This window comes from Anomaloglossus baeobatrachus, chromosome 12 (assembly GCF_048569485.1).
Source record: "Anomaloglossus baeobatrachus isolate aAnoBae1 chromosome 12, aAnoBae1.hap1, whole genome shotgun sequence".
Classification (NCBI taxonomy): domain Eukaryota; kingdom Metazoa; phylum Chordata; class Amphibia; order Anura; family Aromobatidae; genus Anomaloglossus; species Anomaloglossus baeobatrachus.
In genome coordinates this window covers 130,201,190-130,321,158 of record NC_134364.1, presented here as the reverse complement: position 1 = coordinate 130,321,158, position 119,969 = coordinate 130,201,190, and the positions used below count along the sequence as shown (strand labels likewise).

Sequence of the window (119,969 nt, the reverse complement as noted above, 5' to 3'; positions counted from 1 at the left end):
AATCCAATGTATCACTACTCCCATCATCCCCCGACCCCCAGAGCGACAATCCAATGTATCACTACTCCCATCATCCCCCGACCCCAGAGTGACAATCCAATGTATCACTACTCCCATCATCCCCGACCCCAGGAGCGACAATCCAATGTATCACTACTCTCATCATCCCCGACCCCGGAGCGACAATCCAATGTATCACTACTCCCATCATCCCCGACCCCGGAGCGACAATCCAATGTATCACTACTCTCATCATCCCCGACCCCAGAGCGACAATCCAATGTATCACTACTCCCATCATCCCCGACCCCGGAGCGACAATCCAATGTATCACTACTCTCATCATCCCCGACCCCGGAGCGACAATCCAATGTATCACTACTCCCATCATCCCCGACCCCGGAGCGACAATCCAATGTATCACTACTCCCATCATCCCCCGACCCCGGAGCGACAATCCAATGTATCACTACTCTCATCATCCCCGACCCCAGAGCGACAATCCAATGTATCACTACTCTCATCATCCCCGACCCCGGAGCGACAATCCAATGTATCACTACTCCCATCATCCCCCGACCCCAGAGCAACAATCCAATGTATCACTACTCCCATCATCCCCGACCCCGGAGCAACAATCCAATGTATCACTACTCCCATCATCCCCGACCCCGGAGCGACAATCCAATGTATCACTACTCCCATCATCCCCGACCCCAGAGCGACAATCCAATGTATCACTACTCCCATCATCCCCGACCCCAGAGCGACAATCCAATGTATCACTACTCCCATCATCCCCGACCCCAGAGCGACAATCCAATGTATCACTACTCCCATCATCCCCGACCCCGGAGCGACAATCCAATGTATCACTACTCTCATCATCCCCGACCCCGGAGCGACAATCCAATGTATCACTACTCCCATCATCCCCGACCCCGGAGCGACAATCCAATGTATCACTACTCCCATCATCCCCCGACCCGGAGCGACAATCCAATGTATCACTACTCTCGTCATCCCCGACCCCAGAGCGACAATCCAATGTATCACTACTCTCATCATCCCCGACCCCGGAGCGACAATCCAATGTATCACTACTCCCATCATCCCCGACCCCAGAGCAACAATCCAATGTATCACTACTCCCATCATCCCCGACCCCGGAGCAACAATCCAATGTATCACTACTCCCATCATCCCCGACCCCGGAGCGACAATCCAATGTATCACTACTCCCATCATCCCCGACCCCGGAGCGACAATCCAATGTATCACTACTCTCATCATCCCCGACCCCAGAGCGACAATCCAATGTATCACTACTCTCATCATCCCCGACCCCAGAGCGACAATCCAATGTATCACTACTCCATCATCCCCGACCCCAGAGCGACAATCCAATGTATCACTACTCCCATCATCCCCAGAGCGACAATGCAATGTATCACTACTCTCATCATCCCCCGACCCCAGAGCGACAATCCAATGTATCACTACTCCCATCATCCCCGACCCCAGAGCGACAATCCAATGTATCACTACGCCCATCATCCCCGACCCCGGAGCGACAATCCAATCTATCACTACTCCCATTATCTCCGACCCCAGAGCGACAATCCAATGTATCACTACTCCCATCATCCCCGACCCCGGAGCGACAATCCAATGTATCACAACTCCCATCATCCCGACCCCAGAGCAACAATCCAATGTATCACTACTCCCATCATCCCCCGACCCCAGAGCGACAATCCAATGTATCACTACTCCCATCATCCCCCGACCCCAGAGCGACAATCCAATGTATCACTACTCCCATCATCCCCGACCCCAGAGCGACAATCCAATGTATCACTACTCCCATCATCCCCCGACCCCAGAGCGACAATCCAATGTATCACTACTCCCATCATCCCCGACCCCAGAGCCACAATCCAATGTATCACTAATCTCATCATCCCCGACCCCGGAGCGACAATCCAATGTATCACTAATCTCATCATCCCCGACCCCGGAGCGACAATCCAATGTATCACTACTCCCATCATCCCCGACCCCAGAGCGACAATCCAATGTATCACTACTCCCATCATCCCCCGACCCCGGAGCGACAATCCAATGTATCACTACTCCCCATCATCCCCGACCTCAGAGCGACAATCCAATGTATCACTACTCCCATCATCCCCCGACCCCAGAGCGACAATCCAATGTATCACTACTCCCATCATCCCCCGACCCCGGAGCGACAATCCAATGTATCACTACTCCCATCATCCCCGACCCCAGAGCAACAATCCAATGTATCACTACTCCCATCATCCCCCGACCCCGGAGCGACAATCCAATGTATCACTACTCCCATCATCCCCGACCCCAGAGCGACAATCCAATGTATCACTACTCCCATCATCCCCGACCCCAGAGCGACAATCCAATGTATCACTACTCCCATCATCCCCAGAGCGACAATCCAATGTATCACTACTCCCATCATCCCCGACCCCAGAGCGACAATCCAATGTATCACTACTCCCATCATCCCCAGAGCGACAATGCAATGTATCACTACTAGTGTAATGACAATTTTTATTTTTATGAAACCATGTGCAATTGAGGAACTTTTATGGGTAATCTAAGAATAAGTATTGCGGTTTTTTTAAAAAAATAGTTCCTCCTTTCATTCAAATGAAATAAGGCAAAAATTATTTTTTCCCCCCTTAAGAGGACATGCAATTTTGCATTATTGAAACGATAATAGTAATAACTAAGCAACTTCTATTATTCGTTTTTTTAACAAATACGGTATAAAACAGTTAATTATAAGTACAATATGTGCAATAGAAGTGTTTAAAAAATATTATTTCCTATGAATTTTAGATTCAAAAATTGAATTTTGTTGGATTTGGCATGTAGCTCCTCCATCGGTTTCAGCATTTTGGTTAGATCTGGGAATGTCAATGACTCCTCGGTAAAAATGCTATAACAGCATATACAGCATATACAGCATATACAGCATATACAGCTCATACAGCTCGCGAGGTCCATCTCGCCATGTGCAGGTTCCGGAGTTTCTTCCAACTGATTTGAGGCCAACGCGATGTTGTTCCTTTCTCGCCTTTCATTGGGGGGCACAGACAGTAGGTATTATGGTGTCCCCAGGGGAGGCTAGGCAGGAAACTAGCTCGGTTTTTTCTAGTGTCAGCAGGGAGGCTGACATGTCTGGCCTGAGCTCCGGGCCAGCTTATTGCTTTTTATTTATTTTTATTTATTTTTTATTTTGTTCCTATTTTTGATTATGGGGTAATACCAGGGGTGCCTTGCCACCCTCGTTCCACCCGCGTACGGGCAGAGGAAACCTGGCGTGCACACGCCGTCAGTCTTCCCTCACGCCCAAGTGGTCGGGTCTGTGTACCCCTCCAGGCTCCATGGAAGCACCTCACACCAAGGTAGCTCCAGAGGGCTAGCAGAGCCGAGAACCTGCTTCAGCCTTGAGCCGAAGATGCGTCCCTGAGATCCCCACATCCCAGGACCGACGCGTCTTCAGACAGAGCCAGGAGCAGGTGGGGAAACGACGAGTCATCTGTCCCCTGCATCCAAACCGCCGCCTGGAAAGGCGCCGGTGGGGCGATGCAGGCCATGATCCCGGGGAGCCTCATTAATTTAGCCCCCGGCGTCGGCCTGCATACTAGCCCCCCTCTCGCTGCTCTGGAAGCCGCTCCCTCAGCTGCAGCGGCTCTCCTTCTGATTGGCCGTCACGTTAGACCCAGCCCTGGGACCAATCAGCCTCCGGGGGCCGTCTCCTCCATACTGCCAGGAACGCTGGACGCCATTTTCCACATGGGGAGCAGACTCGGGTGAGATCGCCTCCTTGGCTCTGCACTTCTGCAGCACTATATACCGCTCTGCTCAGCGGTATATCACTGTCTCTGTAGCAGTGTGTGCCTGCTGGCTAGCGGTGTATATCAGCTGCTAGCGGTATATACTGGCTCTGCCTGCAGGTATATGCCATATTGCTACTGTATATACCGCTCTGCTCAGCGGTATATCGCTGTCTCTGTAGCGGTGTGTGCCTGCTGGCTAGCGGTGTATATCAGCTGCTAGCGGTATATACTGGCTCTGCCTGCAGGTATATGCCATATTGCTACGGTATATACCGCTCTGCTCAGCGGTATATCGCTGTCTCTCTAGCGGTGTGTGTCTGCTGGCTAGCGGTGTATATCAGCTGCTAGCGGTGTATACTGGCTCTGCCTGCAGGTATATGCCGGCTGTTTAACAGTATATGCCATTTTGCCACGGTATATACCGGCTCTGCACAGCAGTCACTTTATAATACTGCTAGTGGCTCCTCACTCATATAACAGCGGCATAACTCTATCCCTATAGGGCTGTAGGACTATTGCTGACATGCGTAACCCCAAGGGTGGTAAACCTTCCCACGTGTCCTCTACGGACCTGTACTTTGCTTGTACCACCTGTGGACACTCGTTTTCTAACGAAGCTATCCACTATGCCAGGGCTGTGATGCCCCTTCTACCATGTCACATCAGACCCCGTTGCCGGACCAGGATGCCGTGCAGTCTTTGGATTCTGCTCTGGCCACTGGCCAGGCAGCTCCCCCGTCTGATGACGTAATGCCTGCATGGGTTCTTCTAATGTCTAAAAGGTTAGATGACCTTGCCGCTCAGATATCCCAGCCGTCCTCAGGCTCCCACAGCCTTCCCCCGGCTCAGCTCCCTCAGAGGAGTCCGCCTGCTTCGTCTGGTCTCTCTTCCCCAGAACATAAAAAGGCTGTTTCCAAAAGGCGCCATTGCGACCTCTACGCCTCATCCGACTCTGACGATGGTCAGTCTAACCGAGGCTCCGTGACTTTTAGTAGTCACGATTCCCAAGACTCTGACTCTGATTCAGATGTCCGTTCTGAGTCTAGGCATATAGAAGGCACACTAATTTCGGCTGTCAATCACTCTGTCGATTTCTGATCAGCCTCCGGACCCGACTTCTCAGTCGGCAATCAAGTGGGCCAAGAAGCCTCCTAATTCCTTTGCCCAGGATCCAGTTTTTCGTCAAATTATATCTAAACGGTGGGATCACCCTGATAGAAGGTTTAATAAAAAACCCTTCTCTTCGCTTATCCCTTTCCATCTGAAATGGTTAAGACCTGGTCAGTACCCTCCGTTGTGGATCCGCCAGTATCCAGACTGGCTAAACACATGGTCATGTCTGTTTCAGACAACGCGTCTCTCAAGGACTTGTCCGACTGCGCAGTGATGCTGCGGTCAAATCTATTTTCCAGGCTTCGGGCTCCTTTCTTTGACCCCTGTTTGCCTTGACATGGGTCGCGAGAGCTATGGGTGTGTGGAGTTAGAACCTCCGTAGGATGCTTCGCTCTTGTAATATTCCTCCGGAGGCTTTTGAGATCCTTGATTTGTTCTCTCTAGCCTCTATTTTCTTCACGGCTCCCTAGATGCAGCTAGTTTGTCAGCCCTAACGGTAGTCAATGCTGTCTTTGCCCGCAGAGTCCTTTGGCTAAAGATATGGAATGCGGACAGTGCCTCCCTGTCCACACTCCCCTTCCAGGGCCTTCAGCTGTTTGGAGAATCCTTGGACAAACTCATATCTGAGACGACAGGTGGTAAAAGTACCATTCTACCACAAAGGCGGCCTGTTTCCAGGAATTTTAAAAAATCTCCTTGGCGCAGGCAGCCCTTTCGGCCTGCCCCCCAAAAACCATCAGCCCAAGGATCGTCCCAACGCTCAGATCGAGGATCCGGTCCCTCAAGGGGCTCCTCCTGGCGTTCCCACTCCAAGCAACCTAAACCCAAAGGACCCCGCCCTGTACAGGCCCCTTCAGCATGATGCCAGGTATCTCTCAGATCCGACTCCTGTTGGAGGGCGGCTTCTGCTTTTTCGTGATATCTGGCTAGACCATACTCACGATGCTTGGGTTTGAGAAATAGTCACCTCAGGTTACAAGATCGATTTCCTTTCCCTACCGGCCAACAGGTTTCTGCATTCTCGTCCTCCAAAGTCCAGAACGCAAAGCCAAACCTTATTTCAGTCCATAGCCTCTTTACAGAAGGCAAATGTTATCATTCCAGTGCCCCTGGAACAGCGCGGCAAAGGTTTCTATTCAAACCTTTTTGTAGTTCCCAAAAAAGATGGCTCTGTCCGCCCTATCTTGGACCTCCAAAAGGCTGAACAGATTCGTACGGATTCGGACCTTCCGAATGAAATCATTGAGAGCAGTGCTAGCCGCCATGGAACCGGGAGAATTCCTAGCTTCCATAGACGTTTAAGATGCTTATTTACACATTCCCATATGTGTATCTCATCAACGGTTGTTTTGCCGTAGGACACCGTCATTTCCAATTCAGCGCTCTCCCCTTTGGGCTGGCCTCTGTGCCTCGGGTCTTCACAAAGGTCATGGCGGCCGTCATGTCCATTTTACACCCCAGAGGCGTCCTGGTCGTTCCCTATTTAGATGACCTTCTTGTCAAAGGGAGCTCTCTTCGAGTTTGCTCAGAAAGCGTGCAGATTTGCCTAGACGCTGTCAAGGCTAGGGTGGCTTATCAACTTCAACAAGTCTTCCCTCATTCCTCATCAGCGCATCACCTTTTTAGGTATGCTGATAGACACGGCTCAGTCCCGGGTTTTTCTTCCAGAAAACAAGAGGTCTTCCCTGATCCGGGCCGCCCGATCCCTCAGCTCTCGCCGTTACACATCCCTTCGGAATGGAATGAGAGTGTTAGGCAAGATGGTGGCGGTCATGGAAGCCGTGTCCTTTGCCCCATTCCATCTGCGCCCGCTACAGCTGGATCTTCTATCCTCCTGGGACAAGAATCCAGCTTTCCTAGACCGCTCAGTCCGCCTATCTCGGACTGCGCTCAGCTCCCTCGTCTGGTGGACTCAAGCCTCATCCCTATCTCAAGGGAAGTCCTTCCGCCCTGTCCACTGGCAAGTCGTCTCGACGGATGCCAGCCTGATAGGCTGGGGGGCGGTGTTTCTCCACCACACTGTTCATGACGCTGGTCTCCTTCCGAGCGCTCCCTGCACAACAACGTTCTAGAGATCAGAGCCATATTTTTGGCCCTTCAGAACCTTCAGCCCTTACTATTGGGCCTCCCTGTTCGGAACCAGTCAGACAATGCCACGGCTGTGGCTTACATCAACCGTCAAAGAGGAACTCGCAGCAAGGCAGCGATGAAAGAAGTATCCAGGATTCTTCTTTGGGCAGAGAAGCACATCCCCATTATTTCAGCTGTCCATATTTCGGGGGTAGACAACTGGGCCGCTGACTTCCTCAGCAGGCAAGGTTTAGTGGCGGGGGAATGGTCTCTCAACGACGAAGTGTTCCATCAGATCACTCTTCGTTGGGGACTCCTAGATGTGGACCTCATGGCATCTCGGATGAACGCCAAAATACATCCCTTCATATCCCGGTCGAGAGACCCGCTAGAGATCGGCTCCGACGCTCTAGTCTTTCCGTGGGCACAGTTTCGCCTACCCTACATCTTCCCTCCGTTTCCTCTCATTCCGAGAGTAATCAAGAAAATCAAAGCGGAGGGAATCCCGGTGATCCTCGTGGCCCCGGATTGGCCCAGGAGAGCCTGGTACCCAGAGCTTCTACAACTTCTCGGCGACACTCCCTGGCGTCTTCCCGACCGCCCGGATCTTCTGTCGCAAGGTCCAATATTCCACCAGAATACAGCACAGCTGCATTTGACGGTGTGGCACTTGAATCCTTGATTCCAGCCAAGGCAAGTCTTTCTTCTAAGGTAGTTCATACCATGCTTAATGCTTGGAAGCCCTCCTCCGCCAGTATCTATCACAGGACCTGGATGGCCTATCTTTCCTGGTGTGACCGTCATAATCAGTCGCCCCTTGCCTTTTCAATCTCTAATGTTCTTGCCTTTCTGCAAGACGGTCTGGACTCGGGACTGGCTCTCAGTACCTAAAGGGACAAGTTTCTGCCTTGTCAATATTTTTCCAAAAGCAGCTGGCTTCTCATCCTCAGGTCCGTACCTTTCTTCAAGGGGTAGCGCATTTGGTCCCTCCTTATCGCCACCCCTTAGATCCCTGGGATCTGAATCTGGTTCTTGGAGCTCTTCAGCTTCCTCCCTTCGAACCTCTGAGAGAAATCTCTCTTCAACGACTGTCTTGGAAGGTTGCCTTTTTTCCTTTCGGCACGACAGCACCCACGAGAGAGGGATCCGCCCCCTTCAGGACAGGAAACCTACAGATAAAAAAGGGGCAGTCCCCCTCCCTCATCAGTTGGTTTCCTGTCCTGCATGGAGAGGAACCTACAGTACCTGGGTCCGGTGAGTCCGTGCGGTCTCCAAGGGAACGGCGGAGCTCTGGATCCGGTCGGTGGAGCTCCCCTTGTGGACTCCGTCCTCCGGTGCACCTCGTCCTCTTTCTCCTGGTCCGGCTTTGCCTCCGGGAGATATGACGCCTGCAGCAGGGTGTGCTTCTGCCAGACGTGTGCGCGGCGGGGGGGGCCCTGCCGCGTCGAAGGTGCACGTTTCCCTGCTGCAGTGACCCGGAAGTATACAGGAGCACTTCCGGGGGAGCGGCCGGGAAGGTTCCTTGTGAAGCCCGTTGTCCCCTCCATCCTGGCCGGACGCTGCGATGCTGGTGAGTCTATTGCGGTCGGGCCGGAGCCTTTCACTGACGCGTGCCTGCGTCTTCACAGCCACATGGCGAAAAATCTGTGCTCGGAGGCCGCCGCCTCTCCCTGTGGCGCGGCCTGCGCCTTCTGGCTGCACGGTGGGTGCATTGTGTCCGGGGCCGCGTCCACGCGCTGTTTCCTCGGCGGTGTCCCGACAGTGCACGGGGGATCGTCCCGGAGTCCCTGCCTGCGCTAGTCCGGGGTCGGTGTGTGGTTTCGGGCCGGGCTGTGTGGCTTCCTGATCGGACTTTGGAGCTGGATTCTGCCGCATGGCCTGGGGCCCCTGTAGCCTCTGTGTTTGCCTGGCCCCCTGTGCCTCTGTGGACTCCTGGCCCCTGTGGCCTCTGTGGACTCCTGGCCCCTATGGCCTCTGTGGACTTCAGGCCCCTGTGGCCTCTGTGGACTTCGGGCCCCTGTGGCCTCTGTGGACTCCGGGCCCCTGTGGCCTCTGTGGACTCCGGGCCCCTGTGGCCTCTGTGGACTCCGGGCCCCTGTGGCCTCTGTGGACTCCGGGCCTCTGTGGACTCCGGGCCCCTGTGGCCTCTGTGGACTCCGGGCCCCTGTGGACTCCTGGCTCCTGTGCGCTCTGTGGCCTCGTCGGCCCTGTCGCCTCCTGGCCCCCTGTGGGCGCCTGGCACCTGTGGCCTCTGTGGGTCCTTACCCCTGTGGCCTCTAGGGCCTCCTGGTCCCTATGGGCTCCGGGCCCCTGTGTCTCTGTGTCTCCTGGCCCTTGTGGCCTGTGTGTTTTTCTGGCCCATGAGGCCTGTGTGTGTCCTCCCGGCCTCTGGACATCTGTGCCTCCTGGCCTCTGGGCCTCCTGGCCTCTGGGCCTCCTGGCCTCGGTGGCCTCTGGGCCTCCTGGCCTCGGTGGCCTCTGGGCCTCCTGGCCTTATGTGGCCTCTGGTCCTCCTGGCCTCTGTGGCCTCGGGCCCTCCTGGTGTCTGTGGCCTCTGTGTCCTCTGTCCTCCGGTCTCGCGCCCTCCTGGCCTCTGGCCTTCCCGGTCTCTGAGCCTCCTAGCCTTTGCGCTTCCTGGGGGTTGGATCTCTGGACCTCCTGGTCCCTGTACCTCCGGGCCTCCGGACTTCCTGACCTCGGGCCTCTGTGTCTCTGGGCCTCGTGCTCCGGGCCTCGTGCTTCATGGCTTGTGCCTCGGTTCCTCTGTGCTGCCTGCCCTTCGTCCTCTGTGCCTCTTGGCCTTGGTCCTCTGTGTTGCCTGCCCTTGGGCCGCTGGGCCTCCTGGCCTGGGGCCGCTGGGCCTCCTGGCCTGGGGCCGCTGTGTCTCCTGGCCTGGGGCCGCTGTCCCTCCTGGCCTTTGGCCGCTGTACCTTCGGGCCTCGGGCCTCTGTGCCTTCTGGCCTCGGGCCTCTGTGCCTTCTGGCCTCGGGCCTCTGTGCCTTCTGGCCTCGGGCCTCTGTGCCCTTCTGGCCTCAGGCCTCTGTACCTTCTTGACCTCGGGCCTTTGTACTTCTTGGCCTCGGGCCTTTGTGCCTCCTGGCCTCGGTGCCTCCTGCCTTCGGGCCTCTATGTGTACTGTCTCTGTGCCTTGGACTTCCTGGCCGCGCGCCTTGGTTGCCTCCTGGCCTCGTGCCTCCTGCCTCGATGCCTCTGGCCTCTTGGCTTCCTGGTCTCTGTGGCTTCAGGGCCTCTGTGTGGCTTCCTGCCCTCTGTGTGGCTTCCTGGCCTCTGTGTGGCTTCCTGGCCTCTGTGCGGCTTCCGGGCCTCTGTGCGGCTTCCGGGCCTCTGTGCGGCTTCCGGGCCTCTGTGTGGCTTCCTGGCCTCTGTGTGGCTTCCTGGCCTCTGTGTGGCTTCCTGGCCTCTGTGTGGCTTCCTGGCCTCTGTATGGCTTCCTGGCCTCTGTGCGGCTTCCGGGCCTCTGTGTGCCTTCCGAGCCTCTGTGTGGCTTCCTGGCCTCTGTGTGGCTTCCTGGCCTCTGTGTGGCTTCCTGGCCTCTGTGTGGCTTCCTGGCCTCTGTGTGTGGCTTCCTGGCCTGTGTGTGGCTTCCTGGCCTGTGTGTGACTTCCTGGCCTGTGTGTGGCTTCCTGGCCTGTGTGTGGCTTCCGGGCCTCTGTGTGCCTTCCGGGCCTCTGTGTGCCTTCCGGGCCTCTGTGTGCCTTCCGGGCCTCTGTGTGCCTTCCGGGCCTCTGTGTGGCTTCCGGGCCTCTGTGTGGCTTCCGGCCCTCTGTGTGGCTTCCGGCCCTCTGTGTGGCTTCCGGGCCTCTGTGTAGCTTCGGGGCCTCGGGGCCTCCTGGCCCCGTGCCTCTGTGCCTCCTGGCTCCGGCCTCTGTGCCTCTTAGCCTCTTGGCCTCTGTGCCTCTTGGCTACGGCCTCTGTGCCTCTTGGCCTCTTGGCCTCTGTGCCTCTTGGCCTTTGTGCCTCTTGGCTTCTTGGTCTCTATGCCTTCTTGGCTCCTGTGCCTTCTTGCCCTCTGGGCCTCCTGGCCCCGTGCCTCTGTACCTCCTGGCTCCGGCCTCTTGGCCTCTGTGCCTCTTGGCCTCTGTGCCTTCCTGGCCTCTGTGCCTTCCTGGCCTTTGTGTCTTCTTGGCCTCTGTGCCTTCTTGGCCTCTGTGCCTTTTTGGCCTCTGTGCTTTCCTGGCCTCTGTGCCTCCTGGCTTGGGCCTCCGGGCCCTATGCCTCCTGGCTCCGGCCTCTATGCCTCTTTGCCTCTGTGCCTCTTGGCCTTTGTCGTCTTGGCTCTTGTGCGTCTGTGCCTCTGGGCCTCTGTGCCTCTTGGCCTCTGTGCCTCTTGGCCTCTGTGCCTCTGGACCTCTGTACCTCTTGGCCCTTGTGCCTCGATGCCTCTTACTTCTTGGCCTCCGTGCCTCTGTGCCTCTTGGCCTCTATGCCTCTTCGCCTCTCTGCCTCTGGGCCTCTTGGCCTCTGGGCCTCTGGGCCTCTTGTCCTCCGTACCTCTGTGCCTCTTGCCCTCTGTGCCTCGTGGCCTCTGTGCCTCGTGGCCTCTGTACCTCTTGGCCTCTGTGCCTCTTGGCCTCTGTGCCTCTTGGACTCTGTGCCTCTTGGACTCTGTGCCTCTTGGACTCTGTGCTTCTTGGGCCCTGTGCCTCTTGGGCTCTGTGCATCCTGGGCCCTTGGCCTCTGGGCCTCTGTGCCTCTTGGCCTCGGTGCCTCGGGACCTCCTGGTCGTGTGGGCCTGTGTTCTCATCCTGCGTCTCTGACACTTGCGCTTTTGTGCTTGCTCCTTGCGGCGCTCCTGCCTTGCACCTCTGCCGCCTTGCGCCTCCCTGGCCTTCCACCTGGCCTGGCGCCTCGGGCATCCTGCTTCTCCTCTGAGTCTCTTCTCCTCCTCGTCCGGTACGGTGCTGTACCTGTTCCTCTGTCTCTTGGTCGCCCTTGCCTCTCCTGGGCGTGTTCGCGCCTGTCCGGCCCTGTCCGTTGGTCCTTCCTTCCTTGGGGTGTTCCGGTTCCGGTTGTTCTCCTGCAGTGCGGGGTGTCTTTGGGTTCTTTCCCGTGCGGGGTGTTTCTCCATTCCTCCGTTTCGGGGGGCTCTGTCCTCGCCTATGTCGCTAGATCGGCCCCTTGGCGGGGGGGGTTTGGTCTTTGTTCTTGTCTTTCAGGATTCCGGCTGTGGTCCTCGCGTGGCGTGCCGTCCCTTGTCCCGATGGCTGTGGAATGCTGCTTCCCTATCGTCTGTGGTGAAGCAAGTTCCTCTGGCCTCCTCGGTGTCGGATCCTTCTTCTGGGCGGTAACCTCCCCCTTGGGTGGATGTGACCAGTGTCTCCATCGATGGTATTGTACGGCTGCGTCCTGGTCCTCTCCGTCCGCCTTTCCGGGCTCTGCCGGCTTGCCTTTGTTCTTCACCTGTCTTCCGTTGGCGGCTTGGTCCTTCGCGCAGTTTTTCCCACCCTCTGAGTGTATTCTCTGTAAGTCTCTCGTGGGTGCTGTCGTGCCGAAAGGAAAAGACTATATTACTTACCGGTAATGGGATTTTCCTGAGTCCACGACAGCACCCTTTACACCCCTGCCCTTTCTTGTTTGTTTTTTTCACCATTTGGTGTCCTGGGATTTGTCTATTTTGTATATTCATTCATTGGCGGTTCCTCTCCCGGTTCTCTGCAACCAACTGATGAGGGAGGGGGACTGCCCCTTTTTTATCAGTAGGCTTCCTGTCCTGAAGGGGGCGGATCCCTCTCTCGTGGGTGCTGTCGTGGACTCAGGAAAATCCCATTACCGGTAAGTAATATAGTCTTTAGTCGCCATCACCTCTATCAGGTGAGTGTCTGAACTTGCAGCCCTTTCCTGTCGCTCACCTTATCTGATATTCCATCATAAGGTGGTCCTTCGGCCTTCTCCCGCCTTCCTTCCGAAGGTTGTATCTTCTTTCCACTTAAACGAGGACATTGTGTCATTCTGCCCGACTCCGGTCCACTCCTTTGAAAAAGCCCTTCACACTCTAGATCTTGTCAGGGCTCTGCGGATCTACATCTCCAGGACAACGCCGTTGTGCAAGTCCGATGCCCTCTTCGTCCTCTCAGAAGGACACAAAAAGGGCAACCAGGCTTCTAAATCCACGATTTCTCGATGGATCAGGACTACTATCTGTGAGGCTTACAAAGCACAAGGTTTTGTTCCTCCTCAATCTGTGCAGGCCCACTCTACGCGAGCAGTGGGTGCTTCCTGGGCTATCCGCCATCAGGCTTCGGCGGCCCAACTCTGCAAGGCCGCTACCTGGTCCAGTGTGCACATGTTCACAAAATTCTACAGAGTGCATACGCATGCATCCGCCGATGCTGCTCTTGGAAAACAAGTCCTTCAGGCGGCAGTGGCCCATTTATAAGTGGCCACTGCTCGGTTCTGACAGTGTTGTTATGTGTTCACTGCAGTTGCAGTCATTAGTCAGCTCTTAGTCTTATGTTATACACTGTTAATAGTTCAGTTCCCACCCAGGGACTGCTTTGGGACGTCCCAATGTCTGTGTCCCCCAATGAAAAGGCGTGAAAGGAAAGGACATTTTTGTGTACTCACCGTAAAATGTCTTCCTTGGAGCCTTTCATTGGGGGACACAGCTCCCACCCTTGTGGTTTTGTTGTTCTTCTCCTACTGCTTTCCACGAAACTGAGCTAGTTTCCTGCCTAGCTGGGGGTATATGCTGTGGGGGGAGGAGCTAACACTTTTTCAATCTAGTGTCACGCCTCTCTGGAGGCACCATAATGCCCACTGTCTGTGTCCCCCAATGAAAGGCTCCAAGGAAGACATTTTACGGTGAGTACACAAAAATGTCCTTTTTGTAATGACGATATGCCTGACCGTTCATATAAGAACTTGACGTCATCTTGCTATCCAGGATTCTTGCAATCGGTGTGGACATCATCTGTTGCAACTTGGTGGTGATCAATCTGAAGTGAGGCAGAGTTTTCTGTTAATTTGTCAATGAAGAAATAATTGAGTTCTGGTTTCTTTGTTGACTCTGGAATAAGGGAATTCATGCCGTGCTTCAGTAGGAGGTCGAGTACACGGTGGTGACAGCCGATGTATTGTGGCTTCTGAGAGCCCTTTCTCAAGACATCGTCCTGTATCAGCGTTACAATCCCGTTCACACCACCAGTATTTACTGCTGCCGTGTCGCAGATTATCATGCCAATATTTTCCCAAGCGTCGTATTCATCAATTAGCTGATGTGGTTCCTTGTGAAGAGCCGCGGCAGAACCATTCTCACATTTCACAATACCCAGTTTGATTTCGGTTGTGGTATTTTTCAGCAGAACTACGTGATACTCTTCCCCTTGGATTATTTTACCATCGAAGTGGAGACAATAGGGATCTTTGCTTTGAAGTTTTTCAAAAATTTTGGTTTTCATTTTCTGTCCTTCTGAGATTATTCGTCTCCACACACCGACTGACTTGGATCCGGTGCATCATGACCTTGTTCAGCAATGGTTGCAAGCCCTTTATTTGCTTTATGTGTAGAAATGTTGTTTTTCAGTACCAGTAGACTCGCTGTTGTAGTGCTTGCTCTCTTGTATTTCGGTGTGCGTTCAGGAGAAGATGACGCAGAAGAAGAGGTTGGCTTTGGACACTCGGGTAAAGATTCAGAGACAGTATCATGTGTGGGTTGCGATTGCGAAGTGCCGGCTTCAGCTTGAAATATTGATAGTCGGATTCGTTTTCTTGGATGAATTGATTCCAAAGGAGCACTCTTTCATATCAACATTTACTTTCTTATTTTCTTTCCCAATATTACTTAGAAATCTATAAACATCTACACTATTTATTCCGATAATATTATCACTTATTCACTTCATATACACTTTTTAAATTAAATAACGTATTCACAGTAAATTCACTTTCTAGTATCCAAGATGGCGGCCTGACTCCAAATGTACCACATTCTGTTCAATTCTCTCAGCTCTTCTTATAGCACATGTTTGTAAGGCGAGATCGAACTTTTAAAGAAAACGTTAAATATATATATAATGGGTAACAATTAAAAATGTCATTTTTCACTAGATTATTCTTATTCCTGAATATTCTAAATCATTCCAGAATCTTCAAAAAATTAAGACACGAAAAATCGTTTTTTTTGAAAAATTTGAAATGAAAAAAAGGGGGAATGTTTTTGAATATTTTACAAATTTGATGATACAAATGTCATTAGAATGCAATTGTTCCTCAAAAGTATAAGGGGTTTCATTTTTGTTTAGCAAAATTTTTAAAATAGTCATCACACTAATCACTACTCCCATCATCCCCGACCCCGGAGCGACAATCCAATGTATCACTACTCCCATCATCCCCCGACCCCAGAGCGACAATCCAATGTATCACTACTCCCATCATCCCCCGACCCCGGAGCGACAATCCAATGTATCACTACTCCCATCATCCCCGACCCCGGAGCGACAATCCAATGTATCACTACTCCCATCATCCCCGACCCCAGAGCAACAATCCAATGTATCACTACTCCCATCATCCCTGATCCCGGAGCGACAATCCAATGTATCACTACTCCCATCATCCCCGACCCCGGAGCGACAATCCAATGTATCACTACTCCCATCATCCCCGACCCCGGAGCGACAATCCAATGTATCACTACTCCCATCATCCCCGACCCCAGAGCGACAATCCAATGTATCACTACTCCCATCATCCCCGACCCCAGAGCGACAATCCAATGTATCACTACTCCCATCATCCCCGACCCCAGAGCGACAATCCAATGTATCACTACTCCCATCATCCCCGACCCCAGAGCAACAATCCAATGTATCACTACTCCCATCATCCCCCGACCCCAGAGCGACAATCCAATGTATCACTACTCCCATCATCCACGACCCCGGAGCGACAATCCAATGTATCACTACTCCCATCATCCCCGACCCCAGAGCAACAATCCAATGTATCACTACTCTCATCATCCCCGACCCCAGAGCGACAATCCAATGTATCACTACTCTCATCATCCCCGACCCCAGAGCGACAATCCAATGTATCACTACTCTCATCATCCCCGACCCCGGAGCGACTATCCAATATATCACTACTCTCATCATCCCCGACCTCGGAGCGACAATCCAATGTATCACTACTCCCATCATCCCCCGACCCCGGAGCGACAATCCAATGTATCACTACTCCCATCATCCCCGACCTCGGAGCGACTATCCAATATATCACTACTCTCATCATCCCCCGACCCCAGAGCGACAATCCAATGTATCACTACTCCCATCATCCCCGACCCCAGAGCGACAATGCAATGTATCACTACTCCCATCATCCCCGACCCCAGAGCAACAATCCAATGTATCACTACTCTCATCATCCCCGACCCCAGAGCGACAATCCAATGTATCACTACTCTCATCATCCCCGACCCCAGAGCGACAATCCAATGTATCACTACTCTCATCATCCCCGACCCCGGAGCGACTATCCAATATATCACTACTCTCATCATCCCCGACCTCGGAGCGACAATCCAATGTATCACTACTCCCATCATCCCCCGACCCCGGAGCGACAATCCAATGTATCACTACTCCCATCATCCCCGACCTCGGAGCGACTATCCAATATATCACTACTCTCATCATCCCCCGACCCCAGAGCGACAATCCAATGTATCACTACTCCCATCATCCCCGACCCCAGAGCGACAATGCAATGTATCACTACTCCCATCATCCCCGACCCCAGAGCAACAATCCAATGTATCACTACTCCCATCATCCCCGACCCCAGAGCAACAATCCAATGTATCACTACTCCCATCATCCCCCGACCCCGGAGCGACAATCCAATGTATCACTACTCCCATCATCCCTGACCCCGGAGCAACAATCCAATGTATCACTACTCCCATCATCCCCCGACCCCGGAGCGACAATCCAATGTATCACTACTCTCATCATCCCCGACCCCAGAGCGACAATCCAATGTATCACTACTCCCATCATCCCCGACCCCGGAGCAACAATCCAATGTATCACTACTCCCATCATCCCCGACCCCAGAGCGACAATCCAATGTATCACTACTCCCATCATCCCCGACCCCAGAGCGACAATCCAATGTATCACTACTCTCATCATCCCCGACCCCAGAGCGACAATCCAATGTATCACTACTCCCATCATCCCCGACCCCGGAGCCACAATCCAATGTATCACTACTCCCATCATCCCCGACCCCAGAGCGACAATCCAATGTATCACTACTCCCATCATCCCCGACCCCAGAGCGACAATCCATTGTATCACTACTCCCATCATCCCCGACCCCTTAGCGACAATCCAATGTATCACTACTCCCATCATCCCCGACCCCGGAGCCACAATCCAATGTATCACTACTCCCATCATCCCCGACCCCAGAGCGACAATCCAATGTATCACTACTCTCATCATCCCCGACCCCAGAGCGACAATCCAATGTATCACTACTCCCATCATCCCCGACCCCAGAGCAACAATCCAATGTATCACTACTCTCATCATCCCCGACCCCGGAGCGACAATCCAATGTATCACTAATCTCATCATCCCCGACCCCGGAGCGACAATCCAATGTATCACTACTCCCATCATCCCCGACCTCGGAGCGACTATCCAATATATCACTACTCTCATCATCCCCCGACCCCGGAGCCACAATCCAATGTATCACTACTCCCATCATCCCCGACCCCGGAGCAACAATCCAATGTATCACTACTCCCATCATCCCCGACCCCAGAGCAACAATCCAATGTATCACTACTCCCATCATCCCCGACCCCAGAGCAACAATCCAATGTATCACTACTCCCATCATCCCCGACCCCAGAGGAACAATCCAATGTATCACTACTCCCATCATCCCCCGACCCCGGAGCGACAATCCAATGTATCACTACTCTCATCATCCCCCGACCCCAGAGCGACAATCCAATGTATCACTACTCTCATCATCCCCGACCCCAGAGCTACAATCCAATGTATCACTACTCCCATCATCCCCGACCCCGGAGCAACAATCCAATGTATCACTACTCCCATCATCCCCCGACCCCGGAGCCACAATCCAATGTATCACTACTCTCATCATCCCCGACCCCAGAGCAACAATCCAATGTATCACTACTCCCATCATCCCCGACCCCAGAGCGACAATCCAATGTATCACTACTCCCATCATCCCCCGACCCCGGAGCCACAATCCAATGTATCACTACTCTCATCATCCCCGACCCCAGAGCGACAATCCAATGTATCACTACTCTCATCATCCCCGACCCCAGAGCAACAATCCAATGTATCACTACTCCCATCATCCCCGACCCCAGAGCGACAATCCAATGTATCACTACTCTCATCATCCTCGACCCCAGAGCAACAATCCAATGTATCACTACTCCCATCATCCCCCGACCCCAGAGCGACAATCCAATGTATCACTACTCTCATCATCCCCGACCCCGGAGCGACAATCCAATGTATCACTACTCCCATCATCCCCCGACCCCAGAGCGACAATCCAATGTATCACTACTCTCATCATCCCCGACCCCGGAGCGACAATCCAATGTATCACTACTCCCATCATCCCCGACCCCGGAGCGACAATCCAATGTATCACTACTCCCATCATCCCCCGACCCCAGAGCGACAATCCAATGTATCACTACTCCCATCATCCCCCGACCCCAGAGCGACAATCCAATGTATCACTACTCCCATCATCCCCGACCCCAGAGCGACTATCCAATGTATCACTACTCTCATCATCCCCCGACCCCAGAGCGACTATCCAATGTATCACTACTCCCATCATCCCCGACCCCAGAGCGACAATCCAATGTATCACTACTCCCATCATCCCCGACCCCAGAGCGACAATCCAATGTATCACTACTCCCATCATCCCCCGACCCCGGAGCGACAATCCAATGTATCACTACTCCCATCATCCCCCGACCCCAGAGCGACTATCCAATGTATCACTACTCTCATCATCCCCCGACCCCAGAGCGACTATCCAATGTATCACTACTCCCATCATCCCCGACCCCAGAGCGACAATCCAATGTATCACTACTCCCATCATCCCCGACCCCAGAGCGACAATCCAATGTATCACTACTCCCATCATCCCCCGACCCCGGAGCGACAATCCAATGTATCACTACTCCCATCATCCCCGACCCCAGAGCGACAATCCAATGTATCACTACTCCCATCATCCCCCGACCCCAGAGCGACAATCCAATGTATCACTACTCCCATCATCCCCGACCCCAGAGCGACAATCCAATGTATCACTACTCTCATCACCCCCGACCCCGGAGCGACAATCCAATGTATCACTACTCTCATCATCCCCGACCCCGGAGCGACAATCCAATGTATCACTACTCCCATCATCCCCGACCCCGGAGCGACAATCCAATGTATCACTACTCTCATCATCCCCGACCCCAGAGCGACAATCCAATGTATCACTACTCTCATCATCCCCGACCCCAGAGCGACTATCCAATGTATCACTACTCTCATCATCCCCGACCCCAGAGCGACAATCCAATGTATCACTACTCTCATCATCCCCGACCCCAGAGCAACAATTCAATGTATCACTACTCTCATCATCCCCCGACCTCAGAGCAACAATCCAATGTATCACTACTCCCATCATCCCCGACCCCAGAGCGACAATCCAATGTATCACTACTCCCATCATCCCCGACCCCGGAGCAACAATCCAATGTATCACTACTCTCATCATCCCTGACCCCAGAGCAACAATCCAATGTATCACTACTCCCATCATCCCCGACCCCGGAGCGACAATCCAATGTATCACTACTCCCATCATCCCCGACCTCAGAGCAACAATCCAATGTATCACTACTCCCATCATCCCCGACCCCAGAGCAACAATCCAATGTATCACTACTCCCATCATCCCTGACCCCAGAGCAACAATCCAATGTATCACTACTCCCATCATCCCCGACCCCGGAGCAACAATCCAATGTATCACTACTCTCATCATCCCTGACCCCAGAGCAACAATCCAATGTATCACTACTCCCATCATCCCCGACCCCAGAGCGACAATCCAATGTATCACTACTCCCATCATCCCCGACCCCAGAGCAACAATCCAATGTATCACTACTCCCATCATCCCCGACCCCGGAGCAGCAATCCAATGTATCACTACTCCCATCATCCCCGACCCCAGAGCAACAATCCAATGTATCACTACTCCCATCATCCCCGACCCCGGAGCAGCAATCCAATGTATCACTACTCCCATCATCCCCGACCCCAGAGCGACAATCCAATGTATCACTACTCTCATCATCCCCGACCCCAGAGCGACAATCCAATGTATCACTACTCTCATCATCCCCGACCCCGGAGCGACAATCCAATGTATCACTACTCTCATCATCCCCCGACCTCAGAGCGACAATCCAATGTATCACTACTCCCATCATCCCCGACCCCGGAGCGACAATCCAATGTATCACTACTCTCATCATCCCCGACCCCGGAGCAACAATCCAATGTATCACTACTCCCATCATCCCCGACCCCAGAGCAACAATCCAATGTATCACTACTCTCATCATCCCCGACCCCGGAGCGACAATCCAATGTATCACTACTCTCATCATCCCCGACCCCGGAGCGACAATCCAATGTATCACTACTCTCATCATCCCCGACCCCAGAGCAACAATCCAATGTATCACTACTCTCATCATCCCCGACCCCGGAGCAACAATCCAATGTATCACTACTCCCATCATCCCCGACCCCAGAGCAACAATCCAATGTATCACTACTCTCATCATCCCCGACCCCGGAGCGACAATCCAATGTATCACTACTCCCATCATCCCCCGACCCCAGAGCGACAATCCAATGTATCACTACTCCCATCATCCCCGACCCCAGAGCGACAATCCAATGTATCACTACTCTCATCATCCCCGACCCCGGAGCAACAATCCAATGTATCACTACTCTCATCATCCCCGACCCCGGAGCGACAATCCAATGTATCACTACTCCCATCATCCCCGACCCCAGAGCAACAATCCAATGTATCACTACTCTCATCATCCCCGACCCTAGAGCGACAATCCAATGTATCACTACTCCTATCATCCCCGACCCCGGAGCTCACAATGTATCACACACGTCTCCCCCTCTCTGCAGCTGTCAGGCTCTTCCACCTGTCGCTGTCAGTTAATTCTGGCAGGTGCAGGGTTAATCATCTTCCTGTCCCGTTGCTAGGGGCGGGATAGTTGTGCCCTGTGGTAACCTGCGACTGTCTACCTTCTCTGATTGGTCGGGCAGAGTCACGTGGTGGAAGTATCCGAAGCTTCAGAAGTTTGAGGAAAGTGACGGAACGGTAAAGAGAGCGGAGAAACCGAAGGTGGAGCAGACAGCGAGAGGAGCCCCGGGGGCACAGGACGGAGGTGAGGGGGGCGAGGTGAGCCCCGGGGGCACAGGACGGAGGTGAGGGGGGCGAGAGGAGCCCCGGGGGCACAGGACGGAGGTGAGGGGGGCGAGAGGAGCCCCGGGGGCACAGGACGGAGGTGAGGAGGGCGAGAGGAGCCCCGGGGGCACAGGACGGAGGTGAGGGGGGCGAGAGGAGCCCCGGGGGCACAGGACGGAGGTGAGGGGGGGCGAGAGGAGCCCCGGGGGCACAGGACGGAGGTGAGGGGGGGCGAGAGGAGCCCCGGGGGCACAGGACGGAGGTGAGGGGGGCGAGAGGAGCCCCGGGGGCACAGGACGGAGGTGAGGGGGGCGAGAGGAGCCCCGGGGGCACAGGACGGAGGTGAGGGGGGCGAGAGGAGCCCCGGGGGCACAGGACGGAGGTGAGGGGGGCGAGAGGAGCCCCGGGGGCACAGGACGGAGGTGAGGGGGGCGAGAGGAGCCCCGGGGGCACAGGACGGAGGTGAGGGGGGCGAGAGGAGCCCCGGGGGCCACAGGACGGAGGTGAGGGGGGCGAGAGGAGCCCCGGGGGCCACAGGACGGAGGTGAGGGGGGCGAGAGGAGCCCCGGGGGCCACAGGACGGAGGTGAGGGGGGCGAGAGGAGCCCCGGGGGCCACAGGACGGAGGTGAGGGGGGCGAGAGGAGCCCCGGGGGCCACAGGACGGAGGTGAGGGGGGCGAGAGGAGCCCCGGGGGCCACAGGACGGAGGTGAGGGGGGCGAGAGGAGCCCCGGGGGCACAGGACGGAGGTGAGGGGGGCGAGAGGAGCCCCGGGGGCCACAGGACGGAGGTGAGGGGGGCGAGAGGAGCCCCGGGGGCACAGGACGGAGGTGAGGGGGGCGAGAGGAGCCCCGGGGGCCACAGGACGGAGGTGAGGGGGGCGAGAGGAGCCCCGGGGGCACAGGACGGAGGTGAGGGGGGGCGAGAGGAGCCCCGGGGGCACAGGACGGAGGTGAGAGGGGCGAGGGGAGCCCCGGGGGCACAGGACGGAGGTGAGGGGGGGCGAGAGGAGCCCCGGGGGCACAGGACGGAGGTGAGAGGGGCGAGGGGAGCCCCGGGGGCACAGGACGGAGGTGAGGGGGGCGAGAGGAGCCCCGGGGGCCACAGGACGGAGGTGAGGGGGGCGAGAGGAGCCCCGAGGGCACAGGACGGAGGTGAGGGGGGCGAGAGGAGCCCCGGGGGCCACAGGACGGAGGTGAGGGGGGCGAGAGGAGCCCCGGGGGCACAGGACGGAGGTGAGGGGGGCGAGGGGAGCCCCGGGGGCACAGGACGGAGGTGAGGGGCGCGAGGGGAGCCCCGGGGGCACAGGACGGAGGTGAGGGGCGCGAGGGGAGCCCCGGGGGCACAGGACGGAGGTGAGGGGGGCGAGGGGAGCCCCGGGGGCACAGGACGGAGGTGAGGGGGGCGAGGGGAGCCCCGGGGGCACAGGACGGAGGTGAGGGGGGCGAGGGGAGCCCCGGGGGCACAGGACGGAGGTGAGGGGGGCGAGGGGAGCCCCGGGGGCACAGGACGGAGGTGAGGGGCGCGAGGGGAGCCCCGGGGGCACAGGACGGAGGTGAGGGGGGCGAGGGGAGCCCCGGGGGCACAGGACGGAGGTGAGGGGGGCGAGGGGAGCCCCGGGGGCACAGGACGGAGGTGAGGGGGGGCGAGAGGAGCCCCGGGGGCACAGGACGGAGGTGAGGGGGGGCGAGAGGAGCCCCGGGGGCACAGGACGGAGGTGAGGGGGGGCGAGGGGAGCCCCGGGGGCACAGGACGGAGGTGAGGGGGGGCGAGGGGAGCCCCGGGGGGCACAGGACGGAGGTGAGGGGCGCGAGGGGAGCCCCGGGGGCACAGGACGGAGGTGAGGGGCGCGAGGGGAGCCCCGGGGGCACAGGACGGAGGTGAGGGGGGCGAGGGGAGCCCCGGGGCCACAGGACGGAGGTGAGGGGGGCGAGGGGAGCCCCGGGGCCACAGGACGGAGGTGAGGGGGGCGAGGGGAGCCCCGGGGGCACAGGACGGAGGTGAGGGGGGCGAGGGGAGCCCCGGGGGCACAGGACGGAGGTGAGGGGGGGCGAGGGGAGCCCCGGGGGCACAGGACGGAGGTGAGGGGGGCGAGGGGAGCCCCGGGGGCACAGGACGGAGGTGAGGGGGGGCGAGGGGAGCCCCGGGGGCACAGGACGGAGGTGAGGGGGGGCGAGAGGAGCCCCGGGGGCACAGGACGGAGGTGAGGGGGGGCGAGAGGAGCCCCGGGGGCACAGGACGGAGGTGAGGGGGGGCGAGAGGAGCCCCGGGGGCACAGGACGGAGGTGAGGGGGGGGCGAGAGGAGCCCCGGGGGCACAGGACGGAGGTGAGGGGGGGCGAGAGGAGCCCCGGGGGCACAGGACGGAGGTGAGGGGGGCACTGGAGGTGAGGTGCTCCACGGGACATAGGTGAGGGGGACACAGGAGCCATGACCACCTATTGCTACCAAGCAGTGTCTGTGGGATGATGGCTGCTCCTGTGCAGGGGTGCCGCAGCTGAGCTCCAGACTGAGGAGGAGGAGGAGGAGGAGGAGGAGGGCTCCGGCTAGTTTCACACTTGCGTTGAACGGCATCCGTTGCATTGCGTTGTGTGACGGAGGCAACGGATCGTACAAAACAACGGAAAGCTTTTTTTTTTCCTTTTTTTTAATTTTTTTACAGTTTTACCAGTTAGCAGACTATTATGAACGATCATCTGATCACCCTCAATAGCCGGCCGCCGGGCGATCAGCTGAGCGCTCTCACATGCCGGCCGCCGGGCGATCAGCTGAGCGCTCTCACATGCCGGCCGCCGGGCGATCAGCTGAGCGCTCTCACATGCCGGGCGATCAGCTGAGCGCTCTCACATGCCGGCCGCCGGGCGATCAGCTGAGCGCTCTCACATGCCGGCCGCCGGGCGATCAGCTGAGCGCTCTCACATGCCGGCCGCCGGGCGATCAGCTGAGCGCTCTCACATGCCGGCCGCCGGGCGATCAGCTGAGCGCTCTCACATGCCGGCCGCCGGGCGATCAGCTGAGCGCTCTCACATGCCGGCCGCCGGGCGATCAGCTGAGCGCTCTCACATGCCGGCCGCCGGGCGATCAGCTGAGCGCTCTCACATGCCGGCCGCCGGGCGATCAGCTGAGCGCTCTCACATGCCGGCCGCCGGGCGATCAGCTGAGCGCTCTCACATGCCGGCCGCCGGGCGATCAGCTGAGCGCTCTCACATGCCGGCCGCCGGGCGATCAGCTGAGCGCTCTCACATGCCGGCCGCCGGGCGATCAGCTGAGCGCTCTCACATGCCGGCCGCCGGGCGATCAGCTGAGCGCTCTCACATGCCGGCCGCCGGGCGATCAGCTGAGCGCTCTCACATGCCGGCCGCCGGGCGATCAGCTGAGCGCTCTCACATGCCGGCCGCCGGGCGATCAGCTGAGCGCTCTCACATGCCGGCCGCCGGGCGATCAGCTGAGCGCTCTCACATGCCGGCCGCCGGGCGATCAGCTGAGCGCTCTCACATGCCGGCCGCCGGCCGATCAGCTGAGCGCTCTCACATGCCGGCTGCCGGCCGATCAGCTGAGCGCTCTCACATGCTGCCCGATCAGCTGAGCGCTCTCACATGCCGGCCGATCAGCTGAGCGCTCTCACATGCCGGCCGATCAGCTGAGCGCTCTCACATGCCGGCCGATCAGCTGAGCGCTCTCACATGCCGGCCGATCAGCTGAGCGCTCTCACATGCCGGCCGATCAGCTGAGCGCTCTCACATGCCGGCCGATCAGCTGAGCGCTCTCACATGCCGGCCGATCAGCTGAGCGCTCTCACATGCCGGCCGCCGGCCGATCAGCTGAGCGCTCTCACATGCCGGCCGATCAGCTGAGCGCTCTCACATGCCGGCCGATCAGCTGAGCGCTCTCACATGCCGGCAGCCGGGCGATCAGCTGAGCGCTCTCACATGCCGGCAGCCGGGCGATCAGCTGAGCGCTCTCACATGCCGGCGGCCGGTTGATCAGCTGTGCGCTCTCACATGCCGGCGGCCGGGGCGATCAGCTGAGCGCTCTCACATGCCGGCAGCCGGGGTGATCAGCTGATCGTTCGGCCGCCAAGAATGTGTGCGGGGGGGCGGAGTGCGGGGTGGGTGGAGCTGAGCGGGCCATGGCGCTGAGGACAGGTGAATGTGTGTGTGTGTGTGTGTGTGTATACATGTGGAGTGGAGTGCGGGAGGGGGCGGAGCCATGTGGGGAAGTGTCGGGCTCCCTGCACACGTAGCGAGTGTAAATATCGGTAAAGCACTTTGCTTGGTTACCCGATATTTACCTTGGTTACATGTGCAGGGAGCCAGAGAGAGCAAGCGCAGTGAAATCCTACGGATTGCGCTGCTGAAAAAAAGTTACATGCTGCGTTCCTCCCGCCCGCCGCAGCGTCAAAATAACGACGCTGCGTCGTCCGGCGGATGCCATGCTGACACTTGCGTTACAGTGCGTCGTCCATACAAGTCTATGGAGAATAGCGCAGTGCGTTACCGGACTGCCCTATTCTCCATAGTGACGGACTCCGCTGAACGCAAGTGTGAAAGTACCTTCACAGAGGAGTGTGCATGCTCAGGGCCGTATCTAGGGGCTCACAGAGGAGTGTGCATGCTCAGGGCCGTATCTAGGGGCTCACAGAGGAGTGTGCATGCTCAGCGCCGTGTCTAGGGGCTCACAGAGGAGTGTGCATTCTCAGGGCCGTGTCTAGGGGCTCACAGAGGAGTGTGCATGCTCAGGGCCGTGTCTAGGGGCTCACAGAGGAGTGTGCATGCTCAGCGCCGTGTCTAGGGGCTCACAGAGGAGTGTGCATGCTCAGCGCCGTGTCTAGGGGCTCACAGAGGAGTGTGCATGCTCAGGGCCGTGTCTAGGGGCTCACAGAGGAGTGTGCATGCTCAGGGCCGTGTCTAGGGGCTCACAGAGGAGTGTGCATGCTCAGGGCCGTGTCTAGGGGCTCACAGAGGAGTGTGCATGCTCAGCGCCGTGTCTAGGGGCTCACAGAGGAGTGTGCATGCTTAGCGCCGTGTCTAGGGGCTCACAGAGGAGTGTGCATGCTCAGCGCCGTGTCTAGGGGCTCACAGAGGAGTGTGCATGCTCAGGGCCGTGTCTAGGGGCTCACAGAGGAGTGTGCATGCTCAGGGCCGTGTCTAGGGGCTCACAGAGGAGTGTGCATGCTCAGCGCCGTGTCTAGGGGCTCACAGAGGAGTGTGCATGCTCAGCGCCGTGTCTAGGGGCTCACAGAGGAGTGTGCATGCTCAGCGCCGTGTCTAGGGGCTCACAGAGGAGTGTGCATGCTCAGGGCCGTGTCTAGGGGCTCACAGAGGAGTGTGCATGCTCAGCGCCGTGTCTAGGGGCTCACAGAGAAGTGTGCATGCTCAGCGCCGTGTCTAGGGGCTCACAGAGGAGTGTGCATGCTCAGGGCCGTGTCTAGGGGCTCACAGAGGAGTGTGCATGCTCAGGGCCGTGTCTAGGGGCTCACAGAGGAGTGTGCATGCTCAGGGCCGTGTCTAGGGGCTCACAGAGGAGTGTGCATGCTCAGCGCCGTGTCTAGGGGCTCACAGAGGAGTGTGCATGCTTAGCGCCGTGTCTAGGGGCTCACAGAGGAGTGTGCATGCTTAGCGCCGTGTCTAGGGGCTCACAGAGGAGTGTGCATGCTCAGCGCCGTGTCTAGGGGCTCACAGAGGAGTGTGCATGCTCAGCGCCGTGTCTAGGGGCTCACAGAGGAGTGTGCATGCTTAGCGCCGTGTCTAGGGGCTCACAGAGGAGTGTGCATGCTCAGCGCCGTGTCTAGGGGCTCACAGAGGAGTGTGCATGCTCAGGGCCGTGTCTAGGGGCTCACAGAGGAGTGTGCATGCTCAGGGCCGTGTCTAGGGGCTCACAGAGGAGTGTGCATGCTCAGGGCCGTGTCTAGGGGCTCACAGAGGAGTGTGCATGCTCAGCGCCGTGTCTAGGGGCTCACAGAGGAGTGTGCATGCTCAGGGCCGTGTCTAGGGGCTCACAGAGGAGTGTGCATGCTCAGGGCCGTGTCTAGGGGCTCACAGAGGAGTGTGCATGCTCAGCGCCGTGTCTAGGGGCTCACAGAGGAGTGTGCATGCTCAGGGCCGTGTCTAGAGGCTCACAGAGGAGTGTGCATGCTCAGCGCCGTGTCTAGGGGCTCACAGAGGAGTGTGCATGCTCAGCGCCGTGTCTAGGGGCTCACAGAGGAGTGTGCATGCTCAGCGCCGTGTCTAGGGGCTCACAGAGGAGTGTGCATGCTCAGGGCCGTGTCTAGGGGCTCACAGAGGAGTGTGCATGCTCAGGGCCGTGTCTAGGGGCTCACAGAGGAGTGTGCATGCTCAGGGCCGTGTCTAGGGGCTCACAGAGGAGTGTGCATGCTCAGCGCCGTGTCTAGGGGCTCACAGAGGAGTGTGCATGCTTAGCGCCGTGTCTAGGGGCTCACAGAGGAGTGTGCATGCTCAGCGCCGTGTCTAGGGGCTCACAGAGGAGTGTGCATGCTCAGGGCCGTGTCTAGGGGCTCACAGAGGAGTGTGCATGCTCAGGGCCGTGTCTAGGGGCTCACAGAGGAGTGTGCATGCTCAGCGCCGTGTCTAGGGGCTCACAGAGGAGTGTGCATGCTCAGCGCCGTGTCTAGGGGCTCACAGAGGAGTGTGCATGCTCAGCGCCGTGTCTAGGGGCTCACAGAGGAGTGTGCATGCTCAGCGCCGTGTCTAGGGGCTCACAGAGGAGTGTGCATGCTCAGGGCCGTGTCTAGGGGCTCACAGAGGAGTGTGCATGCTCAGCGCCGTGTCTAGGGGCTCACAGAGGAGTGTGCATGCTCAGCGCCGTGTCTAGGGGCTCACAGAGGAGTGTGCATGCTCAGGGCCGTGTCTAGGGGCTCACAGAGGAGTGTGCATGCTCAGGGCCGTGTCTAGGGGCTCACAGAGGAGTGTGCATGCTCAGGGCCGTGTCTAGGGGCTCACAGAGGAGTGTGCATGCTCAGCGCCGTGTCTAGGGGCTCACAGAGGAGTGTGCATGCTTAGCGCCGTGTCTAGGGGCTCACAGAGGAGTGTGCATGCTTAGCGCCGTGTCTAGGGGCTCACAGAGGAGTGTGCATGCTTAGCGCCGTGTCTAGGGGCTCACAGAGGAGTGTGCATGCTCAGCGCCGTGTCTAGGGGCTCACAGAGGAGTGTGCATGCTTAGCGCCGTGTCTAGGGGCTCACAGAGGAGTGTGCATGCTCAGCGCCGTGTCTAGGGGCTCACAGAGGAGTGTGCATGCTCAGGGCTGTGTCTAGGGGCTCACAGAGGAGTGTGCATGCTCAGCGCCGTGTCTAGGGGCTCACAGAGGAGTGTGCATGCTCAGGGCCGTGTCTAGGGGCTCACAGAGGAGTGTGCATGCTCAGGGCCGTGTCTAGGGGCTCACAGAGGAGTGTGCATGCTCAGGGCCGTGTCTAGGGGCTCACAGAGGAGTGTGCATGCTCAGCGCCGTGTCTAGGGGCTCACAGAGGAGTGTGCATGCTCAGGGCCGTGTCTAGAGGCTCACAGAGGAGTGTGCATGCTCAGGGCCGTGTCTAGGGGCTCACAGAGGAGTGTGCATGCTCAGGGCCGTGTCTAGGGGCTCACAGAGGAGTGTGCATGCTCAGCGCCGTGTCTAGGGGCTCACAGAGGAGTGTGCATGCTCAGGGCCGTGTCTAGAGGCTCACAGAGGAGTGTGCATGAGGGGAGGGGACAGTTACTCAATCATATCCGAAGTTGTGTCAGAGGAAGCGGCTCTCGCTCTCCTGCATCACTGTGTGCTGCAAGCTTCAGAGGTTCCTCAATATGACAAGAAGGGGAGCGCACCGCCGTAAGGGGAGCGGGGGAGCGCACCGCCGTAAGGGGAGCGGGGGAGCGCACCGCCGTAAGGTGACGGGGGAGCGCACCGCCGTAAGGTGACGGGGGAGCGCACCGCCGTAAGGTGACGGGGGAGCGCACCGCCGTAAGGTGACGGGGGAGCGCACCGCCGTAAGGTGACGGGGGAGCGCACCGCCGTCAGGAGGAAGGGGAGCGCACCGTCGTAAGGGGACAGGGGGGCGCATCGCCGTAAGGGGACGGGAGGGCTTCGCCGTAAGGGGTTGAGATGACGGGCTGACCTCGGTGAGTTGATGGGCTGAGCGTGTGTTTGTGCGTTGGGTGGTTGTAATGATTGTGAGGACGGGGTGACCTCTTTGCTGTCGGCCCCGGTGATGGTCCTGGCTCTGTCCTCTATGTGCTGAGTGGGCAGGACGGGCAGATCTGCAGGTGGTGAGTGCGGGGCTGCAGCAGCTGTCTTGTGCTCCCATTATTATGGCTGACATAAGACACTGATGGTCAGGAGTAAATTGACTAATCCTAAGCCAAGAGCCGAGTGCAGGGCTGTGTCCCTGACCGCCGGATGCTGCTGTGCCCCTCTATCCAGCTCCCCATGTGAGGGTCCTGAGGGTCGGTAGCAGGTATTGCGGGGCCCGCCTTTGCCTGTGCAGGCTGCTGTCGTGTTGCTTGCTGTGCTCTAACACCTGCACAGCTGACGCTCCACCCTCGGATCATTTGCATGAATTTGCAAGTCAAATAAACTGTAACCGAAGAGAGACGGCAACTTCTCGGGGTTCAGTAAGGCGCTTTCACACTTGCGTTCAGCGTAATCCGCCGCTATGGAGAATAGCGCAGTCCGTTAATGCACTGCGTTATTCTCCATAGACTTGTATTGACGACGCACTGTAACGCAAGTGTCTGCGTTGCATCCACTGGATGACGCTGAGTTGTTTTGACGCAGTGTCGGGCGGAGGGAACGCTGCATGTAGCGTTTTTTGGGTTGTTAAAGTAACGCACCTTGGCGGATTCCGTTAGAATCCGCCAAGGTGTCTAATGATTGTCTATGGCGGCGGATTCTGCCACAATGCACTAAGCGGCGGAATCCGCTGATGGATTCCATCACGTTCTACTGAGCATGCTCAGCATGTCCATCAGAACGATCTAAATCGTTTAGAATCACTCCTGGTCTCTCCCACTCCCCCTCCCCCATCACCGGCGCAGCGCTGCACGGCTGTCACACTGCTCTGGCGGCTTTTCCTCTTTTGAAAATGCCGGCTGCTCATTATTCAATCTCGTATTCACTGCTTTTCCCGCCCACTGGCGCCTATGATTGGTTGCAGTCAGACACGCCCCCACGCTGAGTGACAGCTGTCTCACTGCAACCAATCACAGCCGCCGGTGGGCGGGTCTTTGTATGCAGTAAAATAAATTTTAAAAAAAACGGCGTGCGGTCCCCCCTAATTTTGATACCAGCCAAGATAAAGACACACAGCTGAAGGCTGGTATTCTCAGGATGGGGAGCCCCACGTTATGGGGAGCCCCCCAGCCTAACAATATCAGCCAGCAGCCGCCCGGAATTGCCGCATTAGATGCGACAGTCCCGGGACTCTACCCGGCTCATCCTGAATTGCCCTGGTGCGGTGACAATTGGGGTAATAAGGAGTTAATGGCAGCAGCCCATAGCTGCCACTAAGTCCTAGGTTGATCATGGCAGGCGTCTGAGACACATTCCATGGTTAACCTGTAAGTGAAAGTAAATACACACAAACCCCCGAAAAATCCTTTATTTGGAATAAAAGACAAAATACCCCACCCTCATTCACCACTTTATTAATCCCCAAATAGCCCTCCAGGTCCGGTGTAATCCATACAATGTCCCATGACGCATCCAGTTCTGCTACATGAAGCTGACGGGAGCGGTCGTAGAACACGACCGCTCTCTATCAGCTTTACGCAGCAAGTGAAGTGAGCCGCGCCATCAGCTGTGCCCTGATTCAGGTGACCCGCGGCCACCGTATTCAAGTGGAGGACTTCAGCTGTGGCCATGGGTCACCTGAATGACGGCACCAGTGATCGCGCGGCTCATTGTGGTCACTCAGGGGATTTGCGGTCACCTCTCTCTCCTCCCGACCGCAAATCTCCTTTCCCAGTGAAACATAAAAAAACATATTTAGATGGAACATAAAATATATTTATTGGATACAACTTTAGAACGCAAAAAACTGTAATAAATTATAAATATGTAATACACTATGTAATATAGATTATATATATAACACTATGTAAGTGGCAAAAAAAACAGTTTTCAACAAAACCATAGTAAATAACATTTGTGCAATCTATGAATTTGTTGTAAGAAATAGAGTTGCCTCCATCAGATCCTCCTTCGCAGATGACCTCAAATCTGACCTCATAATGTTAAGGCTGGAGAACAACCTCTCTACAGTAACTGGGGCTGGAGGCAAAGCCGTAACCACATGGGCAACATCTCTAACAATTTCCGGGTATAAAGGAATTGCCTCATGCACAGTCAGTTTTGCTGATTTTTTCTATTTCTGAGAGCAAGTGAAAAATTTTGGAGAAATCTGGTCAATCTGCTGCTATAGGAGACGGAGTGAAATCTTTTTCCTTGTGGCAACGCTTTGCCTGCTCCATGTCATCCAAATACTTGTCAAAGTTAAACTCCTCATCTGATGAGGATGAAGATATGGCAGCAGTAGCACTGTCAGGACCCAAGTCCTCTTGTGCCTGGCAGTCCTGTAGCCGCTCATCCTAACTGCTACCTCAGTCAGAGCTTATTTTCCTTTAGTATAATGTTGATCATCAAGCAGTATACGATGACTTGGGTCCACATAAACAGCTGCCAGAAGAATTTTATTTTCAAATAGCTGTGTCTCTCTTCATTTCATTGAAGCAGAAATGCCATCTGCGATTAAACCTCCTCTCTGGGACAGGCAAAATAGCAAGTTCTTCCACTCCCTTATGAAAATGCCGGGGGAAAAATCCTCAGCTTGTAATTTTTTTGTCACGGTAAATGGGTGATTAAGCAATTCCTTCAATTCAGCCACCTGCGTCCATTGACCTTCATTTAGAGTTACCTGTGGGTTTGCCATATCTATAAGAAACGGTTTTAGTTCAAGCAATCGCTCAGTCTTTAAATAAGTGCTGCCGAGTGGCTTGATCGACAATTGCCCCTTACCCAGCACGTGTCTTCAAGATAGATTCAATTTTGGGGGTTCTGGCGGCAATAACCAATTTCCTCACTTTTGCAATCAGATTTCCAGCATGTCCCTCTTGCAGACTCTCTTATTGCCAGCTGCAGCGTGTGCACAACACCGCGCATGTGATGAATAGGAAAGTGTATAGAAGCAGCTTCAACAAGATCATCTCATTCTAAAGTATCACTTTGCTGTTCTCCTGCTGTAATATCTATGTGTTCCTCAGTTACACGAGCAGCGCTGCGGCCCCATCTCACACACACTGAATGCTACATTCTCTTCTCGCTGCTGCTCATTCCTCTCATTCATCAGTGGAATTGCACTTATCATGTGTGAAGCATCGTCCGTTATTTCTCTAATTTGCTTTTGCTATTGAAATCATTATCTATGAGCTCAGAAACCTTTCAGATGATGCGGTTTTATAAAAAGCTGATCTGCTTTCGCAGCTGAAAAACGCATCCTCAAAAAACATGCAGCAAAAAGGCTGAGTGTGAATGTAGCCTTAGATCAGGAATAGAACAGACATTTATAGGACATTTTTATAACTTTCGTATGAAAAAATATTCAGCACATTCTGCACTGACCGCTGGACCCAATTTATTACATATTTAGGAGTCGGAGTCGCTCCATTTTATACCGACTCCACCAAAAAGAGCTCCGACTCACACTCACACTCACACTCAGGGCTGTGGAGACAAAGTCTCATGTAACTATGAGGATGGAAATGGGGATATTACGTCCTAGAAACCATCAGCAAGGAGGTTAGCGGTCTGTCAGCAGTGAAAGGATAGGGTGTGGAGGGTTTATTTTTTGTTTGATGGTGGCCAGCAGCTTAATAATCTTTCTTCCCAGGATTGAAGCTTCCACATTGGGGTGAAGGATGTCGGAGGGTCACGAGAGCCGAGACTCTGAAAATAACTGGGTGATTCCCAGTGTGGAGGTAAGAGACCCCCTCTGTGAAAGTACTCTGTCCAACGGTAGTAATCACGGTCTGGTGACATTGGCAGTGACACCGTCCCCCGGGAACTCATGATCTGGTGACATCAGCAGAGACGTCCCCCCGGGAGCCTGCAGCTTGGTGATGTAGTCCATCCCTTGGGAGCCTACAGCGCGTCGATGTTGCCGTTCCTGCCTCGGGAGCCCACATTGCGGTGACGTTGCCGTTTTTCCCCTGGGAGCCCGCAGCGCGGTGATGTTGCCGTTTTTCCCCTGGGAGCCCGCATTGCGGGGATGTTGCAGTTTTTCCCCCGGGAGCCCGCAGCGCGGTGATGTTGCCGTTTTTCCCCTGGGAGCCCGCAGCACGGCGATGTTGCCGTTTCTCCCCCGGGAGCCCGCATTGCGGTGACGTTGCCGTTTCTCCCCCGGGAGCCCGCAGCGCGGTGACGTTGCCGTTTCTCCCCCGGGAGCCCACAGCGCTGCCACGTTGCAGTTTTTCCCCTGGGAGCCCGCATTGCGGTGACGTTGCCGTTTTTCCCCTGGGAGCCCGCAGCGCGGTTACGTCAGCGGTGACTCTGCACCCCGGGCCCTCATTCCTGGCTGTCTTCTATATTTAGTGGCGTGAGATAAAAGTGCTGAGTGTTAGCTGAGTGCGGGCTGCGAGTGCGGCAGAGTTATGTCCTCCCCCACCACCATTGTAACCTCAGATAAACAGCTGCTCACTTTCCAGCTCTGGGGTTAAAGGGACAGCACCGTCTGTCTCCTCCCTCCGCTATTTCTCTCTGATATCAGCTATTTCTTTTTCGTTTTAATTGGGAGACCCAGACAGTGGGTGTATAGCTACTGCCTCTGGAGGCCGCACAAAGAACTACACTTAAAAGTGTAAGGCCCCTCCCCTTCTGGCTATACATCCCCCCCGTAGGAGTACGGATTCCTCAGTTTTAGCTTTGTGCGCAGGAGGTCAGACACGCACGCATAGCTCCATTGTTTTTAGTCAGCAGCAGCTGCTGTCTATGTCGGATGGAAGAAAAGAGGGCCCATACAGGGCTCCCAGCATGCTCCCTTCTCACCCCACTGTATGTCGGAGGTGTTTGTAAGGTTGAGGTACCCATTGCGGGTACGGCGGCTGGAGCCCACATGCTGATTCCTTCCCCATCCCTTTTTACAGGGCTCTGGGTGAAGTGGGATTTACTGGTCTCCAGGCACTGAGACCGTGCTCCATCTACAGCCCCTGGAGAAGATGCTGGATGGAGCGGAGTACATCAGGGACATGGCCCTGCTTCCTCAAGGTACTCTGTGTCCCCGTGCATTTGGCGCTCACACCGCAGCATGCTGGGTGTTGTAGTGCGCCGGGGACATCAGCGCTGCGGCGCTTGTGCCATGGCCTCATTCAGCTTCGCTGAAGCAGGCACACTTCTGGGAATCGGTCGCGCCGGCCGCTGGGACTGCGGCGCGGCTGGCACTTGTGGTGCGCCGGGGACTTCAGCGCGGGCCGCGCTTTTACGGCGGCCGCGCTGATAACTCGAGTCCCCGGCTTTTGCGGCCTGCTTCCGTTCGTTCCCGCCCCCACACCTGCCAGTCAGGAGAGGGGCGGGACGCTGGTCAGTGCATCAGCGCCGAGGGCTGGAGTCGTTTTTACATACTCCAGCCCTCACAATCGGCACAGAGGGGACACTGTTTCCCGCACTTTTGTTTAGGAACTCCCACGGACCGCCCCTCTCCACAGACGCCGGCAGCCATTCCTGCTGACACGCTGAGCTGCAGAGGGGAGCCGGGGAGACCCAGACAAGGAATTCTGCGCCTCTTACCCGCTATTCAGCGGGCGGTAAGCAGCCCTCAGGGCTCACCCCCTCTTGTGCCAGTAGTATTCTTAGTATTTTGTTTCTACAAATACTTTGTATTGCATAGCGCTGGTCGCCCTTTGGCTATAGACTCTCTCACATTGCAGAGAGCCAGCAGCATGTCGTCCGTAAAACGCAAGGGTGCCAAGGCACAGACATTATATGCTTCCTGCACCGCATGTGGGACTTTTCTACCGGCAGGTTCCACGGACCCCCATTGTGTGCAGTGCTCGGCCCCTGCGGCGCTTGCACAGTCGGGACCTCTGCTGGACGTGACCCAGGGTGTACCACCTGTGAATGCTGTCCAGGTGACAGGAACTGAGTTTGCAGCTTTTGCTGACAGAATGTCTCTCACTATGTCACAAATTCTTGACACATTGCGAGCTAGGCCTGTACTTCAGGCCACGGACACTGTGCAATCATTGCCCCCTGGTCCCCCTCAGCTGAGTTACCTCCAAGCTCCGGGACGGGCACATACACCTCAGGGTGACGATTCTGACTCGGACGATGGCCCCGGGCAGCCTAAGCGGGCTCGCTATGACGGGCCTTCACATTCATCTCAATGGTCAGGATCCCAGCGAGATGAATCTATGGGTGATGAGGCGGACGTAACTGATCAAGATTCTGATCCTGGGACCGCTCTCAATCTAGATACACCAGATGGTGACGCCATAGTTAATGATCTTATATTTAACATCAATAAGATGTTAAATATTTCCCCACCAGCTCCTCTTGTAGAGGAGTCAGCTTCGCAGCACGAGAGAATCCATTTCAGATACCCTAAGCGTACATTAAGCACTTTTCTGGACCACGCTGACTTTAGAGACGCAATCCAGAAACCCCACGCTTATCCTGAAAGGCGTTTTTCTAAACGGCTTAAAGATACACGCTATCCTTTTCCCCCTGAGGTGGTCAAGGGTTGGACCCAGTGTCCAAAAGTGGATCCTCCAATTTCCAGGCTTGCAGCTAGATCCTTGGTTGCAGTTGAAGATGGAGCGGCACTTAAAGATGCCACTGACAGGCAGATGGAGCTCTGGCTGAAATCCATCTATGAAGCGATTGGAGCGTCATTAGCGCCATCTTTTGCGGCCGTATGGGCACTCCAAGCTATCTCAGCCGGGCTTGCGCAAGTCGACTCAGTCACACGTGCATTTGCCCCGCAGGTAGCACCATTGACCTCGCAAATGGCGGCATTCGCGTCGTACGCGATTAATGCTGTTCTTGACGCTACAAGCCGCACGGCAGTGGCGTCAGCCAACTCCGTTGTTTTGCGTAGGGCCCTGTGGTTGAGACATTGGAAAGCAGATTCTCATTCCAAGAAGTGCTTAACCAATTTGCCTTTTTCTCGTGACCGATTGTTTGGAGAGCGTTTGGATGAAATCATCAAACACTCCAAGGGTAAGGACTCATCCTTACCGCAACACAGACAAAACAAACCCCAACAGAGGAAGGGTCAGTCTGGTTATCGGTCCTTTCGAGGACCGGGCAGGTCCCAGTTCGCCTCGTCAAAAAAGACTCAAAAAGACCAGAGACGCTCAGATTCTTGGAGGTCTCAGTCACGCTCAAAAAGGACAGCCGGAGGAACCGTTGCCAAGACGGCGTCCTCCTGACTTGCAGTCTCCGATTCCCACACCCGCGGTCGGTGGGAGGCTTTCCCACTTTGGCGACATTTGGCTGTCACGCGTCAAAGACCGTTGGGTGAGGGATATTCTGTCTCACGGGTACAGGATAGAGTTCAGTTCTCGTCCGCCAACTCGTTTCTTCAGAACTTCTCCACCACCAGACCGAGCCGATGCTCTGTTGCAGGCGGTGGCCGCTCTAAAGGCGGAAGGAGTGGTGACCTCCGTCCCTCTTCAGGAACAAGGTCACGGTTTTTACTCCAATCTGTTTGTGGTCCCAAAAAAGGACGGATCGTATCGACCCGTCCTGGATCTAAAGTTGCTCAACAGACACGTAAAAGTCAGGAGGTTCCGGATGGAATCCCTACGCTCCGTCATAGCCTCAATGTCTCAAGGAGATTTTCTAGCATCAATAGATATCAAAGATGCGTATCTCCACGTGCCGATTGCACCAGAGCATCAGCGTTTCCTACGCTTCGTCATACACGACGAACACCTGCAGTTCGTAGCGTTACCTTTCGGTCTGGCAACAGCCCCCCGGGTCTTCACCAAAGTCATGGCAGCAGTAGTAGCTGTTCTGCACTCGCAGGGTCACTCGGTCATCCCGTATCTAGACGACCTGCTTATAAAGGCACCCTCTCAAGAGGCATGCCAGCACAGTCTGAAGGTGGCACTAGACACTCTCCAGAGTTTCGGGTGGATTATCAACTTTCCAAAGTCTCATCTAACCCCGACCCAATCTCTGACTTATCTTGGCATGGAGTTTCATACTCTCTCAGCGATAGTGAAGCTTCCACTGGACAAGCAGTGTTCGCTAAGGACAGGAGTGCAATCTCTCCTTCAGAGCCAGTCGCACTCACTGAGGCGCCTCATGCATTTCCTAGGAAAGATGGTAGCAGCAATGGAGGCAGTCCCGTTCGCGCAGTTTCATCTGCGCCCTCTACAATGGGACATTCTACGCCAATGGGATGGGAAATCGACGTCCCTCGACAGGACTGTCTCCCTCTCTCAGACTGCCAAGGACTCTCTGCGTTGGTGGCTTCTCCCCACCTCATTGTCACAGGGAAAGTCGTTCCTTCCCCCGTCCTGGGCAGTGGTCACGACGGATGCGAGCCTATCAGGGTGGGGAGCGGTGTTTCTCCACCACAGGGCTCAGGGGACGTGGACTCAGGAAGAGTCCACCCTGCAGATCAATGTTCTGGAAATCAGAGCAATCTATCTTGCCCTGCGAGCCTTCCAACAATGGCTGGAAGGCAAGCAGATTCGGATTCAGTCGGACAATTCCACGGCGGTGGCGTACATCAACCACCAAGGGGGAACACGCAGTCGCCAAGCTTTTCAAGAAGTCCAGCGGATTTTGACGTGGGTGGAAAGCAGAGCGTCCACCATATCCGCAGTTCACATCCCAGGCGTGGAAAACTGGGAAGCAGACTTTCTCAGTCGCCAGGGCATGGACGCAGGAGAATGGTCCCTTCACCCGGACGTGTTTCAGCAGATCTGTTGCCGCTGGGGGACGCCGGACGTCGATCTGATGGCGTCACGGCACAACAACAAGGTCCCAGTTTTCATGGCACGGTCTCACGATCACCGAGCACTGGCGGCAGACGCCTTGGTTCAGGATTGGTCGCAATTCCGACTCCCCTATGTGTTCCCACCTCTAGCATTGTTACCCAGAGTTCTCCGGAAAATCAGGTCCGACTGCCATCGAGCCATACTCGTCGCTCCAGATTGGCCAAGAAGGTCGTGGTACCCGGATCTGTGGCATCTCACGGTAGGCCAACCGTGGACACTACCAGACCGTCCAGATTTGCTGTCTCAAGGGCCGTTTTTCCATCTGAATTCTGCGGCCCTGAACCTGACTGTGTGGCCATTGAGTCCTGGATCCTAGCGGCCTCAGGTTTATCTCATGAAGTTGTTGCCACAATGAGACAGGCTAGAAAACCATCCTCAGCTAAGATCTATCACAGGACGTGGAAGATATTCTTAGCGTGGTGCTTGGCTCAAGGGTTTTCTCCCTGGCCATTTGCATTGCCAATTTTTCTTTCCTTCCTGCAGTCTGGGTTGGAAAAAGGTTTGTCGCTTAGCTCTCTTAAGGGTCAAGTCTCCGCGCTATCCGTATTCTTTCAGAAGCGCTTGGCACGGCTTTCTAAAGTACGCACGTTTCTCCAAGGAGTTTGTCATATCGTTCCTCCTTACAGACGGCCATTGGAACCCTGGGATCTGAACAAGGTTCTCATTGCTCTCCAGAAGCCGCCTTTCGAGCCTTTGAAAGAGGTTTCCCTTTCTCGGCTTTCACAAAAGGTAGTTTTTCTTGTGGCGGTCACGTCTCTTCGAAGAGTGTCCGAGCTAGCGGCGTTATCTTGCAAATCTCCCTTCCTGGTGTTTCACCAAGACAAGGTAGTACTGCGTCCAATTCCAGAGTTTTCTCCCAAGGTGGTTTCTTCCTTTCATCTCAATCAGGATATCACTTTGCCATCTTTGTGTCCGCATCCAGTTCACCAATTTGAAAAGGGTTTACATCTGTTGGACCTGGTGAGAGCACTCAGGATTTACATTTCTCGCACGGCGTCCCTACGCCGTTCTGATGCGCTCTTTGTCCTAGTCGCTGGTCAGCATAAGGGATCGCAAGCTTCCAAATCCACCCTGGCGCGGTGGATCAAGGAACCAATTCTTCACACATACCGTTCTGCTGGGCTTCCGATTCCATCTGGACTGAAGGCCCATTCTACCAGAGCCGTGGGTGCGTCCTGGGCATTGCGGCATCAGGCTACGGCTCAGCAAGTGTGCCAGGCGGCTACCTGGTCGAGTCTGCACACTTTCACCAAACATTATCAGGTGCATACCTACGCTTCGGCAGATGCCAGCCTAGGTAGACAGGTCCTTCAGGCGGCGGTGGCCCACCTGTAGGAAGAGGCTGTCTGACAGCCCGTTCATGTGGTATCTTTTTACCCACCCAGGGACTGCTTTTGGACGTCCCACTGTCTGGGTCTCCCAATTAGGAGCGAAAAAGAAGAAGGGAATTTTGTTTACTTACCGTAAATTCCTTTTCTTCTAGCTCCAATTGGGAGACCCAGCACCCGCCCTATTTGTTCTTAGGGTTTCGTTTTTCGGGTGCACATGTTGTTCATGTTGTTTCTTAAGTTCTCCGATCTTGTTATCGGATTGAATTTGTTTTTGAAACTGTTATTGGCTTTCCTCCTTCTTGCTTTGGTACTAAAACTGAGGAATCCGTACTCCTACGGGGGGGTGTATAGGCAGAAGGGGAGGGGCCTTACACTTTTAAGTGTAGTTCTTTGTGCGGCCTCCAGAGGCAGTAGCTATACACCCACTGTCTGGGTCTCCCAATTGGAGCTAGAAGAAAAGGAATTTACGGTAAGTAAACAAAATTCCCTTCTTCACATTTTGCTCCCGCACAGGGTGGGTTGGGTTATGTGACCAGAGCCCCCTCCTTGGTTGGTGCTGCTGGTCCTCCATTATGTGGGGGGGTGCAGTGGGCTCCATGTTGGAGGGGGCTCGGTAGTTGCAGCTCGGTGATGACTTCTGTTCCTGCGCAGAGTTTCCCGGTGGAGACGGTGGGAGCAGAGCAGGATAGAGTGGAAGAGGCGGCAGCCGCAGGTGAGGGGTCGTAGCGGGGGGCTCGTGTCTGCTGCTCCGCAGGGTTCTCACCACCGTCTGTCATTACAGCTTCCAAACCGGCAAATCCCCCAGACAGCGAGGAGACTGTGCAGCCGCCAGATGTAAAGCCCGACACGGTGAGCACCGCCGGCAGCGCAGCTGTCATGGTGGCCACGTAGTCCTGTCCGTGTAACAGGTGGTAATTCTGTCTCCCAGGAGCTCGGCCCCGCACCACAGGAGGAGCCCCAGAGGCCGGACAAGGGGCAGGTGCCACCTCCAGACACAGAGGCCACGAGCGCTCCCAGCACAGTGGGTGAGTGGAGCCACGTCTCCGACCAGTGCATGGACTGGCACACCCCTCATTATAATAGCTCCGCCTCTAACTCCGCCCCTCTGTCTTTTTCTTGTCTTGAAGCGAGTTGTTTTCAGAAACTTGCACAAATTCTTCCTGAGCCCCTGTCACTGGGTGTCCTGAGGAGCTGGGGCCCGCGCTCGGCTAACCCAACAGGTGCTGCGTGCTGTGCGCCTGCTGCATGGCACTGTTATACTGCACCGACACGGATAGGAGCGGCTCGTGCTGCCCCCTCCTGGCACAAGGCTTACTACAGCATGGCACTGTTATCCTGCACCGACACAGATAGGAGCGGCTCGTGCTGCCCCCTCCTGACACAAGGCTTACTACAGCATGGCACTGTTATCCTGCACCGACACAGATAGGAGCGGCTCGTGCTGCCCCCTCCTGACACAAGGCTTACTACAGCATGGCACTGTTATCCTGCACCGACACGGATAGGAGCGGCTCGTGCTGCCCCCTCCTGACACAAGGCTTACTACAGCATGGCACTGTTATCCTGCACCGACACACTTAGGAGCGGCTCGTGCTGCCCCCTCCTGACACAAGGCTTACTACAGCATGGCACTGTTATCCTGCACCGACACGGATAGGAGCGGCTCGTGCTGCCCCCTCCTGGCACAAGGCTTACTACAGCATGGCACTGTTATCCTGCACCAACACGATAGGAGCGGCTCGTGCTGCCCCCTCCTGGCATAAGGCTACTACAGCATGGCACTGTTATCCTGCACCGACACAGATAGGAGCGGCTCGTGCTGCCCCCTCCTGACACAAGGCTTACTACAGCATGGCACTGTTATCCTGCACCGACACACTTAGGAGCGGCTCGTGCTGCCCCCTCCTGACACAAGGCTTACTACAGCATGGCACTGTTATCCTGCACCGACACGGATAGGAGCGGCTCGTGCTGCCCCCTCCTGGCACAAGGCTTACTACAGCATGGCACTGTTATCCTGCACCGACACGGATAGGAGCGGCTCGTGCTGCCCCCTCCTGGCACAAGGCTTACTACACCACAGCACTGTTACCCTGCACCGACACAGATAGGAGCGGCTCATGCTGCCCCCTCCTGACACAAGGCTACTACACCATGGCACTGTTATCCTGCACCGACACAGATAGGAGCGGCTCGTGCTGCCCCCTCCTGACACAAGGCTACTACAGCATGGCACTGTTATCCTGCACCGACACGAGCGGCTCGTGCTGCCCCCTCCTGACACAAGGCTTACTACAGCATGGCACGGTTATCCTGCACTGACACAGATAGGAGCGGCTCGTGCTGCCCCCTCCTGACACAAGGCTTACTACAGCATGGCACTGTTACCCTGCACCGACACGGATAGGAGCGGCTCGTGCTGCCCCCTCCTGGCATAAGGCTTACTACACCACAGCACTGTTATCCTGCACTGACACAGATAGGAGCGGCTCGTGCTGCCCCCTCCTGGCACAAGGCTTACTACACCACAGCACTGTTATCCTGCACTGACACTGATAGGAGCGGCTCGTGCTGCCCCCTCCTGACACAAGGCTTACTACAGCATGGCACTGTTATCCTGCACCAACACGGATAGGAGCGGCTCGTGCTGCCCCCTCCTGGCACAAGGCTTACTACACCAGAGCACTGTTACCCTGCACTGACACTGATAGGAGCGGCTCGTGCTGCCCCCTCCTGACACAAGGCTTACTACAGCATGGCACTGTTATCCTGCACCGACACGGATAGGAGCGGCTCGTGCTGCCCCCTCCTGGCACAAGGCTTACTACAGCATGGCACTGTTATCCTGCACCAACACGGATAGGAGCGGCTCGTGCTGCCCCCTCCTGGCACAAGGCTTACTACAGCATGGCACTGTTATCCTGCACTGACACAGATAGGAGCGGCTCGTGCTGCCCCCTCCTGACACAAGGCTTACTACACCACAGCACTGTTATCCTGCACCGACACAGATAGGAGCGGCTCGTGCTGCCCCCTCCTGGCACAAGGCTTACTACAGCATGGCACTGTTATCCTGCACTGACACAGATAGGAGCGGCTCGTGCTGCCCCCTCCTGACACAAGGCTACTACAGCATGGCACTGTTATCCTGCACCGACACAGATAGGAGCGGCTCGTGCTGCCCCCTCCTGACACAAGGCTACTACAGCATGGCACTGTTATCCTGCACCGACACGAGCGGCTCGTGCTGCCCCCTCCTGACACAAGGCTACTACAGCATGGCACTGTTATCCTGCACTGACACGGATAGGAGCGGCTCGTGCTGCCCCCTCCTGACACAAGGCTATTACAACACGGCACTGTTATCCTGCACCGACACGGATAGGAGCGGCTCGTGCTGACCCCTCCTGGCACAAGGCTACTACAGCATGGCACTGTTATCCTGCATCGACACGGATAGGAGCGGCTCGTGCTGCCCCCTCCTGGCACAAGGCTTACTACAGCATGGCACTGTTATCCTGCACCGACACGGATAGGAGCGGCTCGTGCTGCCCCCTCCTGGCACAAGGCTACTACAGCATGGCACTGTTATCCTGCATCGACACGGATAGGAGCGGCTCGTGCTGCCCCCTCCTGGCACAAGGCTTACTACAGCATGGCACTGTTATCCTGCACCGACACGGATAGGAGCGGCTCGTGCTGCCCCCTCCTGGCACAAGGCTTACTACAGCATGGCACTGTTATCCTGCACCAACACGGATAGGAGCGGCTCGTGCTGCCCCCTCCTGGCACAAGGCTTACTACAGCATGGCACTGTTATCCTGCACTGACACAGATAGGAGCGGCTCGTGCTGCCCCCTCCTGACACAAGGCTTACTACACCACAGCACTGTTATCCTGCACCGACACAGATAGGAGCGGCTCGTGCTGCCCCCTCCTGGCACAAGGCTTACTACAGCATGGCACTGTTATCCTGCACTGACACAGATAGGAGCGGCTCGTGCTGCCCCCTCCTGACACAAGGCTACTACAGCATGGCACTGTTATCCTGCACCGACACAGATAGGAGCGGCTCGTGCTGCCCCCTCCTGACACAAGGCTACTACAGCATGGCACTGTTATCCTGCACCGACACGAGCGGCTCGTGCTGCCCCCTCCTGACACAAGGCTACTACAGCATGGCACTGTTATCCTGCACTGACACGGATAGGAGCGGCTCGTGCTGCCCCCTCCTGACACAAGGCTATTACAACACGGCACTGTTATCCTGCACCGACACGGATAGGAGCGGCTCGTGCTGACCCCTCCTGGCACAAGGCTACTACAGCATGGCACTGTTATCCTGCATCGACACGGATAGGAGCGGCTCGTGCTGCCCCCTCCTGGCACAAGGCTTACTACAGCATGGCACTGTTATCCTGCACCGACACGGATAGGAGCGGCTCGTGCTGCCCCCTCCTGGCACAAGGCTACTACAGCATGGCACTGTTATCCTGCATCGACACGGATAGGAGCGGCTCGTGCTGCCCCCTCCTGGCACAAGGCTTACTACAGCATGGCACTGTTATCCTGCACCGACACGGATAGGAGCGGCTCGTGCTGCCCCCTCCTGGCACAAGGCTTACTACACCACAGCACTGTTATCCTGCACTGACACTGATAGGAGCGGCTCGTGCTGCCCCCTCCTGGCACAAGGCTTACTACACCACAGCACTGTTATCCTGCACTGACACTGATAGGAGCGGCTCGTGCTGCCCCCTCCTGACACAAGGCTACTACAGCATGGCACTGTTATCCTGCACCAACACGGATAGGAGCGGCTCGTGCTGCCCCCTCCTGGCACAAGGCTTACTACAGCAGGGCACTGTTATCCTGCACCAACACGGATAGGAGCGGCTCGTGCTGCCCCCTCCTGGCACAAGGCTTACTACAGCATGGCACTGTTATCCTGCACTGACACAGATAGGAGCGGCTCGTGCTGCCCCCTCCTGACACAAGGCTTACTACAGCACGGCACTGTTATCCTGCACCAACACGGATAGGAGCGGCTCGTGCTGCCCCCTCCTGGCACAAGGCTTACTACAGCATGGCACTGTTATCCTGCACCGACACGGATAGGAGCGGCTCGTGCTGCCCCCTCCTGGCACAAGGCTTACTACACCAGAGCACTGTTACCCTGCACTGACACAGATAGGAGCGGCTCGTGCTGCCCCCTCCTGACACAAGGCTACTACAGCATGGCACTGTTACCCTGCACTGACACAGATAGGAGCGGCTCGTGCTGCCCCCTCCTGACACAAGGCTACTACAGCATGGCACTGTTATCCTGCACTGACACGGATAGGAGCGGCTCGTGCTGCCCCCTCCTGGCACAAGGCTTACTACACCAGAGCACTGTTACCCTGCACTGACACAGATAGGAGCGGCTCGTGCTGCCCCCTCCTGACACAAGGCTACTACAGCATGGCACTGTTACCCTGCACTGACACAGATAGGAGCGGCTCGTGCTGCCCCCTCCTGACACAAGGCTACTACAGCATGGCACTGTTATCCTGCACTGACACGGATAGGAGCGGCTCGTGCTGCCCCCTCCTGACACAAGGCTTACTACAGCATGGCACTGTTACCCTGCACTGACACAGATAGGAGCGGCTCGTGCTGCCCCCTCCTGACACAAGGCTACTACAGCATGGCACTGTTATCCTGCACTGACACGGATAGGAGCGGCTCGTGCTGCCCCCTCCTGACACAAGGCTTACTACAGCACGGCACTGTTATCCTGCACCGACACAGATAGGAGCGGCTCGTGCTGCCCCCTCCTGACACAAGGCTTACTACAGCATGGCACTGTTATCCTGCACTGACACTGATAGGAGCGGCTCGTGCTGCCCCCTCCTGACACAAGGCTACTACAGCATGGCACTGTTATCCTGCACCGACACGAGCGGCTCGTGCTGCCCCCTCCTGACACAAGGCTACTACAGCATGGCACTGTTATCCTGCACTGACACAGATAGGAGCGGCTCGTGCTGCCCCCTCCTGACACAAGGCTTACTACAGCATGGCACTGTTATCCTGCACCAACACGGATAGGAGCGGCTCGTGCTGCCCCCTCCTGGCACAAGGCTACTACAGCATGGCACTGTTACTCTGCACTGACACGAGCGGCTCGTGCTGCCCCCTCCTGACACAAGGCTACTACAGCATGGCACTGTTATCCTGCACCAACACGATAGGAGCGGCTCGTGCTGCCCCCTCCTGACACAAGGCTTACTACAGCATGGCACTGTTACCCTGCACTGACACAGATAGGAGCGGCTCGTGCTGCCCCCTCCTGACACAAGGCTACTACACCACAGCACTGTTATCCTGCACTGACACGGATAGGAGCGGCTCGTGCTGCCCCCTCCTGGCACAAGGCTACTACAGCATGGCACTGTTATCCTGCACTGACACAGATAGGAGCGGCTCGTGCTGCCCCCTCCTGACACAAGGCTTACTACAGCATGGCACTGTTATCCTGCACCAACACGGATAGGAGCGGCTCGTGCTGCCCCCTCCTGGCACAAGGCTTACTACAGCATGGCACTGTTATCCTGCACCAACACTGATAGGAGCGGCTCGTGCTGCCCCCTCCTGACACAAGGCTTACTACAGCATGGCACTGTTATCCTGCACTGACACGGATAGGAGCGGCTCGTGCTGCCCCCTCCTGACACCAGGCTTACTACAGCATGGCACTGTTATCCTGCACTGACACTGATAGGAGCGGCTCGTGCTGCCCCCTCCTGGCACAAGGCTACTACAGCATGGCACTGTTATCCTGCACCGACACGGATAGGAGCGGCTCGTGCTGCCCCCTCCTGACACAAGGCTTACTACAGCATGGCACTGTTATCCTGCACCGACACGGATAGGAGCGGCTCGTGCTGCCCCCTCCTGGCACAAGGCTACTACAGCACGGCACTGTTATCCTGCACTGACACGGATAGGAGCGGCTCGTGCTGCCCCCTCCTGGCACAAGGCTTACTACAGCACGGCACTGTTATCCTGCACTGACACGGATAGGAGCGGCTCGTGCTGCCCCCTCCTGGCACAAGGCTTACTACAGCATGGCACTGTTACCCTGCACCGACACTGATAGGAGCGGCTCGTGCTGCCCCCTCCTGACACAAGGCTACTACAGCATGGCACTGTTATCCTGCACTGACACAGATAGGAGCGGCTCGTGCTGCCCCCTCCTGACACAAGGCTTACTACAGCATGGCACTGTTATCCTGCACCAACACGGATAGGAGCGGCTCGTGCTGCCCCCTCCTGGCACAAGGCTTACTACAGCATGGCACTGTTATCCTGCACCAACACTGATAGGAGCGGCTCGTGCTGCCCCCTCCTGACACAAGGCTTACTACAGCATGGCACTGTTATCCTGCACTGACACGGATAGGAGCGGCTCGTGCTGCCCCCTCCTGACACCAGGCTTACTACAGCATGGCACTGTTATCCTGCACTGACACTGATAGGAGCGGCTCGTGCTGCCCCCTCCTGGCACAAGGCTACTACAGCATGGCACTGTTATCCTGCACCGACACGGATAGGAGCGGCTCGTGCTGCCCCCTCCTGACACAAGGCTTACTACAGCATGGCACTGTTATCCTGCACCGACACGGATAGGAGCGGCTCGTGCTGCCCCCTCCTGGCACAAGGCTACTACAGCACGGCACTGTTATCCTGCACTGACACGGATAGGAGCGGCTCGTGCTGCCCCCTCCTGGCACAAGGCTTACTACAGCACGGCACTGTTATCCTGCACTGACACGGATAGGAGCGGCTCGTGCTGCCCCCTCCTGGCACAAGGCTTACTACAGCATGGCTTATTCTGAGGAACCCCCTTCCCCCCCTCCACACCCCATATATAGCATACATACGTGACACTTGTGCGCCTCCTTGTCACTCATGCCCCCCGTTATTTTGCCTCTGCAGGAGGGGATCTGGAGGAAGTGAGCTGCTCCAGCAGTGATGACGATGTGGAGGGTCTCAGGAAGCGCGTGGGCCGAGGAGCTGCTCCGGTCAGCGTTGGTCCCTGCAGCAGAGAGGCCGGACAGCAGGACACAGACGCTGGATCCTCCATGAACCTCAGTACATTACTCATCGCAGCCTTTGGCCTCATCTGCATCGGTCTTCTTATATTCACAGGTAATGTCACCAGAGCGCCCCCTTCTGGCCGCCTCTTATTGTACAGCAATCCTTGTCTGGCTCTGGGAATGGATGATTGGGCCAGGTCTGACCCTGAGGCTAATGGTGTTTTTCCTCTCGGCAGGCGGCAGCTTCAGCGCTGATGAGGGTGAGTTCTGCCTCCTCCACATCCAGGGACTACTGAGTATTGATATCGCTCATCTCAGCGTTTCTCCCCCCAGAGTCGCCGCAGTCTGTCGTGTCTCGCAGCGTGAAAGCCGGAGATAAGCCGCCCCCACAAGTCATCTCTGACATTCAGGTGAGTGTTCTCCTCTTATAGGGGCCTGGAGAGGCATCCATATTGGGGAACGCCACTTCTGCGCCCCGCCCCTGTGTCTGGCTGACCCGCCCCCTGTGTGTCTGGCTGACCCGCCCCCTGTGTGTCTGGCTGACCCGCCCCCTGTGTGTCTGGCTGACCCGCCCCCTGTGTGTCTGGCTGACCCGCCCCCTGTGTGTCTGGCTGACCCGCCCCCTGTGTGTCTGGCTGACTCGCCCCCTGTGTGTCTGGCTGACCCGCCCCCTGTGTGTCTGGCTGACCCGCCCCCTGTGTGTCTGGCTGACCCGCCCCCTGTGTGTCTGGCTGACCCGCCCCCTGTGTGTCTGGCTGACCCGCCCCCTGTGTGTCTGGCTGACCCGCCCCCTGTGTGTCTGGCTGACCCGCCCCCTGTGTGTCTGGCTGACCCGCCCCCTGTGTGTCTGGCTGACCCGCCCCCTGTGTGTCTGGCTGACCCGCCCCCTGTGTGTCTGGCTGACCCGCCCCCTGTGTGTCTGGCTGACCCGCCCCCTGTGTGTCTGGCTGACCCGCCCCCTGTGTGTCTGGCTGACCCGCCCCCTGTGTGTCTGGCTGACCCGCCCCCTGTGTGTCTGGCTGACCCGCCCCCTGTGTGTCTGGCTGACCCGCCCCCTGTGTGTCTGGCTGACCCGCCCCCTGTGTGTCTGGCTGACCCGCCCCCTGTGTGTCTGGCTGACCCGCCCCCTGTGTGTCTGGCTGACGCGCCCCCTGTGTGTCTGGCTGACGCGCCCCCTGTGTGTCTGGCTGACGCGCCCCCTGTGTGTCTGGCTGACGCGCCCCCTGTGTGTCTGGCTGACGCGCCCCCTGTGTGTCTGGCTGACGCGCCCCCTGTGTGTCTGGCTGACGCGCCCCCTGTGTGTCTGGCTGACGCGCCCCCTGTGTGTCTGGCTGACGCGCCCCCTGTGTGTCTGGCTGACCCGCCCCCTGTGTGTCTGGCTGACCCGCCCCCTGTGTGTCTGGCTGACCCGCCCCCTGTGTGTCTGGCTGACCCGCCCCCTGTGTGTCTGGCTGACCCGCCCCCTGTGTGTCTGGCTGACCCGCCCCCTGTGTGTCTGGCTGACCCGCCCCCTGTGTGTCTGGCTGACCCGCCCCCTGTGTGTCTGGCTGACCCGCCCCCTGTGTGTCTGGCTGACCCTCCCCCTGTGTGTCTGGCTGACCCGCCCCCTGTGTGTCTGGCTGACCCGCCCCCTGTGTGTCTGGCTGACCCGCCCCCTGTGTGTCTGGCTGACCCGCCCCCTGTGTGTCTGGCTGACCCGCCCCCTGTGTGTCTGGCTGACCCGCCCCCTGTGTGTCTGGCTGACCCGCCCCCTGTGTGTCTGGCTGACCCGCCCCCTGTGTGTCTGGCTGACCCGCCCCCTGTGTGTCTGGCTGCCCCGCCCCCTGTGTGTCTGGCTGACCCGCCCCCTGTGTGTCTGGCTGCCCCGCCCCCTGTGTGTCTGGCTGCCCCGCCCCCTGTGTGTCTGACTTTCCTCTCTTTTTTTCTTCGGTCAGGAGTGGATCGAGCAGCACGCGGACCAGTTCACGGGGGATCCGAACAGCTTGCAAGTTGTGAGTGGCCTCCTAGACAAGGTCGCTAAGGAAAACCAGGATATTCGGCACATGCAGGCCAAGCTTCAGGTGATGCAAGCCCAAAATATGATTCACTGTTTTGTGTCATCCTAATCACATGTCACCTGAGCTACAAAGTGTCTTATCCTCCAGTCACCTCCAGAGCTACACTCACTATTCTGCTGTTACATCGTGTCTTATCCTCCAGAGCTGCACTCACTATTCTGCTGTTACATCGTGTCTTATCCTCCAGAGCTGCACTCACTATTCTGCTGTTACATTGTGTCTTATCCTCCAGAGCTGCACTCACTATTCTGCTGTTACATTGTGTCTTATCCTCCAGAGCTGCACTCACTATTCTGCTGTTACATTGTGTCTTATCCTCCAGAGCTGCACTCAGTCCTATTTTGCCATCTTTCGTAGCTCGGCTGACGCACTGTAACACACTGCTCTGAGCCATATGACAATTTGGTGATAGTTTCATGTAACTACCCCTAACTATGGAAAGCTGTGTGTCCTGTATATGTGGTTGAGGGGGGAACACTTGGGGTCATCTCTTGGGTAGACCACTGAGGGGGTGGGTGAGTGTGTGTACATGGGGGATTCTGTGTGACCCAATGTTTTCATCTATAGGCACAGAAAGAGGAGTTAGAAGCTCTGCTATCCATCAGCGATGGGGAGAACGTGACTTCAGGGCCCAATCATCCAGCAGTGACTGAAGAAAACCTCAGACTGAAGGAAGCGCTCCTGAAGGAGGAGACCGCACACTTGTCCGCTAAGGAGGAGCTGCAGAATTTACAGGAGAAGCTGGAGGTGCTGGAGAGCAGTGACGTGGAGAAGGAGTCTTTGGTTGTTGAGAACTCCCAGCTGAAGGTGGAGCTGGGAACCCTCCAGACACAGATTGAAGGCTTCTTGCCTCAGAAGGAGACCCTGGTGGCCGAGTCTCAAATGCTCCGGCAGGAGCTGGACAAGCAGCGGCTGTTGGTGGTCTCCATCAGACAAGATCTAGACAATCTAGTGACGAAAAGCTCCGAAGGTGAGGACGAGAAGTTACTAAGAGAGAGGATCTCTGAGATGAGCAGCAAGTTGGCCATGGAGGCTCAGAGGTCCGAAACGTGGGAGAAGAAGTACGTGGAACATGCACAAAGAAGGAAAACGCAAGTGGGAGAAGAAAGGAGGGACCATCACCATAAGGAGTGGAAGAGGGCCGACAAGTCTGCAAACCTCTCCAGTCCAGGAGGAGACCTCAAAAAGCCCCATTACAAACACAGCAAGGAGCACAGCAAGCGCTGGACGGAGGAGAGTCACCAAGAGTCACAGCATGAAGAATGGAAAACCAAAAAGCAGGAGGACAGGCACTGGCGGGATAAGAAGCATCGGCACTGGGAGGGGGAGAAAGCTGGAGGCGAGGTCCCAGAGGACAGCGAGAACTGGAAGAACAAGGCCAGAGAGCACAGGAGCAAGGACTCTGCGCACCACCGACATCATCAAGGGGAGTCTGGGGAAGGGTTTCATCCTCGGAAGGGGCAGAGGGACTTCACAGACAGTTACAAGAGACCGCAGGATGGCGACAAAAGAAAAGATCATCGGCACCATGACCACAACAAGTTCTGGAAGAAGCTCTCAGACCATCAGTACCGGGTTCCCGAAGGATGCTCTGGGCTGGAAGACTGTGCCCGTAAGGACGGTGTGGATCTGTTCAATGTGGAGCTGAAGCCGGTGCAGAGAAAGCATTTTGAGGAAGTCCTGCTGAATTTCCTGACCAAGTCCCAGCTGTCAGAGCATCTTCCCGAGCTCACACCTCTTCTGGACGGCTTCTTTGAGGGCCAAGTCTTCTCCCACCACAAGATCCGCTTTAAGGACTTTGTGGATGACGTGGAGGATTTCCTGGAGGATCTGGCCAGAAAAGAGACGGGGGATGATGACATCGTGGATGACTTTGAGAGATATGTCTATACCAACTTCTTTGGAGAAGCCGCCACCAAGAAAAGGTGAGTCTATCTGCCCCGAACTCTAAACGCGGTAATCGTGTGCTCGTATCAACCAGACTAGCTGCTATTCTAGCACGCGCTGGGGTTAGCAATCTGTGGAGGCCATGCTTGTTGTCATTAAGTCCTTGACGTCATGAGTGGTTAACACAACATACCGGAGGGATCTACACGTGCGTCTCAAGAAATTAGAATGTCAGCAAAAAGTTCATTTATTTCAGTAATTCAATACAAAAAGGAAACACATATATTATATAGAGTCATTACACACAGAGGGATCTATTCCTATATATTATATAGTCATTACACACAGAGGGATCTATTCCTATATATTATATAGAGTCATTACACACATAGGGATCTATTCCTATATATTATATAGAATCATTACACACAGAGGGATCTATTCCTATATATTATATAGAATCATTACACACAGAGGGATCTATTCCTATATATTATATAGAATCATTACACACGGAGGGATCTATTCCTATATATTATATAGAGTCATTACACACAGAGGGATCTATTCCTATATATTATATAGAGTCATTACACACAGAGGGATCTATTCCTATATATTATATAGAGTCATTACACACATAGGGATCTATTCCTATATATTATATAGAGTCATTACACACATAGGGATCTATTCCTATATATTATATAGAATCATTACACACAGAGGGATCTATTCCTATATATTATATAGAATCATTACACACAGAGGGATCTATTCCTATATATTATATAGAGTCATTACACACAGAGGGATCTATTTTACATGTTTATTTCTGTTAATGTTGATGATTGTGGCTTACAGGCAATGAAAATCCAAATGTCATTACCTCAGAAAATTAGAATAATTACCACAAAACACCTGTAAAGGCATCCTAAGCTTTTAAAATGGTCCCTTAGTCTGGTTCAGTAGGCCACACAATCATGGGGAAGACTACTGACTTGACAGATGTACAGAAGACAGTCATTGACACACTCCACAAGGAGGGTAAGCCACAAAAGGTCATTGATAAAGAAGCTGACTGTACACAGAGTGATGTGTCCAAGCCTATTGATGGAAAGTTGTGTGGAAGAGAAAAGTGCGGTAGAAAAAGGTGCACAAACAACCGGGAGAACCGCAGCCTTGATAGGATTGTTAGGAAAAGGCCAATCAAAACTTTTTGGGGAGATTCACAAGGAGTGGACGCTGCTGGAGTCAGTGCTCCTAGAGCCACCGCACACAGACGTATCCAGGCCATGGGCTACAACTGTCACATTCCTTGTGTCACCGCTCATGACCAAAAGACAACGCCAGAAGTGTCTTACCTGGGCCAAGGAGAAACGGACCTGGACTGTTCTCAGCGTCCAAGGTGTTATTTTCAGATGAAAGTAAATTTTGCATTTCATGTGGAAATCGCGGTCCCAGAGTCTGGAGGAAAAGTGGAGGCCACAATCCAAGTTGCTGAGGTCTGGTGTGAAGTCTCCACAATCAGTGATGGTTTGGGCCATGTCATCTGCTGGTGAAACTCCACTGTGCTTTATCAAGACCAAAGTCAGCGCAGCCATCTACCAGGACATTGTACAGCACTTCATGCTTCCCTCTGCAGACAAGCTTTTTGGAGCTGGAAATGTCATTTTCCTGCAGGACTTGGCCCCTGTCCACACTGCCAACAGTATCAATACCTGGTTTACTAACCACAGTATCACTGTGCTAGATTGGCAGCAAACTCGCCTGACCTAAACCCCATAGAGAACCTATGAGAGACACCAGAGCCAACAATGCAGACGAGCTGAAGGCGGCTATCAAAGCAACCTGGGCTCCATAACCCCTCAGCAGTGCCACAGGCTGATCGCCTCCTGCCACATTGCCGCATTGATGCAGGAATTCATGCAAAAGGAGCCACAACCAAAGTATTGAGGCATTTACTGCACAGACTTTTCAGGAGGCGCCAACATTTCTGGGGTTAAAAAATTTTTCAGTTGGTCTTCTATAAAATTCTAATTTTCTGAGATAATGACTTTTTGGGTTTTCATTGGCTGTAACCCATAATCATCAACATTAACAGAAATAAACACATGAAATAGATCCCTCTGTGTGTAATGACTCTATATAATATATAGGAATAGATCCCTCTGTGTGTAATGACCCTATATAATATATAGGAATAGATCCCTCTGTGTGTAATGTCTCTATATAATATATAGGAATAGATCCCTCTGTGTGTAATGACCCTATATAATATATAGGAATTGATCCCTCTGTGTGTAATGACTCTATATAATATATAGGAATAGATCCCTCTGTGTGTAATGACTATATAATATATAGGAATAGATTCCTCTGTGTGTAATGTCTCTATATAATATATAGGAATAGATCCCTCTGTGTGTAATGACCCTATATAATATATAGGAATTGATCCCTCTGTGTGTAATGACTCTATATAATATATAGGAATAGATCCCTCTGTGTGTAATGACCCTATATAATATATAGGAATTGATCTCTCTGTGTGTAATGACCCTATATAATATATAGTAATAGATCCCTCTGTGTGTAATGACTCTATATAATATATAGGAATAGATCCCTCTGTGTGTAATGACCCTATATAATATATAGGAATTGATCTCTCTGTGTGTAATGACCCTATATAATATATAGGAATAGATCCCTCTGTGTGTAATGACTCTATATAATATATAGGAATACATCCTTCTGTGTGTAATGACTCTATATAATAGGAACAGATCCCTCTGTGTGTAATGACTATATAATATATAGGAACAGATCCCTCTGTGTGTAATGACTATATCATATATAGGAATAGATCCCTCTGTGTGTAATGACTATATCATATATAGGAATAGATCCCTCTGTGTGTAATGACTATATAATATATAGGAATAGATTCCTCTGTGTGTAATGACTATATAATATATAGGAATAGATTCCTCTGTGTGTAATGACTCTATAATATATAGGAACACATCCCTCTGTGTGTAATGACTCTATATAATATATATTTGAATAGATTCCTCTGTGTGTAATGACTCTATAATATATAGGAATAGATCCCTCTGTGTGTAATGACTATATCATATATAGGAATAGATCCCTCTGTGTGTAATGACTATATCATATATAGGAATAGATCCCTCTGTGTGTAATGACTATATAATATATAGGAATAGATTCCTCTGTGTGTAATGACCCTATATAATATATAGGAATAGATCCCTCTGTGTGTAATGACCCTATATAATATATAGGAATAGATCCCTCTGTGTGTAATGTCTCTATATAATATATAGGAATAGATCCCTCTGTGTGTAATGACCCTATATAATATATAGGAATTGATCCCTCTGTGTGTAATGACTCTATATAATATATAGGAATAGATCCCTCTGTGTGTAATGACTATATAATATATAGGAATAGATTCCTCTGTGTGTAATGTCTCTATATAATATATAGGAATAGATCCCTCTGTGTGTAATGACCCTATATAATATATAGGAATTGATCCCTCTGTGTGTAATGACTCTATATAATATATAGGAATAGATCCCTCTGTGTGTAATGACCCTATATAATATATAGGAATTGATCTCTCTGTGTGTAATGACCCTATATAATATATAGTAATAGATCCCTCTGTGTGTAATGACTCTATATAATATATAGGAATAGATCCCTCTGTGTGTAATGACCCTATATAATATATAGGAATTGATCTCTCTGTGTGTAATGACCCTATATAATATATAGGAATAGATCCCTCTGTGTGTAATGACTCTATATAATATATAGGAATACATCCTTCTGTGTGTAATGACTCTATATAATAGGAACAGATCCCTCTGTGTGTAATGACTATATAATATATAGGAACAGATCCCTCTGTGTGTAATGACTATATCATATATAGGAATAGATCCCTCTGTGTGTAATGACTATATCATATATAGGAATAGATCCCTCTGTGTGTAATGACTATATAATATATAGGAATAGATTCCTCTGTGTGTAATGACTATATAATATATAGGAATAGATTCCTCTGTGTGTAATGACTCTATAATATATAGGAACACATCCCTCTGTGTGTAATGACTCTATATAATATATATTTGAATAGATTCCTCTGTGTGTAATGACTCTATAATATATAGGAATAGATCCCTCTGTGTGTAATGACTATATCATATATAGGAATAGATCCCTCTGTGTGTAATGACTATATCATATATAGGAATAGATCCCTCTGTGTGTAATGACTATATAATATATAGGAATAGATTCCTCTGTGTGTAATGACTATATAATATATAGGAATAGATTCCTCTGTGTGTAATGACTCTATAATATATAGGAACACATCCCTCTGTGTGTAATGACTCTATATAATATATATTTGAATAGATTCCTCTGTGTGTAATGACTCTAATATATAGGAATAGATCCCTCTGTGTGTAATGACTATATCATATATAGGAATAGATTCCTCTGTGTGTAATGACTATATAATATATAGGAATAGATTCCTCTGTGTGTAATGACTCTATAATATATAGGAACACATCCCTCTGTGTGTAATGACTCTATATAATATATAGGAATAGATCCCTCTGTGTGTAATGACTCTATATAATATATAGGAATAGATCCCTCTGTGTGTAATGACTCTAGATAATATATAGGAATAGATCCCTCTGTGTGTAATGACTCTATATAATAGGAATAGATCCCTCTGTGTGTAATGACTCTAGATAATATATAGGAATAGATCCCTCTGTGTGTAATGACTCTATATAATAGGAATAGATCCCTCTGTGTGTAATGACTCTAGATAATATATAGGAATAGATCCCTCTGTGTGTAATGACTCTATATAATATACGCGTTTCCCTTTTTGTATTGAATTACTGAAATTAACCTTTTGCTGACATTCTAGCTTGTTGAGCTGCGCTTGTATTTCCACAGCATTATCTATTTTAGCCATCCTTGTTTAGGAGACCTCCAGCCGTCCCAGCGCTGCCACGTTGCTCTCTTCCCTTGTTGTACCAGTTGGGGGGCAGCAGTTTTACTTGTAGATCATCCAGTTATTATATTTTTTGACCAGTTACTGACACTTCCTCTAATAACGTCTTCCAGGTCTTAATTCCTCTTATAGATTTGCCAAGAAGGATGAGCAGCGGAAAACGAAGTACTACAAACAATCTGGAAAACTGGAGACTTATGACCAAGGTCTCAACCGTTCCAATCACAAACATCCCGTGGATAACAAGCCCATCAGGACTGACCACCATGTAGAGTCCCGTGACCTCAAGATGTGGCCTACAAACACTCCGAACGAAGAAAAATCTGACCATAAATTTGAGAAGGAACACAAACCTAATGCCAAAAGCCACCACCGATCACCCAAATACAACGACCATGCTGGGAACGATGGCTCTTTTCATCATCATGGCCACCATTCTGAGAAGAAACCCAAATACCCTGACAACAAGCCTGGGGGAGGTCAACACAATGATCGCCACTTTGACAAAAAATATGAGAAAGATGGCGACTGGAAGAAACGTCAAGACAAGCACAACTCCTACAAGAAGCAGCCGTCTCTTGATGAGGAATCCGGAATAGATTCTTACAAATATAAAGGTAAGAGCCCCAATAAAGTCAAGGAAGACAGAGAACATGAGCATTATTGGTCAAAGAAACGTGAGAAAGACGCCAACAACAAGTTGCATCAGTTGTCCGAGAGTTATGGAGACCACCGTGATCATAAACCATGGACAGGTGGTGACCACAGACATGGACAGCCTGACTTCAATCACAAATTTAATCAACATTACCCTACAGTAAGTTACAACCAGAAGCAGGAGGATGATGGCAGACGTAGAGGGCACCACTTCAAATATGAGGAACCTGGGAACGGGCAAGAGGACTACCAAAAACATAACAAGGACAAACATGGAAATTATCATCAAAAGCATGAAATGGCCAAGGACAGGGATGGGGATTACCACCACAAGCATGACAAAGGCCATGAGCATAGGGACTACCCCCACAAGCATGACAAAGGCCATGACCAGGGGGGCAACAAGGATGGGGATTACCACCACAAACACGACAAAGACCTTGTGCATAGGAACTACCCCCACAAGCATGACAAAGGTCATGAGCATGGGGATTACTACAGTAACCAAGACAAAGTCCATGAGGATAGGGGCAACAGGGATGGGGATTACGACCACAAGCATGATCAGGGCCATAAGCATGGGGACTACCACCACAAGCATGGCACAAGCCATAAACATGGGGACTACGTCCACAAGCATGACAAAACCCATAATCGTAAGAACGACGGGGATGGGGACTACCACCACAAGCATGACAAGGGCCATAAGCATGGGGACTACCATAAGTATTACAAAGACCATAAGCATGGGGACAACAGGGATGGGGACTACCACCACGACAAAAGCCATGAGGATGGGGACTACCACAAGCATGGCAAAGATCATAAGCATAAAGATGACAGGGATGAGGACTACCACCACAAATATGACAAAGAACATAGGCATACGGATGACCGGGATAGAAACTATCACAAGGACAAAGACCACCATAAGCATGGACATCACAAGGATAGACATGGTCACCACAACAATGCTGAAGAGAGCAGACCAATGGACAACCACCACAAGCACGATGACCCTCCTAATTTCCCCAGGAGACATTAGTCATTTTGTCCCCAATTCATTTTCTTCACCTGTCCCAGTGATGGTTTCCATTGCCTGGAGGGGGGTGTTCATATTAAGGAGATAGTAGAATTGGGAAGATGTTGTATTGCCCGTTGCTGCCTTACCGTCACGCGCTTCCATAGTCCTCGCTGCTCATGGCCACGTGACGTCTTCCAGGACTTTGCACTATTTGCTGGTTTTCGCCCTCTCTTTCCATCTCGTGCCTTCTGCTCCACAGAACGGGTTTTCCCTCCAGTTTTCCACCTTGTTACGTCTTTGCTGTTGTTGTTTTTGCTTTGATCTTTCTTATAGGAAGATGATAGACAATAGTTTTAAGATAATAGCCATTCTCACCAGTAATCTGTGCTGACACCAGTATTAGGGTTGGGTTGTGGGGAGGTGTAGTGTTGCCCTTTCCCCCCCCGGGAAGAGAAAAAGCGTCCGATCAGTGAGTGGTGCGAACCTAGAAGCTGACGTCCGTTCTGGTTTATTCCTTATGTTTTCCTGGCCTTCGGGCTGTAGATGACCGAGAAGCTGCCCCTACATAGTATCGTTCTGGCCACGGCAGAGAGGTCCACGTGATTTCAGTGGCAGTCACTGCCATAATGGCTAAGACGTTCATGATTAAGGACGGAAGTCGGTCCAATTAATAGAGGTCCTGTCCATGCCACAGAGGCAGAAACCTTTTTCCCCCAATCTCTACCGACCAACCGTAAATTACACATAGTAGAATGGCCACCTACTAGCTGCACTGTACTAGCCACCACGCAGCCACCATGGCAGCAAGGACAGACCACCCAGCAGGCAGCAGCGGGGCAGAGGCCAGACGTGGAGCTGTGAGAGAAGACGTCTCCATACCTGTCCTGTGCCCTTGTACTTCTTGTGTTTCCTTCCCTTCTGGCCTTGGGTGGTGAGTGTCCTCGCTGCAGATGGAGCCTGGTGCTGCTCCTCTCCCGATTGTCTTGGAGGATGGTCCTGCGTTCACCGCTGCTCTTCTCGTCCACACACTGGGTCGCTTTTTATTTTGTTGTGTGTTTATTGTGGTTTGCTGTTTTAATTTAATTCTCACTGAACTAATGCACTTTGGAAATAAAAGTTCTAAAACGTTCCAGTTTTTTGTGTTATACTATGGGGGGCTGCCCTGTCCATGCTGAGCAGAGGGTTACCCCTGAAAATTGGAGATGTCCACTGTCAGTCAAGCATAAAGAATAGCAGGGTGCTAGGTGTTGACAGTTGGCTTGGAAATAGTGGTTCCTACGTGCCACACACAGGAGGTAACCCCGAGAGCGGCTTCAGTACAGAGTAGGTTCCCAGTATACGAGATATGCCATGACGCGGCGACTGGGCAACTAGAAAATGGCCGATTTTGTATGTTAAATATCTGATTTTCTTAATTTCCTGAGCAGTAATGCAGGCCGGTATTCTCACATTCATGGCTTTCAGGCTTTAGTATTTCAGAGTGCAAACTTTTTTTTTTTTGGAAAAGGTGTCACAGCAGACAGGATTCCCAAGTACGAGAGTCTGGGGCGGAGGGGAGTCTGGGGAGCGATTATTGGTGGCGAAGAGGGGTCCAGGGTGCAAAGGCAAAGGAGAATCCCAAATACGAGAGTGGGGGGCAGAAGGGAGTCTGGGGAGCGAGGGCAAAGGGGAATCCCAAATACGAGAGTGGGGGGCAGAAGGGAGTCTGGGGAGCGAGGGCAAAGGGGAATCCCAAGCATGAGAGTCGGGGGCAGAAGGGAGTCTGGGGAGCGAGGGCAAAGGGGAATCCCAAATACTAGAGTGGGGGGCAGAAGGGAGTCTGGGGAGCGAGGGCAAAGGCGAATCCCAAATACGAGAGTGGGGGGCAGAAGGGAGTCTGGGGAGCGAGGGCAAAGGGGAATCCCAAATACGAGAGTGGGGGGCAGAAGGGAGTCTGGGGAGCGAGGGCAAAGGGGAATCCCAAATACGAGAGTGGGGGGCAGAAGGGAGTCTGGGGAGCGAGGGCAAAGGGGAATCCCAAATACGAGAGTGGGGGGCAGAAGGGAGTCTGGGGAGCGAGGGCCAGCAGCAGAGAAGGGTGCGAGGGCGAAGGGGTCTCCCAAGCATGAGAGTTGAGGGTAGGGGAGTTTGGGAGTCAGGGTCGGTAACAGAGGAGATAATAGCGCTATATAACTGAATAAATATTAATTCCACAGCGCTTTACATACATTGGCAATTCTAGGATGCGGAAATCGGGGGGGGGGGGGAATTCGGGTAGCGAGGAGAGTCTAGGGAGGTGGAGGGGAGTCTGAGTGGGGGGATGGCGGTGAAGGTGCGAGGAGTAAAGGAGGCTGTCCAGGGACGGAGGGAGAGGGGAGTCTCTCTTGAGGACAGGCATAGCACAAGGTCCTGATGCTTTTGGTTACATTAAATATAAAACACTGATCCTCCAAAATCTTTCCCGCAGCGATCTGACATACCACACAGGCCCTACAATGCACAAGCGGGCCCTACAATGTACCCGAGGGCAGAGGCGCACCCGGCAGGGAGGAGCGCAGCTCTATAGAGCCGGGTGTGGACCACCCCGGACAGGGGACAGATGAGTGGCCTTTCACTCTGCCTCTGCTGCTCCATTTCTTGGCAAATGGTTCCCCAGTGACGACGACAAGCACAACGGTCGATTATAAGAGCCGACACGATGGAGGGGGCAGGGTGGACCGTGACCCAGGCACTACTGCAGGCGATGATCAGACGCAGCGGTGAGGGCACTCACAGGGGAGGACGGTGATCTGCCCCTATACCTGCTGTAAGGTAGCAGGAATCAGCCAGGAGGAAAAAGGGGATGGAAGACAGGAGGGAGGAGGACAGGAGACTGTAGAGGAGTCTGGAGGGAGGAGGACAGGAGACTGTAGAGGGGTCTGGAGGGAGGAGGACAGGAGACTGTAGAGGGGTCTGGAGGGAGGAGGACAGGAGACTGTAGAGGAGTCTGGAGGGAGGAGGACAGGAGACTGTAGAGGAGTCTGGAGGGAGGAGGACAGGAGACTGTAGAGGAGTCTGGAGGGAGGAGGACAGGAGACTGTAGAGGAGTCTGGAGGGAGGAGGACAGGAGACTATAGAGGAGTCTGGAGGGAGGAGGACAGGAGACTGTAGAGGAGTTTGGAGGGAGGAGGACAGAGGAGGGAGGAGGACAGAGGAGGCTGGAGGGAGGACTCTGGAAGGAGGACAGGGGTCTGCAGAGAAGGCTGAGGACAAAGGAGTCTGGGAGGAGGGCAGAAGATGCTGTAGAGGAAAATAGAGGAGGCTACAGGTGTCTCAGGAGGAAGGTAAAGGACAGATTAGTCTGGAGGGAAGAGGACAGAGGAGGCTGGAGAGAGGAATCTGGAAGGAGGACAGAGGTCTGCAGAGAAGTCTGGAGGACAAAGGAGTCTGGAAAGAGAAGGCTGCAGAGGATCCTGGAGGGAGGACAGAGGAGGCTGCAGAGGACCGAGGAGGCTTAAGAGGAGTCTGGAGAGAAGAGGCTGAAGGGAGGACTGAAGATGCTGCAGAGGAGGTTGGAGAGAGGAGGCTGCAGAGGAGTCTGGAGGGAGGAGGACAGAAGTCTGGAGTGAGGACAGAGGAAGCTGGAGACAGAACAGGAGTCTTGAGGAAGAACAGCAGAGGAAGCTGAAGGGAGGACAGAGGAAGCTAAACAGGAGTCTGGAGGGAGGAGAGATGAGACTGGAGGGTAATGGAGGGAGAAGGACAGAAGTCTTGAAGGAGAACAGAGGAGGCTGGAGGGAGGACAGAGGAGGCTGCAGAGGAACCTGGAGGGAAAAAAGACAGACTAGGCTGGAGAGGAGGACAAAGGAGGCTGCAAAGGAGTCTGGAGGGAGGACAGGGAGCTGAAGGGAGGAGGACAGAGGAGTCTGGTGGGAATAAAGGGAGGCTGCAGAGGAGTCTGGAGGAAGGAGGACAGAGGAGGCTATAGAGGAGTCTGGAGGAAGGAGGACAGAGGAGACTATAGAGGCTGGAGGGAGGAGGACAGAGGAGACTAGAGGAGTCTGGAGGGAGGAGGACAGAGGAGACTGTAGAGGAGTCTGGAGGGAGGAGGATAGAGGAGTCTGGAGGGAGGAAGACAGAGTAAGCTGAAGAGGAGGACAGAGGAGACTGTAGAGGAGTCTGGAGGGAGGACAGAGGAGTTGAGTCTGTAGGCTTAAGGACAAAGGAGGCTGCAGAGGAGTCTGTAGAGGAGGGTGGAGGCTAAAGGACATGGGAGTTTGTAGAGGAGAACAGAGGAGGCTGGATGGAGGAGGAGGCTGAAGGACAGAGGAGGCTGCAGAGGAGGGAGGACAGAGGAGGCTGGATGGAGGAGGAGGCTGAAGGACAGAGGAGGCTGCAGAGGAGGGAGGACAGAGGAGGCTGGATGGAGGAGGCTGAAGGACAGAGGAGGCTGCAGAGGAGGCTGGGGTGTTAGGGATACAGATTTTTCTTACAGCTGCCAAAACCGGCCTGTGATTGGCTGCGCCGCCTCTGTCATGCTCCTGATTGGGTGGCGTGACTGTGAGCAGGAGGCGGGCTCACTCTGGAGACTGGGCGGGAGTAGAACCTGGAGTCACGGAAACGAGCCGTGTGTGGGCGGACCTAGCAGTGTTCGGGCGGGGTTAGCGGTGCCGGGGGCGTGTCCGCACTGTGTGTGGGCGTGGCTCCGGTGCCGGGCAGTGATGGCGGCTCCCCGGCTGGTTCTTCTGTTTAGCGGAAAGAGAAAATCTGGAAAGGATTATATTACGGAGCGACTGCGCGAGAGGTGACCCCGGGGGCGGAGAGAAGGGGGCACAGGAGGCTGCGCTGTGGAGAGCCCCAATGGGGACAGTGATGATGTGTGTACAGCGCTATGGAATTAATAGCGCTATAAAAGGGAATACATATTATTATGGTGGTGTACTGGTAGTGGTGGGGGGCTGACGGTCCTGTACTGGTAGTGGTGGGGGGCTGACGGTCCTGTACTGGTGGTGGTGGGGGGATGACGGTCCTGTACTGGTAGTGGTGGGGGGCTGACTGTCCTGTGCTGGTAGTGGTGGGGGGCTGACGGTCCTGTACTGGTAGTGGTGGGGGGGCTGACGGTCATGTACTGGTAGTGGTGGGGGGGGCTGACGGTCCTGTACTGGTAGTGGTGGGGGAGGCTGACGGTCCTGTACTGGTAGTGGTGGGGGGATGACGGTCCTGTACTGGTAGTGGTGGGGGGCTGACGGTCATGTACTGGTAGTGGTGGGGGGGGCTGACGGTCCTGTACTGGTAGTGGTGGGGGGGGCTGACGGTCCTGTACTGGTAGTGGTGGGGGAGGCTGACGGTCATGTACTGGTAGTGGTGGGGGGGCTGACGGTCCTGTACTGGTAGTGGTGGGAGGCTGACGGTCCTGTACTGGTAGTGGTGGGGGGCTGACGGTCCTGTACTGGTGGTGGTGGGGGGATGACGGTCCTGTACTGGTAGTGGTGGGGGGCTGACTGTCCTGTGCTGGTAGTGGTGGGGGGCTGACGGTCCTGTACTGGTAGTGGTGGGGGGGCTGACGGTCATGTACTGGTAGTGGTGGGGGGGGCTGACGGTCCTGTACTGGTAGTGGTGGGGGAGGCTGACGGTCCTGTACTGGTAGTGGTGGGGGGATGACGGTCCTGTACTGGTAGTGGTGGGGGGCTGACGGTCATGTACTGGTAGTGGTGGGGGGGGCTGACGGTCCTGTACTGGTAGTGGTGGGGGAGGCTGACGGTCCTGTACTGGTAGTGGTGGGGGGATGACGGTCCTGTACTGGTAGTGGTGGGGGGATGACGGTCCTGTACTGGTAGTGGTGGGGGGCTGACGGTCCTGTACTGGTAGTGGTGGGGGGCTGACGGTCCTGTACTGGTAGTGGTGGGGGGCTGACGGTCCTGTACTGGTAGTGGTGGGGGGATGACGGTCCTGTACTGGTAGTGGTGGGGGGCTGACGGTCCTGTACTGGTAGTGGTGGGGGGCTGACGGTCCTGTACTGGTAGTGGTGGGGGGGCTGACGGTCCTGTACTGGTAGTGGTGGGGGGGCTGACGGTCCTGTACTGGTAGTGGTGGGGGGCTGACGGTCCTGTACTGGTAGTGGTGGGGGGCTGACGGTCCTGTACTGGTAGTGGTGGGGGGGCTGACGGTCCTGTACTGGTAGTGGTGGGGGGGCTGACGGTCCTGTACTGGTAGTGGTGGGGGGGGCTGACGGTCCTGTACTGGTAGTGGTGGGGGGCTGACGGTCCTGTACTGGTAGTGGTGGGGGGCTGACGGTCCTGTACTGGTAGTGGTGGGGGGCTGACGGTCCTGTACTGGTAGTGGTGGGGGGCTGACGGTCCTGTACTGGTAGTGGTGGGGGGCTGACGGTCATGTACTGGTAGTGGTGGGGGGGCTGACGGTCCTGTGCTGGTAGTGGTGGGGGGCTGACGGTCCTGTACTGGTAGTGGTGGGGCGCTGACGGTCCTGTACTGGTAGTGGTGGGGGGGCTGACGGTCCTGTACTGGTAGTGGTGGGGCGCTGACGGTCCTGTACTGGTAGTGGTGGGGGGCTGACGGTCCTGTACTGGTAGTGGTGGGGGGGGCTGACGGTCCTGTACTGGTAGTGGTGGGGGGCTGACGGTCCTGTACTGGTAGTGGTGGGGGGGGCTGACGGTCCTGTACTGGTAGTGGTGGGGGCTGACGGTCCTGTACTGGTAGTGGTGGGGGGCTGACGGTCCTGTACTGGTAGTGGTGGGGGGCTGACGGTCCTGTACTGGTAGTGGTGGGGGGCTGACGCTCCTGTACTGGTAGTGGTGGGGGCTGACGGTCCTGTACTGGTAGTGGTGGGGGGCTGACGGTCCTGTACTGGTAGTGGTGGGGGGCTGACGGTCCTGTACTGGTAGTGGTGGGGGGCTGACGGTCCTGTACTGGTAGTGGTGGGGGCTGACGGTCCTGTACTGGTAGTGGTGGGGGGGCTGACGGTCCTGTGCTGGTAGTGGTGGGGGGCTGACGGTCCTGTACTGGTAGTGGTGGGGGGCTGACGGTCCTGTACTGGTAGTGGTGGGGGGCTGACGGTCCTGTACTGGTAGTGGTGGGGGGGCTGACGGTCCTGTACTGGTAGTGGTGGGGGGCTGACGGTCCTGTACTGGTAGTGGTGGGGGCTGACGGTCCTGTACTGGTAGTGGTGGGGGGCTGACGGTCCTGTACTGGTAGTGGTGGGGGGCTGACGGTCCTGTACTGGTAGTGGTGGGGGCTGACGGTCACGTACTGGTAGTGGTGGGGGGGCTGACGGTCCTGTACTGGTAGTGGTGGGGGGCTGACGGTCCTGTACTGGTAGTGGTGGGGGGGGCTGACGGTCCTGTACTGGTAGTGGTGGGGGCTGACGGTCACGTACTGGTAGTGGTGGGGGCTGACGCTCCTGTACTGGTAGTGGTGGGGGGCTGACGGTCCTGTACTGGTAGTGGTGGGGGGCTGACGGTCCTGTACTGGTAGTGGTGGGGGGCTGACGGTCCTGTACTGGTAGTGGTGGGGGGCTGACGGTCCTGTACTGGTAGTGGTGGGGGGCTGACGGTCCTGTACTGGTAGTGGTGGGGGGCTGACGGTCCTGTACTGGTAGTGGTGGGGGGCTGACGGTCCTGTACTGGTAGTGGTGGGGGGCTGACGGTCCTGTACTGGTAGTGGTGGGGGGCTGACGGTCCTGTACTGGTAGTGGTGGGGGGCTGACGGTCCTGTACTGGTAGTGGTGGGGGGCTGACGGTCCTGTACTGGTAGTGGTGGGGGGCTGACGGTCCTGTACTGGTAGTGGTGGGGGACTGACGGTCCTGTTCTGGTAGTGGTGGGGGCTGACGGTCCTGTACTGGTAGTGGTGGGGGCTGACGGTCCTGTACTGGTAGTGGTGGGGGCTGACGGTCCTGTACTGGTAGTGGTGGGGAGCTGACGGTCACGTACTGGTAGTGGTGGGGGCTGACGGTCACGTACTGGTAGTGGTGGGGGGATGACGTTCACGTACTGGTAGTGGTGGGGGGGCTGACGGTCCTGTACTGGTAGTGGTGGGGGGGCTGACGGTCCTGTACTGGTAGTGGTGGGGGGATGACGTTCACGTACTGGTAGTGGTGGGGGGCTGACGCTCCTGTACTGGTAGTGGTGGGGGGGCTGACGGTCCTGTACTGGTAGTGGTGGGGGGATGACGGTCCTGTACTGGTAGTGGTGGGGGGATGACGTTCACGTACTGGTAGTGGTGGGGGGCTGACGCTCCTGTACTGGTAGTGGTGGGGGGGCTGACGGTCCTGTACTGGTAGTGGTGGGGGGATGACGGTCCTGTACTGGTAGTGGTGGGGGGATGACGTTCACGTACTGGTAGTGGTGGGGGGCTGACGCTCCTGTACTGGTAGTGGTGGAGGACTGACGGTCATGTACTGGTAGTGGTGGGGGACTGACAGTCCTGTACTGGTAGTGGTGGGGGACTGACGGTCACGTGCTGGTAGTGGTGGGGGGGCTGACGGTCACGTACTGGTAGTGGTGGGGAGCTGACGGTCACGTACTGGTAGTGGTGGGGGACTGACGGTCCTGTACTGGTAGTGGTGGGGGGGGCGTGGGGGGGGCTGACGGTCCTGTACTGGTAGTGGTGGGGGGGCTGACGGTCCTGTACTGGTAGTGGTGGGGGACTGACGGTCCTGTACTGGTAGTGGTGGGGGGGCTGGCGGTCAGGTACTGGTAGTGCTGGGGGGGCTGACGGTCCTGTACTGGTAGTGGTGGGGGGCTGACGGTCACGTGCTGGTAGTGGTGTGGGGGGCTGACGGTCACGTTCTGGTAGTGGTGGGGGGGCGTGGGGGGGGCTGACGGTCCTGTACTGGTAGTGGTGGGGGGGCTGACGGTCCTGTACTGGTAGTGGTGGGGGGGGCTGACGGTCCTGTACTGGTAGTGGTGGGGGACTGACGGTCCTGTACTGGTAGTGGTGGGGGGCTGACGGTCCTGTACTGGTAGTGGTGGGGGGCTGACGGTCATGTACTGGTAGTGGTGGGGGGCTGACGGTCATGTACTGGTAGTGGTGGGGGGATGACGGTCCTGTACTGGTAGTGGTGGGGGACTGACGGTCCTGTACTGGTAGTGGTGGGGGACTGACGGTCCTGTACTGGTAGTGGTGGGGGACTGACGGTCCTGTACTGGTAGTGGTGGAGGACTGACGGTCATGTACTGGTAGTGGTGGGGGACTGACGGTCCTGTACTGGTAGTGGTGGGGGACTGACGGTCCTGTACTGGTAGTGGTGGGGGACTGACGGTCACGTGCTGGTAGTGGTGGGGGGCTGACGGTCCTGTACTGGTAGTGGGGGGGGGGGGCTGACGGTCACGTACTGGTAGTGGTGGGGGGCTGACGGTCCTGTACTGGTAGTGGGGGGGGGCTGACGGTCCTGTACTGGTAGTGGTGGGGCGCTGACGGTCCTGTACTGGTAGTGGTGGGGGGCTGACGGTCCTGTACTGGTAGTGGTGGGGGGCTGACGGTCCTGTACTGGTAGTGGTGGGGGGCTGACGGTCCTGTACTGGTAGTGGTGGGGGGGCTGACGGTCCTGTACTGGTAGTGGTGGGGGGGCTGACGGTCCTGTACTGGTAGTGGTGGGGGGCTGACGGTCCTGTACTGGTAGTGGTGGGGGGCTGACGGTCCTGTACTGGTAGTGGTGGGGGGCTGACGGTCCTGTACTGGTAGTGGTGGGGCGCTGACGGTCCTGTACTGGTAGTGGTGGGGGGGCTGACGGTCCTGTACTGGTAGTGGTGGGGGGCTGACGGTCCTGTACTGGTAGTGGTGGGGGGCTGACGGTCCTGTACTGGTAGTGGTGGGGGGGCTGACGGTCCTGTACTGGTAGTGGTGGGGGGCTGACGGTCCTGTACTGGTAGTGGTGGGGGGGGCTGACGGTCCTGTACTGGTAGTGGTGGGGGGCTGACGGTCCTGTACTGGTAGTGGTGGGGGCTGACCGTCCTGTACTGGTAGTGGTGGGGGGGCTGACGGTCCTGTACTGGTAGTGGTGGGGGGCTGACGGTCCTGTACTGGTAGTGGTGGGGGCTGACGGTCCTGTACTGGTAGTGGTGGGGGGCTGACGGTCCTGTACTGGTAGTGGTGGGGGGCTGACGGTCCTGTACTGGTAGTGGTGGGGGCTGACGGTCACGTACTGGTAGTGGTGGGGGGCTGACGGTCCTGTACTGGTAGTGGTGGGGGGGGCTGACGGTCCTGTACTGGTAGTGGTGGGGGCTGACGGTCACGTACTGGTAGTGGTGGGGGCTGACGCTCCTGTACTGGTAGTGGTGGGGGGCTGACGGTCCTGTACTGGTAGTGGTGGGGGGCTGACGGTCCTGTACTGGTAGTGGTGGGGGGCTGACGGTCCTGTACTGGTAGTGGTGGGGGGCTGACGGTCCTGTACTGGTAGTGGTGGGGGGCTGACGGTCCTGTACTGGTAGTGGTGGGGGGTTGACGGTCCTGTACTGGTAGTGGTGGGGGGCTGACGGTCCTGTACTGGTAGTGGTGGGGGGCTGACGGTCCTGTACTGGTAGTGGTGGGGGGCTGACGGTCCTGTACTGGTAGTGGTGGGGGGCTGACGGTCCTGTACTGGTAGTGGTGGGGGGGCTGACGGTCCTGTACTGGTAGTGGTGGGGGGGCTGACGGTCCTGTACTGGTAGTGGTGGGGGGCTGACGGTCCTGTACTGGTAGTGGTGGGGGGCTGACGGTCCTGTACTGGTAGTGGTGGGGGGCTGACGGTCCTGTACTGGTAGTGGTGGGGCGCTGACGGTCCTGTACTGGTAGTGGTGGGGGGGCTGACGGTCCTGTACTGGTAGTGGTGGGGCGCTGACGGTCCTGTACTGGTAGTGGTGGGGGGCTGACGGTCCTGTACTGGTAGTGGTGGGGGGGCTGACGGTCCTGTACTGGTAGTGGTGGGGGGCTGACGGTCCTGTACTGGTAGTGGTGGGGGGGGCTGACGCTCCTGTACTGGTAGTGGTGGGGGCTGACGGTCCTGTACTGGTAGTGGTGGGGGGCTGACGGTCCTGTACTGGTAGTGGTGGGGGCTGACGGTCCTGTGCTGGTAGTGGTGGGGGGCTGACGGTCCTGTACTGGTAGTGGTGGGGGGCTGACGGTCCTGTACTGGTAGTGGTGGGGGCTGACGGTCCTGTACTGGTGGTGGTGGGGGCTGACGGTCCTGTACTGGTAGTGGTGGGGGGATGACGGTCATGTACTGGTAGTTGTGGGGGGGCTGACGGTCCTGTACTGGTAGTGGTGGGGGGCTGACGGTCCTGTACTGGTAGTAGTGGGGGGCTGACGGTCACGTACTGGTAGTGGTGGGGGGCTGACGGTCACGTGCTGGTAGTGGTGGGGGGCTGACGGTCACGTGCTGGTAGTGGTGGGGGGCTGACGGTCACGTGCTGGTAGTGGTGGGGGGCTGACGGTCACGTGCTGGTAGTGGTGGGGGGCTGACGGTCACGTGCTGGTAGTGGTGGGGGGGGCTGACGGTCACGTGCTGGTAGTGGTGGGGGGGGCTGACGGTCATGTACTGGTAGTGGTGGGGGGGGCGTGGGGGGGGCTGACGGTCCTGTACTGGTAGTGGTGGGGGGGGCTGACGGTCCTGTACTGGTAGTGGTGGGGGACTGACGGTCCTGTACTGGTAGTGGTGGGGGGGCTGGCGGTCAGGTACTGGTAGTGGTGGGGGGGCTGGCGGTCAGGTACTGGTAGTGCTGGGGGGGCTGACGGTCACGTGCTGGTAGTGGTGTGGGGGGCTGACGGTCACGTTCTGGTAGTGGTGGGGGGGCGTGGGGGGGGCTGACGGTCCTGTACTGGTAGTGGTGGGGGGGGCTGACGGTCCTGTACTGGTAGTGGTGGGGGGGGCTGACGGTCCTGTACTGGTAGTGGTGGGGGACTGACGGTCCTGTACTGGTAGTGGTGGGGGGCTGACGGTCCTGTACTGGTAGTGGTGGGGGGCTGACGGTCATGTACTGGTAGTGGTGGGGGGCTGACGGTCATGTACTGGTAGTGGTGGGGGGATGACGGTCCTGTACTGGTAGTGGTGGGGGACTGACGGTCCTGTACTGGTAGTGGTGGGGGACTGACGGTCCTGTACTGGTAGTGGTGGGGGACTGACGGTCCTGTACTGGTAGTGGTGGGGGGCTGACGGTCCTGTACTGGTAGTGGTGGGGCGCTGACGGTCCTGTACTGGTAGTGGTGGGGGGCTGACGGTCCTGTACTGGTAGTGGTGGGGCGCTGACGGTCCTGTACTGGTAGTGGTGGGGGGCTGACGGTCCTGTACTGGTAGTGGTGGGGGGGCTGACGGTCCTGTACTGGTAGTGGTGGGGGGCTGACGGTCCTGTACTGGTAGTGGTGGGGGGGGCTGACGCTCCTGTACTGGTAGTGGTGGGGGCTGACGGTCCTGTACTGGTAGTGGTGGGGGGCTGACGGTCCTGTACTGGTAGTGGTGGGGGCTGACGGTCCTGTGCTGGTAGTGGTGGGGGGCTGACGGTCCTGTACTGGTAGTGGTGGGGGGCTGACGGTCCTGTACTGGTAGTGGTGGGGGCTGACGGTCCTGTACTGGTGGTGGTGGGGGCTGACGGTCCTGTACTGGTAGTGGTGGGGGGATGACGGTCATGTACTGGTAGTTGTGGGGGGGCTGACGGTCCTGTACTGGTAGTGGTGGGGGGCTGACGGTCCTGTACTGGTAGTAGTGGGGGGCTGACGGTCACGTGCTGGTAGTGGTGGGGGGCTGACGGTCACGTGCTGGTAGTGGTGGGGGGCTGACGGTCACGTGCTGGTAGTGGTGGGGGGCTGACGGTCACGTGCTGGTAGTGGTGGGGGGCTGACGGTCACGTGCTGGTAGTGGTGGGGGGCTGACGGTCACGTGCTGGTAGTGGTGGGGGGGGCTGACGGTCACGTGCTGGTAGTGGTGGGGGGGGCTGACGGTCATGTACTGGTAGTGGTGGGGGGGGCGTGGGGGGGGCTGACGGTCCTGTACTGGTAGTGGTGGGGGGGCCTGACGGTCCTGTACTGGTAGTGGTGGGGGACTGACGGTCCTGTACTGGTAGTGGTGGGGGGGCTGGCGGTCAGGTACTGGTAGTGCTGGGGGGGCTGACGGTCCTGTACTGGTAGTGGTGGGGGGCTGACGGTCACGTGCTGGTAGTGGTGTGGGGGGCTGACGGTCACGTTCTGGTAGTGGTGGGGGGGCGTGGGGGGGGCTGACGGTCCTGTACTGGTAGTGGTGGGGGGGGCTGACGGTCCTGTACTGGTAGTGGTGGGGGGGGCTGACGGTCCTGTACTGGTAGTGGTGGGGGACTGACGGTCCTGTACTGGTAGTGGTGGGGGGCTGACGGTCCTGTACTGGTAGTGGTGGGGGGCTGACGGTCATGTACTGGTAGTGGTGGGGGGCTGACGGTCATGTACTGGTAGTGGTGGGGGGATGACGGTCCTGTACTGGTAGTGGTGGGGGACTGACGGTCCTGTACTGGTAGTGGTGGGGGACTGACGGTCCTGTACTGGTAGTGGTGGGGGACTGACGGTCCTGTACTGGTAGTGGTGGAGGACTGACGGTCATGTACTGGTAGTGGTGGGGGACTGACGGTCCTGTACTGGTAGTGGTGGGGGACTGACGGTCCTGTACTGGTAGTGGTGGGGGACTGACGGTCACGTGCTGGTAGTGGTGAGGGGCTGACGGTCCTGTACTGGTAGTGGGGGGGGGGCTGACGGTCACGTGCTGGTAGTGGTGGGGGGCTGACGGTCCTGTACTGGTAGTGGGGGGGGGCTGACGGTCCTGTACTGGTAGTGGTGGGGGACTGACGGTCCTGTACTGGTAGTGGGGGGGGTGACGGTCACGTGCTGGTAGTGGGGGGGGGGGGGGGCTGACGGTCATGTACTGGTAGTGGTGGGGGACTGACGGTCCTGTACTGGTAGTGGTGGGGGAATGACGGTCACGTGCTGGTAGTGTTGGGGGGCTGACGGTCCTGTACTGGTAGTGGGGGGGGGCTGACGGTCACGTACTGGTAGTGGTGGGGGGCTGACGGTCCTGTACTGGTAGTGGGGGGGGGGGGGGCTGACGGGGTCCTGTACTGGTAGTGGTGGGGGACTGACGGTCCTGTACTGGTTGTGGGGGGGGGCTGACGGTCACGTGCTGGTAGTGGGGGGGGGCTGCCGGTCATGTACTGGTAGTGGTGGGGGACTGACGGTCCTGTACTGGTAGTGGTGGGGGGCTGACGGTCCTGTACTGGTAGTGGTGGGGGGCTGACGGTCCTGTACTGGTAGTGGTGGGGGACTGACGGTCCTGTACTGGTAGTGGTGGGGGACTGACGGTCCTGTACTGGTAGTGGTGGGGGAATGATGGTTACGTGCTGGTAGTGGTGGGGGGCTGACGGTCCTGTACTGGTAGTGGTGGGGGGCTGACTGTCCTGTACTGGTAGTGGTGGGGGGCTGACGGTCATGTACTGGTAGTGGTGGGGGGCTGACGGTCATGTACTGGTAGTGGTGGGGGACTGACTGTCCTGTACTGGTAGTGGTGGGGGGGCTGACGGTCCTGTACTGGTAGTGGTGGGGGGGCTGACGGTCCTGTGCTGGTAGTGGTGGGGGGGATGACGGTCCTGTGCTGGTAGTGGTGGGGGGGGATGACGGTCCTGTGCTGGTAGTGGTGGGGGGGCTGACGGTCCTGTGCTGGTAGTGGTGGGGGGGCTGACGGTCCTGTGCTGGTAGTGGTGGGGGGGCTGACGGTCCTGTGCTGGTAGTGGTGGGGGGGCTGATGGTCCTGTGCTGGTAGTGGTGGGGGGCTGACGGTCCTGTGCTGGTAGTGGTGGGGGGCTGACGGTCACGTGCTGGTAGTGGTGGGGGGGGCTGACGGTCACGTACTGGTAGTGGTGGGGGGGGCGTGGGGGGGGCTGACGGTCCTGTACTGGTAGTGGTGGGGGACTGACGGTCCTGTACTGGTAGTGGGGGGGGGCTGACGGTCACGTGCTGGTAGTGGGGGGGGGCTGACGGTCCTGTACTGGTAGTGGTGGGGGGCTGACGGTCATGTACTGGTAGTGGTGGGGGACTGATGGTCCTGTACTGGTAGTGGTGGGGGGCTGACGGTCCTGTACTGGTAGTGGTGGGGGAATGACGGTTACGTGCTGGTAGTGGTGGGGGGCTGACGGTCCTGTACTGGTAGTGGTGGGGGGCTGACGGTCCTGTACTGGTAGTGGTGGGGGGCTGACGGTCCTGTACTGGTAGTGGTGGGGGGCTGACGGTCCTGTACTGGTAGTGGTGGGGGAATGACGGTTACGTGCTGGTAGTGGTGGGGGACTGACGGTCCTGTACTGGTAGTGGTGGGGGGCTGACGGTCCTGTACTGGTAGTGGTGGGGGGCTGACGGTCATGTACTGGTAGTGGTGGGGGGCTGACGGTCATGTACTGGTAGTGGTGGGGGGGGCTGACGGTCCTGTACTGGTAGTGGTGGGGGGGGCTGACGGTCCTGTACTGGTAGTGGTGGGGGGGCTGACGGTCCTGTACTGGTAGTGGTGGGGGGGCTGACGGTCCTGTACTGGTAGTGGTGGGGGGGCTGACGGTCCTGTGCTGGTAGTGGTGGGGGGGCTGACGGTCCTGTGGTGGTAGTGGTGGGGGGGCTGACGGTCCTGTGCTGGTAGTGGTGGGGGGGCTGACGGTCCTGTGCTGGTAGTGGTGGGGGGGCTGACGGTCCTGTGCTGGTAGTGGTGGGGGGCTGACGGTCCTGTACTGGTAGTGGTGGGGGAATGACGGTTACGTGCTGGTAGTGGTGGGGGGCTGACGGTCCTGTACTGGTAGTGGTGGGGGGCTGACGGTCCTGTACTGGTAGTGGTGAGGGGCTGACGGTCATGTACTGGTAGTGGTGGGGGGCTGACGGTCATGTACTGGTAGTGGTGGGGGACTGACGGTCCTGTACTGCTAGTGGTGGGGGGGGGCTGACGGTCCTGAACTGGTAGTGGTGGGGGGGCTGACGGTCCTGTACTGGTAGTGGTGGGGGGGCTGACGGTCCTGTACTGGTAGTGGTGGGGGGGCTGACGGTCCTGTGCTGGTAGTGGTGGGGGGGCTGACGGTCCTGTGCTGGTAGTGGTGGGGGGGCTGACGGTCCTGTGCTGGTAGTGGTGGGGTGCTGACGGTCCTGTACTGGTAGTGGTGGGGGCTGACGGTCACGTACTGGTAGTGGTGGGGGGGGCTGACGGTCACGTACTGGTAGTGGTGGGGGGGGCTGACGGTCCTGTACTGGTAGTGATGGGGGGATGACGGTCCTGTACTGGTAGTGGTGGGGGGCTGACGGTCCTGTACTGGTAGTGGTGGGGGGCTGACGGTCCTGTACTGGTAGTGGTGGGGGGCTGACGGTCATGTACTGGTAGTGGTGGGGGGCTGACGGTCATGTACTGGTAGTGGTGGGGGGATGACGGTCCTGTACTGGTAGTGGTGGGGGACTGACGGTCCTGTACTGGTAGTGGTGGGGGACTGACGGTCCTGTACTGGTAGTGGTGGGGGACTGACGGTCCTGTACTGGTAGTGGTGGAGGACTGACGGTCATGTACTGGTAGTGGTGGGGGACTGACGGTCCTGTACTGGTAGTGGTGGGGGACTGACGGTCCTGTACTGGTAGTGGTGGGGGACTGACGGTCACGTGCTGGTAGTGGTGGGGGGCTGACGGTCCTGTACTGGTAGTGGGGGGGGGGCTGACGGTCACGTGCTGGTAGTGGTGGGGGGCTGACGGTCCTGTACTGGTAGTGGGGGGGGGCTGACGGTCCTGTACTGGTAGTGGTGGGGGACTGACGGTCCTGTACTGGTAGTGGGGGGGGTGACGGTCACGTGCTGGTAGTGGGGGGGGGGGGGGGGCTGACGGTCATGTACTGGTAGTGGTGGGGGACTGACGGTCCTGTACTGGTAGTGGTGGGGGAATGACGGTCACGTGCTGGTAGTGGTGGGGGGCTGACGGTCCTGTACTGGTAGTGGGGGGGGGCTGACGGTCACGTACTGGTAGTGGTGGGGGGCTGACGGTCCTGTACTGGTAGTGGGGGGGGGGGGCTGACGGGGTCCTGTACTGGTAGTGGTGGGGGACTGACGGTCACGTGCTGGTAGTGGGGGGGGGCTGCCGGTCACGTACTGGTAGTGGTGGGGGACTGACGGTCCTGTACTGGTAGTGGTGGGGGGCTGACGGTCCTGTACTGGTAGTGGTGGGGGGCTGACGGTCCTGTACTGGTAGTGGTGGGGGACTGACGGTCCTGTACTGGTAGTGGTGGGGGACTGACGGTCCTGTACTGGTAGTGGTGGGGGAATGATGGTTACGTGCTGGTAGTGGTGGGGGGCTGACGGTCCTGTACTGGTAGTGGTGGGGGGCTGACTGTCCTGTACTGGTAGTGGTGGGGGGCTGACGGTCATGTACTGGTAGTGGTGGGGGGCTGACGGTCATGTACTGGTAGTGGTGGGGGACTGACTGTCCTGTACTGGTAGTGGTGGGGGGGCTGACGGTCCTGTACTGGTAGTGGTGGGGGGGCTGACGGTCCTGTACTGGTAGTGGTGGGGGGCTGACGGTCCTGTACTGGTAGTGGTGGGGGGCTGACGGTCCTGTACTGGTAGTGGTGGGGGACTGACGGTCCTGTACTGGTAGTGGTGGGGGACTGACGGTCCTGTACTGGTAGTGGTGGGGGAATGATGGTTACGTGCTGGTAGTGGTGGGGGGCTGACGGTCCTGTACTGGTAGTGGTGGGGGGCTGACTGTCCTGTACTGGTAGTGGTGGGGGGCTGACGGTCATGTACTGGTAGTGGTGGGGGGCTGACGGTCATGTACTGGTAGTGGTGGGGGACTGACTGTCCTGTACTGGTAGTGGTGGGGGGGCTGACGGTCCTGTACTGGTAGTGGTGGGGGGGCTGACGGTCCTGTGCTGGTAGTGGTGGGGGGGATGACGGTCCTGTGCTGGTAGTGGTGGGGGGGGATGACGGTCCTGTGCTGGTAGTGGTGGGGGGGCTGACGGTCCTGTGCTGGTAGTGGTGGGGGGGCTGACGGTCCTGTGCTGGTAGTGGTGGGGGGGCTGACGGTCCTGTGCTGGTAGTGGTGGGGGGGCTGATGGTCCTGTGCTGGTAGTGGTGGGGGGCTGACGGTCCTGTGCTGGTAGTGGTGGGGGGCTGACGGTCACGTACTGGTAGTGGTGGGGGGGGCGTGGGGGGGGCTGACGGTCCTGTACTGGTAGTGGTGGGGGACTGACGGTCCTGTACTGGTAGTGGGGGGGGGCTGACGGTCACGTGCTGGTAGTGGGGGGGGGCTGACGGTCCTGTACTGGTAGTGGTGGGGGGCTGACGGTCATGTACTGGTAGTGGTGGGGGACTGATGGTCCTGTACTGGTAGTGGTGGGGGGCTGACGGTCCTGTACTGGTAGTGGTGGGGGAATGACGGTTACGTGCTGGTAGTGGTGGGGGGCTGACGGTCCTGTACTGGTAGTGGTGGGGGGCTGACGGTCCTGTACTGGTAGTGGTGGGGGGCTGACGGTCATGTACTGGTAGTGGTGGGGGGCTGACGGTCATGTACTGGTAGTGGTGGGGGACTGACGGTCCTGTACTGGTAGTGGTGGGGGGGGCTGACGGTCCTGTACTGGTAGTGGTGGGGGGGCTGACGGTCCTGTACTGGTAGTGGTGGGGGGGCTGACGGTCCTGTACTGGTAGTGGTGGGGGGGCTGACGGTCCTGTGCTGGTAGTGGTGGGGGGGCTGACGGTCCTGTGCTGGTAGTGGTGGGGGGGCTGACGGTCCTGTGCTGGTAGTGGTGGGGGGGCTGACGGTCCTGTGCTGGTAGTGGTGGGGGGGCTGACGGTCCTGTGCTGGTAGTGGTGGGGGGCTGACGGTCCTGTACTGGTAGTGGTGGGGGGATGACGTTCACGTACTGGTAGTGGTGGGGGGGCTGACGGTCCTGTACTGGTAGTGGTGGGGGGCTGACGGTCCTGTGCTGGTAGTGGTGGGGGGCTGACGGTCCTGTGCTGGTAGTGGTGGGGGGCTGACGCTCCTGTACTGGTAGTGGTGGGGGGGGCTGACGGTCCTGTACTGGTAGTGGTGGGGGGGGCTGACGGTCCTGTACTGGTAGTGGTGGGGGGGGCTGACGGTCCTGTACTGGTAGTGGTGGGGGAGGCTGACGGTCCTGTACTGGTAGTGGTGGGGGGGGGCTGACGGTCCTGTACTGGTAGTGGTGGGGGGGGCTGACGGTCCTGTACTGGTAGTGGTGGGGGGGGCTGACGGTCCTGTACTGGTAGTGGTGGGGGGGGCTGACGGTCCTGTACTGGTAGTGGTGGGGGGCTGACGGTCCTGTACTGGTAGTGGTGGGGGGCTGACGGTCCTGTACTGGTAGTGGTGGGGGGCTGACGGTCCTGTACTGGTAGTGGTGGGGGGCTGACGGTCCTGTACTGGTAGTGGTGGGGGGCTGACGGTCCTGTACTGGTAGTGGTGGGGGGGCTGACGGTCCTGTACTGGTAGTGGTGGGGGGGCTGACGGTCCTGTACTGGTAGTGGTGGGGGGGCTGACGGTCCTGTACTGGTAGTGGTGGGGGGGCTGACGGTCCTGTACTGGTAGTGGTGGGGGGCTAACGGTCCTGTACTGGTAGTGGTGGGGGGCTGACGGTCCTGTACTGGTAGTGGTGGGGGGCTGACGGTCCTGTACTGGTAGTGGTGGGGGGGCTGACGGTCCTGTACTGGTAGTGGTGGGGGGGCTGACGGTCCTGTACTGGTAGTGGTGGGGGGCTGACGGTCCTGTACTGGTAGTGGTGGGGGGCTGACGGTCCTGTACTGGTAGTGGTGGGGGCTGACGGTCCTGTACTGGTGGTGGTGGGGGCTGACGGTCCTGTACTGGTAGTGGTGGGGGGATGACGGTCATGTACTGGTAGTTGTGGGGGGGCTGACGGTCCTATACTGGTAGTGGTGGGGGGCTGACGGTCCTGTACTGGTAGTAGTGGGGGGCTGACGGTCACGTACTGGTAGTGGTGGGGGGCTGACGGTCACGTGCTGGTAGTGGTGGGGGGCTGACGGTCACGTGCTGGTAGTGGTGGGGGGCTGACGGTCACGTGCTGGTAGTGGTGGGGGGCTGACGGTCACGTGCTGGTAGTGGTGGGGGGCTGACGGTCACGTGCTGGTAGTGGTGGGGGGCTGACGGTCACGTGCTGGTAGTGGTGGGGGGGGCTGACGGTCACGTGCTGGTAGTGGTGGGGGGGGCTGACGGTCATGTACTGGTAGTGGTGGGGGGGGCGTGGGGGGGGCTGACGGTCCTGTACTGGTAGTGGTGGGGGGGGCTGACGGTCCTGTACTGGTAGTGGTGGGGGACTGACGGTCCTGTACTGGTAGTGGTGGGGGGGCTGGCGGTCAGGTACTGGTAGTGCTGGGGGGGCTGACGGTCCTGTACTGGTAGTGGTGGGGGGCTGACGGTCACGTGCTGGTAGTGGTGTGGGGGGCTGACGGTCACGTTCTGGTAGTGGTGGGGGGGCGTGGGGGGGGCTGACGGTCCTGTACTGGTAGTGGTGGGGGGGGCTGACGGTCCTGTACTGGTAGTGGTGGGGGGGGCTGACGGTCCTGTACTGGTAGTGGTGGGGGACTGACGGTCCTGTACTGGTAGTGGTGGGGGGCTGACGGTCCTGTACTGGTAGTGGTGGGGGGCTGACGGTCATGTACTGGTAGTGGTGGGGGGCTGACGGTCATGTACTGGTAGTGGTGGGGGGCTGACGGTCATGTACTGGTAGTGGTGGGGGGATGACGGTCCTGTACTGGTAGTGGTGGGGGACTGACGGTCCTGTACTGGTAGTGGTGGGGGACTGACGGTCCTGTACTGGTAGTGGTGGGGGACTGACGGTCCTGTACTGGTAGTGGTGGAGGACTGACGGTCATGTACTGGTAGTGGTGGGGGACTGACGGTCCTGTACTGGTAGTGGTGGGGGACTGACGGTCCTGTACTGGTAGTGGTGGGGGACTGACGGTCACGTGCTGGTAGTGGTGGGGGGCTGACGGTCCTGTACTGGTAGTGGGGGGGGGGCTGACGGTCACGTACTGGTAGTGGTGGGGGGCTGACGGTCCTGTACTGGTAGTGGGGGGGGGCTGACGGTCCTGTACTGGTAGTGGTGGGGCGCTGACGGTCCTGTACTGGTAGTGGTGGGGGGCTGACGGTCCTGTACTGGTAGTGGTGGGGGGCTGACGGTCCTGTACTGGTAGTGGTGGGGGGCTGACGGTCCTGTACTGGTAGTGGTGGGGGGGCTGACGGTCCTGTACTGGTAGTGGTGGGGGGGCTGACGGTCCTGTACTGGTAGTGGTGGGGGGCTGACGGTCCTGTACTGGTAGTGGTGGGGGGCTGACGGTCCTGTACTGGTAGTGGTGGGGGGCTGACGGTCCTGTACTGGTAGTGGTGGGGCGCTGACGGTCCTGTACTGGTAGTGGTGGGGGGGCTGACGGTCCTGTACTGGTAGTGGTGGGGCGCTGACGGTCCTGTACTGGTAGTGGTGGGGGGCTGACGGTCCTGTACTGGTAGTGGTGGGGGGGCTGACGGTCCTGTACTGGTAGTGGTGGGGGGCTGACGGTCCTGTACTGGTAGTGGTGGGGGGGGCTGACGGTCCTGTACTGGTAGTGGGGGGGGCTGACGGTCCTGTACTGGTAGTGGTGGGGGCTGACGGTCCTGTACTGGTAGTGGTGGGGGGCTGACGGTCCTGTACTGGTAGTGGTGGGGCGCTGACGGTCCTGTACTGGTAGTGGTGGGGGGCTGACGGTCCTGTACTGGTAGTGGTGGGGGGCTGACGGTCCTGTACTGGTAGTGGTGGGGGGCTGACGGTCCTGTACTGGTAGTGGTGGGGGGCTGACGGTCCTGTACTGGTAGTGGTGGGGGGCTGACGGTCCTGTACTGGTAGTGGTGGGGGGGCTGACGGTCCTGTACTGGTAGTGGTGGGGGGGCTGACGGTCCTGTACTGGTAGTGGTGGGGGGCTGACGGTCCTGTACTGGTAGTGGTGGGGGGCTGACGGTCCTGTACTGGTAGTGGTGGGGGGCTGACGGTCCTGTACTGGTAGTGGTGGGGCGCTGACGGTCCTGTACTGGTAGTGGTGGGGGGGCTGACGGTCCTGTACTGGTAGTGGTGGGGCGCTGACGGTCCTGTACTGGTAGTGGTGGGGGGCTGACGGTCCTGTACTGGTAGTGGTGGGGGGGCTGACGGTCCTGTACTGGTAGTGGTGGGGGGCTGACGGTCCTGTACTGGTAGTGGTGGGGGGGGCTGACGGTCCTGTACTGGTAGTGGTGGGGGCTGACGGTCCTGTACTGGTAGTGGTGGGGGGCTGACGGTCCTGTACTGGTAGTGGTGGGGGGCTGACGCTCCTGTACTGGTAGTGGTGGGGGGCTGACGCTCCTGTACTGGTAGTGGTGGGGGCTGACGGTCCTGTACTGGTAGTGGTGGGGGGCTGACGGTCCTGTACTGGTAGTGGTGGGGGCTGACGGTCCTGTACTGGTAGTGGTGGGGGGGCTGACGGTCCTGTACTGGTAGTGGTGGGGGGCTGACGGTCCTGTACTGGTAGTGGTGGGGGCTGACGGTCCTGTACTGGTAGTGGTGGGGGGCTGACGGTCCTGTACTGGTAGTGGTGGGGGGCTGACGGTCCTGTACTGGTAGTGGTGGGGGCTGACGGTCACGTACTGGTAGTGGTGGGGGGGCTGACGGTCCTGTACTGGTAGTGGTGGGGGGCTGACGGTCCTGTACTGGTAGTGGTGGGGGGGGCTGACGGTCCTGTACTGGTAGTGGTGGGGGCTGACGGTCACGTACTGGTAGTGGTGGGGGCTGACGCTCCTGTACTGGTAGTGGTGGGGGGCTGACGGTCCTGTACTGGTAGTGGTGGGGGGCTGACGGTCCTGTACTGGTAGTGGTGGGGGGCTGACGGTCCTGTACTGGTAGTGGTGGGGGGCTGACGGTCCTGTACTGGTAGTGGTGGGGGGTTGACGGTCCTGTACTGGTAGTGGTGGGGGGCTGACGGTCCTGTACTGGTAGTGGTGGGGGGCTGACGGTCCTGTACTGGTAGTGGTGGGGGGCTGACGGTCCTGTACTGGTAGTGGTGGGGGACTGACGGTCCTGTACTGGTAGTGGTGGGGGCTGACGGTCCTGTACTGGTAGTGGTGGGGGCTGACGGTCCTGTACTGGTAGTGGTGGGGGCTGACGGTCCTGTACTGGTAGTGGTGGGGAGCTGACGGTCACGTACTGGTAGTGGTGGGGGCTGACGGTCACGTACTGGTAGTGGTGGGGGGATGACGTTCACGTACTGGTAGTGGTGGGGGGGCTGACGGTCCTGTACTGGTAGTGGTGGGGGGCTGACGGTCCTGTACTGGTAGTGGTGGGGGGGGCTGACGGTCCTGTACTGGTAGTGGTGGGGGGATGACGTTCACGTACTGATAGTGGTGGGGGGGCTGACGCTCCTGTACTGGTAGTGGTGGGGGGGCTGACGGTCCTGTACTGGTAGTGGTGGGGGGATGACGGTCCTGTACTGGTAGTGGTGGGGGGATGACGTTCACGTACTGGTAGTGGTGGGGGGCTGACGCTCCTGTACTGGTAGTGGTGGAGGACTGACGGTCATGTACTGGTAGTGGTGGGGGACTGACAGTCCTGTACTGGTAGTGGTGGGGGACTGACGGTCACGTGCTGGTAGTGGTGGGGGGGCTGACGGTCACGTACTGGTAGTGGTGGGGAGCTGACGGTCACGTACTGGTAGTGGTGGGGGGCTGACGGTCCTGTACTGGTAGTGGTGGGGGGCTGACGGTCCTGTACTGGTAGTGGTGGGGGGATGACGGTCACGTACTGGTAGTGGTGGGGGGATGACGGTCACGTACTGGTAGTGGTGGGGGGGCTGACGGTCCTGTACTGGTAGTGGTGGGGGGCTGACGGTCCTGTGCTGGTAGTGGTGGGGGGCTGACGGTCCTGTGCTGGTAGTGGTGGGGGGCTGACGCTCCTGTGCTGGTAGTGGTGGGGGGGCTGACGGTCCTGTACTGGTAGTGGTGGGGGGGGCTGACGGTCCTGTACTGGTAGTGGTGGGGGGGGCTGACGGTCCTGTACTGGTAGTGGTGGGGGGGATGACGGTCCTGTACTGGTAGTGGTGGGGGGGGCTGACGGTCCTGTACTGGTAGTGGTGGGGGGGGCTGACGGTCCTGTACTGGTAGTGGTGGGGGGGGCTGACGGTCCTGTACTGGTAGTGGTGGGGGGCTGACGGTCCTGTACTGGTAGTGGTGGGGGGCTGACGGTCCTGTACTGGTAGTGGTGGGGGGCTGACGGTCCTGTACTGGTAGTGGTGGGGGGCTGACGGTCCTGTACTGGTAGTGGTGGGGGGGGCTGACGGTCCTGTACTGGTAGTGGTGGGGGGGCTGACGGTCCTGTACTGGTAGTGGTGGGGGGGCTGACGGTCCTGTACTGGTAGTGGTGGGGGGGCTGACGGTCCTGTACTGGTAGTGGTGGGGGGCTGACGGTCCTGTACTGGTAGTGGTGGGGGGCTGACGGTCCTGTACTGGTAGTGGTGGGGGGCTGACGGTCCTGTACTGGTAGTGGTGGGGGGGCTGACGGTCCTGTACTGGTAGTGGTGGGGGCTGACGGTCCTGTACTGGTGGTGGTGGGGGCTGACGGTCCTGTACTGGTAGTGGTGGGGGGATGACGGTCCTGTACTGGTAGTGGTGGGGGGATGACGGTCATGTACTGGTAGTTGTGGGGGGGCTGACGGTCCTGTACTGGTAGTGGTGGGGGGCTGACGGTCCTGTACTGGTAGTAGTGGGGGGCTGACGGTCACGTACTGGTAGTGGTGGGGGGCTGACGGTCACGTGCTGGTAGTGGTGGGGGGCTGACGGTCACGTGCTGGTAGTGGTGGGGGGCTGACGGTCACGTGCTGGTAGTGGTGGGGGGCTGACGGTCACGTGCTGGTAGTGGTGGGGGGCTGACGGTCACGTGCTGGTAGTGGTGGGGGGGGCTGACGGTCACGTGCTGGTAGTGGTGGGGGGGGCTGACGGTCATGTACTGGTAGTGGTGGGGGGGGCTGACGGTCCTGTACTGGTAGTGGTGGGGGGGGCTGACGGTCCTGTACTGGTAGTGGTGGGGGACTGACGGTCCTGTACTGGTAGTGGTGGGGGGGCTGGCGGTCAGGTACTGGTAGTGCTGGGGGGGCTGACGGTCCTGTACTGGTAGTGGTGGGGGGCTGACGGTCACGTGCTGGTAGTGGTGTGGGGGGCTGACGGTCACGTTCTGGTAGTGGTGGGGGGGCGTGGGGGGGGCTGACGGTCCTGTACTGGTAGTGGTGGGGGGGGCTGACGGTCCTGTACTGGTAGTGGTGGGGGGGGCTGACGGTCCTGTACTGGTAGTGGTGGGGGACTGACGGTCCTGTACTGGTAGTGGTGGGGGGCTGACGGTCCTGTACTGGTAGTGGTGGGGGGCTGACGGTCATGTACTGGCAGTGGTGGGGGGCTGACGGTCATGTACTGGTAGTGGTGGGGGGATGACGGTCCTGTACTGGTAGTGGTGGGGGACTGACGGTCCTGTACTGGTAGTGGTGGGGGACTGACGGTCCTGTACTGGTAGTGGTGGGGGACTGACGGTCCTGTACTGGTAGTGGTGGAGGACTGACGGTCATGTACTGGTAGTGGTGGGGGACTGACGGTCATGTACTGGTAGTGGTGGGGGACTGACGGTCCTGTACTTGTAGTGGTGGGGGACTGACGGTCCTGTACTGGTAGTGGTGGGGGACTGACGGTCACGTGCTGGTAGTGGTGGGGGGCTGACGGTCCTGTACTGGTAGTGGGGGGGGGGCTGACGGTCACGTACTGGTAGTGGTGGGGGGCTGACGGTCCTGTACTGGTAGTGGGGGGGGGGCTGACGGTCCTGTACTGGTAGTGGTGGGGGACTGACGGTCCTGTACTGGTAGTGGGGGGGGTGACGGTCACGTGCTGGTAGTGGGGGGGGGGGGGGGCTGACGGTCATGTACTGGTAGTGGTGGGGGACTGACGGTCCTGTACTGGTAGTGGTGGGGGAATGACGGTCACGTGCTGGTAGTGTTGGGGGGCTGAGGGTCCTGTACTGGTAGTGGGGGGGGGGGCTGACGGTCACGTACTGGTAGTGGTGGGGGGCTGACGGTCCTGTACTGGTAGTGGGGGGGGGGGGGGGCTGACGGGGTCCTGTACTGGTAGTGGTGGGGGACTGACGGTCCTGTACTGGTAGTGGGGGGGGGCTGACGGTCACGTGCTGGTAGTGGGGGGGGGCTGCCGGTCATGTACTGGTAGTGGTGGGGGACTGACGGTCCTGTACTGGTAGTGGTGGGGGGCTGACGGTCCTGTACTGGTAGTGGTGGGGGGCTGACGGTCCTGTACTGGTAGTGGTGGGGGGCTGACGGTCCTGTACTGGTAGTGGTGGGGGACTGACGGTCCTGTACTGGTAGTGGTGGGGGACTGACGGTCCTGTACTGGTAGTGGTGGGGGAATGATGGTTACGTGCTGGTAGTGGTGGGGGGCTGACGGTCCTGTACTGGTAGTGGTGGGGGGCTGACTGTCCTGTACTGGTAGTGGTGGGGGGCTGACGGTCATGTACTGGTAGTGGTGGGGGGCTGACGGTCATGTACTGGTAGTGGTGGGGGACTGACTGTCCTGTACTGGTAGTGGTGGGGGGGCTGACGGTCCTGTACTGGTAGTGGTGGGGGGGCTGACGGTCCTGTGCTGGTAGTGGTGGGGGGGATGACGGTCCTGTGCTGGTAGTGGTGGGGGGGGATGACGGTCCTGTACTGGTAGTGGTGGGGGGGCTGACGGTCCTGTGCTGGTAGTGGTGGGGGGGCTGACGGTCCTGTGCTGGTAGTGGTGGGGGGGCTGACGGTCCTGTGCTGGTAGTGGTGGGGGGGCTGATGGTCCTGTGCTGGTAGTGGTGGGGGGCTGACGGTCCTGTGCTGGTAGTGGTGGGGGGCTGACGGTCACGTGCTGGTAGTGGTGGGGGGGGCTGACGGTCACGTACTGGTAGTGGTGGGGGGGGCTGACGGTCCTGTGCTGGTAGTGGTGGGGGGGCTGACGGTCCTGTACTGGTAGTGGTGGGGGGGCTGACGGTCCTGTACTGGTAGTGGTGGGGGGGCTGACGGTCCTGTGCTGGTAGTGGTGGGGGGGCTGACGGTCCTGTGCTGGTAGTGGTGGGGGGGCTGACGGTCCTGTGCTGGTAGTGGTGGGGGGGCTGACGGTCCTGTGCTGGTAGTGGTGGGGGGGCTGACGGTCCTGTGCTGGTAGTGGTGGGGGGCTGACGGTCCTGTACTGGTAGTGGTGGGGGAATGACGGTCCTGTACTGGTAGTGGTGGGGGAATGACGGTTACGTGCTGGTAGTGGTGGGGGGCTGACGGTCCTGTACTGGTAGTGGTGGGGGGCTGACGGTCCTGTACTGGTAGTGGTGAGGGGCTGACGGTCATGTACTGGTAGTGGTGGGGGCTGACGGTCATGTACTGGTAGTGGTGGGGGACTGACGGTCCTGTACTGGTAGTGGTGGGGGGGGGGCTGACGGTCCTGAACTGGTAGTGGGGGGGGGGCTGACGGTCCTGAACTGGTAGTGGTGGGGGGGCTGACGGTCCTGTACTGGTAGTGGTGGGGGGGCTGACGGTCCTGTACTGGTAGTGGTGGGGGGGCTGACGGTCCTGTACTGGTAGTGGTGGGGGGGCTGACGGTCCTGTGCTGGTAGTGGTGGGGGGGCTGACGGTCCTGTGCTGGTAGTGGTGGGGTGCTGACGGTCCTGTACTGGTAGTGGTGGGGGCTGACGGTCACGTACTGGTAGTGGTGGGGGGGGCTGACGGTCACGTACTGGTAGTGGTGGGGGGGGCTGACGGTCCTGTACTGGTAGTGGTGGGGGGATGACGGTCCTGTACTGGTAGTGGTGGGGGGACTGACGGTCCTGTACTGGTAGTGGTGGGGGGCTGACGGTCCTGTACTGGTAGTGGTGGGGGGCTGACGGTCATGTACTGGTAGTGGTGGGGGGCTGACGGTCATGTACTGGTAGTGGTGGGGGGATGACGGTCCTGTACTGGTACTGGTGGGGGACTGACGGTCCTGTACTGGTAGTGGTGGGGGACTGACGGTCCTGTACTGGTAGTGGTGGAGGACTGACGGTCATGTACTGGTAGTGGTGGGGGACTGACGGTCCTGTACTGGTAGTGGTGGGGGACTGACGGTCCTGTACTGGTAGTGGTGGGGGACTGACGGTCACGTGCTGGTAGTGGTGGGGGGCTGATGGTCCTGTACTGGTAGTGGGGGGGGGGCTGACGGTCACGTACTGGTAGTGGTGGGGGGCTGACGGTCCTGTACTGGTAGTGGGGGGGGGCTGACGGTCCTGTACTGGTAGTGGTGGGGGACTGACGGTCCTGTACTGGTAGTGGGGGGGGGTGACGGTCACGTGCTGGTAGTGGGGGGGGGGGGGGGCTGACGGTCATGTACTGGTAGTGGTGGGGGACTGACGGTCCTGTACTGGTAGTGGTGGGGGAATGACGGTCACGTGCTGGTAGTGGTGGGGGGCTGACGGTCCTGTACTGGTAGTGGGGGGGGGCTGACGGTCACGTACTGGTAGTGGTGGGGGGCTGACGGTCCTGTACTGGTAGTGGGGGGGGGGGGCTGACGGGGTCCTGTACTGGTAGTGGTGGGGGACTGACGGTCCTGTACTGGTAGTGGGGGGGGGCTGACGGTCACGTGCTGGTAGTGGGGGGGGGCTGCCGGTCATGTACTGGTAGTGGTGGGGGACTGACTGTCCTGTACTGGTAGTGGTGGGGGGCTGACGGTCCTGTACTGGTAGTGGTGGGGGGCTGACGGTCCTGTACTGGTAGTGGTGGGGGACTGACGGTCCTGTACTGGTAGTGGTGGGGGACTGACGGTCCTGTACTGGTAGTGGTGGGGGAATGATGGTTACGTGCTGGTAGTGGTGGGGGGCTGACGGTCCTGTACTGGTAGTGGTGGGGGGCTGACTGTCCTGTACTGGTAGTGGTGGGGGGCTGACGGTCATGTACTGGTAGTGGTGGGGGGCTGACGGTCATGTACTGGTAGTGGTGGGGGACTGACTGTCCTGTACTGGTAGTGGTGGGGGGGCTGACGGTCCTGTACTGGTAGTGGTGGGGGGGCTGACGGTCCTGTGCTGGTAGTGGTGGGGGGGGATGACGGTCCTGTGCTGGTAGTGGTGGGGGGGGATGACGGTCCTGTGCTGGTAGTGGTGGGGGGGCTGACGGTCCTGTGCTGGTAGTGGTGGGGGGGCTGACGGTCCTGTGCTGGTAGTGGTGGGGGGGCTGACGGTCCTGTGCTGGTAGTGGTGGGGGGGCTGATGGTCCTGTGCTGGTAGTGGTGGGGGGCTGACGGTCCTGTGCTGGTAGTGGTGGGGGGCTGACGGTCACGTGCTGGTAGTGGTGGGGGGGGCTGACGGTCACGTACTGGTAGTGGTGGGGGGGGCGTGGGGGGGGCTGACGGTCCTGTACTGGTAGTGGTGGGGGACTGACGGTCCTGTACTGGTAGTGGGGGGGGGCTGACGGTCACGTGCTGGTAGTGGGGGGGGGCTGACGGTCCTGTACTGGTAGTGGTGGGGGGCTGACGGTCATGTACTGGTAGTGGTGGGGGACTGATGGTCCTGTACTGGTAGTGGTGGGGGGCTGACGGTCCTGTACTGGTAGTGGTGGGGGAATGACGGTTACGTGCTGGTAGTGGTGGGGGGCTGACGGTCCTGTACTGGTAGTGGTGGGGGGCTGACGGTCCTGTACTGGTAGTGGTGGGGGGCTGACGGTCATGTACTGGTAGTGGTGGGGGGCTGACGGTCATGTACTGGTAGTGGTGGGGGACTGACGGTCCTGTACTGGTAGTGGTGGGGGGGGCTGACGGTCCTGTACTGGTAGTGGTGGGGGGGCTGACGGTCCTGTACTGGTAGTGGTGGGGGGGCTGACGGTCCTGTACTGGTAGTGGTGGGGGGGCTGACGGTCCTGTGCTGGTAGTGGTGGGGGGGCTGACGGTCCTGTGCTGGTAGTGGTGGGGGGGCTGACGGTCCTGTGCTGGTAGTGGTGGGGGGGCTGACGGTCCTGTGCTGGTAGTGGTGGGGGGGCTGACGGTCCTGTGCTGGTAGTGGTGGGGGGGCTGACGGTCCTGTGCTGGTAGTGGTGGGGGGCTGACGGTCCTGTACTGGTAGTGGTGGGGGAATGACGGTTACGTGCTGGTAGTGGTGGGGGGCTGACGGTCCTGTACTGGTAGTGGTGGGGGGCTGACGGTCCTGTACTGGTAGTGGTGAGGGGCTGACGGTCATGTACTGGTAGTGGTGGGGGGCTGACGGTCATGTACTGGTAGTGGTGGGGGACTGACGGTCCTGTACTGGTAGTGGTGGGGGGGGGCTGACGGTCCTGAACTGGTAGTGGTGGGGGGGCTGACGGTCCTGTACTGGTAGTGGTGGGGGGGCTGACGGTCCTGTACTGGTAGTGGTGGGGGGGCTGACGGTCCTGTGCTGGTAGTGGTGGGGGGGCTGACGGTCCTGTGCTGGTAGTGGTGGGGGGGCTGACGGTCCTGTGCTGGTAGTGGTGGGGTGCTGACGGTCCTGTACTGGTAGTGGTGGGGGCTGACGGTCACGTACTGGTAGTGGTGGGGGGGGCTGACGGTCACGTACTGGTAGTGGTGGGGGGGGCTGACGGTCCTGTACTGGTAGTGGTGGGGGGATGACGGTCCTGTACTGGTAGTGGTGGGGGACTGACGGTCTTGTACTGGTAGTGGTGGGGGGCTGACGGTCCTGTACTGATAGTGGTGGGGGGCTGACGGTCCTGTACTGATAGTGGTGGGGGGCTGACGGTCATGTACTGGTAGTGGTGGGGGGCTGACGGTCCTGTACTGGTAGTGGTGGGGGGCTGACGGTCCTGTACTGGTAGTGGTGGGGGCTGACGGTCCTGTACTGGTAGTGGTGGGGGGGGGCTGACGATCCTGTACTGGTAGTGGTGGGGGGGGCTGACGATCCTGTACTGGTAGTGGTGGGGGGGGGGCTGACGGTCCTGTACTGGTAGTGGTGGGGGGGGGCTGACGATCCTGTACTGGTAGTGGTGGGGGGGGGGGCTGACGGTCCTGTACTGGTAGTGGTGGGGGGCTGATGGTCATGTACTGGTGGTGGTGGGGCGGGGCTGATGGTCATGTACTGGTGGTGGTGGGGGGGGCTGACGGTCCTGTACTGGTGGTGGTGGGGAGGGCTGACGGTCCTGTACTGGTGGTGGTGGGGGGGGCTGACGGTTCTGTACTGGTGGTGGTGGGGGGGGATGACGGTCCTGTGGTGGTGGGGGGGATGACGGTCCTGTACTGGTAGTGGTGGGGGGGATGACGGTGCTGTACTGGTGGTGGTGGGGGGGGGCTGACGGTCCTGTACTGGTAGTGGTGGGGGGGCTGATGGTCATGTACTGGTGGTGTTGGGCGCTGACGGTCACGTACTGGTGAGGGGGCTTGCAGTTCTTTACTGGCAGTCGTGTGGCGGTGGTGTGTGACTGGCGCTCTTCTGGTGGTGATGGGGGGCTGGTGGTCGTGTGGTGGGGGGGTGGTGGCACTTTGTAGTGTGGGATTCTGCCATCACGTATATTTACAGTTGGTACGGAAAGTATTCACACCCCTGTAAATGTTTCCCTCTTTGTTTCCCTGCAGCCATTTGGTAAATTCTCAGTAATGTACCCTCTGCCCCATCCCCCGTCTTGTCAGAAGAAAAAAAAACTGAAATGTAGAAATTTTTGCAAATTTATTAAACAAGAAAAGCTGAAATATCCCATGGTCATAAGTATTCAGCCCCTTTGCTCAGTATATCCCATGGTGATAAGTATTCAGCCCCTTTGCTCAGTATATCCCATGGTGATAAGTATTCAGCCCCTTTGCTCAGTATATCCCATGGTGATAAGTATTCAGCCCCTTTGCTCAGTATATCCCATGGTGATAAGTATTCAGCCCCTTTGCTCAGACACTCATATGTAAGGCCCATGCTGTCCATTTCCTTGTGATCCTCCTTGAGATGATTCTCCTCCTTCATTGGAGTCCAGCTGTGTGTAATTACACTGATAGGACGTGATTTGGAAAGGCGCACACCTGTCTGTTATGATCCGGAACCATGGAAGACCACCATAACTCATTGGTAAAAGGTGACAAGAGCATTGGCAACTAATCTGGCCGCCATCCCCTTACTAACCATCACAACTAGAAGTAGCCGAGGGGTGAACTAACATCCTGTGCACCGCGAACCCAGCCGGAGAACTAACTATCCTAAAGGTAGGAAAGATGAATAACTCTCTGCCTCAGAAAATAGACAAGAATAGCAAGCCCCCCACATTCAAAGACTGCGGTGATAGAGGAAAACACAATACACAGATAGATGACAGGATTAGCAAAAGGTGAGGCCCCTGCTGACTAAAATAGGAAAGGACAGGAAAGGGGCTGATGGTGGCCAGAGAAAAACCCTGCAAAATACCAACTTCCTGTTAGTACAAAAAGGCCCTCAGATCGCACGATCTGCACTCCGCCCTATACCAGGTGCCCTTGTCATACCAATGAACAGAAAACAAGAATCATAACAAAGTCAACAAGCCACAAACCCATGGACCCAAAGGAGCTATACTCCACACAGAACTGCAGGGAGTTCCCCAACAATCCACTGAGGGGGTAAAATCCCTGGAAGGAAATAAACTGAAACCAACCACAGCAAATGACAAACCCAGATAAACAAAAGAACCAGACAATAAATAAAGAGCAAGCACTTATCTGGAGTAGAGCAGGATTAGGCAGGCTAGAGATACAAAGAACAACTGACATCCGGCCACAGCCTGCAATCAGACCAGGACTTAAGCAGAGAGTTAGCAAAGGAAACACCCACTGCACAACACACCTGGTCCAAGTCCAAACCATTCCTGGCCACCAGAGGGAGCCTCCCAGCAGCCAAAACATAACTAACATTCACAACACCTGTCTATATAAGACCTCATAGCTCACACTGCATGTCACACCAAATGAGAATCATGAGGCCAAAGGAACTGCCCAAGGAGCTCAGAGACAGAATTGTGGCAAGGCACAGATCTGGCCAAGGTTACAAAAGAATTTCTACAGTACTCAAGGTTCCTAAGAGCACAGTGGCCTCCATAATCCTTAAATGGAAGAAGTTTGAGACCACCAGAACTCTTCCTAGACCCGGCCGTCCAGCCAAACTGACCAATCGTGGGAGAAGAGCCTTGGTGAGAGAAGTAAAGAAGAACCCCAAGATCACTGTGGCTGAGCTCCAGAGATGCAGTACGGAGATGGGAGAAATCTCCACAAAGTCACCTATCACTGCAGCCTCCACTAGTCGGGCCTTTATGGCAGAGTACCCGACAGAAGCCTCTCCTCAGTGCAAGACATATAAAAGCCGCATAGAATTTACAAAAAAACACATGAAGGACTCCCAGACCATGAGAAATAAGATTCTCTGGTCTGATGAGACGAAGATAGAACTTTCTGGTGATAATTCTAAGCGGTATGTGTGGAGAAAACCAGGCACTGCTCATCACCTGCCCAATACAATTCCCACAGTGAGGCATGGTGGTAGCAACATCATGCTATGGGGCAGGGAAAGGACGACTCGTGGCAATTGAAGGACAGATGAATGCGGCCAAGTACAGAGATATCCTGGCAGAAAACCTCTTCCAGATGCTGTGGACCTCAGACTTGGCAGAAGGTTCACCTTCCAACAAGACAATGACCCTAAGCACACAGCTAAAATAACAAAGGAGCAGCTTCAGAACAACTCTGTGACCATTCCTGACTGTCCCGGCCAGAGCCCTGACCTAAACCCAATTGAGCATTTCTGGAGAGACCTGAAAATGGCGTCCACCAACGTTCACCATCCAACCTGACGGAACTGGAGAGGATCTGCAAGGAAGAATGGTAGAGGATCCCCAAATCCAGGATCCCAAAGAAGACTCATGGCTGTACTAGCTCAAAAGGGAGGGCGCTTCTACTCAATACTGAGCAAAGGGGCTGAATACTTATCACCATAGGATAGTATAGTTTTTCTTGTTTAATAAATTTGCAAAAATTTCTAATTTTTTTTCTTTTTTTTGTCAAGATGGGGGATGGGGGGCAGAGTGCACATTAATGAGAAACAAAAAGAAGGACCAAATGGCTACAATGAAACAAAGAGTGAAAAATGTAAAGGGGTGTGAATACTTTCCGTACCCACTGTATACTGTGACTTGTAACCCTTTTCTGGTCTCTTTCAGTTTGGGTGGGGACGTTTGTGCCATCCTGCGCCTGTCCGGACCCCTGAAGCAGCAGTTTGCCTTGGTAGGTCATACCCTTGGGCCCTGGACATGTCCTGATGACCCCCATTGTCATGAGGCCCCTGCACTTACCCTATTGGGCAGTTTATTTGGGGTTCCGGATGTGATGGGCCTCTCTGACTGCAGCTATGGCTGCTCGCATACATAGGGGGTACGTCAGCCATTACCTACCCCCCACCATTCCGCCCATTGCTGTGACCAGTCCCCCCATTTGGTAGGAGCGGGCTCTGGACTTTGATCGTCTCCTGGACGCCAGCGCCTATAAGGAGAAGTATCGGGCAGACATGATCCGCTGGGGGGAGGAGAAGAGGAACGCGGACCCCGGATTCTTCTGCCGGCTGATTGTGGAGGGGGTGACGCAGCCGCTGTGGGTAAGAGATGGCACGGATATCGTGCTCTCCGGCCACCGCTTCCTGGTGATGTGGCCTCTAGGTGGTGCTGTTAGCAGTGGCCTGAATGACCGTGTTGTGGCGTGTGATCCCCCAGATCGTCAGCGACACCCGGCGCAGGTCAGATGTGGACTGGTTCCTGACGATGTACGGTGACAGAACACAGACGGTGCGTGTGGCGGCCTCGCCGGAGACGCGGAGATCTAGAGGCTGGGTGTACACCCCGGGTGAGTCCCCCTGCACGGGGCTGTGTGGCAGAGCCTCTGCACATCTCCCGCTATGTTCTCCATCCCCGAGCGCTGACCGGAGTCTTTCATTTCCAGAGGTGGATGATGCGGAGTCGGAGTGCGGACTGGACACCGGGGTGGCGTACGACTGGATCCTCACTAATGACGGGGACCAGGCGTCCCTGGACCACCAGCTTCATGGACTGCAGGCCTTTATCCTCAGCAGACTGACCCCGGTGTGAGGGGTGCGGACATAGGGGGCGACGTGGAGCCGTCAGCTGCAGAATCACTGGACGCTTCTGTGTCACAAGAGGCAGCAAGTGCACAGGACGGAGGAGGAGGCGGGCAGAAGCAGGAGGGTCGCACAGCCGTCCGGGGGGCCGCATCATCAGACTCATCTGCAACATGCAGGATTAAAGACAGGAAATAATATGGCGTCTCATGATTTATAACTTACCAGCGCCCGGAAACAACATTACTGTGGGGGGATGAGTATACAGGAACAACATTACTGTGGGGGATGAGTATACAGGAACAACATTACTGTGGGGGGGTGAGTATACAGGAACAACATTACTGTGGGGGGATGAGTATACAGGAACAACATTACTGTGGGGGGATGAGTATACAGGACCAACATTACTGTGGGGGGATGAGTATACAGGACCAACATTACTGTGGGGGATGAGTATACAGGACCAACATTACTGTGGGGGGATGAGTATACAGGACCAACATTACTGTGGGGGATGAGTATACAGGACCAACATTACTGTGGGGGGATGAGTATACAGGACCAACATTACTGTGGGGGATGAGTATACAGGACCAACATTACTGTGGGGGATGAGTATACAGGAACAACATTACTGTGGGGGGATGAGTATACAGGACCAACATTACTGTGGGGGATGAGTATACAGGAACAACATTACTGTGGGGGGGATGACTATACAGGAACAACATTACTGTGGGGGATGAGTATACAGGAACAACATTACTGTGGGGGGATGAGTATACAGGACCAACATTACTGTGGGGGATGAGTATACATGAACAACATTACTGTGGGGGGATGATTATACAGGAACAACATTACTGTGGGGGGATGTGTATACAGGACCAACATTACTGTGGGGGGATGAGTATACAGGAACAACATTACTGTGGGGGGATGAGTATACAGGACCAACATTACTGTGGGGGGATGAGTATACAGGACCAACATTACTGTGGGGGGATGAGTATACAGGACCAACATTACTGTGGGGGGATGAGTATACAGGAACAACATTACTGTGGGGGGATGAGTATACAGGAACAACATTACTGTGGGGGGATGAGTATACAGGAACAACATTACTGTGGGGGGATGAGTATACAGGAACAACATTACTGTGGGGGGATGAGTATACAGGACCAACATTACTGTGGGGGATGAGTATACAGGACCAACATTACTGTGGGGGATGAGTATACAGGACCAACATTACTGTGGGGGGATGAGTATACAGGACCAACATTACTGTGGGGGATGAGTATACAGGAACAACATTACTGTGGGGGATGAGTATACAGGAACAACATTACTGTGGGGGGATGAGTATACAGGAACAACATTACTGTGGGGGATGAGTATACAGAACCAACATTACTGTGGGGGATGAGTATACAGGAACAACATTACTGTGGAGGGATGATTATACAGGAACAACATTACTGTGGGGGGATGAGTATACAGGAACAACATTACTGTGGGGGATGAGTATACAGGAACAACATTACTGTGGGGGATGAGTATACAGGACCAACATTACTGTGGGGGGATGAGTATACAGGAACAACATTACTGTGGGGGATGAGTATACAGGACCAACATTACTGTGGAGGGATGATTATACAGGACCAACATTACTGTGGGGGGATGAGTATACAGGACCAACATTACTGTGGGGGGATGAGTATACAGGAACAACATTACTGTGGGGGATGAGTATACAGGACCAACATTACTGTGGGGGATGAGTATACAGGAACAACATTACTGTGGGGGGGATGAGTATACAGGAACAACATTACTGTGGGGGGGGATGATTATACAGGAACAACATTACTGTGGGGGATGAGTATACAGGAACAACATTACTGTGGAGGGATGATTATACAGGAACAACATTACTGTGGGGGGATGATTATACAGGACCAACATTACTGTGGGGGGATGAGTATACAGGACCAACATTACTGTGGGGGATGAGTATACAGGAACAACATTACTGTGGGGGATGAGTATACAGGAACAACATTACTGTGGAGGGATGATTATACAGGAACAACATTACTGTGGGGGGATGAGTATACAGGAACAACATTACTGTGGGGGGATGAGTATACAGGACCAACATTACTGTGGGGGGATGAGTATACAGGAACAACATTACTGTGGGGGGATGAGTATACAGGAACAACATTACTGTGGGGGGATGAGTATACAGGAACAACATTACTGTGGGGGGATGAGTATACAGGAACAACATTACTGTGGGGGGATGAGTATACAGGACCAACATTACTGTGGGGGATGAGTATACAGGACCAACATTACTGTGGGGGGATGAGTATACAGGACCAACATTACTGTGGGGGATGAGTATACAGGAACAACATTACTGTGGGGGATGAGTATACAGGAACAACATTACTGTGGGGGATGAGTATACAGGAACAACATTACTGTGGGGGGATGAGTATACAGGAACAACATTACTGTGGGGGATGAGTATACAGAACCAACATTACTGTGGGGGATGAGTATACAGGAACAACATTACTGTGGAGGGATGATTATACAGGAACAACATTACTGTGGGGGATGAGTATACAGGAACAACATTACTGTGGGGGATGAGTATACAGGAACAACATTACTGTGGGGGATGAGTATACAGGACCAACATTACTGTGGGGGGATGAGTATACAGGAACAACATTACTGTGGGGGATGAGTATACAGGACCAACATTACTGTGGAGGGATGAGTATACAGGAACAACATTACTGTGGGGGATGATTATACAGGAACAACATTACTGTGGGGGGATGAGTATACAGGAACAACATTACTGTGGGGGGGATGAGTATACAGGAACAACATTACTGTGGAGGGATGATTATACAGGAACAACATTACTGTAGGAGGATGATTATACAGGACCAACATTACTGTGGGGGGATGAGTATACAGGAACAACATTACTGTGGGGAATGAGTATACAGGAACAACATTACTGTGGGGGATGTGTATACAGGAACAACATTACTGTGGGGGGATGTGTATACAGGAACAACATTACTGTGGGGGGATGAGTATACAGGAACAACATTACTGTGGGGGATGAGTATTACAGGACCAACATTACTGTGGGGGGATGAGTATACAGGAACAACATTACTGTGGGGGGATGAGTATACAGGAACAACATTACTGTGGGGGATGAGTATACAGGACCAACATTACTGTGGGGGATGAGTATACAGGACCAACATTACTGTGGGGGATGAGTATACAGGAACAACATTACTGTGGGGGATGAGTATGCAGGAACAACATTACTGTGAAGGGATGATTACACAGGAACAACATTACTGTGGGGGGATGAGTATACAGGAACAACATTACTGTGGGGGGGATGAGTATACAGGAACAACATTACTGTGGAGGGATGATTATACAGGAACAACATTACTGTGGGGGGATGAGTATACAGGAACAACATTACTGTGGGGGATGAGTATACAGGAACAACATTACTGTGGGGGATGAGTATACAGGAACATTACTGTGGGGGGATGAGTATACAGGAACAACATTACTGTGGGGGATGAGTATACAGGAACAACATTACTGTGGGGGATGAGTATACAGGAACAACATTACTGTGGGGGATGAGTATACAGGAACAACATTACTGTGGGGGGATGAGTATACAGGAACAACATTACTGTGGGGGATGAGTATACAGGAACAACATTACTGTGGGGGGATGAGTATACAGGAACAACATTACTGTGGGGGGATGAGTATACAGGGACAACATTACTGTGGGGGGATGAGTATACAGGAACAACATTACTGTGGGGGGATGAGTATACAGGAACAACATTACTGTGGGGGATGAGTATACAGGAACAACATTACTGTGGGAGAGGGAAATGGTTATACAGGGATATTACTGTGGGGGGAATAATTATATAGGGTCAACATTACTATGGGGGAGAAGATTATACAAGGACAACATTACTATGGGCGGTGGGATGATTATACTGGGACATTACTGTTGGGGAAATGATTGTACAGGGACACTGGAGGAGGGGGGGGGATGATTATACAGGGACACTGGAGGAGGGGGGATGATTATACAGGGACACTGTGGAGGAGGGGGGATTATTATACAGGGACACTGTGGAGGAGGGGGGATGATTATACAGGGACACTGTGGAGGAGGGGGGATTATTATACAGGGACACTGTGGAGGAGGGGGGATGATTATACAGGGACACTGTGGAGGAGGGGGGATGATTATACAGGGACACTGTGGAGGAGGGGGGATTATTATACAGGGACACTGTGGAGGAGGGGGGATTATTATACAGGGACACTGTGGAGGAGGGGGGATTATTATACAGGGACACTGTGGAGGAGGGGGGATGATTATACAGGGACACTGGAGGAGGGGGGATTATTATACAGGGACACTGTGGAGGAGGGGGGATTATTATACAGGGACACTGGAGGAGGGGGGATTATTATACAGGGACACTGTGGAGGAGGGGGGATTATTATACAGGGACACTGGAGGAGGGGGGATTATTATACAGGGACACTGTGGAGGAGGGGGGATTATTATACAGGGACACTGTGGAGGAGGGGGGATTATTATACATGGATACTGGAGGAGGGGGGATTATTATACAGGGACACTGGAGGAGGGGGGATTATTATACAGGGACACTGGAGGAAGGGGAGATGATTATACATGGATACTGTGGAGGATGGGGAGATGATTGTACGCTGACACTGTGGTGGGGGAGTGATTGTAAACAGACACTGTGCCCCCACAGTAAGGGATGATTGTACATGGACACTGTGGAGGAGTTGGAGATGATTATAAGGGGACACTGTGGAGGAGGGGGGATAATTGTACATGGATACTGGAAGGGGGATGATTTTACATGGACACTGTGCAGAAGGGGGGATGATTATACAAATACACTGGAGGATGGGGGGGAGATTGTGTACTGACACTCTGGAGGAGGGGAGATGATTATATAGGGACACTGTGGAGCAGAGGGGAGAAATGTACATAGACACTGGTGGGGGGATGATTATATACAGACACTGTGGAGGGGGGCATATGATTGTACAAGGACACTGGAGGAGGGGGAGATGATTGTACACGACTGGAGGGGAGGATGATTGTACGCTGACACTGTGGTGGGGGGATGATTGTACAGGGACACTGTGGAGGGGCCATGATTGTACATGGACACCGTGGGGAAGGGGGGAGGATTGCACATGGACACTGTAGAGGGGGGTGGGTTGGTACTGTACAAATTCACTGTGGGGGGGATGCATGGAGGGGGGATGATTTGTACACGGACACTGTGATGGGATGATTGTACATGGACACTGGAGGAGGGGGAGGTGATTGTACACGGATACTGTGGAGGAGGGGGAGATAACTGCACACGGACACTGTGGAGGAGGAGAGGGGGATTGTACACGGACACTGTGGAGGAGGAGAGGGGGATTGTACACGGACACTGGAAATGGGAATGATTGTACACAGGTACTTGAGGTGGGAGGGTGTGATTGCACATGGATACTGTAGAGGGGGGGCTTGATGGTACTGTGCAAATACACTGTGGAGGGCGGATGATTGTACACAGAAACCGTGGAGGGGCGTTGATTGTACATGGACACTGTTTTGGACAATTGTACACGGACACCGTGGAGGTGGGGGGATGAGTGCACATGAATAGCTTGGAGGTGTGGAGAAAGGGATGATTGTACATGGACACTGTGGATGTGGGGATATTTGTACATGGACACTCAGTACATGGACACTGTATATATGGGGGGGGCAGTACACGGATACTGTGTGTATAGGGGGCAGTACATGGACACTGTATATATATGGGGGGGGCAGTACATGGACACTGTATATATGGGGGGGCAGTACATGGACACTGTATATATAGGGGGGCAGTACATGGACACTGTATATATGGGGGGGCAGTACATGGACACTGTATATATAGGGGGGCAGTACATGGACACTGTATATATAGGGGGGCAGTACATGGACACTGTATATATGGGGGGGCAGTACATGGACACTGTATATATGGGGGGGCAGTACATGGACACTGTATATATGGAGGGGCAGTACATGGACACTGTATATATGGGGGGGCAGTACATAGACACTGTATATATGGAGGGGCAGTACATGGACACTGTATATATAGGGGGGCAGTACATAGACACTGTATATATGGAGGGGCAGTACATGGACACTGTATATATGGAGGGGCAATACATGGACACTGTATATATGGGGGGGCAGTACATGGACACTGTATATATAGGGGGGCAGTACATGGACACTGTATATATGGAGGGGCAGTACATGGACACTGTATATATGGAGGGGCAGTACATGGACACTGTATATATGGGGGGGCAGTACACGGATACTGTGTGTATAGGGGGCAGTACATGGACACTGTATATATGGGGGGGGCAGTACATGGACACTGTATATATAGGGGGGCAGTACATGGACACTGTATATATGGGGGGCAGTAAATGGACACTGTATATATGGGGGGGGCAGTACACGGACACTGTGTGTGTATAGGGGGCAGTACAGGGACACTGTATATATGGGGGGGCAGTACATGGACACTGTGTGTATAGGGGGCAGTACATGGACACTGTGTGTATAGGGGGCAGTACACGGACACTGTGTGTATAGGGGGCAGTACATGGACACTATATATGGGGGGGGCAGTACACGGATACTGTGTGTATGGGGTGGCAGTACATGGACACTGTATATATGGGTGGCAGTACACGGACACTGTGTGTATAGGGGCAGTACATGGACACTGTGTGTATAGGGGGGCAGTACATGGACACTATATATGGGGGGGCAGTACACGGACACTACACACGGTGTGTATAGGAGGCAGTACACGGACACCGTGTGTATAGGAGGCAGTACACGGACACTGTGTGTATAGGAGGCAGTACATGGGCACTGTGTGTAAGGGAGGGGGGCAGTACATGGACACTGTGTGTGTACAGGGGGGGCATTACACTGACACTGTGTGTGTATAGGGGGGGCATTACATGGACACTGTGTGTGTATAGGGGGGGAAGTACACGGACACAGTGTGTGTATAGGGGGGGGGCGGTACACGGACACAGTGTGTGTATAGGGGGGGCGGTACACGGACAGTGTGTGTGTATAGGGGGGGGCGGTACACGGACACTGTGTGTATAGGGGGGGGGGGCGGTACACGGACACTGTGTGTGTAAGGGGGGGCAGTACATGGACACTGTGTGTGTATAGGGGGGGGGCATTACACTGACACTGTGTGTGTATAGGGGGGGCATTACACGGACACTGTGTGTGTATAGGGGGGGAAGTACACGGACACAGTGTGTGTATAGGGGGGGGCGGTACACGGACACAGTGTGTGTATAGGGGGGGCGGTACACGGACAGTGTGTGTGTATAGGGGGGGCGGTACACGGACACTGTGTGCGTATAGGGGGGGGCGGTACACGGACACTGTGTGTGTATAGGGGGGCAGTACACGGACACTGTGTGCATGGGGGGGGCAGTACATGGACACTGTGTGTATAGGGGGGCAGTACACGGACACTGTGTGTGTATAGTGGGGGCCAGTACATGGACACTGTGTGTGTATAGGGGGGGGCGGTACACGGACACTGTGTGTGTATAGGGGGGGTGGTACACGGACACTGTGTGTGTATAGGGGGGGCAGTACACGGACACTGTGTGTGTATAGGGGGGGGCGGTACACGGACACGGTGTGTGTATAGGGGGGGCAGTACACGGACACTGTGTGTGTATAGGGGGTGGTGGTACACGGACACTGTGTGTGTATAGGGGGGGTGGTACACGGACACTGTGTGTGTATAGTGGGGCCAGTACATGGACACTGTGTGTGTAGGGGGGGGCAGTACACGGACACTGTGTGTGTAGGGGGGGCGGTACACGGACACTGTGTGTGTATAGGGGGGCAGTACACGGACACTGTGTGTATAGGGGGGCAGTACATGGACACTGTGTGTGTATGGGGGGGCAGTACATGGACACTGTGTGTGTATAGGGGGGGGCAGTACACGGACACTGTGTGTGTATAGGGGGGCAGTACATGGACACTGTGTGTGTATGGGGGGGCAGTACATGGACACTGTGTGTGTATGGGGGGGCAGTACATGGACACTGTGTGTGTATAGGGGGGGGCAGTACATGGACACTGTGTGTGTATAGGGGGGCAGTACATGGACACTGTGTGTGTATAGTGGGGGCCAGTACATGGACACTGTGTATGTATAGGGGGGGGCGGTACACGGACACTGTGTGTGTATAGGGGGGCAGTACATGGACACTGTGTGTGTATAGGGGGGGCAGTACACGGACACTGTGTGTGTATAGGGGGGGGCGGTACACGGACACTGTGTGTGTATAGGGGGGGGGGCGGTACACGGACACTGTGTGTGTATAGGGGGGCAGTACACGGACACTGTGTGTGTATGGGGGGGGGCGGTACACGGACACTGTGTGTATAGGGGGGCAGTACACGGACACTGTGTGTGTATAGGGGGGGGCGGTACATGGACACTGTGTGTGTATAGGGGGGGGGCGGTACACGGACACTGTGTGTGTATAGGGGGGGGGCGGTACACGGACACTGTGTGTGTATAGGGGGGCAGTACACGGACACTGTGTGTGTATAGGGGGGGGCGGTACATGGACACTGTGTGTGTATAGGGGGGGGCGGTACACGGACACTGTGTGTGTATAGGGGGGCAGTACACGGACACTGTGTGTGTATAGGGGGGGGGCGGTACACGGACACTGTGTGTATAGGGGGGCAGTACACGGACACTGTGTGTGTATAGGGGGGGCGGTACACGGACACTGTGTGTGTAGGGGGGGGCAGTACACGGACACTGTGTGTGTAGGGGGGGGGCAGTACACGGACACTGTGTGTGTAGGGGGGGGGCAGTACACGGACACTGTGTGTGTATAGGGGGGCAGTACATGGACACTGTGTGTGTATAGTGGGGGCCAGTACATGGACACTGTGTATGTATAGGGGGGGGGCGGTACACGGACACTGTGTGTGTATAGGGGGGCAGTACACGGACACTGTGTGTGTATGGGGGGGCGGTACACGGACACTGTGTGTGTATAGGGGGGGGGGCGGTACACGGACACTGTGTGTGTATAGGGGGGCAGTACACGGACACGGTGTGTGTATAGGGGGGGGCGGTACACGGACACGGTGTGTGTATAGGGGGGCAGTACACGGACACGGTGTGTGTATAGGGGGGGGCAGTACACGGACACTGTGTGTGTATAGGGGGCAGTACACGGACACTGTGTGTGTATAGGGGGTGGTGGTACACGGACACTGTGTGTGTATAGGGGGGGGCGGTACACGGACACTGTGTGTGTATAGGGGGGCAGTACACGGACACTGTGTGTGTATAGGGGGGCAGTACACGGACACTGTGTGTGTATAGGGGGGCGGTACACGGACACTGTGTGTGTATAGGGGGGCAGTACACGGACACTGTGTGTGTATAGGGGGGCAGTACACAGACACTGTGTGTGTATAGGGGGGCAGTACACGGACACTGTGTGTGTATAGGGGGGCGGTACACGGACACTGTGTGTGTATAGGGGGGCAGTACACGGACACTGTGTGTGTATAGGGGGGCAGTACACGGACACTGTGTGTGTATAGGGGGGGGCGGTACACGGACACTGTGTGTGTATAGGGGGGCAGTACACTGCTTGGGCCCCCATCCTCCTCCTCGCCCCCTCAGGCGCACTCTCTGGCCGGTTGCTCATAGTTACGGTCAGACACAGAGAGGCGGGCTGTACTGAACGCGTGGCCACGTGCAGCATCCGGATCACGTGTGCAAGCATGTACGTCACTGGAGGTGTGGCCTCTCATGGCACGCCGTGCGTCACCGTGGCTCCGCCTCCCAGAGAAGGCGCTTTGCGCATGCGGGGTAACTACGGACGGCGACCGAGCGATTTTTTCGTTACAGACACCTGAGCGCTCCGCCCGCGGAGGTGTCCGGTGTCCGCCGCGCGTCAGCGGCCAGGAGCCTCAGGTGGGAAGACCCCCAGTGTACAGGACCCCGGACATTCTCCTGTAACCGAGGCCTACAGGTCCCACCGGAGCGGCCGCCGTCTCTCTGGTGCTGAGTGGACGGGGCCAGGGACTGAGCTGTGGCCCCGCGAGTCTGTGCTGAGCCGGCTCTGACGACATTGGAGTGGCCCCAGGAGACTGAAGGGCCCCCACCTGGGGATCGCCGGTGTATGGGCCCCGTGTGGAGCTGAGAGCCAAGCATCACCCCTGACATGGCCGCCGCAGCCGCTGAGCCCCTCGGGGGCCCAAGTCCAGGTAAGGGCCGATCTGGGGGGGGCAGTGCCGCCCTCGGGGGCCCCAGTCCAGGTAAGGGCCGATCTGGGGGGGGGCAGTGCCGCCCTCGGGGGCCCAAGTCCAGGTAAGGGCCGATCTGGGGGGGGCAGTGCCGCCCTCGGGGGCCCCAGTCCAGGTAAGGGCCGATCTGGGGGGGGTCAGTGCCGCCCTCGGGGGCCCCAGTCCAGGTAAGGGCCGATCTGGGGGGGGGCAGTGCCGCCCTCGGGGGCCCAAGTCCAGGTAAGGGCCGATCTGGGGGGGGCAGTGCCGCCCTCGGGGGCCCCAGTCCAGGTAAGGGCCGATCTGGGGGGGGGCAGTGCCGCCCTCGGGGGCCCCAGTCCAGGTAAGGGCCGATCTGGGGGGGGGCAGTGCCGCCCTCGGGGGGCCCCAGTCCAGGTAAGGGCCGATCTGGGGGGGGGGGGGCAGTGCCGCCCACGGGGGCCCCAGTCCAGGTAAGGGCCGATCTGGGGGGGGGGGGGGGGGCAGTGCCGCCCTCGGGGGCCCCAGTCCAGGTAAGGGCCGATCTGGGGGGGGGGGGGGCAGTGCCGCCCACGGGGGGCCCCAGTCCAGGTAAGGGCCGATCTGGGGGGGGGGGGGGGGGGGCAGTGCCGCCCACGGGGGCCCCAGTCCAGGTAAGGGCCGATCTGGGGGGGGGGCAGTGCCGCCCTCGGGGGCCCCAGACCAGGTAAGGGCCGGTCTGGGATGGGGGGTGTCAGTGCCGCCCTCGGGGGCCCCAGACCAGGTAAGGGCCGGTCTGGGATGGGGGGTGTCAGTGCCGCCCTCGGGGGCCCCAGTCCAGGTACGCTCCAATCTGGGGGGGGGGTCAGTGTTGCCCAGGGCTGTGGGGGGAGGTGAAGCCCCTGGAGGGCAGGGCTGTGGGGGGAGGTGAAGCCCCTGGAGGGCAGGGCTGTGGGGGGAGGTGAAGCCCCTGGAGGGCAGGGCTGTGGGGGGAGGTGAAGCCCCTGGAGGGCAGGGCTGTGGGAGGTGGTCCACGCGGCCCTCGGGGGCAGGTCTGTGAGGAGAGGAGGTTGGTGCATCCCTCGGGGGCAGATCTGTGAGGGGAGGGGGTTTGTGTGGCCTTCGGGGGCAGGTCTGTGTGGGGGAGGCGACAGTGCGGCCCTTTAGGTTCCCAGCCCAAGTATGGGCTCATTTGAGATGGGTCAGTGCTGCCCTCAGGGGCCTTAGCCAAAAAAAGTCCTTTCTGTGAAAGGTCAGTGCTGCTCTCGGGGATCCTAGCCCAGGCAAGGGCTGGTCCGTGCAACTCTCGGATGGTTGTCTCTTTAGGGGAAGGTCTTTGAGGGGTGGTGTGTGGTCAGTGCTGCCCTTGTGGAAAGGCATGTGAGGGAAGGTTGTCGGTGCCACCCTCAAGGCAAGGCCTGTGAGGAGAGGGGGGTGTCACTGTGGCTCTCGAGGGAAGGTCTGTGGGGGGTGTCACTGTGGCTCTCGAGGGAAGGTCTTTGGCGGGTTCAGTGTGGCCCTTGGGGGTAAGTCTTAGGTGATGGGGTGTCAGTGCTGTTCTCAGGGGAAGGTTGTCCATGGGGTGGGGGGGGATCAGTGTGGTCCTCGGGGGCTCAAACCCAGATAAGGGCCGATCTGTGAGTGGTCAGTAGGGCCCTTGGGGACAAGGTCTGTGGGGGTGGGGGGTTCAGTGCAGCCCTTAAAGAATGGAATGTTTTCAGTTCGCCCTGGTGGGAAGTCCAGTCATGGTGTCAGTTCGACCCTCACGGGCAGGTCTTGTGCTTGGGGGTGGTTTCAGAAAGGTGGGAGATTGGGGCGGCCCTTGGGAGCAGGATGTGGCAGGTGAACGACTTGTTAGGGTGGGCCTCAGTGGCAGGGCACTGCGAGGGTTACGGCGGCCCCTGTGGGCAGGATGTGGTTGGGGGCAGCCCCCGGGGACAGGACGCGGCTGGGGTTGGGGGCGGCCCCCGGGGGCAGGACGCGGCTGGGGTTGGGGGCGGCCCCCGGGGGCAGGACGTGGCTCCCGGTTTTGCTCCTGGTGTAATTTTCTTCTCGGTCAGACGGGTTCAGGACCTGACATTCCAGAGCTGCCTGGATGTGTCATCTCAGGGGAAAAATGATTGCTCTCAGTGAGAGAAACAAAATTAAAATTTTGTAGTTCTGATACCTTTTAAAAGCTGCTTTATAACATCATATTTTATTTTTATTTTAGTCGCCATTAAAAGGTATCACAACTACAAAATTGTATTTTTGTTTCTCTCACTGAGAGCAGTCAATCATTTTTCATCTGGCTGACACGGTACCAAAATCTATCTGGGGAACTGATGGGAGGGGGCTTAGCCCTGACATTGTGGCTTGTCAGGGACATGGTTTGCTCCTGTCTGCTGCCCTCCCCCGATCAGACATGAGCAGCTGATGGAGACCGTCCAGCGCTCTGCCCCATCCCGGGTCTGTTCTACAGCGAGATGTGGACGCCTCCAGAGAGCCCTGAGGTTTCCATATCCACACACAGATGATGATCAGTCAGTGCCGGGCCCTATCTGTTAATGTTAGATGCTGTACACAGTGTCTGCCGCTCGCCGTGCTGCCGCCTGCCCCACATTCCTTCCTTGTTTGGCAGTGCTGCTCCGTCTGCTGGAGACTCGTGTTCCCCGTGACAGCGATGACATCGCCGGCTCCCGCGTCACGTGCGGAATGTGAGCGACGCATCACCTGTGCCTGCAGATCAGGTCCTGCCGGAGTCCTGCGCCCACACCCCACAGCACAGGGAGCCAGCCACCCCTAAATATTCCGGGGTGCCTCTATCCTCCCTGTACACCTTCCCTCCTCCTGCGCTCCGGGGTGCCTCTATCCTCCCTGTACACCTCTCCTCCTCCGGGGTGCCTCTATCCTCCCTGTACACCTCTCCTCCTCCGGGGTGCCTCTATCCTCCCTGTACACCTTCCCTCCTCCTGCGCTCCGGGGTGCCTCTATCCTCCCTGTACACCTTCCCTCCTCCTGCGCTCCGGGGTGCCTCTATCCTCCCTGTACACCTTCCCTCCTCCTGCGCTCCGGGGTGCCTCTATCCTCCCTGTACACCTCTCCTCCTCCTGCGCTCCGGGGTGCCTCTATCCTCCCTGTACACCTCTCCTCCTCCAGGGTGCCTCTATCCTCCCTGTACACCTCCCCTCCTCCGGTACTCCGGGGTGCCTCTATCCTCCCTGTACACCTCTCCTCCTCCGGTACTCCACGGTGCCTCTATCCTCCCTGTACACCTCCCCTCCTCCGGTACTCCGGGGTGCCTCTATCCTCCCTGTACACCTCTCCTCCTCCGGTACTCCGGGGTGCCTCTATCCTCCCTGTACACCTCCCCTACTCCGGTACTCCGGGGTGCCTCTATCCTCCCTGTACACCTCCCCTACTCCGGTACTCCGGGGGGCCTCTATCCTCCCTGTACACCTCCCCTCCTCCCGGGTGCCTCTATCCTCCCTGTACACCTCCCCTACTCCGGTACTCCGGGGTGCCTCTGTCCTCCCTGTACACCTCCCCTCCTCCGGTACTCCGGGGTGCCTCTGTCCTCCCTGTACACCTCCAGTACTCCGGGATGCCTCTATCCTCCCTGTACACCTCCCCTCCTCCGGTACTCTGCGGTGCCTCTATCCTCCCTGTACACCTCCCCTCCTCCGGTACTCCGGGATGCCTCTATCCTCCCTGTACACCTCCCCTCCTCCGGTACTCTGCGGTGCCTCTATCCTCCCTGTACACCTCCCCTCCTCCGGTACTCTGCGGTGCCTCTATCCTCCCTGTACACCTCCCCTCCTCCGGTACTCCGGGGTGCCTCTATCCTCCCTGTACACCTCCCCTCCTCCGGGGTGCCTCTATCCTCCCTGTACACCTCCCCTCCTCCGGTACTCCGGGGTGCCTCTATCCTCCCTGTACACCTCCCCTCCTCCGGTACTCCGGGGTGCCTCTATCCTCCCTGTACACCTCCCCTCCTCCGGTACTCCGGGGTGCCTCTATCCTCCCTGTACACCTCCCCTCCTCTGGTACTCTGCGGTGCCTCTATCCTCCCTGTACACCTCCCCTCCTCTGGTACTCTGCGGTGCCTCTATCCTCCCTGTACACCTCCCCTCCTCCGGTACTCTGCGGTGCCTCTATCCTCCCTGTACACCTCCCCTCCTCTGGTACTCTGCGGTGCCTCTATCCTCCCTGTACACCTCTCCTCCTCCGGTTCTCCGGGGTGCCTCTATCCTCCCTGTACACCTCCCCTCCTCTGGTACTCTGCGGTGCCTCTATCCTCCCTGTACACCCCCCCTCCTCTGGTACTCTGCGGTGCCTCTATCCTCCCTGTACACCTCCCCTCCTCCGGTACTCTGCGGTGCCTCTATCCTCCCTGTACACCCCCCCTCCTCTGGTACTCTGCGGTGCCTCTATCCTCCCTGTACACCTCCCCTCCTCCGGTACTCTGCGGTGCCTCTATCCTCCCTGTACACCTCCCCTCCTCCGGTACTCTGCGGTGCCTCTATCCTCCCTGTACACCTCTCCTCCTCCGGTACTCTGCGGTGCCTCTATCCTCCCTGTACACCTCCCCTCCTCCGGTACTCTGCGGTGCCTCTATCCTCCCTGTACACCTCCCCTCCTCCGGTACTCTGCGGTGCCTCTATCCTCCCTGTACACCTCTCCTCCTCCGGTACTCTGCGGTGCCTCTATCCTTCCTGTACACCTCCCCTCCTCCGGTACTCCGGGGTGCCTCTATCCTCCCTGTACACCTCTCCTCCTCCGGTACTCTGCGGTGCCTCTATCCTCCCTTCCCCCTGCTGGTCTTTACTAGGTGATGCAGTATGAAGCTGACAGATGATGGGGGGAGTAGTTCAGTGCCCTCTGCGCTGATTGTCCTCCTTTCTCACCAGCTCGGTGCGGTCTGTGCTGCGGTCTGGGCGCTCTCCTCCCCCGCACAGGTACCGGCTGCACGCGGAGTGCTGCATGTGTCTTGTCCTGTGCCCACCAGGGGGCAGCGCTGGGCTCAGTCACACGGCTGGACCCTGTATGTGTGTCTGATGTTGGGGTCCGGCTCAGTGTGTAGACCGGCAGAGCACGTGAATGATGGAGGTTGTCCTGTTGCCTTATAGGAGAAGGAGCCTGAGAGCGTGGCCTGTGACCACGAGGGGCGCTCCATAAAATATCACTACCTCCTATTAACCAGTTACTGGACATGTCACCTAACCCTGTGATTGCTGCTGTGACCACTAACTGCTGCTGTGATCTCCTTACCATAGTTATGGGCAGAGCCACGGATCTTAGTGTTTTATATAATAGGCAAATAGTAATTTAGATTCTTTTTACAGGAGGGACCACCATGAAGAGGAGCACGCAGTCCGAGGGCAGCGTGGGGGTGAGTAACTGCCGGGCGACTGCAGAACAGTGAGCGCAGCTCTGGGGTAAAATGCAGGATGTAACTCTGGATCAGTAATGTATGTATACAATGACTTTACTAGCAGCATAGTGAGTGCAGCTCTGGAGTATAATACAGGAGGTAACTCAGGATCAGTAATGTGATGGGGTGACTCACTCTGCTTACTCCTTGAGGTAATGACAAGAGCATTTTAACTTAAGTCCGACATGATTATTCAGCAACACATAAACCGCTCGCCAGAATCGGGACACAAGGCCTCTCTGGCTTCAAGGAACATAAACCTAGTATACAGTCCGTTTCACTTGTGGTACGCCTGCACAGGTTCTGATACAACTTCTCCCTTGAAGTATCCCACTGGAGGAATAGCAGCCTCTACACACTGACTTAGCCTGATCAAGACAAGCGAAGAGCTCTCTGAGGTTTCTTCTGGAGGTATAACAACCTCCACACACTGACCATGTGTCAAACAGACACCATTATAACATATTGGACACACTCATGGGTACAAGTATGTAAATAGCCAGACACACCTTAAAGGGACCAAATCACCAGGAATTTCGCATATAACCTAAAACCAGTGCTGTACTGGCACTATCAGGCTGAGTCTATACATACAGTGCTATACTGGCACTATCAGGCTGATTCTATACATACAGTGCTATACTGGCACTATCAGGCTGATTCTATACATACAGTGCTATACTGGCACTATCAGGCTGAGTCTATACATACAGTGCTATACTGGCCCTATCAGGCTGATTCTATACATACAGTGCTATACTGGCACTATCAGGCTGAGTCTATACATACAGTGCTATACTGGCCCTATCAGGCTGATTCTATACATACAGTGCTATACTGGCGCTATCAGGCTGATTCTATACATACAGTGCTATACTGGCCTTATCAGGCTGATTCTATACATACAGTGCTATACTGGCACTATCAGGCTGATTCTATACATACAGTGCTATACTGGCACCATCAGGCTGATTCTATACATACAGTGCTATACTGGCACCATCAGGCTGATTCTATACATACAGTGCTATACTGGCACCATCAGGCTGATTCTATACATACAGTGCTATACTGGCACCATCAGGCTGATTCTATACATACATTCCAATTCACAATCTCAGCTCCGCCCACTCACCTCAGACACTAAGCTCCTCCCCCAAGCTGGTATCAGACCAGTGCATGGGGCCTAAGTGCCATAACCAGACTACTGGTCCCAGCATTAATGGGACCTGCCCCGGCCCTGATCCAATGTGTGAGCTAACAATTGAGTGTCTGCAGGTTTTTAGTACGTGAACCGGCAGAAGGCCTCTTTCTTACCCAGGATGGGGCACCACACCTCTGACTGAGGTGTTGTACCTCTGCGGCGATGGCAGCCTCAGGGGTGCCACACTACCACTGTAGGACCTGTTTCCTTGGACAGATAAGGGCAACACGTCTATCAGGTGGACCACACCACACGTCTTCTCTTGGCCCCGCCACGAAAGCGGTTGTCAACTCATACCAACTTGACGAGGTTGTTCCTCAATCTTAATATGTTATTCTAGAAGAACCCGTAAATTTCCAGGACTTTCCCTCATTCCTGCAACAACAAATGGACCCATACCATCTCCACGGGGTATTTTGGCTCACAACTCCTGGGTGACTTTTCCATTGTTCCCAATAATGTTCCTGACAAATTTTCTGGGCACCTTTTGATGAAATCTTTCAAAAATGCCAATAAACTTGGAGCTGTCCTCACTGCTTTCGCACTTACTCCATAAATTCAACACGTTCCCGCATCTTCAGTTTGATAGCTGTGATCACAGACTTTTTTTGGGTTCCTGATTGCTATTTCTGATTAACGATTGCGAGCCCTAATCAAACTTTTCTAACTGCCACGTCTGCCTTAATTTCTCCATGCACCATCTCACTGGCACAGGCCTCTCTCGAACCTTTGGGGATATTTTTGATGAGTCTCTTGCAGAAAACGGTCAGAGCCACCCACCTCCACCATTGGAACTGCATCAGGCTACAGAACGGATTTCTTCTCCTACACTGCCAGTGAGCAGTTCCTTGGGTCTTTCTACGCCATCTTTTACCATCTCTCCATCTCTCGTTCTGCTCTTTCCTAGGACCTTCATTTTTTGGTCCTTAGATCCTTCTTCCTGCCTATATATTTTTTTTTCCTCCACCTGGAACCTCCAGGATTCCTTCTCTTGTAGCACTCTTGACCGACAGACCATCAGCTTTGTATTCACAAATCGAGGAGGACTTAACAGGATTCACCCTTTTTGCTCCTCTCGTCTTTTCGGCACCTTCTTTCTACTGCAGTAGCGTCAGTGTAAAGTGGAGTTATTGTCGCTTCCCCTGAAATGCTGGACCGATAAGTCCCCACTCAACCAGGCATCGGCCCCCTTTCTTCGGCGCTCCATTGGGAGACCCAGACGATTGGGTGTATAGCTACTGCCTCCGGAGGCCACACAAAGTATTACACTAAAAAGTGTAAGGCCCCTCCCCTTCTGCATATACACCCCCCGTGGGATCACGGGCTGCTTCAGTTTTCATGCTTTGTGCGAAGGAGGTCAGACATCCACGCATAGCTCCACTGTTTTTAGTCAGCAGCAGCTGCTGACTATGTCGGTTGGAAGAAAAGTGGGCCCATATGGGGCCCCCAGCATGCTCCCTTCTCACCCCACTTTTGTCGGCGGTGTTTGTTAAGGTTGAGGTACCCATTGCGGGTACAGAGGCTGGAGCCCACATGCTGTTTTCCTTCCCCATCCCCCCTCAGGGCTCTGGGTGAAGTGGGATCTTACCGGTCTCCAGGCACTGAGACCGGACTCCATCCACAGACCCGGAGATCCTGCTGGATATGGAGTGGGGTATCGTCAGGGACAGGGCCCTGCTACATTAAGGTACTCTGTGTCCCCGTACACATTGCGCACACACACACCAGCATTGCTGGGAGTGCTAGTGCGCCGGGGACAACAGCGCGGAGCGCTTGTGCTATTATTCACTGCAGCTTAGCTGAGTGAATTTGTGTTAGAAACTGCCGCGCCGGCCGCTGCGGGGTGTTTTACACTGTGGCGCGGCTGGGACTTGTGGTGCGCCGGGGACTTCCGCGCTGGCCGTGCACATAGGACGGCCGCGCTTATTACTCGAGTCCCCGGCTTTGCGGCCTAGTTTTCGCTTCGTTCCCGCCCCCAGCCCTGCCAGTCAGGGGAGGGGCGGGACACTGTACAGAAAGTCAGCGCCGAGAGCTGGAGTCTGCTTTGCATTCTCCAGCCCCCTTCACTGGACACAGTGGGACGCCAGTTTCCCGCTCTTGGCTGGGGCACGCCCACGGCCCGCCCCTCTTCACAAGACGCCGGCAGCCATTCCTGCACGCAGTCTGGGCTGGAGAAGGGAGACAAGCTCTGGGCAACCAGTCACAGGATTCGGGCGACCACACACCCGCTTTTGTGCGGGCGGTAAGCAGCACCTGAAGTGCTGACCCCACTAATGCCATTTGTACTTTATGCCTAGATGGCTAGACTACAGCAGCAAAAAGCAAGGGTGCTAAGGCACAGGCTTTCTAGGCTGCTTGTATTGCATGTGCTGAAGTGTTCATTTGTACTTTATGCTGGTATGCTATACACTGCACTGTACGGTCGCTATTCTTGGCTATATACTCCTAGATGGCTGGACAACAGCAGCAAAAAAGCAAGGGTGCTAAGGCACAGGCTTTCTATGCTGCTTGTACTGCATGTGCTGAAGTGTTCATTTGTACTTTCTGCTTGTATGCTATACATTGCACTGTACGGTCGCTATTCTTGGCTATATACTTCTAGATGGCTAGACAACAGCAGCAAAAAAGCAAGGGTGCCAAGGCACAGGCTTTCTATGCTGCTTGTACTGCACGTGATACTATTCCACACGGCAGGTTCCACTGTCCCCATTGTGTGCAATGCTCCCCTGTAGCACTTGGTCAGCCGGGGTCTCTGCTAGAGGTGGCCAAAGGAACCACCTGTGAACCCTGTCCAGGGACAGGGACGGAGTTGCAGTTTCGGCTGATAGGTCTGTGACTGTGACTAACATCTTAGAGACTTTGCAGTCCAGACGGACCATGGGCAATGTTGATACAATGCTCCCTGGCCGCCCTCATTTGGAACAAATCAGTGCTCCGGGGGGGTCCCATGCATCCCAGGGCGCAGGCTCTGACACGGACGACAGTCCCAGACAGCCTAAGCGAGCTCGCTGGGAGCGGCACTCGGCTTCATCACTGGTTAGGGTCCCAGCAGGACTCTCTGTATGATGAGGCAGACGTAGCTGATCAGGCCTCTGATCCTGAGACCGCTCTCAATCCGGATACACCGGATGGTGACGCCATAGTGAATGATCTTCTAGCGTCCATCAATGGAATGTTGGATATTTCTCCCTCAGCTCCTCCGGTGGAGGAGTCAGATAAATAGATGGATAGATAATCAATAGATAGAGGACAGATCAATCAATAGATAGAGTCTCTGTGAGGACACACTGCAGTTCTCACGAGCGGTAATGTGTTCACATTACCGATAGTGAGAAATGACCTGTAGTTACCCCTGCAGTCTCGTTACGAGGCTGCATTAAGTACTGTGTGTCAGACGCGGCTGCAGCAGTTTGCAAGCGTCGTGGGACTTGCGGCTAGATCCATAGTTGCAGTGGAAGATGGGACTTCACTTAAAGATGCCATTGACAGACAGATGGTCCTCTGGTTGAAATCTGTCTATGAAGCTATCGGCGTGTCGGTTGCTCCGGCATTCGCAGCCGTATGGGCATTCCAAGCTATTTCAGCTGGTCTTGCGCACGTGGACACTGTCACATGTACATCTGTGCCGCAGATGGCGTCCTTAACCTCGCAATGTCTGCATTGCGAATTACGCTATTAATGCTGTCCTGCACTCTACGAGCCGTACATCAGTGGCGTCCGCCAACTCCGTGGTTTTACGCAGAGCCTTGTGGTTGAGGGAATGGAAAGCAGATTCTGCTTCCAAAAAAGTGCTTAACCAGTTTGCCATTATCTGGTGACAGACTGTTTGGTGAGCGATTGGATGAAATCATTAAACAGTCCAAGGGTAAGGACTCTTCCTTACACCAGCCCAGATCAAACAACACAACAGAGGAAGGGACAGTCGAGGTTTCGGTCCTTCCCAGGCTCGGGCAGGTCCCAATTGTCCTCGTCCAAAAGGACTCAAAAGGCTCAGAGAGGCGCAGATTCCTGGCGGGCTCAATCACGCCCAAGGAAGGCAGCCGGAGGAACCGCTACCAAGGCGGTTTCCTCATGACGTTCAGCCCTCTCTCTCCGCATCCGCGGTCGGTGGCAGACTCTCCCGCTTTGGCGACATTTAGCTGCCACAGGTCAAAGACCGGTGGGTGAGAGACATTTTGTCTCACGTGTACAGGATAGAGTTCTGTTCTCGTCCTCTGACTAGATCTTCAGAACTTCCTCACCTCCCGACCGAGCCGATGCTCTTCTGCAGGCAGAAGGAGTGGTAATCCCTGTTCCTCCTCAGGAACAAGGTACGGTTTTTACTCCAATCTGGTTGTGGTACCAAAAAACGACGGCTCTTTCCGTTCCGTTTTGGACCTAAACCTGCTCAACAAGCACGTGAAAACCAGGCGGTTCCGGATGGAATCCCTCCGCTCCGTCATTGCCTCAATGTCTCAAGGAGATTTCCTAGCGTCAATAGACATCAGGATGCTTGTCTCCACGTGCCGATTGCTCCAGAGCACCGGTGTTGGCTACGATTCGTTATTGAAGACGTGCATCTTCAGTTCGTAGCCCTGCCCTTCGGTCTGGCGACAGCCCCACGGCTTTTCACCAAGTTCATGGCAGCAGTGGGAGCAGTCCTGCACTCTCAGGGTCACTCTGTGATCCCTTACTTGGACGATCTACTTGTCAAGGCACCCTCTCAAGAGGCATGCCAACACAGCCTGAACGTGGCGCTGGAGACTCTCCAGAGTTTCGGTTGGATCATAAACTTTTCCAAGTTAAATCTGACACCGACCCAATCGCTGACATATCTTGGCATGGAGCTTCACACTCTCTCAGCGATAGTGCAGCTCCCGCTGGACATACAGCGTTCACTACAGACGGGGGTGCAGTCTCTCCTTCAAGGCCAGTCACACCCCTTAAGACGCCTCATGCAGAGGCAGTCCCTTTCGCGCAGTTTCATCTGCGTCCACTTCTATAGGACATTCTTCGCCAATGGGATGGGAAGTCGACGTCCCTAGACAGGAACGTACCCCTTTCTCAGACGGGCAAGGACTCTCTTCAGAGGAGTCCACCCTTCAGATCAATGTTCTGGAAATCTGGGCAGGGTATCTTGCCCTGCAAGCCTTCCAGCAGAGGCTGGAAGGCAAACAGATCCGAATTCAGTCGGACAACTTCGCAGCGGTGGCATACATCAACCACCAAGGCGGAACACGCAGTCGGCAAGCCTCCCAGGAAGTCCGGCGGATTCTGATGTGGGTGGAAGACAGAGCATACACCATATCCGCAGTTCACATCCCGGGCGTAGAAAACTGGGAAGCAGACTTCCTCAGTCGCCAGGGCATGGACGCAGGGGAATGGTCTCTGCACCCGGACGGGTTTCAAGAAATCTGTAGCCGCTGGGGGAGGCCGGACGTCGACCTAATGGCGTCTCGGCACAACAACAAGGGCCCGATTTTCATGGCGCGGTCTCACGATCAAAGAGCTCTGGCGGCAGGCGCCTTAGTTCAGGATTGGTCGCAGTTCCAGCTACCCTATGTGTTTCCCCCTCTGGCACTGTTGCCCAGAGGGCTACGCAAGATCAGCTCCGATTGCCGCCGCGCCATCCTCGTCGCCCCAGACTGGCCGAGGAGGTCGTGGTACCTGCATCTGTGGCATCTCACGGTCGGCCAACCGTGGGCACTACCAGACCGGCCAGACTTACTGTCCCAAGGGCCGTTTTTCCATCTGAATTCTACAGCCCTGAACCTGACTGTGTGGCCATTGAGTCCTGGATCCTAGCGTCTTCAGGATTATCTCAAGACGTCATTGCCACCATGAGACGGGCTAGGAAGCCGACGTCTGCCAAGATCTACCACAAGACGTGGAAGATATTCTTATCTTAGTGCTCTGCTCAGGGAGTGTCTCCCTGTACATTTGCATTGCCTACTTTTCCTTCCTTCCTGCAATCTGGTTTGGGAAAAGGTTTGTCGCTCGGCTCCCTTAACGGACGAGTCCCAGCGCTGTCTGTATTCTTTCAGAAGCGCATAGTACGACTTCCTCAGGTACGCACGTTCCTGCAGGGGGTTTGTCACATTGTCCCTCCGTACAAGAGGCCGTTAGACCCATGGGATCTGAACAGGGTACTAATTGCTCTCCAGAAGCCGCCCTTCGAGCCTCTGAGGGATGTTTCACTTTCTCGACTTTCACAGAAAGTGACCTTTTTGGTAGCGGTCACGTCTCTTCAGAGAGTGTCCGAGCTAGCAGCGCGGTCATCCAAAGCTTCCTTCCTGGTGTTTCACCAAGACAAGGTAGTGCTGCGCCTGATTCCGGGGTTTCTCCCTAAGGTGGTATCCCCCTTTCATCTCAGTCAGGATATCTCCTTACCTTCCTTTTGTCCTCATCCAGTTCATCGATATGAATTGGATTTGCATTTGTTGGATCTGATGAGAGCGCTCAGAATCTACATTTCCCGCACGGCGCCCCTGCGCCGCTCGGATGCACTCTTTGTACTTGTCGCTGGTCAGCACAAAGGGTCGCAGGCTTCCAAATCCACCCTGGCTCGATGGATCAAGGAACCAATTCTTGAAGCCTACCGTTCTGCTGGGCTTCCGGTTCCATCAGGGCTGAAGGCCCATTCTACCAGAGCCGTGGGTGCGTCCTGGGCATTACGGCACCAGGCTACGGCTCAGCAGGTGTGCCAGGCGGCTACCTGGGCGAGTCTGCACACCTTCACCAAGCGTTATCAGGTGCATGCCTACGCTTAGGCGGATGCCAGCCTAAGTAGAAGAGTCCTGCAGGCGGCGGTTGCCTCCATGTAGGGAAGGGCTGTTTTTACAGTCCAAACTTGAGGTATTAATTTACCCACCCAGGGACTGCTTTTGGACGTCCCAATCGTCTGGGTCTCCCAATGGAGCGCCGAAGAAGAAGGGAATTTTGTTACTTACCGTAAATTCCTTTTCTTCTAGCTCCAATTGGGAGACCCAGCACCCGCCCCTGTTCCTTCGGGATTTTTGGTTGTTCGGGTACACATGTTGTTCATGTTGAATGGTTTCAGTTCTCCGATGTTCCTTCGGATTGAATTGTTTAACCAGTTATTGGCTTTCCTCCTTCTTGCTTTTGCACTAAAACTGAAGCAGCCCGTGATCCCACGGGGGGTGTATATGCAGAAGGGGAGGGGCCTTACACTTTTTAGTGTAATACTTTGTGTGGCCTCCGGAGGCAGTAGCTATACACCCAATCGTCTGGGTCTCCCAATTGGAGCTAGAAGAAAAGGAATTTACGGTAAGTAACAAAATTCCTTCTTTCTGGAGCTACCAGATTTCAATGGTCATACTATTGGTTACTTCTTTACCAGTCAGGTCACTAAGTTGGGCAGACCCACAGTGCTCGCCGATTTACCCCTAACTCAGAACTGTTGCCCTTGAGAAGCAGTAGCCCCTCTTCACTACCCATGGCACACCAGTAGGAACCCCTTAAGCCTCCCGCTCTGGTGCGGCTTCCTTAGGGCTGTTACTTCTTTTATCTGACCAGCCGGACACGTTCCACTTCTCCCGTAAGTCTCAAAATGACTCAGCCTATTATAATTGGATGTAGTAAATCCGGGTCTACACCTAAATCATGGTACTCCATACCCTTGGCCATCTCAGTGACCACTCTGCATATTGGATATTCTGTAACGTCCCATTCCTGCAGCTCACCCTGATCTTCCTTCCTTGAATCAGGTGGACATCAAGCGTGGTCCTAACCAGAGGTCACTAAGCTCCACGGGTCTGATAATGCTGTCAACCTTTCTCCACGCAACTTCACGTAACACACTTGGGCAAATCATTGGATTGGAAGTGTACACTGCGGGCCGGTACACTGCGGGCCGGACCTGCGTATAACTAAGTCAACCCTGGCTACTATCCATCTGCTCCATATGGCAACATCAGGCTGCTGTTTGGCCCTGGATCGTGACACTTTCCACAGGCTTTGTCCTCACGTAAGTCCTTTGTCATTACCACAGTCGCCTCTTTGTCCCTGGACGCTCTGCCCCCTTCTCATTAACCACCTCCTGGGGTCTCTGCCCGCCTGCTCAGGGTAGTTTCTCTCGCGCTCTCATTTCTCTTGGAGGTACAACAACCTCCACACACTGACCATGTGTCAAACAGACACCACATTATAACATATGAGACACACCCATGGTGCAGGTACGTGGATAGCCAGACCCGCAGTAATGAGTCTCGTAGTACTACAGGTACCAGAGTCACCATCTTACAGTATGTACACGTAACCCCACCTGCAGAATAGTGAGTACAGCTCTGGGGTTTAATGCAGGATATAATTCAGGATCAGTACAGGATCAGTAATGTAAGTATGTACAGTGACTGCACCAGCAGAATAGTGAGTGCAGCTCTGGAGTATAATACAGGAGGTAACTCAGGATCAGTAATGTAATGTATGTACACAGTGACTGCACCAGCAGAATAGTGAGTGCAGCTCTGCGGTACTTCTGAGCCATGTGTCTGGACGTGCTGTCGCTGCTGTGTGGGTGACAGATCTGTCTTTCCTTCCTAGTTGCCCGGCCCCTCAGCTCAGGCTGGTGTGCCCACCATGAAGAAGCTTGGTCACAGAGGTGTGGACTCCACAGGGGAGACGACGTATAAGAAGGTGGGTTCTGAGCATTGTGACCTCCGCGCTCCAGGTGCTGAGCGTTGTGACCTCCGCGCTACCAGGTGCTGAGCGTTGTGACCTCCGCGCCTCCAGGTGCTGAGCGTTGTGACCTCCGCGCTCCAGGTGCTGAGCGTTGTGACCTCCGCGCTCCAGGTGCTGATCGTTGTGACCTCCGCCCTCCAGGTGCTGAGCGTTGTGACCTCCGCCCTCCAGGTGCTGAGCGTTGTGACCTCCGCGCTCCAGGTGCTGAGCGTTGTGACCTCCGCGCTCCAGGTGCTGAGCGTTGTGACCTCCGCGCTCCAGGTGCTGAGCGTTGTGACCTCCGCGCTCCAGGTGCTGAGCGTTGTGACCTCCGCGCTCCAGGTGCTGAGCGTTGTGACCTCCGCGCTCCAGGTGCTGAGCGTTTGTGACCTCCGCGC

General features: G+C 56.5%; 2 protein-coding genes and 1 long non-coding RNA gene across 6 annotated transcripts; all 3 read left to right on the top strand.

Annotated features, from left to right (window-relative positions):
- Positions 1-21,485: 21,485 nt before the first annotated feature.
- PBXIP1 (PBX homeobox interacting protein 1) lies at positions 21,486-59,880 on the top strand. 4 transcript variants are annotated; one of them, XM_075330439.1, is made up of 12 exons: positions 21,486-21,615; positions 33,510-33,597; positions 40,608-40,668; positions 40,738-40,805; positions 40,885-40,981; positions 41,084-41,176; positions 47,940-48,152; positions 48,277-48,300; positions 48,374-48,450; positions 49,975-50,100; positions 50,665-52,022; positions 57,203-59,880. In XM_075330439.1, the coding sequence occupies exons 2-12, from the start codon at positions 33,538-33,540 to the stop codon at positions 58,770-58,772; spliced, it is 3,747 nt and encodes a 1,248-aa protein (XP_075186554.1). In that variant the 5' UTR covers positions 21,486-21,615; positions 33,510-33,537; the 3' UTR covers positions 58,773-59,880. The 4 variants fall into 4 exon arrangements, with proteins under 4 accessions (XP_075186554.1, XP_075186557.1, XP_075186556.1 ...); XM_075330442.1 differs by having other exon boundaries at positions 21,486-21,629; XM_075330441.1 differs by lacking the exon at positions 21,486-21,615 and adding an exon at positions 23,766-23,796.
- A 3,335-nt stretch (positions 59,881-63,215) lies between these two features.
- PMVK (phosphomevalonate kinase) lies at positions 63,216-94,000 on the top strand. The gene is made up of 5 exons (XM_075329514.1): positions 63,216-63,513; positions 92,903-92,966; positions 93,181-93,333; positions 93,449-93,578; positions 93,675-94,000. Exons 1-5 carry the CDS (start codon positions 63,245-63,247, stop codon positions 93,818-93,820), a joined length of 762 nt encoding a protein of 253 aa, XP_075185629.1. The 5' UTR covers positions 63,216-63,244; the 3' UTR covers positions 93,821-94,000.
- A 9,872-nt stretch (positions 94,001-103,872) lies between these two features.
- Positions 103,873-119,542, top strand: LOC142257840 (uncharacterized). Its single transcript, XR_012727661.1, has 3 exons — positions 103,873-104,320; positions 109,621-109,667; positions 119,455-119,542. It is a non-coding gene; the product is annotated as an uncharacterized LOC142257840 (long non-coding RNA).
- Positions 119,543-119,969: the final 427 nt, after the last annotated feature.

What these genes read in the sequence shown, in the direction of transcription:
- PBXIP1 (XM_075330439.1), top strand. Translation starts at nt 33,538, where the DNA reads ATGTCGGAGGGTCACGAGAGCCGAGACTCTGAAAATAACTGGGTGATT. An exon ending in GGGTGATTCCCAGTGTGGAG is followed by an intron (nt 33,598 to 40,607) that starts GTAAGAGACCCC and finishes GTTCCTGCGCAG; the next exon opens with AGTTTCCCGGTGGAGACGGT. An exon ending in CGGTCTTCTTATATTCACAG is followed by an intron (nt 48,153 to 48,276) that starts GTAATGTCACCA and finishes TCCTCTCGGCAG; the next exon opens with GCGGCAGCTTCAGCGCTGAT.
- PMVK (XM_075329514.1), top strand. Translation starts at nt 63,245, where the DNA reads ATGCTCCTGATTGGGTGGCGTGACTGTGAGCAGGAGGCGGGCTCACTC. An exon ending in ACGGAGCGACTGCGCGAGAG is followed by an intron (nt 63,514 to 92,902) that starts GTGACCCCGGGG and finishes GGTCTCTTTCAG; the next exon opens with TTTGGGTGGGGACGTTTGTG. An exon ending in TGAAGCAGCAGTTTGCCTTG is followed by an intron (nt 92,967 to 93,180) that starts GTAGGTCATACC and finishes CCCATTTGGTAG; the next exon opens with GAGCGGGCTCTGGACTTTGA.